At 66.8% G+C, this 127,152-nt stretch overlaps 7 protein-coding genes across 10 annotated transcripts; 2 read left to right on the plus strand and 5 right to left on the minus strand.

Moving 5' to 3' along the window:
* Positions 1-2,970: 2,970 nt before the first annotated feature.
* On the plus strand, positions 2,971-76,005 carry SND1 (staphylococcal nuclease and tudor domain containing 1). The gene is made up of 24 exons (XM_032105707.1): positions 2,971-3,075; positions 6,839-6,988; positions 7,914-8,034; positions 10,619-10,697; positions 11,743-11,903; positions 11,981-12,072; positions 13,215-13,373; positions 13,726-13,832; positions 14,071-14,161; positions 20,523-20,636; positions 41,064-41,153; positions 48,037-48,137; positions 51,743-51,853; positions 53,673-53,745; positions 54,466-54,607; positions 59,015-59,124; positions 71,876-72,064; positions 72,651-72,792; positions 73,159-73,282; positions 73,372-73,441; positions 74,002-74,115; positions 74,803-75,006; positions 75,533-75,577; positions 75,723-76,005. Exons 1-24 carry the CDS (start codon positions 3,001-3,003, stop codon positions 75,786-75,788), a joined length of 2,730 nt encoding a protein of 909 aa, XP_031961598.1. The 5' UTR covers positions 2,971-3,000; the 3' UTR covers positions 75,789-76,005.
* On the minus strand, positions 65,947-68,420 carry LRRC4 (leucine rich repeat containing 4). The gene has a single exon (XM_032105708.1). The coding sequence runs from the start codon at positions 68,279-68,281 to the stop codon at positions 66,320-66,322; it is 1,962 nt and encodes a 653-aa protein (XP_031961599.1). The 5' UTR covers positions 68,282-68,420; the 3' UTR covers positions 65,947-66,319.
* A 6,745-nt stretch (positions 76,006-82,750) lies between the features above and the next one.
* LEP (leptin) lies at positions 82,751-85,541 on the plus strand. Its single transcript, XM_032105709.1, is given in 4 exon segments — positions 82,751-83,749; positions 84,488-84,642; positions 85,074-85,136; positions 85,138-85,541. Coding segments are annotated over 3 exon segments (510 nt in total). The 5' UTR covers positions 82,751-83,749; positions 84,488-84,498; the 3' UTR covers positions 85,441-85,541.
* Positions 85,542-86,497: 956 nt separating this feature from the next.
* RBM28 (RNA binding motif protein 28) lies at positions 86,498-94,682 on the minus strand. Its single transcript, XM_032105710.1, has 17 exons — positions 94,526-94,682; positions 93,680-93,924; positions 93,197-93,272; positions 93,020-93,112; positions 92,628-92,702; positions 92,023-92,337; positions 91,644-91,710; positions 91,455-91,564; positions 90,974-91,047; positions 90,150-90,291; positions 89,261-89,325; positions 89,016-89,180; positions 88,423-88,557; positions 87,777-87,851; positions 87,433-87,683; positions 87,030-87,126; positions 86,498-86,853 (listed from the first exon to the last, which is right to left on the minus strand). Exons 1-17 carry the CDS (start codon positions 94,650-94,652, stop codon positions 86,722-86,724), a joined length of 2,244 nt encoding a protein of 747 aa, XP_031961601.1. The 5' UTR covers positions 94,653-94,682; the 3' UTR covers positions 86,498-86,721.
* A 1,525-nt stretch (positions 94,683-96,207) lies between these two features.
* Positions 96,208-99,681, minus strand: PRRT4 (proline rich transmembrane protein 4). The gene is made up of 5 exons (XM_032107024.1): positions 99,117-99,681; positions 98,956-99,036; positions 97,809-98,446; positions 97,065-97,631; positions 96,208-96,567 (listed from the first exon to the last, which is right to left on the minus strand). Exons 1-5 carry the CDS (start codon positions 99,679-99,681, stop codon positions 96,208-96,210), a joined length of 2,211 nt encoding a protein of 736 aa, XP_031962915.1.
* A 2,837-nt stretch (positions 99,682-102,518) lies between these two features.
* On the minus strand, positions 102,519-112,960 carry IMPDH1 (inosine monophosphate dehydrogenase 1). 4 transcript variants are annotated; one of them, XM_032107377.1, is made up of 16 exons: positions 112,837-112,960; positions 109,942-110,037; positions 109,419-109,467; positions 108,933-109,034; positions 108,459-108,533; positions 108,095-108,301; positions 107,350-107,437; positions 106,535-106,734; positions 105,778-105,868; positions 105,346-105,441; positions 104,362-104,505; positions 104,003-104,147; positions 103,785-103,928; positions 103,624-103,707; positions 103,342-103,358; positions 102,519-103,133 (listed from the first exon to the last, which is right to left on the minus strand). In XM_032107377.1, exons 1-16 carry the CDS (start codon positions 112,896-112,898, stop codon positions 103,033-103,035), a joined length of 1,701 nt encoding a protein of 566 aa, XP_031963268.1. In that variant the 5' UTR covers positions 112,899-112,960; the 3' UTR covers positions 102,519-103,032. The 4 variants fall into 4 exon arrangements, with proteins under 4 accessions (XP_031963268.1, XP_031963265.1, XP_031963266.1 ...); XM_032107374.1 differs by lacking the exon at positions 112,837-112,960 and adding an exon at positions 111,106-111,768; XM_032107375.1 differs by lacking the exons at positions 108,933-109,034; positions 112,837-112,960 and adding an exon at positions 111,106-111,771.
* Positions 112,961-114,840: 1,880 nt separating this feature from the next.
* On the minus strand, positions 114,841-124,178 carry LOC116443132 (cadherin-related family member 5-like). The gene is made up of 17 exons (XM_032107025.1): positions 124,146-124,178; positions 123,193-123,279; positions 122,285-122,502; positions 121,654-121,713; positions 121,470-121,562; positions 120,842-120,928; positions 120,655-120,765; positions 119,733-119,903; positions 119,545-119,635; positions 118,714-118,820; positions 118,086-118,286; positions 117,624-117,758; positions 117,229-117,307; positions 116,541-116,737; positions 115,944-115,964; positions 115,211-115,305; positions 114,841-115,033 (listed from the first exon to the last, which is right to left on the minus strand). Exons 2-17 carry the CDS (start codon positions 123,251-123,253, stop codon positions 114,841-114,843), a joined length of 1,920 nt encoding a protein of 639 aa, XP_031962916.1. The 5' UTR covers positions 123,254-123,279; positions 124,146-124,178.
* Between the last annotated feature and the right edge of the window lie 2,974 nt (positions 124,179-127,152).

Raw genomic sequence — 127,152 nt, forward strand, 5'->3', positions numbered from 1 at the left:
TTCTGAGCTTTCTCCCTGCAGAAGGTCGCCCTGTTCCCCACCGAGCACCGGAATACCTGGAAAATCCCATTCTTTTCTCCTGCAGAATGCACAGGTGGAAGTTAAAAGCCCAGATGACTCAGCCGACCAAGGAACCCGAGTTTATCCCCACGTTCCCACCTACAATTCCACTTTCTTTTCCATCAAAATGATGATTATTAAAGGATTCAGGCTAAAAGAGGCAATTTGGGGGCTTGAAGGTGTCCTCCCCATCGTGGCTGGTGGGATGTAGGTGCAAGATGGGACAGTGACACGGTGAGGAGCGGGCCCAGAAATTCCATAAATCAGGATAACGGAGCTGCTTTTCCAGGTTTTGGAGGGGAGAAGATTTCCTGCCCCGAAAGAGGGGCTAAGTATTAAAAGAGGGGATAACCCAAGGAATTAACAAATCCTCATCAAAAGGCCAGAGCAGGGAAATCAGAAGTGGTGGAAAGTGGTGGTGGGTTGGGAGAGAGCCGGAAGAGGATTCCTCATGGATTGGGAGACTTCGGCGTGGCCAGCGCAGTAAAATCCCAGAGTGGGACCCCCGGGACCCTCTGGAAAAGGGGCCGAGGGCTGCACCGGGATCTGCGTGTGGGAGACAAACCCCGGAGTGAGCCCACAGGGAAAACATCGTAAACGTGGGGAAAAAAAATCCCAAACATGGAAAAAAGCATCGTAAACATGGAAAAAAACATGGTAAATATGGAAAAAAATCATAAACATGGAAAAACATTGTAAACATGGAAAAAAGCATCGTAAACATGGAAAAAAAAACTAAACATGGAAAAACATCGTAAACATGGAAAAAAGCATCGTAAACATGGAAAAAACATCATAAACATGGAAAAAAAATCCTAAACATGGAAAAAAATCCTAAACATGGAAAAAAAAATCCTAAACATGGAAAAACATCGTAAACATGGAAAAAAGCATCATAAACATGGGAAAAAACATGGTAAATATGGGGAAAAAAATCATAAACATGTAAAAACATTGTAAACATGGAAGAAAAAAAAAAAAAAATAAAGGGTGGCAAAACGTGCCGTGACCGGGGGGAGACGCCGGCGGGGCGGATTCCCGTGGGATGTTCCCGGCGTGCAGCAGCCGCCTCCCTGCAGAGCCCCGATGCGCTCGGTGCCCCCGCTTCCCGGCGGGAATCGGGATATGGGGGGGGACAATGCCAGGATGGACGGACCCTCCTGGCTCCCCCTCCGTGGCAGCCGTGCCCGGACAGGGCACCCCGGCAGCGGGTGCCGAGCATCCCTGCTCCCGAGGCGAGGGCGGGCAGGGAGAGGGTGGGATCCCCCCAGGTGTGCTCCGATCCCTCCCAGATCCGCTCCGATCCCCCCAGATCCGCTCCGATCCCCCAGATCCGCTCCGATCCCTTCCAGGTGCGCTCCGATCCCTCCCAGGTGCGCTCCGATCCCTCCCAGTTGTGCTCCGATCCCCCCAGATCCGCTCCGATCCCCCAGATCCGCTCCGATCCCCACCAGGTGCGCTCCGATCCCCCCCAGATCCGCTCCGATCCCCCAGGTGCGCTCCGATCCCCCCCAGATCCGCTCCGATCCCCCAGGTGCGCTCCGATCCCTCCCAGCTCGGGGGGCTTCACCGTGAGGGACACGGGAGCCCCTCCCAGCCCGGGCTGCGGTGCCGGAGCCGCTCCGTTCCCGTTCCCCGCGTTCCCCCCGTGGCCGCTCCAGTCGCCTCCTGTCCCCCACGAGTGACACGGCTCCGCTCGGGGCTGGCACAGGTCACACCGGGAGCGGCGCGGCCACGGCCGCGTCTCCAATTCGGGAAACACCGGGAGCATCCCGAACGCCTCCCAAGGGGCGGGGGCTGCTCCGGGGGAGCGCCAGCCGGTGACACGGGAGTGACCCCCGCTCCCGGCCCCCCGGGACCCCCCGGGACCCCCCGCTCCGGGCTGGGGGGTTGGTGTCACCCAGGGACGGGTGCCAGTGTCCCCTGAGGGAGGACATCCCGGGGCTGTGTCCGGACGGCGAGTGTCCCCTGCCAGGACGCGGTGACAATGAGCCACCTCAGGTGCTCGAGGCCACCTCGCCTGGCAGCGCCGCTGTCCCCGGTCCCCTCGCAGGACGCGGGTGGCCGTGGCAGGGTGCGGTGTCCGAGGGCAGGGGAGGTTTTTGGGGTGCGGGTGTAGGATCGGCGCGACCCCCGGGCAGCGGGATCGTCCCGAAAGCGGCCAAAGGTGGGTGCCCCACTCTCCCCCTTCTCCCCCCAAACCCGCACGGTGCGGGCTGCAAGCGGCCCGGGAGCCTCTGGTGGCCCCAGGGCTCTGCCTGGGCACAGGGGGTGTCACGGGGGTGTCGCGGAGAGGCCGCACAGAGCGCCGGGGGACCCTCACTCCTGCCCCCGGGGCTGCCCTGGGGGATCCCCCGGCCCCGGCCCGCTTTGGGAATGTGCCGGGGGCGCAGCTGGGCCGGCACCGGGCTGGGTCAGGGCGGGGGTCCCGCGGGCCGCCCGGGGTGACCCCGACCCCGCCCGGGGGCGGGCCCCGCCCCCGCGGCGCGCGCCGCTGACGAGAGGGGGCGGGTCTGCGCCGAGCCCCGCCCCCGGCGGTGACGGAAGGGGCGTGGCCCGGCCCGGCCCCGCCCCCGGCGCGGCGCGAGGCCACGTGTGCGCGCGGGCGGCCTTTGCCGACGTGTCCCTGGCGCCGCGCGCCCCGGAAGTCCCGCCCCCTCCCGCGCGCCGGGCCGGGCGGGGCCGCCAGGGCCGTGACGTCAGCCACGGCGCACCGCCATTGGCCGAGGCGCCGGGGGGCGGGGCGGCGCGCGCGGCGGGAGCGGCCGCCCGTTGGCCGCTGGCCGCGCGGGGGGCGGGGCCTCGCGGAGGTCACGCCCCCCCGGCACAGGCCCCGCCCCGCGGTCCCTTCCGCGCTCGCCCCGGGCCCCGCCGCGCTCGCCCCGCCGCCCGTGCCCGCCCCGGCCCGACCCGGCCCCTCCGCCCGCCCCGGGCCCCGCCATGGCCTCCGCGGCCAACCCCGGCCAGGGCGGCTCCGCGCCGCCGCCCGTCGTCCAGCGCGGCATCGTCAAGATGGTAAGGGCTGTGCCCGCCGCTCCCCGCACCGACCCCGCAGCTCGCCCGTGACCAGGGACGCCCATCTTCCGCAGACTCCTCCGGAGCCCGGGACCCCTCTCTGCTCCCCGCCTCCCTTCCCGGTAGCCGGGACCGTCTCCGCTCCCCGCCCGGTGCCCGGGTCCCCCACCCCCGGTGCAGCCGCTCCGGTGGCCCCTTTCCGCGGCCGTTGCTCGCCCGTTACGCCTCGCAGCCCGGGCACCCCGCCCTGCACCCCGGGACCCCCCTGCAGGCCGAGTCTCCCACGCCGTCCCGGGACCGGGCGCTGCACGGTGCCGCCGCCCCGGTGCCGTCCGGGCTGCTGGGAAGGGGCAGGAAGAGCTTTGGGTCCCGGGGGGCCGGACCCGGTGGTCCCGGTGGTCCCGCTCTGCTGCCGGCCCGGAAGCCCCGAGGGGTCGGGCAGCAGCGGCCGCGCGGGGCCAGCGGCGGCGGGGCCGTCCCGGGGGTGCCCCACGTGCTCCGCTCGCTGCCCTGCCCCGGCTGTCCCCGCGGGGCCGAGCGGCGGGACGGGGACCCCGAGCCCCGTGCTGGGTCCCCACGGGACAGAGCGCTGGGATGGGGTCCCCCGGGCCCTCCGGCGTCCCCGGGAAGAGTCCCCCGGGCCCCCGTGTCGGGTCCCCACGTGCGCCGGCAGCGGGGCCCGGGAGAGCGAAGGTCGGGTTGAGTCCCGGGCGCCGTGTCCCCATCCCGTGTCCCCATCCCGTGTCCCTTCCTGGTGCCTGTCCCGCCCCAGCCCATTCCCTGCCGTGTCCCCAAAGCCCCCAGATTCCTGTGCCCGAGTCCAGGTGGTTCTGGGGGTCTCGGCTGACCCCTTCCCCCACTGCCGCCTTCGGAGCGGGACCTTTTTCTGGGGTGTCACTGCACCCCGGGGCTGTGGCAGTGGTGGGGACAGGGCTGAGGACACTGCGGGGCCGGGGATGGAGACTGGAAGTCTGGGAACGCATGACAGGGATCTAGGGATGGATCCTAGAGGTTTGGAGGTGGACTCTGGGGGTCGAGATGGGCACTGGGGATGTGAGGCTGGACAGTAGAGGTCTGGGAACGGATGCTGGGGGGCTGGGGATGGACCCCAGAGGTTTGGGGACAGACACGGGGGCTTGGGAGGAGCACCGGGAATCTGGGGATGGATGCTGGAGGTTTGGGAATGGACACTGGAGGTCTGTGGTCAGACACCGGGGGTCTGGGGACACTGGAGGTCTGGCCTGGCACCATCCCCGTGCTGTGTCTCACCCTGCCCTGTCTCCTGCCCAAGCAGCAGATTTTGGGATGCTCAGGAAAACCCTCACCTGGCTGCTTGTGCCTGCCCGACGCCATCCAAGGGGATGTGGATCCACAGCAGGATTTTGGGAAGGATTTTGGAGCCTGCTGGCTGGGAGGCAGCCGTGCCTGGCGGTGCCCTGTGCCCTGTACCCCGGGATGTGCTCCGTGGTCCCCTTCCCTTTCCAGCCAGCCCAAAACCCCCCGGGGAGAGGCGGTCCCTGGCTCTCCGTGGAGCTGCCGGAGCAGCCGGATCGGTGCCAGCCACGTGCTCCGCTGCGGTTCCCGTCACAGCTCTGAGGTTTTGGGGGTTTTTTGCACCTTCCTGTTGCACAGTTCCCCCGGAATCACAGCGAGACCATGGGGTTTGGGAGCATGAGTTTGGGATGAAGAGCAGGAATTTTCCTCCCACTCCTGCCAGGATTTTTAACCCTTTGTGCCCCTCATGGGCAGCTCTGGATTCTGCATGTGCCAGCTGGATTGCGGTGCTGTCCCCTCCGGTGCTCCGGAGCCACCTCGGCAGCACGAGTTGGGTCTGTTCACCCCGAGTGCCTGTGCCGTGCCCTGTCCCTTTTCCAGGCTGGATTAAGCCTGGTTTAAGCCCACATTTGTCTGGTGGAGCCCTCAGTGGGACAGATGGCACCTGGGGTGACTTTTGCTAGCAGGGTGGGACGGTGACACCTGGGTGCTGGGACAGTGTCCCGATCCCATTCCTGCCACTGCCCGATCCCTGGAGCCATTCCCCAGCTGAGGATCCCGACAGCCACGTGCGTGCCTGACAAACGGGATGTGTGGCCACTCCATGGGCGGGGACAGGGTCACAGGGGTCTGGAGCCAGGCATGGAGTCTCCCCCCAAAGCACTGGAACACGGAGCAGCTCCGCCAAGGATCCTACCCCAGGATCCAGGGCTCGTGGTGGGGATGGAACAGAGCAGCTCCGGCATCCCCTGGCCTCCTCATGCCCTATAAATTAAAGATTAAGGTTAATTACAGCCATGAAACCTCTAAGTCCTTAAGCACAGAGAGCACTGAGCCTTTGCCGGGATCGCTCTGGGCGTAGCTCGGGCCGCAATTCCCGGTGGCTTCTGCAGCATTCCCGGCTCTGCCGTGGCTCTGGGTGGTGGGGGGCAGCAGAAGGCGTGCAGGGGGCACCCGGGCACTCGGGGGGGCTCAGTGGGGCTCGTTGCAGAGGGATTCGGTGTCCCGGGCACGGGGCCAGGCTGGCTCTGGTGGTGGAGCAGAGCCAGAGGGGTTTGAGATCCCTGCGAGCATCCGTGGGGATTTGGGGTGGCAGGGAGCCAGGGCTGAAAGCCGACCCCGAGGCTGGATACAGCGATCCCGTGTGCCCAGAGCCAGCAGCGGTGTGAGCGGGAATGGGGAGATCCCCTGGAACAGGGAGAGCCCAGGGAACAAGGAGATCCTGGGAACAGGGAGATCTCTGTCTGCTGGCCCGGAGCCTGGCCCTGCTGCAGGAGCTGGGACCGTGCCTGACTTGGAATGTGGGGCTGGAGGTGTGGGGGAACCCTGGGAGAGAGGACGGAGGTGGGACTGCCCAGCTCGGAGCTCTCAGCAGCCATGGGGGGGATGGCCCGGCTGGGCTCATCTGGGAAGCACCAGGAGGAAAATCCCGATTTTCCAAATCCTCCTTGGTGTTCTGTGGGCACAGAGGTGACCCCAAGTCCAGGTGTGCTGAGCTCTGGGGGAGGGGACAGAAGGGAGCTCAGAGCCCCTCCAGTGCCAGCCCTGCCATGGCAGGGACACCTCCCACTGTGCCAGGCTGCTCCAGCCCCAATGTCCAGCCTGGCCTTGGCCACTGCCAGGGATCCAGGGGCAGCCCCAGCTGCTCTGGGCACCCTGGGCCAGGGCCTCACCACCCTCCCAGCCAGCAATTCCCAATTCCCAATCTCCCACCCAGCCCTGCCCTCTGGCACTGGGAAGCCATTCCCTGGCTCCTGTCCCTCCATGCCTTGGCCCCAGTCCCTCTGCAGCTCTCCTGGAGCCCCTTTAGGCCCTGCAAGGGGCTCTCAGCTCTCCCTGCAGCTTCTCCTCTCCAGGTGAGCACCCCCAGCTCTCCCAGTCTGGCTCCAGAGCAGAGGGGCTCCAGCCCTGGAGCAGCTCCGGGGCCTCTCTGGGCTCTCTCCAGCAGCTCCAGGTCCTGCTGCTGTGTCCCCAGGGCTGGGGCAGCTCTGCAGGTGGGGTCTCACCTTGGCACAGGGACAGAATTCCCTGTTTCCCTGCTGGGGATGAGCGCAGGACATGGATTTTGGCCCCATCCTGGGGGGGTGGGACAGCTCCTGGCTCTCCGGGCTGTCACACGCGGTGCTGCTGAGTCCCCGGGCAGGGCAGGGCGCATCCCTTGGCAATTCTGTGTGTCCGTGCAGCGTCGCCTTCCCGTGCCCAACCTGTCCCTTCCCAGCTGCCACCGCCGTGTCTGGGGGACCCCGGTGACCCTTCCTTGTCCCCGCAGGTGCTGTCGGGCTGTGCCATCATCGTGCGGGGACAGCCCCGTGGGGGGCCCCCCCCCGAGCGCCAGATCAACCTCAGCAACATCCGAGCCGGGAACCTGGCCCGGCGCGCAGCCCCCGGCCAGCCGGACGCCAAGGACACCCCGGACGAGGTGGGTGCTGCCCCTGCCCCCGGGCACCCCTGGGGGGCACAGGCAGGTCCGTCCCAGGGGGCACGGGGGGAGCAGGCCGGGAAGGATCCGCTGGGTCCAGCCCCCAGTGAGGATTTGGGGGGGATTTTCTCCTTCCTTGCCCCTCTACGCTTGGGATGGGACCGGCGTCGTGGGGGCTCAGGGGGATGGTTTGGGGCACTCGGGGGGGGTGGTTTGGGGCACACGGGGGGTGGTTTGGGGCACACCGGGGGTGGTTTGGGACTCGGGGGATGGTTTGGGGCACACGGGGGATGGTTTGGGGCACACCGGGGGTGGTTTGGGGCACACAGGGCGGTCCCAGAGCCGCTCCGTGCCGGCGAGGCCCGGCCCCCCTCCTCCTGCGGGCCGGGGGCGGTGGGAGCAGCGCTGGCAGATAATTGCTCTCCCTGGGGAGTTTTGTCTTCCCAAACAGCCTCTAAATGTCACTCTTTGCCGAAGTGACGCCTGTCAGCCCCGCTAATTGTTTATGAGCGCGTCATGTTCCCACCTCCGGCCGCGCTCCCGCCCACCTGCCGCGCTGGAGCGGGAAGGAGCTCCGGGAACGCGCTCCAGAGCCTCCTGCGCCCACCGCGGGGCTGGGACAGCCCTGTGCTCCCAGCCGGGCTCATCCCGCTCCGCTCCTGTCCCGGGAGCTCCTGGGAAGGAGCCCTGGGAGCTCTCAGTGCATCCATGGGAGTTGGGGCTGCTCCGCGAGTTTTCCTGGGCTCAGCTCGGTTTTGGGGAGCTGGAAAACCTCCCGGGATCCCTCTGTGGGGCAGTTTCTCCCGAGGAGTAACGGAGTGGGTTCCTAGTGGAGCGCTCCTGGAGGAGAACGGGATCTCCAGGGAATTCTGGGCTTCCCCCTCTGCCCTGGACCCTCCAGCTCACGGCGCTTCCCTCCCCGCAGCCCTGGGGCTTCCCGGCCCGGGAGTTCCTGCGGAAGAAGCTGATCGGGAAGGAGGTTTGCTTCACCGTGGAGTACAAGACCCCGCAGGGCCGCGAGTACGGCATGGTGTACCTGGGGAAAGGTGGGTCCGGGGGGGAGCACGAGGGGAGGTTTGGGGTGGGTTGGGATGTGCTGTCAGCAGGAGGATGCATTCCCACTTTTCCATGGATTCCCAGCTTTGGGAGGGGGGTGGTGCCCGGTGCTGATCCCGGCTGAGCTTGTGGACACGAGGAGCAGCGCTGGGTGGATTCTCGTTGCTTCCCCCTTTTCCATGCTTTTTGTTGTAACAAATCTCTGGCTTGTCTGTGGCTGAGATCCCAGTAGGAAGCAGCTTCCCAGGAGGAATCCACCCTGAGCATTCCGGGTGGGTTTCGGGGCTCTCCCTCCCTGTGTCCCCTCAGCCGTGGCCATGGCCAGTGCTGGCTTTATCCCTGCCCAGAATTCCCGTGCCCTCGGGATTCAAGGGATGGGATCTCGGCTGGGGAAGCTCCCGGGACCCAGCTCGTCCTCCAGAGCCTCCCTGCTCCTGGGGCAGGTGGGTGCTCTGAGTGTGGCCGGGACAGCCCCCCGTGGGATATTTGGGATACCAGCAGGATGTGGCCAGGCTTGGACACAGCTCCCTGGCACTGCAGTCCCGTGGGAAAAGGGAAGCAGCAGGCGCAGGAAAGGGGCTGGGAAGGAGCTCGGGGGCTGCTGGATTTTGGAGGAAGTTCCTGGGGAGCCCCAGTAGAGACTGGGGGGGTCGGGTGCCCTCAGCCCCACATCCCTGTGTACTTGGCTGTTTTCCCTGTGGGAATGGGCTGGAGAGGGGGAGCAGGTGCTCCAGGTGCGCTTCCTGTGGCACTTGGAGCCTTTCCTGGCATTCCCGTGCCACTCGGAGCCTTTCCATGGCAGGAGCCGGGATCGGCTCACCCAGCCGGGAGTTGCTGCCATCCCGGGCTCATCCCGAGGCCAGCAAGATGGAGCAGGGTGCTCTGCCTGGAGGCCCAGGGAGGTGGCCCAGGGTGGGGGCAGAGGCTCCCTCTGGCTCCGGGATCCGAGGATCCGTGGCAGGGATGGGGGGCCCAGGATCGCTGCTGGCTCCCGGATCCCAGAGGATCAGCAGCGCGTCTGTGGCTCCCTGGGAAGGCTGGAGCTCCCTCCGTGGGGGTTTCTGGGCTCAGCTGGGTGTGGCCGAGGTGGGCAGTGCCTGCTTGGAGCCCCTCGCTGCTCCCAGGCCGTCCCAGAGCTGAAGTCCCATTGCTCCATCCTGGCACATTCCAGGCGGCTCCTCCCGTGTCCCCCTGCAGGAACACGAGAGCCCCGCGGGGCCGGGGCTGCGGAAAGGGCAGTGGGACCCTCGGTGCTGCAAATCCCTGGGTGTCAGAGTTACCTCCGTGCTCCAGGAGCGTTTGGACAGCACCCTCCGGCACAGGGTGGGATTTTGGGATGTCCTGGTCAGGCCCAGGAGCTGGATCGATGATCCCTGTGGGGCCCTTCCCACTCAGGGTACTCCATGACGCATTCCTGAGCTCCCAGTTTGCTGGGAGGGATCGGAATCAGAATTGTTTTGTTTGGGAAAGACCTCCAAGATCCACAATCACTGAATCCAATGTTTGATTTGAACCTTGGATTTTGGGAAGCTGCTGCTCTGCTCTCCCCCTGAGCCCCCGTCCAGCCCAGGCAATCCCGGTGTCGGGAATAAAGCTGGGAAGGGTTTGGATGTTGGCTCCTGCTGGGGCCTCTCCCGGTGCCGTCCCCATCCCTGCTCCAGCCCAGCCGGGAACAGCGCGGGCGGGGGAAATGAGGCAGAAAATGTTCCCTGATGAAGTTTGTCAGGGTTTAAACACCATTAGTGTGGGAATGCTGTGACAGATTCCTGCCAGCCCTGCGGCAGCTCCGGGATGGGGGGGATGGACAGTGGGGAGCTCTGCCGAGGGATGGGCACAGGCTGGATCCATGGGATGAGGCCAGAGAAGTGAGGGACAATCAGGCAAAGTGCCAGGTCCTGCCCTTGGGTCACCCCAAGCCCCTGCAGCGCTCCAGGCTGGGGCAGAGGGGCTGGAAAGCTGGGAAGGGCCCTGGGGGTGCTGTGCCAGCGGCTGGACAGGAGCCCAGGGGTGCCCAGGGGGCAGGAGGAGGCCGATGGCCCCTGGGCTGTGGCAGCCCCAGCGTGGGCAGAGCCCCAGGGCAGGGACTGTCTCCTGTGCTGGCCCTGCTGAGGGACCCTCTGGGATCCTGGGGGCAGCTCCGGGCCCCTCTGGGCAGGGAGCTGGGAAGGGTCTGGAGCCCCAGGAGCGGCTGAGGGAGCTGGGAAGGGGCTCAGGCTGGAGCAAAGGAGGCTCAGGGGGACCTTGTGGCTCTGCACAAGTCCCTGACAGGAAGGGGCAGCCGGGGGGGTCGGGCTCTGCTGCCAGGGAACAGGGACAGGAGAGAGGGAACGGCCTCAGGCTGGGCCAGGGGAGGCTCAGGGTGGGCACCAGCAGGAATTTCCCCATGGAAAGGGTGCTCAGGCCTTGGCAGGGGCTGCCCAGGGAGCCCGGGCTGGGGGCAGAGGTGTCCCCAGGAGAGCTCTGTGCTGGCGCTCGGGGTTGTTCCAGCCCTGCTCACTGGGATCACTGGGAATGCTGGGATCCCCATGTCCCTGAGGCTCCTCTCACCCTCCCGCTCCTCTCCTCTCCCCACAGACACCAGTGGTGAGAACATCGCCGAGTCCCTGGTGGCCGAAGGATTGGCTTCCCGGCGGGAAGGGATCCGAGCCAACAAGTACGTGCAGGGCTCCCATCCCCATCCCCGGCTGGTGCTCCGGGCACGGAGCCGTTGGATCCCTCGGCTCTGGGGGGCCAGGCCCTGCTCCGTGGCTCTCGAGGTGCCCTCGTCCCACAGGCCTCCCCAGGGTGTCCCGGGGGCTTTGGAGTTGGGATGTGGAGGGCCTGGGTGGGGGCTGCCTCCTCTCCCATGGACAGAGCTGTGTCCCTGGGCGGCGGAGCAGGGACTCTCTGGGAGTCTCCGAAGTCACACCTGGCTGGGGTGGAATCGCCTCAGTTCCCGCTGGAGAGGAGGTGCTGGGACATTCCTGGTGCTGGATCCAGCTGGGTGATCCCTGTGCCAGCAGAGCCGAGGCTTTTCCTGGGCTCTGTCACATCCTGGGGTGTGGGAGAAGCCCGGCCTGGGCTGTGGGGTGCTGCATCCATGGGGACAGGGATCCCATTCCAGAGGTGCAGGACAGTTCCAGGCCAGGGTCAGCCTCATTCGTAGGATCCTGGAATGGCTGGGTGGGAAGGGAGCTCAGAGCCCCTCCAGTGCCAGCCCTGCCATGGCAGGGACACCTCCCACTGTGCCAGGCTGCTCCAGCCCCAATGTCCAGCCTGGCCTTGGCCACTGCCAGGGATCCAGGGGCAGCCCCAGCTGCTCTGGGCACCCTGTTTGATATCCCAGGATTTCTTGTGGTGGGGCTGGTGCCAGGGCCGGGAGGGGATCGTGGTCGCCTTGGTGGCCCTTCAGTGGCCGCCTGTGTGTGCAGGGCTGTGATGATCTGTGGATTCCCAGGGAATGTGCCTTCCCTGCTCTCCCAAACCTGCTCTGCCCTGCTGGGAGCCGGGAACGCCGCTGCCTTTCCATGGTGGTGCCAAAAGCAGCCTCTGGAAGGGTTCCCTGGGCTCAGCCTCCCCAGTCTGTGGGAGGAGCTGCTTCCAGCTGTATTCCCCCTGGAATGTGTGCTGGGGATGGGAGTGACCACAGCACTACAGCATCCCCAAAAGTGCCCGGGACAGGGAGATTCCCAGGGATCCATTCCCGCCCTGTCCCTCAGCCCGGAGCAGAGCCGGCTGGCTGAGCTGGAGGAGCAGGCCCGGAGCGCCAAGAAGGGGATGTGGAGCGAGGGCTCGGGATCGCACACCGTGCGGGACCTCAAGTACAGCCTGGAGAACCCCCGGCACTTCGTGGACTCCCTGCACCAGAAGCCTGTCAATGGTAAGGTGTCCCTGTGTCCCCGTGTCCCCGTGTCCCATTCCCGGCCCAGCGGGACGAGCTCCGGTGTCGCTCCTCAGCCATCATCGAGCACGTGCGGGACGGCAGCGTGGTGAGGGCCCTGCTCCTGCCTGACTTCTACCTGGTCACCGTCATGCTCTCGGGGATCAAGGTGAGCCCATTCCCTCGGCCAGATTGCTGAATTCCCGCGGCCGAATTCCCTCCTTGTCCGAGCTCCTCGGCACTGGCCGCTCTCTGGGTCCCAGAGCAGGGAGGGATGGAGGGACATCGGTGTCACCTGCTGGCCCTGCACGACCAGGCCGGGGGGAGCCCGAGGTGTCACCGTGGGGTGGGGACAGCTGTGGGTTGGGTGCGGCTGTTGGACACCCTGATCAGGGTTGTGGTGGGAGTTCACGGAATCCCTGAGGCTGGAAAAGCCCTCCCAGCCCATCCAGTCCCAGCTCTGCCCCATCCCCACCTTGGCCCCAGCCCAGAGCCCTCAGTGCCACCTCCAGGAATTCCTTGGACACCTGCAGGGATGGGCACTCCAAAGCTCCCTGGGCAGCCCCTGCCAAGGCCTGAGCACCCTTTCCATGGGGAAATTCCTGCTGATGTCCAGGTTCAAGGAACCACAGACTTGTTTAGGTGGGAAGGGACCTCAGGGCCCCTCCAGTGCCAGCCCTGCCATGGCAGGGACACCTCCCACTGTGCCAGGCTGCTCCAGCCCCAATGTCCAGCCTGGCCTTGGCCACTGCCAGGGATCCAGGGGCAGCCCCAGCTGCTCTGGGCACCCTGGGCCAGGGCCTGCCCACCCTCCCAGCCAGCAATTCCCAATTCCCAGTCTCCCATCCAGCCCTGCCCTCTGGCACTGGGAAGCCATTCCCTGGCTCCTGTCCCTCCATGCCTTGGCCCCAGTCCCTCTGCAGCTCTCCTGGAGCCCCTTTAGGCCCTGCAAGGGGCTCTCAGCTTTCCCTGGAGCTTCTCCTCTCCAGGGGAGCACCCCCAGCTCTCCCAGCCTGGCTCCAGAGCAGAGGGGCTCCAGCCCTGGAGCAGCTCCGGGGCCTCTCTGGACTCTCTCCAGCAGCTCCAGGTCCCTTTCCAGGGATCCCCAGAGCAGGAGTTGGTCCTTGTATCCCAGGCAGTGTTTCCCAGGGCAGTCACAGGGCTCTGTCCTTACATAAATTCCCTGATTTCAGCCCCCAAAGCACCCCCAGAGCTGGGGAATGGGGGCTGCCTCCTCCCCAGGGGGGTTCCCACCCTCTTTCCACAGTTTCTGGGCCCATCCCGTGCCCTGACTGTCCCTGTGTCCCGCAGTGTCCCACGTTCAAGCGCGAGGCCGATGCTCCCGAGGTCCCGGAGCCGTTCGCAGCTGAAGCCAAGTTTTTCACGGAGTCGCGGCTGCTCCAGAGGGACGTGCAGATTGTCCTGGAGAGCTGCCACAACCAGAACATCCTGGGCACCATCCTGCACCCGGCAAGTGGCGCCGGGGGCATGGGCAGGGTCTGGGGGGGCTGGGGGTGCTCGAGGGGGTTGCAGGGTGCTGCCAGTGGGGGAAATGGGAGTTGTGGTGGGTCTGGGAGATCCTGGTTCAGTGAGGACGGCAGAGCCCGGGGGCGTCCCTGGGATCTGTGGGCTCTTTCCCAGTGGATTTGGGAGATCCTGGTCCTTGTGGGGAGGGCAGAGCCCGGGGGTGTCACTGGGGGGTCTCCGGTAGCACTGGGAGCTCAGGGGACATGGAAGGGGCTGTGCAGGGTCCCCCCCAGCAGGGACAGGGACGGGGGTCCTGGGGGGTCCTGCTGATCCCAGGCCCTCTCTCGTCTTCCAGAATGGGAACATCACGGAGCTGCTGCTCAGGGAGGGCTTTGCCCGCTGCGTGGATTGGTCCATCGCTGTCTACACCCGCGGCGCCGACAAACTGCGCGCGGCCGAGAGGTGGGGCAGGCGTGGGGACGGGGATCCTGCTGATCCCAGCTGACCCCACCCAATCCCACTGCCCCCACTGTTCCCAGCTGCATCCCTGGAGTGCCCAGAGCAACTCCAGCCCCTTCCCAGCCCCGTGTGGCTCATCCTGGGTGGGATTGATGGGATCTCCCTGGGGCTTTGCTGGGAATGTCACCCCCAGCCCGTCCAGGTGTCCCAGCCCCGGTGTCCCACTGTCCCCACCCCCCAGGTTTGCCAAGGAGCACAAGCTGAGGATCTGGAGGGATTATGTGGCCCCCACGGCAAACCTGGATCAGAAGGACAAACAGTTCGTGGCGAAGGTGAGCAGGGCTGGGAATGGGACATTTGGGAACTGGGGGCAGAGGACAGCGTGCCCAGCTCCCGATCCGGCCTCTCCATGGGTTTGGACAAACCCCAGAGGTTTCCCACAGCTGGATCCCAGTGCAAAACCACCCAGCTGCACTCCAGGATCGCCGGCAGGGCTGGAGTGGGAAGAGGTGCCAGGGGAAGGGAAGGAGCCCCAAGAGAGGGGCTGTGGTCTGTGGGAATGGGCCGGGGTGTCCTGGCACCGTGCTCCGGTCCTCTGGGGTCACAGGGGTGGCCTCGCATCTCCACTGATTCCCGATGCTCCCAGAGGAATGGCTGCACCATGGATTGATTCCCGATGTTCCCAGGGGAATGGCTGCCCCATGGGTTGATTCCCGATGCTTCCAGGGGTTTGGTTGTCCCATGGATTGATTCCCGATGCTCCCAGAGGGTTGTTTGCCCCATGGGTTGATTCCCGATGTTCCCGGGGGAATGGCTGCCCCATGGGTTGATTCCCGATGTTCCCAGGGGTTGTTTGCCCCATGGATTGATCCCCACTGCTCCCAGGGCTCGGAGAATCCGCTGAGCCCGCTCCCAGTGGGTGCTGGTGTGGGGCCGTGGGGCTCTGGGCAGCCGCGCCGTTCCCTGCCCGTGTTCCTGCCCATGGATGCCCCGGGAATCCCTGCCCCGGCGCGGGTGGGATGCGGGAGCTGCGGGATCCGGGCAGGATCCGTGGGATCGGCCCCACTAGATGGAGCTGCCGCCTCGCCCACCGCCACAGCTCCGGAGCCGCTGGAATTTCCCTGGGAATGGGCAGCAGCCGCATTTCTTGGAAAGTCGGCCTGGTCCCTGCGCAGGGCCGGATCCTGCCCTGAGCGTCCTTCCAGCTGCTCCCGTCCTACCGGGATTGTGTCCGGGACCCCCGCCTCTCCCGGCTTCTCCTGGGGGGATGCGCGAATGGGGTCGAGCCTGGCAGATCCTGGGGAAAAGCAGGAATGGGATCGAGCCCGGCAGATCCTGGGGGGCTCCCGGATGCCGGGGTTGAACGGAGCAGCGATGGAAAAGCTCTGGAGCTGCCGGGCAGGGACAGCCAGGAGTTCCTGCAGCTGCTCCAGCCTCATCCATGTGGAGCTGATCCCTGTGGTGCCGTCAGCTCGTGTCCGGGGGGACGAGGTTGGGAATGGCTCCTGTGCTTGCTCTGGTGGCTCGGATGTGGCTGGGACAGGAGCAGAGGTCCCCAAAACCTCCCCAAAACGGGAGGGGTTTGCTGGGCGTTCCCTGTGGGAGCCGTGCAGGGACACTGAGCTCAGAGGGGCTCTGGGAAGCCAGAATCGAGAGCCCATCCCTCGGGATAAGGACGTGGTCGTCCCCTCCCCGTGGTGGTGACAAATGCCACCTGGGCAGGTGTCCCGTGGGCACGGCAGGGCCATGTGCCGGCGCTGGAACGCTGGGAAGCACCGCTGGCAGTGGCTGCTGCCGGAGCGGTGCCAGGAGCGGTGCCAGGAGCGGTGCCAGGAGCGGTGCCAGGGCCGTCAGTCACGCTCCGCTCAGCTGCTGGAGGGGGCGGCTGGATGCTCCCGGCGCTTCCAAGATGCCGTGATTTTGTGGGATAGCAGCAGGCGGGGCCCACCCCAGTCTCTTGGAAGGGGTGTCCGGGGTGGCTTTGGGATCTGCAGCATCCCCAGCCCATGGGGGAAACATCCCCCGGGAGCAGTGGGGATCCAGCATTCCCCTGGGAACGGTGGGGATTGAGCCCCGGTGCCGTGGGGTGGGACGCTCTCGGGTTGGGGGGGCAGAGTTTGGGGGATGCCCCCAATTCCGGGCAGAGCCCCCGGCTCTGCGGGCCCCCCCGGGCTGGGAGGGCTCCCGGTTCCGCTCCGGCCTGGTCCGGATTCCCTGCGAGCCCCCCAAAGGCAGCAAACACAACGTCCTGCTTTTTGGGGAGGAGACGTGGGATTTCTCCGCCCTGTGGGTCGCTCCCGCTCTTTGCACGGGGCTCTGGAATTCTTTGGCAGCCGCAGCCCCCCCGGGTTTCGGTGTCACTTTGGGGGCTTTTTTTTTTCCCCCCCTTGCCCGGAATTGTGAGTGACAAGGAAAATCAGGACAGATGCCCACACGGCCGCAGTGCCAGCGCTGCTCCCGCAGCTGGGCACGTGTCCGGCCTCCTCCCCGGGGCTCCGTCCGTGTCCGTGTCCGTGTCCGTGTCCGTGTCCGTGCAGCGGCCGCAGCCGCGGGGCCGGGCACGCAGCGGGTGCGCAGGGACGGCCCCGGCGCCGCAGCCGCCTCCGTGCTCGGCACGACGGGGCTCGTTCGCAGCGGCAGAGCTGACGCAGGAGCTGCTGGAGGGGGCTGCGAGGGGCGGGGGAGGAGGAGGAGGAGGAAGATCCCAACCTGCCTTTGCACCGCTGATCAACCGCGGCAAATGGGCTCGGGCTGCCGGCGCTGGGAGCACGGGACTGGGCTGGGGGAGCAGGGCAGGCTCGGCCTCGGTTGTGGGTTTGGTGCCTGCGAGTGGCGAGGAGGGAAGCGGAGGAACGGCAGTGTCGAAGGGGCTAGAGGCTCTCTGCCGAAATCCCTGCGTCAGCCGGTCTCGGAGCAGCGGGATTTGGGACACGCTGCGGAGCCGTGCCTGCGTTCGGCTGGGAGCCATCCTCTGCCGGCACGGGGGGGCTGCGGCAGCCCGTTCCCGGCTCTGGGCTCGGGGGGCTCCTGTAGCAGCCCCGGGCCGTGTCCCGGCTCCGCTTCCTGTCCTGCCACGCTCTGGTGGATGGGGCTGAACCAGGCCTGGCTGCTTTGATCTTGATTTTTATTCCCTTTGCTGGGAGCTCTGGCCGTGGCCAAATCACCCTGGAGCTGGTGGGATGTGCCAGAGCCAGGCCCGGGAGCTGCTCCTGAGCTGAGCCGTGTGCCAGACCCTGCCAAAACCCCTCTAAAGGACATTTTTGGGATGGGGGGGGGAACACTCGACCCTCTCCTGGTGCTGGGCTGTGGCTCCCCAAGTGCCACTGTCCTTGTTGGGGTGCAGGAGGTCACCCTCAGCTTTGGGGATGCTCCTTGTGCCTCCCAGAACAGGGATGCTGTCCTGGGAGCACAGCGGTCAGGAGCCTTGGGAGCTGGGACATGTCCCCCTGGTCCCCAGGCACGGGGGTCCTTGTGCCCCCCAGCTCCCAGGGAAACCAGCCCTAAAGGTGGGATCCTGGCACCCCGAGGTCACGTCCCAGCATTCCAATGTCACATCCCGGCACCCCGAGGTGGCCGGGTCGCAGCCAAGTGGCTGCTCTGTGTCTGTCTGTGGTCATTCCCAGGGATTGGGATCAGCATTTGGAATCAGCTGCACCTGTGGGGCACATCCAGGGTTTGTGGGGTGGGGTCCTGCTGCCAGACCCCCCGGAAGGGTGGAATTCCCGATGGAATTCCCGGTCCTCAGAGGAAGAGCTGCTCCCCTCTTCCTCCTCTGCTTCCTTCTCCTCCTCCTCGGGCAGGAGCAGCCAGGCTGGTCCTGGCTCCGGCTCTGGCTCTGTGCCTGTCCTGCCCTGGGCATTCCAAACTGGGAGGTTTTGTGTCCTGTACTGGTCCCAGTTCTCCTGCCCTGTGTGCCCCCAGTGCTGGGCGCAAGCGAAGCCTGGGGTGGAAAATTGGGGACCTTGTTGGGATCAGCTCTTGCAGTGAGGAAAAAAATCTTCCCTGATAAATGTGGACAGGGCTGTGAGCTCCGTGCCCTGGGAGCGGCGATGGGATGGGGGTGACCAGCCTGGCCGGGGCCGCGGGGCCATTCCTGGCCTGCCCTCCCCACTCCCAGCCCAGGGACTCAGGAAGCAGCAGCTGGAGCGTGCTGGCTCTGCAAGAAACAGCTGCAGAGGTTTAAAGAAATAATCCCTCCAATCCCTTTATCAAAGGCCTCTTGCAGGCGAGAGAAGCCACAGTAAATATTGGATAAGGGGAGTGGATGCAGCGGCCTGGGAACGGGCCGGGAGACAATGCCCCGGCGGTGCCACCGTGTCACCCCCGACCCTCCTGCAGGAGGAGGGGACGCGTGCCCGGGGGGGGTGAGCACCCGGGGGTCCCCCTCGTGTCACCCTGCTCTGTCCTGCCTGGGACTGGCATCCCTCGGGAGCCCTGGCTCCAGGTGCCGTGTCCTGCTGCATCCTGTGTCCCATGTCCTCCAGCATTCCTTGTCCTGCCGTACCCCGTATCCTCAGCATCCCATATCCTGCAGGGACCCTTTGCAACTGGGTCAGGGTCCTGCAGAGACCCTGGGGGTCCCTCTTGGCTCCTGCTGCCACCCTGCTCTGTCCTGCCTGGCACTGGCAGCCCCTGGGTGCCCTGGCTCCAGGTGCTGTGTCCTCCTGCATCCATGTCCTGCTGCATCCATGTCCCAGCTGGCTCAGGGCCCTGCAGAGCTGCTGCCACCCAGCTGTGTCCTGCCTGGGAGCCACAATGTCCCTGCTTCCGGGGCCGTGTCGTGCTGCATCCCGTATCCTATATCCATGTCCTGCTGCATCCCGTGTCCTGCTTCTTCCCATGTCCTGCTGCATCCTCTATCCTACGTCCGTGTCCTGCTACATCCATAGCCTGCTTCTTCCCATGCATGTCCTGCTACATCCCATATTCTGCTACATCCCACATGCTACATCCCATATCCTGCTTCATCCCGTGTCCTGCTGCATCCCATATCCTATATCCATGTCCTGCTGCATCCCGTGTCCTGCTGCATCCCATATCCTATATCCATGTCCTGCTGCATCCCGTGTCCTGCATCCCCCTCGCAGCCGGCTCATCCCGGCGCAGGGTCCCGTGAGTTCGTCCTGCCGGGAAGGGACGCTGGGGGCCGGAGGGGCCCGGCCAGTCCCCGCTGCTGCTCCCGCACGGATCCGGGCCGGGCCGCAGCGCCGGGAGCTGCTGGAATGCCGGGAGCTGCCGGAGTGCCGGGAGCTGCTGGCCGGCTGCTGCCTCCTGCCAGGGAACAAATGAGATGTGACCGCAGCTCCCGCGGCTCCCCGGGAAGCGTGTGCTGGATGTGTAATGGAGCGCGGGATCTGCCCCCGGAGCTGACCCGCAGCGGCCCTGGCTGCAGCAGCTCCGCTTCGCATCCCGCTTTTCCCAAGTCTTGGGCGGGAGGAAGGAGAGAGGCCGCTCCCTCCTCGCCCCGGGATGCCCTGGAGCGTGAGATTGGATTACTCCACTTGGCAGGCGCACGGCGTTGGGCTGCTCCCGCCGAGGGAAAATCCGGGGGCTGGGAGCCGGGAGAGGCCGGGGCCGCGCGCGGGGACGTTCCCGGGGGCTTTGCTGAGCACTGGCGATCCTCGGTGTCCGCTCGCATCTCAGTTCCCGAAATCCTGCTCTCCCTCCGGCCGAGCGCGCGGGGCGGGGCGGATGCGTTTGCCGGGCAGAAAGGGCTGGAGTAGGGCAGCTCCCGTCTCCTTCCGAGGCTCTGTGGGATCGGGAGCATCGTGGATAAGCAGCAGCGGGAGCCGGGGGGACTGGGGGGAGTGGGCAGGGAAAAGGTCCCTGTCTTGCCAGTGGGAATATCCAGGGGCTGGAGAACTGGGAATGTTAAACCCGTGTGTCCTGGGATCCTCCTGGCCCCTCCACCTGGAGCCAGGCTGGGAATGCTGGGAGTGTCCAGTCTGGAGAGGAGAAGCTCCACGGAGAGCTCGGAGCCCCTTGCAGGGCCTAAAGGGGCTCCAGGAGAGCTGCAGAGGGACTGGGGCCAAGGCATGGAGGGCCAGGAGCCAGGGAATGGCTTCCCAGTGCCAGAGGGCAGGGCTGGATGGGAGATTGGGAATTGGGAATTGCTGGCTGGGAGGGTGGGCAGGCCCTGGCCCAGGGTGCCCAGAGCAGCTGGGGCTGCCCCTGGATCCCTGGCAGTGGCCAAGGCCAGGCTGGACATTGGGGCTGGAGCAGCCTGGCACAGTGGGAGGTGTCCCTGCCATGGCAGGGCTGGCACTGGAGGGGCTCTGAGGTCCCTTCCCGCCCAAACCATTCCAGCATTCCATGACTTTATGATCCTCATTAGTTTGCTCCCACCACAGGCTGTCCTTGCTCCCTCCTCCACGAGCATCATCCTGTGTCACGTATCCAGCTGGCGCTCCTCTCCCCTCTGGAATTGCCTCTGGAATGAGACCTGGGGGGCTGAGCCCTGGCACAGGACACACGCAGCTGGCAGTGCCCTGGAGTGCCACATGTCACTGTCCCGGGAGCCACATTCCCCTGGTGACCCCCTGGACACCTGGCATGGGGCTGGAGCCACTCACTGTGCCGAGGGTGGAAGTCGGGGTGGCAGAGCTGGTGGCACCTGGCCCTGGGTGTGCCCAGCTGTGCCCAGCTGTGCCCAGGTGCCCGCTGTCCCCACCTCAGCTCTGTCTCTGTCCCCAGGTGATGCAGGTGCTCAACGCCGACGCCATCGTGGTGAAGCTCAACTCCGGGGACCACAAAACCATTCACCTGTCCAGCATCCGGCCCCCGCGGCTCGAGGGGGACATCGCCCAGGTGAGGGGACAGGGCACAGGGAGGGGACAGGGCACAAGTGAGGGGACAGGGCACAAGGATAGAGGGCACAGGGAGGGACCGGGCAGGGGGCCGGATCAGCTCTGTGCGGAGACCCCTCCCCATGGGGCTCCTGCTCTCTCTGGGATGGCCAAGCCCCCTGTTCCCTTCCTGTGGGAGCCCCATCCCACGGGATGCAGGAGGCCTGGGAAGGGCTGGAATGTGCACTGGTGGCTGCAGGGAGACGGATCTGTCCCTCTTTTCCTGCCTCAGTTTCCCGTGTGTTCCGTGGGTGCTCCCAGCCAGTGGGATGTGGGGTGTTCCTTAGGGATGTGGGGTGTTCCTTAGGGATGTAGGGTGTTCCTTAGGGATGTGGGGTGTTCCCTAGGGATGTGCCGTCCCTGTGGCCTCGCCCCTCGTGCCCCCATCCCTGGGGCAGGCACAGGGGGCTGCAGAGCTGCTGGAGATGATTCCAAGGCTGTGAATCCGTGGGTTTTCCTTCCCCTCGGCCGTGGGGCTGGGAGCGCTCCGCGTATCCCAGAGGAGCAGCTGCTGTGTCCTCCGGCTCCAGGGGACACCGGGACCGACTCGTGACCGGCAGTGTCAGGGTCCGATGGGTTCTTGGCGGGCGCTGGAATGTTTGGGAAGGTCTGGAAAAGGCCGCATTGTTCCCGCACAGTTTGGTCCCTGCTCTGTGTGTTTGAGGCTCTCTCAGGCCGGCGCCGCTGGAGCCGGATCCGAGCGCGCAGCAGGGACATGAAAGCGCCAGGATGAGCTGGGATTGGGCACGAGGAGCGCCCTTGACCCCGCTCAGAGCTCCGGAGCTGTGCTGGAAACCGGGATGTGGCTCCGATCCGTGGGGCACATGCTGAGCGCCCCTGACCCTGCTCAGAGCTCCTGTTCCGTGCCGGAAACCGGGATGGGGGATCAGCCCCTGTGTCACACACAGAGCGTCCTTGACTCTGCTCGCAGCTCTGGAGCTGTTCCAGAAAGCAGGATGAGGAATTGATCCTTGTGTCAGAGTCTCCATCTCGCTCAGAGCTCCAGAGCTGCTCCGGGAGCTGGGATGTGGCTCTGATCCCAGTGTCCCTTTCCGGGATGGTCCTGTGGGTGCAGGAGCTGGGCACTTCCCGCTGTGTCCCGGTGATCCTAGTCCACACAGGGGCTCCTCAGGCAGGGATTTATCTCCGTGCTGCTGCTTTCCCTCCGTTACTCCATTCCCTTCATGGCTGATGGGCTCGGAGCTGTGGGATTGCGGGGCTCCTGAGACCCTCGGAGCGCCTGTTCCTTGTTCCCTCCCCCTCCTCCTCCTCCTCCTCTGGCGCCCCTGGAGATGCCGGGAAGGCTCCTGGGAAGGCTCCTGGGAAGGCTCCTGCCCGTGCACACAAAGGGGGTCGAGCCAGGATTGCTCTAAACCCCCTTTCCCAGGCTGCTTTCTGTCCCAGAGCACCATGGGCCGGTGGGCAACGGCTCCCGAGGTGACCCCGCGTTGCTGTGGGAACGGGAATTTGGAAATTCCTGCCTCCCTGGATGCCGCCTTGTTTTGGCCACACGGAATCGTGGATAACTTCTCAGATCGGCCTCTTCCCGCTGTTCCCTGGCGTCGGCTCCGAGGGGCCGGGAGCTGCCACGAGCCGGGGCCGCGGGGGCACGGGGGAGCAGCAGGAGCAGCGGGATTTCCTCGTGGAGCGGACGCAGTCTCCAAGGAGACTGCAGAAAGGCAGCGGCCCCCCCGCCGCGCCGGATGGATCCGCTGGAAAAATCCTCCGCGGGCTCGGCGCTGCGGCCCCGGAACGCGGGTGGTGGGCGGCTGCTCCCGAATTCCAGGGGACCCCAAAATGCGGGCTCTGTCCCCCTGAGCCCGGGGGGTCCCTCTGGATCCTCAGCACTCCAAGGTTTCACCCCAGTGTCCCAGTGTCACATCCCAGTTTCCCAGTGTCACATCCCAGTGTCCCAAGGTCACATCCCGGCACCCCGAGGTGGCCGGGTCGCAGCCAAGTGGCTGCTCTGTGTCTGTCCGTGGCTGTTCCCAGGGATTGGGATCAGCATTTGGAATCAGCTGCGCCTGTGGGGCACATCCAGGGTTTGTGGGGTGGGGTCCTGCTGCCAGACCCCCCCGGAAGGGTGGAATTCCCGATGGAATTCCCAGTCCTCAGAGGAAGAGCTGCTCCCCTCTTCCTCCTCTGCTTCCTTCTCCTCCTCCTCGGGCAGGAGCAGCCAGGCTGGTCCTGGCTCCGGCTCTGGCTCTGTGCCTGTCCTGCCCTGGGCATCCTGAACTGAGAGGTTTTGTGTCCTGTACTGGTCCCAGTTCTGCCTCTCCGGGGTCTCCCTGAGTCCCCCCGACCTGGGATGCTCCTGTTAAATCCCAGTTATTTCTCCCTGGGTTTCATCCTTCCGCGGCTCCGTCGTGTTTCCGTCCCTGGTGCTGGCGTTAATTACCTGGCAGCACAATTAGTGACAGGTCTGCTCCTCCCCTTCCACACCCGCGGTTAAAAGCATGGAAAAAACATCCAAAAATTCCACCAGGGACCAAAGCCACCCTGGCTGCAGCTCGGGGTGGGGACCCCCATCCCGGCTGCCATTCCAGAGGTGGATCTGGAGCTCAGGGAATGTTTGTGGGTCAGATATCAGCACGGATGTCTCTCCATGGACACGTCCCTGGAATGTATCAGGATTTATGGAAAATACCCGGGAATATCTGTGACATGTGAGCATTTATTTAAAATCCACCAGTGGGGGGGTCGGGCTCTGCTGCCAGGGAACAGAGACAGGAGAGAGGGAACGGCCTCAGGCTGGGCCAGGGGAGGGGCAGGATGGGTATTTGGGAGTTTCTCCATGGAAAGGGTGCTCAGGCCTTGGCAGGGGCTGCCCAGGGAGGTTTGGAGTGCCCATCCCTGCAGGTGTCTGAGGAATTCCTGGAGGTGGCACTGAGGGCCCTGGGCTGGGGCCAAGGTGGGGATGGGGCAGAGCTGGGACTCGGTGACCTTGGAGGGCTTTCCTGGGATTCTGTGATCCATGGAAATTCTAGGAGCACTTACGTACTGCACACCTTTATAAAAATATAAAATATAAAGTATAAAATATAAAACACAGTTCAGGGTCGATTCCAGGCTCTCCTGGAAGGTTTTTCCCCCCAGTGCCCCTCCATGGGCTCTTCCTGCCCTCCCATCCCCGCCAGAGCAGGAGCACTGGGATATCGCAGCTCCGTCAGGAATTCCATCCCAACCTGCCGAGCGCTAATTGTTCTCACGGCTCTGGATGGAGGAGATGGGAAGTGACAGACGGAAAAGGGAGTGCGATGGAATCCTGCAGCCTTTCATCTCCCGGCGTCGGATGAATCCTGGGAGCCGATGGCCGGGAACGTCCCCAGCGCTCAGCTCTGTCCAGGAACATCGCGGATCGGGATGGAGAGGGACCTCCTGCTGCTCCAGGGGCTGCACCGGTGCTGTGGGGTGCGGGAATAGCTGGAAAACCTCACTGGGATGGCTGGAATCTTCATCAGGATGGCTGGGAACTCGCTGGGATGGATGGAAAACCTCACTGGGATTGCTGGAATCTTACTGGAATGGCTGGGAACTCACTGGGATGGCTGGGAACTCACTGGAATGGCTGGAATCTTCATCAGGATGGCTGGGAACTTGCTGGGATGGATGGAAAACCTCACTGGAATGGCTGGAAAACCTCACCAGAATGGCTGGAATCTTCATCAGGATGGCTGGGAACTCACTGGGATGGATGGAAAACCTTGCTGGGATTGCTGGAATCTTATTGGAATGGCTGGGAATTCACTGGGATGGATGGAAAACCTCACTGGAATGGCTGGAATCTTCATCAGGATGGCTGGGAACTCGCTGGGATGGATGGAAAACCTTGCTGGGATTGCTGGAATCTTACTGGAATGGCTGGGAACTCACTGGGATGGCTGGAAAACCTCACTGGAATGGCTGGAATCTTCATCAGGATGGGTGGGATGTCTGGAAAACCTCACTGGGATGGGTGGGAACTCACTGAGATGGCTGGAATCTCCTACTGGGATGGCTGGGAACTCTCCCTGGGATGTGACCCCCATCAGGGGCTGGGAACGTGGGATGCTCCAATCCATGGGATGCTCCAGGTGCCTGTGGATGCCGGGAAGCCATTCCGTGGCTGCAGCCTCCCAGCCCTGTGGTGGGATTTGGGATCCACCCTCCCCGGAGCGGTTTGCTGCCCTTGGATCCATCCAGAGGCGGAACTGAGCCGTGTCCGGCAGTTCCGTGGGATGGGAGGAAGAGCCGATTCCCAGGAAGAGCGAGAGGGGCTCGGAGCTGTTGGATCCAGCTGTGGGGATTCTGCCTCGGAGCTTCCCTGGGTGTCAGTGCCGCCACTGTTCCCAGAGTTTGGGATATTCCCATTCCCTTTCCCAGTCACCAGCTCGTTCCCTCGGGCAGCCGCATCCCAGGCCCCGTCAGCCACTCCGGCTGAATTTTCTGGATTGCTGCAATTGCAGCACGAAGCTGCTCCGATCCCCAATTTATCTAAATTGATCTCTTAATTGGGAATTCTCCAGAGGAGGGGGAGTCGAGCACATGGATCCTGATTCAACGGGAAAAGCAGGGAACGCGCAGCCTCTGGGGGTGGGCTGGGAGCTGGAGCTGGGGCAGTGCCCCCGGCCTGGACAGGGACGCGGGGGCTGCCGGCGGCTCCGGGGCTTTTTTGGGAGCGCTGGGAGCGGGGATATCCCGGCTCCTTTCCCAGTGGAGCAGCCGAGACCAGCCTGGCACTGGGATTTCTCCCGGGATTGTCGGGATGGCCCTGGGATGCTTCCAGCCGCGTTTTCCACGGATACAAAGCTGAAGCTCCCTGGTTTTCCACGTTTCCCCTGGGTGGCGGCTCATTCCTGTCCCTCTGCCCCACACCAGCGCTGGGGAGGGATCCTGGACCCCTCTGGGCGGGGTTTGGGATGGGGAATCCTGGTGCTGTGCCTACTTCAGCCTCAGGAGCGACGGGAGCCTCCCGGAGCTGCCACAGAGCTGGGCAGGGAAAAGCTGGAGCACAGGGAAGCTGGAAATGGCTTCAGAGAGGGGAGAACAGATGGATTCGGGCTCGGGTATTTTTTTCCCAGCTCTCAGGAGCTGCACGCGGGTTCCTTGGCTTTCTGCTGCGATTCCACAGGCAGGGAGCTGCTGGATCATCCAGCCCCCGCTCCCGCCAGCCTCCGGAGAGCGGGACCCTCACAGCCAGGGATCAGCATCCCGTCTGGAATGTGGGACGTTCCAGGGTGCTCTCGGGGGTGGTGCCAGGCGGGATTCCGTGGCTGTGTCCGGCTCTCCGGACGCTCCCTGTCCTGCAGATCCCGACGACTCCAGGGCAGCCGTGGCTCTGAGGCTCCGGCTGCTCCCAGAGGTGCCAGGGTTTGGATCCCGGCAGGATTTCTGTGTGCCGGGAATGTCGTGGCCGCTCCATGTCCCCCGTTCCCTCGGGAGGGGTGCTGGCCGTGGCCGCTTCCGCTGCTCATCCCGCCACATTCCAGCAGGTTCCAGGGAGAGCCGTGTCTCACCCAAACCCATCACAGCCGGTGTTTCCTCTGCTCCTTTCCCTGTCCCTCGCTGGTTCCCGGGATATTTCCGTGGGATTGGGAGAGCTCTGTGCCAACGACCTGCCTGGAGCTCTGCCAGCCCCATCCGGCACCGCCGGAGGTAGGAAGGGCAGGGAGTGACCTTGGGGCCAAGGGCAGCCCGGCCCCTGCAGGTCCGGTTTTGAGGCCATTCCAGTTGGATTTGTAACCCTGTGGGAAGAACTGGGAAAGGAGCTGGGAAAGATCCCATCCCACCCATTTTTAGCAATCCCAGCTGCTCCATCCCTGGAAATGAGCTGCTGCTCCCAGCTCTGAGCCACCCTGGATACCCATGGAGAGCCCGGGGTGCTGTGGGCGCCCGGCCCCGCTCAGTGGGTGCCGCTCGACAGATGGTCTGCAGGTGTCCGCTGGGAGCTCTTCCAGGGAGCAGCCAGCTGGATTTTGGGAAGAGGACTGCACGGCTTGGCAGAGCCTTGCTGGGAGCTGGGAACGCTCCTCGGGCCCTGCAGAGGCTGCGCTGGCACCCTCGGGAGCGCGGGCGCTGCCACAGCCCTGCCAGGAGAGGGCTGGGAGGAGGGGCTGGCAGAGGGAGCGTTTTCCAGGCGGGAATTGCTCGCTGGCTCTGCCAAATCCCCGGGGCTGTGGTGCCGAGGCTGTGGCTGCCCCTGGATCCCTGGCAGCGTCCAAGGCCGGACGGGGCTGGGAGCAGCCTGGGACAGTGGGAGGTGTTCCTGCCATGGCAGGGCTGGCACTGGAGGGGCTCTGAGGTCCCTTCCCACCCCCAGCATTCCCTGATCCTTCTGGGAACGAGCCTGGAGGAACCGGGGGATCCCCAGCTCGGCCGAGCCCCGCCCCGTGTCCCCCCTTGTCCTGGTCCCTGTGGGTCCCTGTGGGTCCAGGGAGTCATTCCCGGGATCCGGGGGTTGAATCCAAGGCCGCGCTGCCGGCGGAGCCGTGCCCGTGGGGATGCCGGGCGGGACGCGTGCGGAGCAGGTCACGGCTCCGATTTGTCGTGCAGGGCTCGTGCTGCACAAATTGCTTCGCACTCAGCGAGCATGAAAGATTAACGAGGAACAAAGCCATGAACTCATCCAGGCCCGCTCCCGCTAAATTGCAGCTACAGGGATCGTGGCAGCTCATCCACGGGTTGTGTAACGGAACCGATTCGCCGGCGCGGAGCCGGCCGAGCTCCGAGTGCTCCGCACGCGACTTTAATGGATTCTAAATATTGGCAGAGCCGAGGAGAGGAGGAGCGGGGGCACCGGAGTTCCCGGATCAATATTTAATGGGAGCTGCAGTCGCTTCCAGGGAGAAGACGAGTGCAGTCAGCATGTTCTGGGAACCTGGAATGTGCCCTCCGAGCAGCAAGCGCTGCGCCGGGAAAAGTGATTCGCTTGCATCTGCGGCTGCTGAGCCTCCTGCCGCTCCCAAAGTCATTCCTCCCTGGAAAAGCAGCCCTTCGGTGTTCGATCCGCGGCTCCGGATTGCGGCACCGCGGCTCCCGGCAGCGCAGGGTGTTCAATTCCGGCTGGGGGAGGCCGGGGGGAGCCGGGGAATAGCTCCGCTTTGTCTCCGGAGCGTTTTCCCTCCCCGGCCGCAAGCAAATGGCCAAACACGCGGCGCAGCTGGAGCCGGCTCCCGGGGGAGCTGCCAGCGCCAGGTACAAGGCCTGCTCCGGGTTGGATTAATCTGTGAGCTGGCACGGTTGGGATCCTGTATGGATTACAGCTGCTGGCATCCCAGGAAATCGCTCACGGCTCAGGGAGCAGCAGCTCGGCAGCGAAACGGGAGCAGCCTCCAGCCCCGAGCGCTGGAGCGGCAGCAGCGGCAGCAGAAGCCGGGCTGGTGCTGGAGCAGCCGGCCAGCCCCGGAGCCGGCCGGGAGTCTGGGCAGGAGCTTGCCAGCAATTACGGAGCAGCTTTTCCATGAGGCAGCAGCTCCGGGAGGCCCCGGGGCCGCACTGCTCCGAGCAGGCCCCGCTCAGCCCATCTGCTGCCGCCGGAACCTGGATCTGCTGCGTGGCAGGAGAAATCCCCGGAGATGGGGCTGTGCTCAGACACTTCCCCAAGCACTTCCCGCTAAGTGCTGTAATCCCTGTGCTGCAATTCCTGCCTGGTGCTGTGACACCGATGCTTGGAGGGAGATCCAGGCACCTGCCAGCTCGCATTCCCGGGGATGCTGCTCCAGCCTCGCGCGCTCCGGGAGCCGCTCCAGAGGTTTGGTCTGAGCCCAGCCCCGGCTGTTTCTCGCTCCGCTGGGCGAGTGTGAAAACACTGCCGGGAGAGCCGAGCTTTGACCTTCTGAGCTCCTCGGCAGCTGCTGGAATTCCTCACTCAGCACGTGGAAAATTGTGCTGAGCTGGAGCAGAGCCTCCATCCTGGCACGGAGCTGAGCTCCGCAATTAATGCTCCGGCCCTCGTGCCTCGGGAGCTGATCCCTGGTTTTAGTGCGGGATGAGCCTCTGTGCTGGCTCCATTCCTTCTGCGGAGCTGGAGTTCAGTGCCCGGCACGGCTCCAGCAGTGCCCCGGATCCTGCCCAGTGACCACCCGGGGTGGCCGAGGGGGCACTGGGGACAGGGCTGGGACACACAGTGGCATCACCCGGCGGGGCAGGGAGGGGACGGGAGCAGCTCCATCTGCACACGGACGGGACAGGGAAGCTCCGGCCCCAGGACCTGGCCCAGGCTCGCTCTCCAGCCGCCAGTTCTGTCCTGCTCCCACCTCGGAGTGGCCGCAGGGGTCCCGGCTGGGCCAGGGCTCCGTGTTTATCCCAAGGCACCCATCCCTCCCTGCTCGGGAAGGTGGGAGCTCGGGGCTTGGAGCCGTGGGAACAGTGGGAACACCCCCATTCCTGCACCTCTGCCGGCGCCGCTCCCGGAATTGGGAATCATGAATATTCCCCCTCCATTAGCACCGGCTGGATTCAGTGCCAGACATTTGGAGACGTGAGGGATGGATGGGGTGGAGGGGGGATGGGTTGGGAACATCCCTCACTGGCACCTGCAGCCCCCCAGCTCCTTCCCCCAGCTCGAGTTCCCAGGCTGTGGTGGCACCGGCCACCCCGGGGGGCTCTGGGAGCACCTCAGAGCCTCCCAAAATCCCCGGTGCAGGTGGCAAAGCTGTGGGGACCCTTGGAAATGACTTTCCAGGGAGGAGCTGCCTTGGATCTGCAGGGCTTGGTGGCAAGGAAGGGCTGGGTTCCTCCTGGCACCGGGATGGCGTGGCCTGGCACGGCCCCGGTGTCACCATGGCTGTGCTGGAGGTGACCTGGGCTGTGCCCGGGACTGGGGCTGGGCCAGGGATCCTGCCTGTGCCAGGGATCATGGATCCATCCTGCCTGTGCCAGGGATCCTGCCCATGCCATGGATCATGGATCCATCCTGCCTGTGCCATGGGTCCTGCCCGTGCCATGGATCATGGATCCATCCTGCCTGTGCCAGGGATCCTGCCCGTGCCATGGATCATGGATCCATCCTGCCTGTGCCATGGATCCTGCCTGTGCCATGGATCATGGATCCATCCTGCCTGTGCCAGGGATCCTGCCTGTGCCATGGATCATGGATCCATCCTGCCTGTGCCATGGATCCTGCCCGTGCCATGGATCATGGATCCATCCTGCCTGTGCCATGGATCATGGATCCATCCTGCCTGTGCCAGGGATCCTGCCTGTGCCATGGATCATGGATCCATCCTGCCTGTGCCATGGATCCTGCCCGTGCCATGGATCATGGATCCATCCTGCCTGTGCCATGGATCATGGATCCATCCTGCCTGTGCCAGGGATCCTGCCCGTGTCATGGATCATGGATCCATCCTGCCTGTGCCATGGATCATGGATCCATCCTGCCTGTGCCATGGATCCTGCCCGTGCCATGGATCATGGATCCGTCCTGCCTGTGCCATGGATCCTGCCCGTGCCATGGATCATGGATCCATCCTGCCTGTGCCAGGGATCCTGCCCGTGCCATGGATCATGGATCCATCCTGCCTGTGCCATGGATCATGGATCCATCCTGCCTGTGCCAGGGATCCTGCCCGTGCCATGGATCATGGATCCGTCCTGCCTGTGCCATGGATCCTGCCCGTGCCATGGATCATGGATCCATCCTGCCTGTGCCATGGATCTTGCCCGTGCCATGGATCATGGATCCATCCTGCCCATGCCAGGGATCCTGCCTGTGCCATGGATCATGGATCCATCCTGCCTTTTCCCCAGACCCGCCGGCATGGCGCAGCCCCCAGGGCTGGCGAGGGGGTCTCGGGGTGTGCTGTGAGCGGGGCAGGGGGGGCAGTGGCAGTGATGACGATGGTGACAGTGACAGCTCGGGGTGTCCCCCGTCCCAGGCCCCGCACAGGGGAGGCAGCTCCATCCTTAAAAGCTCTTCCCTCGCTCCCAGCCCTGCTGTCCTACTTTTCTCCGGCTGCTTTTCCTCCTTTCCTCCGTCACGTGCGGGTGGGCTTGGAATGCTCAGTGCAGCTTCCCAGCCGGCTCCGGGCCGGGCTCCGAGCTGCTCCCGCATTCCAGTGCTCCCAATTCCCGCTCTGACCCCGCTCCGGGTCCTGGTGCCCGCGGGAGGATCCGTGGACATTAAACCCGCTGGGAGCGGGGACATGTCCCTGGCCATGCGACCCCAAATCCAGGGCAGGGAGGGCCTGGAGCGACAGCCCCGCTCCGCATCCCTCGGGGTTTGCAGTTATCCTCTGAAATTCGGGATAACAGTGGGGAAGGTGCGCAGGCTCCTCCCGGAGCGCTGGAATGGCTGTGCCTGGCAGCGGCTGCCGGCTCCGTCCTCGTCCCTGTCCCCGTTCCCGTCCCCTTGGTGACGCTTTTAGGGAGCAGAGGTATCTCCCGGTGTCGCAGTGTCCCACAGCCGGGCCCGGGTCTGGATCATGCCTGTTCTGGGAACGCTGACCCCAATTTCCCTCTCCATGGGAGCAGAGCAGCCAAAACGCTGCTGGATTCCCAAACTCCACTCGGTGCCCGCGGAGCCACATCCCGAGGCTCCTCCAGCCGCATTCCCGGCTCAGCCTCCCATGCTGGAATCCCCGCTGGAGCCTTGGGAGCTGGGAATGGGGCAGCTCTGGCTGGGAGCTCTGGGGGCTCGGGGACATCGCAGGGACTCCGGGATGTGCTGGGAGCCACCCGGATTCGGTCGGGGGTAGCCCGGAACCAGCATCTCCCAACCATCGGGGGGTTGGGATGCATCCCCCGATTCCCAGGGCCCGGTTTGGGGTGCCTGGAATGCAGCACCCTCGTTCCAGGTGCCTGCTGATGAGGGTCTGCTCCCAACATCTGAAGGATATTCAGCATAAATCCAACTTACTCCTGTGATTTCCACCTTTTTTGGGCAGTTCGTTCCTGAGGGGGATGCGCAGGCTGGGGCCAGATGAATTCCAGTGGCTGGGACAAGAACCCTGCGGCAGCAGAGCCGTGTCTCCCATTATCCAGGAAAACCTGGATGCCTGGAGCAGGGATGCTCCTGGCTGTGCTGGGGCTGCTGGCACAGCTTTTCCAGGGATCTCAGCCTCGCTGGGAGCAGCTCTCCTGGAGCTCCCAGGGAAGTCGGGCTCGTTGAGCACCGAATTCCGATGTTGCGGTGGGGAAATGAGGAAGGAAAAAGCCACCAGGGATCCGTGGAAGGAGCGGATATTTTGGGATGTCTCAATTTCCTCATCAGCCCCGGAGAGGGGGCACCGAGCCAAGTACCGGCAGATAATGAATCCCCCGGGAATGGGCAGCACCGTGCTCGGCTGATCCCCCCAGTAATTCCTTGGGAAGGGCACTGCCTGCCCAGCTTCCCCCACAGAGGGCTTTGGGGCCGGGCTGGGGCTGCCAGCAGGGTTAAAGCCCCTTGGGAAGCTCCCGACAGCGCCCCAGCCCCAGTTAAGGGATTCTTCCCTGATTATTCCTCAGCCTGGAATGTTGGAATCATAAAACCATGGAATGGTTTGGGTGGGAAGGGAGCTCAGAGCCCCTCCAGTGCCAGCCCTGCCATGGCAGGGACACCTCCCACTGTGCCAGGCTGCTCCAGCCCCAATGTCCAGCCTGGCCTTGGCCACTGCCAGGGATCCAGGGGCAGCCCCAGCTGCTCTGGGCACCCTGGGCCAGGGCCTGCCCACCCTCCCAGCCAGCAATTCCCAATTCCCAATCTCCCATCCAGCCCTGCCCTCTGGCACTGGGAAGCCATTCCCTGGCTCCTGGCCCTCCAGGCCTTGGCCCCAGTCCCTCTGCAGCTCTCCTGGAGCCCCTTTAGGCCCTGCAAGGGGCTCTCAGCTCTCCCTGGAGCTTCTCTCCTCCAGGCTGGACATTGGGGCTGGAGCAGCCTGGCACAGTGGGAGGTGTCCCTGCCATGGCAGGGCTGGCACTGGAGGGGCTCTGAGGTTGCTTCCCACCCAGCCATTCCCTGATTCCCGGATTCTATAATTTATAACATTATTATTTATAGTTCCCCGTTGTGCTGAAGCAGCTCCAGTTATTTCCGTGCCATCGCTTCCATCGTTCCCTGCCGTTCCCATTTGTCCTGCGGCATTCCTGTTCCAGCTCCCAGCAGAGCCGAGGCTTCCTGGGCCTTCATCCCTGCCCAGGGTGATGAGGATGGTCGTGCCAAGGGTGTCCTGGAGCAGGCAGGGAGCAGAGCCTGGCACAGGAGCACTGATCCCGTCAGGATCCGGGGAAGTCCCGCTCGGGGGTCTCAGGGTTGCTGTTCCAACACTGGGGCCTTGTACCCCCACTTTGGGGTCTCCCAGCTGGAATATTGGTGCCATGGAGCTCCATCCCCAGGGATGAGGAGGGTGGGCAGGAGTTGGCGTCACTGACAGCAGTGGGATCCTGCAATGGGACAGTGCTGGCGCCGGATCCGGCTCATGCTGGGAAGGATCCGGCTCATCCCAGGCAGGATCTGGCTCATCCAGGTGCTGCGGGAAGTGGCTCCCAGAGGATGCTGGTTCCGTGTGCAGCCCTTGCTGACAAGACCAACAACTTCATTAATTTAAGCTGCTTAATTGGGAGCAGCGTGTGCTGAGGGCACAGAGCTCCCTCTGCCCACACACGGAGCGTTCCCACTCCCGAAAACCCCATTCTTGTGGGTTCCCGGGGTGGAGCCCTCAGGGAATTCCAGGCTGCAACCCAAAGGGGCTTTTGGAGCTGTTTTTGAGGAGTTGGAGTCGCTGGGCTCCAGGGGTTGGAGATCCGGGCGCTCCTCTCCCCATCAGCATTCCATGGGTTTGGTCTCGGCTTGGTTGGGATCCCAGGGAGGGAGCGGGAATGTTTTTCCGGTGCAGGCGGGAGCCGCCCGGTGTGGCACACCCCGTTCTCCCCGGGACGCTGCGGCACTGGCTGCGGAGGGCGGGATGTGCACATCCCGTGTCCCTGTGCGTCCGGCTCCATCCCTCTGGGAACGGGGCTGGGGACCCTCGGCTGCTCTGGAGCCGTGCTGAGCACGAGGCGTTAACTCAGCCCTGGAATTCCTGCGGAAAATCCCGTTCCCGCTTCATCGGCTGCTCCGTCGGGCGCGAGGAGCCCCAAGGTGACCAGGCCTGGCCCCGCGTTGTCCCAAGGCTCCCGGCATCCTGGGGGCCACCGCGATCCCGAGAGTCCCCCTGCTCTGGAACCCGACCCCGGTGCCTCCCGTGGCAGGGGTGGATTCCTGGAGGGAGATCGGGAGGATTTTGGGGAAATCCACCCAAATTTCGCTCCATGCAGGGAGCTCCCGGCTCCAGCAGCTGCTGGTGCACCTGGAGAGGAGGAAAACCTTTCCTTCCTGCTTTGGCATCCTGTTATCCCAGGGTGAGGATCCCTCTGGGAATGCCCAGGGCTCGCTGGGCCCCATTTGTGAAGGACACCCTGGTCAGGGGGCTGCTGCTCCTCCGTCCATTCCCAAATGACCGGGAATGTCCCAGACACCCCGAGCCCATTCAGGATGATCCCCATCCCTATGGACTGCAATTCCTGCTGTTCCTGGTGCCTGGGAGTGTCCTATGGACTGCAATTCCTGCTGTTCCTGGTGCCTGGGAATGTCCCGACACCCCAGGCCCGTTGCAGGGTGGTTCCCATCCCCAGGCTCCGAGTCCCGCCGCTCTCCCACCTGGAAAGGGCCGGGCAGAGGGAGCGGAGCCGGAGCGCAGGGAAGCAGCAGAGGGTTTAAGCGAGGGCCATTCTCTCCCGTGATTAACCCACGGAGACTGACGGTCCCGCCGGGCTCCAGAGCGTTCCCGGTGCCCCGGGGAGGAGACGGGAGCGCCGGCAGCACCGGGCCGGGACGGACGCGGGGTGAGACAGGGAACGGCAGCGGCGGGGACGGAGCAGCCCCTGCCCCCAGCAGCTCCCGGGGCCCGTGATGAGGGAAGGGCACCGCAGGACACGGAGAGGCCGCTCCGTGCCAGACGTGGTTCCCTGCTGAGGATGGTGACGGGGAAAAGCCTTGGGTGCATCCCGGCTGATCCCAAATCCCGGCTGATCCCAAATTGCGGCTGGGCCCGGCCGTGCCGAGCTCCTCCAGTGCCGGGAGCTGCTGCAGGAGAGGCGGGAGAGGAGCTCTGGCAGAGCGGGAAGGGCTCGGAGCGCTCAGAGCGGCTCCGGTTGTGTTTGGAAGGGAGGAAGGTCGGCACTGGAGCCCCGGGAATGGTCCCCAGTGCTGAGGGGACAGGGTTGTGCCCGTGGTGCCAGCGGGTGCCGGCTGTGGGGGCACATCCAGATCCCCCCGCCCGCAGTGGTGCCGGTGCTGGGCAGGACTGGGATGGAGCCCTTGGGAGCTTCCATGTGCTGGGGAAAATGGAAATCGTGTTAAAATGGTCAAATTCCAGGGAAAGGCTCTGGCAGGAGCTGGGTTTGGTAATGAAGGTCCAGAGCAGCTGTGGCTGCCCCTGGATCCCTGGCAGTGGCCAAGGCCAGGCTGGACATTGGGGCTGGAGTAGCCTGGCACAGTGGGAGGTGTCCCTGCCATGGCAGGGCTGGCACTGGAGGGGCTCTGAGGTCCCTTCCCACCCAACCCAGCCTGGGATTCCCTGAAGTGCCAGGTCCTGCCCTTGGGTCACCCCAAGCCCCTACAGCGCTCCAGGCTGGGGCTGGAAAGCTGGGAAAGGCCCTGGGGGTGCTGTGCCAGCGGCTGGACAGGAGCCCAGGGGTGCCCAGGGGGCAGGAGGAGGCCGATGGCCCCTGGGCTGTGGCAGCCCCAGCGTGGGCAGAGCCCCAGGGCAGGGACTGTCCCCTGTGCTGGCCCTGCTGAGGGCCCCCCTGGGATCCTGGGGCAGCTCCGGGCCCCTCTGGGCAGGGAGCTGGGAAGGGTCTGGAGCCCCAGGAGCGGCTGAGGGAGCTGGAAAGGGGCTCAGGCTGGAGCAAAGGAGGCTCAGGGGGACCTTGTGGCTCTGCACAAGTCCCTGACAGGAGGGGGCAGCCGGGGGGGAAATCGGGCTCTGCTGGCAGGGAACAGGGACAGGAGAGAGGGAATGACTCGGGTTGGATGTTGGGGAATTCCCTCCTGGAAAGGGCTGTGCAGCCCTGGCACAGGGGGGCGTCCCCATCCCTGCAGGGATTTCAGAGCCCTGTGGATGTGGCACCTGGGGACAGGGGCAGTGGTGGCCTTGGCAGTGCTGGGAACGGTTGGACCCGATGGACTCCGAGGCTTTTCCAGCCTCAGTTGTCCCACGGTTCTCGAGCTGTGCTGCCCCTCTGCCCCCAGCCCCTGGCTGTGCCCTCTGTCCCTCAGTGCCACCAAAGCCTCCAGCGCTGCCCAGCTCCTGTCACCCAAGCAGCTCTCGGGGACTGCGGCACCGGCGGCGCGTGGGGGCAAGGAGGGAGCGGGAGCTCCGGAGCAGGAGAGGCGGGAGAGGTGGGAGAGGTGGGAGAGGCCAAGTGCCCACTTCAGGCATCGCTTCTCAAACAAGCACCTGCTCGGGGCTGCCTGCAAATATCCCCGGGATGTCCCCGGGAGCTGCTCATCCCCGTCCCCATTCATGGAACGTCCCGCAGTCCTCGGGGCTGTCACTTCCCAGGGCTGTGGCTGCTCCTGGTGCCGTTCCCAGCGCTGCCCGGCTCCTGGGCCCCAGTGGAGCGGAGCTTCCCCGGGCTGTGACATGGAGCAGCCGCTCCCGAGTGCTCCCGCTGCTCCCTGTCACCGCCCCGCCGGCTCCGGGATGGATGTCCAGGATGGATCTCCGGGATGGATTTCCCACCCGGCACATCCCTGGCAGGTTCAGCCAAGGGTGAACTGTGGCATGACACCGCCGATGAGCCGTCGCCCCTTCCCTGCCCTGGCTTCCCAGGAGCAGGAGCCTCCCTGGATCCCTGGGGGCTTCTGCTGCTCCCGATGGGATCCTTGCCCAGCGCTCGGCTCTGCCCCAGGGGACCCTGGGGGCTGCAGTGTCCCTGTCCCCCCCCCGGCGCTGGCGTTTCCAGCTGGCAGCTCCCGCTCTCCTCCCGCTCGTTCCGCCGTGGCGCTGGGAGTTGATGAGCTCTGCTAATTACTGTACAAATAATGAGCCTCCCTAATTGCGCTGGCAGGGGCGGGGGGGGTCTCCCCACCTGCCATCCCGCAGCGCCACCAGGCTCTGGGTCCCCTTGGCTCCACTGGGGTCCTCCCTTGAGTGCTGGCACCCGGAGTTCTTGGGAAAAACCCCAGAATCTTTGCTTGGAGAGCTGGGAGCTCTGGCTCATCCCGGGGGGCTTGGGCCATTCCCCCTGCTCCGAGCACCCCGGGATCAGTGGGATGCGTGTTCCAGACACTGCCTGTTCCCTGTCATGGCCTCCGGGATGATTCTCCGGGATGGATTTCCCACCTGGGACATCCCTGGTGGGTTCAGCTGAGGGTGAACCGTGGCATGACACCACTGATGAGCCATTGCCCCGTCCCTGCTTCGGCTTCCCGGGAGCAGGAGCCATCCTGGATCCCCGGGATCCTTCTCCCACAAAGTGAATGGACCAGCCTGGGGTCCCCTGGGGGCTACAGAGTCGGAATGTGGGAGCTGGGTTTGCCGTCCCGGGTCTCGGAGCATTTCCAGCTGCTCCAGCTGTGCCTGCATCCGTCATCACCCCCACCCTGTGCCCTCGGGATGGGGCTGGGGCTGGGAGCGGGACCCCCGGCAGCCGGGAATGTCCAATCCCCCCTGGAATCCTGGCAGTGGATACGGGCTGCTGCTTCCCTGGAAATAGACCTTAATTAGGCCTCACCCGGTGTAGCGCTGTTAATTGGGCAGGAGAGCCGGAATTCTCTCGCCCTGTCGGGTGTTCCAGGCCTTGGGGGGGCTGCTCCAGGAGCAGGGAATTCAGGGGGGGCTCTTGTCCCCCTCTGGAACCAAATCCCCCACTGGAACCAAAACGCCGCTTCCTCGCCCCGGCTCCCCCAGCCTGGGATAAAGCAGCACATTCCCATCAAATTCGGGATCGGAATCTCCACGTTCCGGGAGGGAAGGGAGCGGGTGCTCCCCTCCTCCGGCAGCTCCCTGAAGATGCAGCTCCGGCTTCGGTGCTAATGGAGCGACGTCCTCGCTGCTCACCTTTAATTAAGTGAGCCTCGGATCCCTGCGCTTAATTAACATCTCAGTGGCTGATGACTCTCTCCAGCAGCCGAGGAGGGCTGGGACTGGCATCTCATGGAATCCAGGGATCCCACAATGGATTGGGATGAGTTGGGTTGGGTTGGAAGGGACCTTGGAGCCCATCCAGTCCCACCATGGGCAGGGACACTCCCGCTATCCCAGGGTGTTCCAAGCCCTGGGAACATTCCAGGGATGGGGCAGCCGCAGCTTCCGAGGTGAATCATTGCTGGGATCCAGCTCCTGCCTCGGGAAATGGGTTAAGCCCAACAAAATCCTTCTCCGTGTCGGCACTGCCGGAGTTTGCCGGCTGTGGAATTCCGTTACCTTCTCGCCATTCCATTGATTTTTCATGTTTATTTGCAAAACCTCAGCTGAGCGCCCGAGTTCTTGAACGGCTTCCCAGAGCCATCAGCTGCCACCGTCCCTGTGCTGGGAATGTCATCGCTGTGGGACAACAAAGCGGGATTTAATGGGGGCTGACAGGGCGGTGGCTGGGGCGGTTTGAGCTGGGCACTTAAACGTTCCCATTATCCAGCGCCTGGTGCAACCAAGCCGTGTGCTGAGAATTCCCGAAGGGAATGGGCATTTTGCAGCAGCAGCAGCAGTGGGATGTGAGGGCTCCGTCAGCGCCGGCACGTCCGGGGCTGGAATGGGGCAGCCGTGGGTCCTGGTACAGCCCTGCGGGGCCTGTGCGGGTGACCCCTTCCTGGGGTGACCCCTTCCTGGAGTGACCCCTTCCTGGGGTGGTCCCACACGGCTGCAGACCCATGAGCTGCTCCGATGGAGCTTTGGGGAGCACTCGGGTCCCGCCTCCACGGCGCATCCAGGACTGGCACGATGGCACCGTGGATCCCAGCACGGTGTAGGAATGGCGCTGGTGCTGGGGTGCCTGTGCTGGTTGTCCCCTTTTTGGGGTGGCCCCTTTCTGGAGTGATTCCTTTCTGGGGTGGTCCCAGTGGCTGCGGGCCTGATGGAGCTTTGGGGAGGACTCGGGTCCCACCTCCACAGCTCCTTCAGGAATTCTCCTCCAGCCCCTGAGCCCTTGGCACTGCTGGGCGATGCCGGGGCCACCCAGGGCTTTGCCGTCCCGCTTCCCACGCTCTGGCGGGATGGGATTAGGGATTTAACAGCTTGTGCCAGACAGACACTTAACTAAGCCATAAATTTGGAGTTCGTTAGTGAGGATTAATTAGTGTTTGCACAGGGCTTTGCTGTGCGGAGCCGCGCTCAGTGTCGGAGCTCCGCCGTGACCTTGGCGAGGGCAGGAGAGGCTCAGGGCCTGGATCGGTCAGATCCCACTGATGGAAGGGTCTGGGAGCCACCCTGAGGGGCAGGGGGTGGAAGCTTGGGAAGGGGGAGCTGTGCTCCCCTGGGAGGGAGCAGAGGGAGAGGCCGGTGGTGCTGCAGCAGCTGCTCCGTGCTCGTTCCAAGCTCCCACATCTCCAGGGGCTGCAGCAGCGCCTGGGATCTGCTTTGGGATCTGCTTTGGGGGCAGGAGATGCCTAAGTGGGAGCTGAGCCCGGCCCGTGGCCCCCCATTGGCTGAATCCTCCATCTCCCTGCGGTTCCATGGCACTGGGAAATGAGGAATTCATCATCCCAATATCCCAGCTTCCCTGGAGCGGGGGCGGCTCCGGGTGTGCTCCAGCTCCAGGGAATGCCGGGGGTCTGGGGAGAGACGCTGCCATAGGAGCCCCCCGGATTTATCCCGGGACTCCACTCCAGCCGTGGCACGGGAACGGGAATTTTTCTGGCACTGGTTAAATACTGGAACCGCCTCCATCCCCGAGCGCCTCACCGGGAGCGGGGCAGTGGTGCCGGCCTTCCCGATGGCAGCAGCACATTCCCAAGCCGTGCCACCGGCTGGGCCATCCTCGTGTGCCCGGCTAGGCCAGGACAAGGCTCTTTCCCTGCTGGAAGTCCTGTGGCTGGCAGGTTGGCACCACATCCTGGCTGCCCAGCACAGCTCCATGCCGGCTCCTCGGTCCCGCCTTGCTGGGTGTCAGGAACCTTTTCCGTGAGTGGTCCCCAGCGAGTGTGAAAGCTGCTGTTTCCAGGGGAAATCCAGCCAGGATCGGGACCTGCCTGTGAAGGGGTTTTCAGCCTCTGCCTGCAGCAGGAGCTGCCTCTGGGATAGGGTTGGTGCCAGCTCTGGGTTCCCAGGGATCCCCTCACAGAATCCATTCCATTCCCATCACCAGCACTGGTGATCCATCCCGTTCCCAGCACTGGCTCTGGGTTCCCAGTGATCCCGTTGCCAGATCCATCCTGTTCCCAGCACTGGCACTGGCTCTGGGTTCCTGGGAATCCTCTCACCGGCTCCATCCCGTTCCCATCTCCAGTGCTGGCAGGGCCGCGGCGATGCGGGCAGCGGAGGAGGGAACGAGCGGTGTCAAGGACAATAAACTCTGTCCAAGCCTCGTTCGTTAGGGAGGAGCCGTGTGCCGGCGCCGGTGTCCGCCCGCTCCCTCTCCGTCTGACTCCGCTCCTCTGTTCCTGGCTGCTTTGGCCTCATCTCCCTCTTTTCCATGATTTCCTCCCCAGCTCGGGGAGGTGTGAGGGTGTCTTGCCCACGGCACCATGCCGGCGCGCAGAGCGACTGCCGGGGGCCGTCCTCCACCGGGGCTGGGTTGGGTCACGCTGGGTCACTTTGGGTCACATTGAGTTACATTGGGTCACTTTGGGTCACGTTGGGTCACGTTGGGTCACGTTGAGTTACACTGGGTTGTGTTGGGTCACTTGTTGGGTCACTTTGGGTCACGTTGAGGTACATTGGGTCGCTTTGGGTCACTTTGGATCACGTTGAATTACATTGGGTCACTTTGGGTCACTTTGGGTCACGTTGAGTTACATTGGGTCATGTTGGGTTGTGTTGGGTCACTTTGGGTCACACTGATTTACACTGGGTTGCGTTGGGTCACTTTGGGTCACATTGAGTTACACTGGGTTGCGTTGGGTTCCGTTGAATCCCGTTGGGTCGAATCCCCGTTTCCATTGGGAATCTCCCCTTTTTTGCACAGTCTCTGCAGGGATTCAGCTCCAGGAGATGCCCTTGGACAGGGGCCGGACACCCTGGAGGTCACCCTGGTCACCCCCACCCCGAATTCCTATCACCCCGTTCCCTTCTGGAGCTGCCGCTTGGAGATGCCCACCCTGGCACCACGAGGCTGCCGGCACCTCCTCCCAGGGGATGTTGGGATTATCCCAGGGTCCTCGTGGGGTTCACGGACCTTGGGAAGCCTGAATGGGGTGCGGAATGGGGTGGGGGGCCTGGGAGAGGGCGGGGGCGATGCTGATCCAGGCGGGATTTGGGAATCCCCTGACCCGCGTCCCCTCTCCCGGCAGGACAAGAACAGGAAGCTGAGGCCCCTCTACGACATTCCCTACATGTTCGAGGCCCGGGAATTCCTGCGCAAGAAGCTCATCGGGAAGAAGGTATGGAGGGAGTGGGCAAGGTTGGGACGAGGCTGAGGATGAGGCAATGAAGGAAGGGATGAGGCCAAGGATGAGGGAATGAAGGAAGGAATGAGGCTGAGGATGAGGGAATGAAGGAAGGGACAAGGCTGAGGATGAGGGAATGAAGGAAGGGATGAGGCTGAGGATGAGGGAATGGGGATGGGATGAGTCCAATGCCGGTGCCACTGTGCAGCTCCTTACAGACAACCGGAGCCTCTCCAACGGAAATTCCGGGATGCACCCAACCCTGGAGCGCCCCTCGAGGGGTTGCGCTCCCCATTTCCCAGGAATTCTGCCTCATTATCCCTTTGTTTGCCCGGCATATTTTCCGGCGCTAGTTCAGAGCAATTCCGGGAATGAGGAATATGTTAGCCAGCGGAGCGAACGCTCCGGATGCAATTTTCCAATGCTCATAAAACGGTCAAATAAAATCAATTCCCTTTGCGGCGCGGCCGTCGCTGCTCGTCGGGGCTGTTTCGGTGCCTAATTGGATCTTTCCAGCTTGGAGCCTGCCTGGGCATTCCGGAAAAATAGGGAAAGGGGAAAAGAGCAGCTTGGGAGATTTTTTTAATGGGACATCTGGCGCTTCTTGGAGTCAGAAAAGAGTGTGGGGGTGTTGGGGTTTGTGATGGGAGCACCGGGTCTGGAATGGGATTCTGGCACCTCAGTGTGGTCCCAATTGGAGCCATTCCGGGGTTACCGGTGCCGGTTTTCCGCCATCTGCCGCCGTGCCCTGTGTTGGATCAGGGACTGGAACTGGCTCTGGCACCGGCTGCCTTTGGAGGGTGACCTTGGGGGTCCCTGGGATTCCGGGGTGTTTTGGCATTCGGGGAGCTCAGCCTGCCCTGGGTCCCGCCCTGCCTGGGGAGCTCCGTCCATCCCCAGCACTCCGGGGCCACTCGTATGGATCCTGTCCCTGTGCCTTGGGGAGGCTCCTCCTGGGCACATCCCAGCCCATCCCAGCCCATCCCAGTGGAAGCAGCACCCGCCCCCAGGGTGTGGCACTGGTCCCTGGAATGTCCCATCCCAGGGCAGGGAGCGTGCTTAGGGCAGACCCCTCAGATCCACCATCCTGGCACGATGGGATCCTGGGAGATCCCCCCACCCTGCCCGGCTCCTCGAGGCCATTCCCAGCTCCAGGGGACTGGGATTCCCTGGCAGTTCCTGGTCTGACTGGGGGTGTTTCTCTCCTGCTCCAGTGCCGTGGGCAGGAGCCTTGAGGGATGGGGATTTGCACCTCCCCGAGCTCTCCTGGAGCTGCTGCTGCCCATTCCATCCATCCTGCCATTCCCGAGGCATTTCCAGCTCCGGCTGCTCCAGCACCAGCCCCAGCTCATGACTGGGAGAGCCTGGAATCCACCCTGGGTTTCATCCCAGAATTCCTTTGCCAGATTCCTCCCTGTCCCGTCCTGCTGGAGCGCTGGGTCAGCCCTGCCGTTGCTTCCCAAAAGAATTCCCTCTGGAGGAAGCACTGAGGGGGGATGAAGAAGGAACATCCCTGTTGTGGCTGCCACGGCTCCGTCTCCTTCAGTTCCTGCTGGGAGAGGGGCTGGGATGTGGGAATCCATCCCTGAATTCCCAGCTCCCTGGGAAGAGAGGGAATGTAATTTCCCTCTTGCCCTCTCATCCAAGCAGCAGGAATTTTCCAGGCTGGGATTTCCACAGCACATAAAGACTGGATTTGGGGTTTTTTGCTGTGGTGCTGGAGCCTCTCCCTGCGCCACCACGTCCTTCCCAGCCGCTGGAATTTGCCCAGTGGCACGGGATGAACCAGAGGCCGCGGCCCCGCTGCCGGCACCCGGCTGCCCAGGCCACTATGGATTTGTGGAATAAATCCGTGGAGCGTGTCGGGAAGGGCCAGCTCCTCCGCCCATCGATCTGCTCCGCCGTGGAGCGGCTCCGGATAATTGCACCGGGCGCGGGAGATGGATCGTGGCTCTTCCCTAATTAACTCTGGGATTAATCGCTCGGATGGAGGGAGCCGGCAAGGCAGAGCTCCAGGATGAATATTCCCTGTGCATGGAAGTGATGCTGCCCCGTCCTCGCCAGCTGCTATGGGGGAGAGAAAGGAGGGGCTCCCGGGGCTGTCCCAGGAACCACCGGGACCCCGTCCCTGTGCCCATCCCTGTGCCCATCCCTGTGCCCCTCCCTGTGCCCCATCTCCACATCCCAGGAACAACCAAGACCCCGTCCCTGTGCCCATCCCTGTGCCCCTCCCTGTGCCCCATCCCTCTTGGAAAGGCCGATTCCAGCTGGGAATGCTGCCCATCTCCAGAGCCCTGAGCCTGGTGCCAGCACCACTTTCCCAATGGTTTTCCAGGACATTCCCCTGTCTGGTCCCCTCAGAGGCACCTGGATGCTTCCAGAGACAATTCCAGGGATTCTCCTTTTGGGGTTACCAACAGCAGCGCTCCAGGTGCAGGCACTGCTGGAGATCGGAGCTGGGGTAAAACAGGGATGGGTTTGACCAGAGAAAGCCTTCTCCCTGGGAATGCCATCCCAGTCCCGGGAAGAGGGAAGGCTTGGGCAGACGGAGGGATTTTTGGGATGTCGGGCAACTTGGAAGCTCAGGGAGAGCTCGGCACAGCAGCGATGTCCGGAGGGGGGATTTTGGGAAGATCCCAGTTGCTGGTGCAGCCGGGGCTGAGGACAATGGGGACTCATCCCTCGGGATCCTGTGCCCGGGAATGCGCCGGAGCCCGGGAATGTGCGGGAGCCGGGGCGGCTTTGCCAGCTCGGGAGCGTCACGGGAGCGGCTGCGTCACCTGCCGCTTCCACGTGTGGAGCTGGGCAGGATTTGGCTGCCGGAGAGGATTTGGCCGCTCGGAGCCGAGCCGGGAGCGCTGCTCGGGAGCGCCGTTTTCCCGCCCGGATTGCGCTTGGAATCCGCGGCGTGCGCGGCTGCGGCGGAGCTGCAGTGGGCTGGGCTGGCTCCCGGCGGAGGGGGCGCAGAGGGAAGCGAGATTATTCCCGGTGTGATGATTCCAAATTCCGGGATCTTTCCTTCCCCTGCGTCTCTCGCCCTGCTCCCGACGCTTCCCAGCCCTGCACTTCCATTATTATCCCGCTCCAAGGTCAACCCTGCCCCGGGGGTCTCCGTGGCCCCTCCGGCAGCCGCTGGAGCGGGAGGGAGCTCGGATCCCGCTGGATCCGCTCCCGGCGATGCTGGAGGCGCTGGAGGCTCCCGAGGGCTGTTGTGGAGCATCCTCCTTCCACATCCCGGCCTTTTCCAGGAGGGAGGATGGGAGGATGGAGAGGTAGAGGGAGTTAGGGAGACGGAGCCAGCTCCTGCTCGCCATTCCCAGGAAATCCCGCTGCCCGCCGCAGGATGCGTGGGGGGACCGGGATGAGCCGGCCCTCGGGAGGGAAACTGCTGCTCCAGAGGGAAAAACGCGTCCCTGGATCTGCCCCCGCGGTGCCTCCTGCATCCATCCCCCATCCCGCCGCGATCATCCCGCCCATTCCTGCTCACAACCCCTGGCCCCCGCCAGGTCTCTTGGAGCCTCCTCCGGGACGAGAGGGACACGGCGGGCACCGAGCCCCCCGCCAGCCCCTTCCCAGCCCCCCCGGCCCCTCCACCCGGCACGAGCTGCCAGGGAAGTAAAAATATTCCCGGGAGCGGGTGACGCCGCCGGGCCGGGAGATCCGCGGGCGGGCCGGGTATTTTTAGCCCGGCAGGTCTGGGCTGCCGCCCACCCCCCATCTGTCCCCCCCCGGCCCCCCCGTGTCCCCGCGGCCCCTCGGAGCCCCCCGTGGGATGAGGGAATAGCAGGGAATGGCACCGGCACGGCCTCGGGCCCACCCCGCCCTCCCCATCCCAAAGCTGGGGCTGCTCCCGGCCCTTCCCGGCGGGATGAGCCCCTCCCCCGCTCCAGGCAGGGCCCGGGAGGGGGTCCCCGTCCCCGCTGTCCCCCCGTGGATGGGGACACATCCCCAGTGCCGTGGAGTCCTGAGGCTGGAGCGGGGATGTGCCTGGAATGCCCCAGTGTGTCCCCCCAGCCCACACTGGGGCCGCAACTGGGACAGGACCACGGGGGGCACTGGGGGTGTCCCCACCACCTTGGGACCAGCTGGGGACAGGGTGGCAGGGGCCGCGCCCTGAGGATCCCACCCTGGGGACACTGAGCTGGGAACAGCGTCGGTGGGCCCCTGATCCTGGGGCCGGGGCCAGGGCCCCTTCCCGGTCACCCCATGTCCTGGCAGCCCCAGCTCTGCGCGGGTGCTCCCGGGGAGTCGGGGTCCCCGTGGGGTGACATTGGCGGCGGTGGCCGCTGTTCCCAGGGCTGGATGCGCTCCCGGGAGCGGAGCTGCCGGAGTGATTTAATCCACCCTGACTGCAGCTGACCTTGGAAAGCCGCCCAGGCACGGCTCCGGCTGCTCCGGGGGGAGCGGGGCCCACGGGGGTCCCGGGGGGGGTCCCTGCACCCCCAACCCGAGCCAGCCCTTCCCAGCCCCTCCGTGGGCACGTCGCCCTTGGATCCCGGGAATGCTTTGCCTTCCTTCCCCCTGTGACAGAGCTGTGGGGTGCCGGTGCTGGTGCCACATCTGGTGTCACACAGACCTGGCCCTGCCCTCGGATGATCCTGGGCCCTGTCCCTGCAGCTCCGGCTCCTTCCGGCTGAGCGGCACCCCCAGGGCCTTTCCCGGCTTTCCAGCCGCTTCCCTGCATCTGGAGCGTTCCATGGGGTTGGTGTGATCCAAGGGTGGGATTCATGGAATCACGGAATGGTTCCATCCCTGCCATGGCAGGGACACCTCCCACTGTGCCAGGCTGCTCCAGCCCCAATGTCCAGCCTGGCCTTGGCCACTGCCAGGGATCCAGGGGCAGCCCCAGCTGCTCTGGGCACCCTGGGTCAGGGCTCCACTTGGCCTTGTGGAACCTCATCCCATTGTTCTTGTCCCATGGATCCCACGGATCCAGCCTGTCCGGATCCCTCTGTGGAGCCTTCCTGCCTCTGGGTAGATCCAATGCAATGGGATACAGCAGGAAACAACCCAGGGCTTTCCTGCTGAGGGGTGACCCCATCCCATCCCATCCCATCCCATCCCAATCCCCATCCCCCCTGACTCCTCCCCTCCTGATGACAATCCCGATCCCCCAGGATCCCCCAGGATCCCCCGTCCCCCCCCGGCTGCTCCGCTGCTGCCGCCGCTCCCCCACTCCCGGTGCCGCATCCCGAGCCAGGTGTTTCCCACGCCAGCCGCTCCCAAGCCAGACATCTCCAAAGCCCCGGAGCAGCTGAATTCCCAACCTGCCTCTTGGAGTAATCGGCGTCTCTTTTTCCCCTCCAGTGGTTCCGACGGGAGCTTTGCTGCGAGGAATCGCTGTAACCGTTCCCCTTAATTGGCTCTTTCCTGCCGGAGCCCCCTCTCCGCGCGGAAAAGCCTCGGCTCCGGCGCCCTGCCAGACGCTCCGGCCTTTTCTGCATTTTGATGTTGGTTTAATGAGTGATTTTTGGGATGAGCCGAGGGCTTGCAGGGGCTCAGGGCTGCTCCTGCCTCGCCTGTCTGGCTGCCTTTGGCTCAGCATGGCTCCGGCCATGCGGAACGGGAACAGCAACAGGAAAGGGAATGGGAAAAGTCCAGAGAGGCCAAGTGCAGCCCTGGGCGGCACCGGGATGCCCCCAAAGATCCCCACGTCACCCCCGTGTCACCCCCTATCCCCCAGAGCCTCAGGCTATTCCAGCTGATACCCAGAGAGCATTGAGGATGGAGCTTTCCTGGGGAACAGAGGGATGGGATTGGGTGGGATTGGCACAGAAACGGCTCCTGTGGATGCGGGATGTGGTGCTGGGAACTGCTGGGGGCGATGCCTGGAGGAGAGAAGGATCCAGGGAGAGCTGAGAGCCCCTTGCAGGGCCTAAAGGGGCTCCAGGAGAGCTGCAGAGGGACTGGGGACAAGGCATGGAGGGACAGGAGCCAGGGAATGGCTTCCCAGTGCCAGAGGGCAGGGCTGGGTGGGAGATTGGGAATTGGGAATTGCTGGCTGGGAGGGTGGGGAGGCCCTGGCCCAGGGTGCCCAGAGCAGCTGTGGCTGCCCCTGGATCCCTGGCAGTGGCCAAGGCCAGGCTGGACATTGGGGCTGGAGCAGCCTGGCACAGTGGGAGGTGTCCCTGCCATGGCAGGGCTGGCACTGGAGGGGCTCTGAGGTCCCTTCCCACCCAGCCCATCCCAGAATTCCCTGATCCCTGCACATCCCAGCTCGTCCCAGCCCTGGTGCAGTGGGAGGTGACGCATCCTGCAGGATCTGCCCCCGAGGTGTTCCCAGTCCCTGCTGTTCCCTGTCCCTGTCTGGGATCCTGGAGCAGTGGCAGCTTTGTCCCAGTCTCTCCCGGCGCTGTCGGTGCCGCGGGGACCCCGCGGGATTCCAGGACAGCCCGGGCTGCTCCCTGCCCTGCCACAGCCCTTCCCATCCCGCCCGGGGACGCTGATTCTGGGTGACGGCCCTGGCGGAGCGGGAAATGCTGCTCCCGTCCACCTGCCCTGCGGGAATGCCGCATCCATAACCCGGGAGGCGCCGAGGCCGGCAGCACCTCGGGATCCCCACGGAGCTCTGGGAACACCCGGCAGGTGCCGCGATCCCGGCTGGATCTTGTCCTGCCTGGGAGGCTCCTGGTTTAACGTGCCAGGAAGCTCCGGTGGTGCCGGAATTGCTGGGAATCGGCTCTATTCCCTGGGCACGGGGAAGTGGAGGGGCTGGAGATGGCAGTGGGAATGTGGGCACAGGGAGGATGGGATGAGGGGCTGGATGGCTGATTCCAGGGGATTTGGGCATGGAGAGGATGAGGGCCTGGCTGGCCGATCCCGGGGATTTGGCGCTGGGGGCTGGGCGATGCCGGCTCTGAGCCTGTCCCTGTTCCAGGTGAACGTTTCCGTGGATTACATCCGCCCCGCCAGCAGCGCCACCGAAACCGTCCCGGCCTTCTCGGAGCGCACCTGTGCCACCGTGTCCATTGGCGGAATGTGAGTCATCCCGAGGGATTGGGGGTTCCTGCCTGGAATTCCCACCTGGCATTTCCACCTGGCGGGGGCCTTGGCCTGGGATCAGCCCCCATTCCCGGCATCCCAGCACTGGGATTCTGTGGGATGCGTTGGGATGCCGCTGCCTGGGACCCCCCACACCTGCCCCCTCCCCGCTCCAGCAGTTTTGGGAGATATTGGGATGAGGCTCCCCCAGTCCGACTGCCTCGGGGGCGGCTTTGGAGGAGTCACCCCCACTGTGTATCCCGGGATGTCTGTCCTTCCCGAGGGACCCCCTCCCTGACTCCCTTCTCCATGAGAAGGTTTGGGAAAGGGGAGAGTTCCAGGGCAGCTGCCCCGCAGCCAGAACTGGGGCTTGTCCCCCTTGGGGCACGGGTGCCGCAGCCTCAGGCACATCCCTGGATGGGCTGAGCCCTGGGCTCATCCCTGGATAGGCCGAGCCCTGGGCACTTCCCTGGATAGGCCAAGTCTCAGGCACATCCCTGGATAGGCCAAGCCCTGGGCTCATCCCTATGGATAGGCCGAGCCTCGGGCTGGCAGCGGCTCCGGAGCTGCGTAGGGAGGATTTGTCATAGGCCCTTGGTTGCTTTCCCAGATTTTTTCCCGGTAGCAGCTATTTTGGAAAGCGCCCAAAGCGCTGCAGCGCTGCCTTTCCCTTCCCTGAGCCAGGGGCCGGGAGAGCTGCACTTCCCTTCCCTTCCCTTTCCTGAAGATCTGGGAGAGCAGGGTTTTCCTGCTCCTAATCCCAGGCCTGGGAGAGCTGCCCCGCGTTCCCGGGATGTTCCCAGCGGTGCCGGTGCCATTCCCGGCGCTGCATCCCGGGATGCCGGGGGTGGAACAGAGCGGGGTCTGTGTCCCGGGGCCTTTGCCAGGCTGGGATGGAGCAGGGAATAAAGCCTGGCTTGTCCTCCTGGAGTGTCCGTCCGGCATCTGGGCTGGGCTGAGCCTGCTTGGAATTCCGGACACGGCGGCACCGGGGCGGGAGCCAGGGCAGGAGCTGCAGCCCTGATCCCAGCTCCGATCCCAGCTCCGGGCACTGGGAACTGGGGGGTTGGAGCACAAACCTGGCTTCTCCCGCTGGATCCCTGCTCATATCCCAGCCTGGATCCCTGCCCGGATCCCTGCCCATATTCCTGCCCGGATCCCTGCTCATCTCCCAGCCCCTATCCCTGCCCGCATCCTGCCTGTTTCCCTGCCTGGATCCCTGCATGCATCCCCTCTGGATCCCTGCATGCATCCCTGTCTATCCCTGCTCCTGTCATGGCCTGGACCCGGGATTCCTCTATCCCATCTCTCCCTTCCATCTCCTCCGTGTTTCGGGCCTGATCCCTGCCCCAGGAATGCTGCTGCATTCCGTAGCATCCCACAGCATCCGGCATTATCCTCGGAAAAAAAAAGCTCCTGGAAATCCCAAACCCCACATTTCAGGAGCTCCCTGAGCTGTAATTCCAGGCTCAATTCCCGGTGGGAGCGGGGGGTCCCTTCGCTGGGGGCAGTGGGGCCGGATGCTGCAGTTCGGGATGATTTGGAGTTTGGGAGCTGGGATGAGTTTGGCACCCCTGATCCTGATCCCAATCCCGATCCCAGTCTGTGCTGGGCACTGGTTCTGGTGGGATGAAACCCCTCCGAAACTTCCCTGGGGAAAGGAGCTGCGGGAGGAGCTTAAAAATGGACATTTTTGGCTTGAAGTCCCCGAATTGGAATTTTCCAGCCTGAGGAGATTTTCCCCACCCTATTCCCAGTCTTTAATCTGGGATTTACTGGGGGATCCTTCCCTCCAGGCCGCAGCTCCGGCTCCATTCCAGAGCTTGCTTTGGAAGTGGGAATGGGGAGTGCCTCCCACTCCCCGGCTGGGATGAGGAGCAGGGAGTGGGGCTGGAGCAGGATCTGGAATCCATGGGCTGGAATTCCTTCTCCGAGCCGTTTCCCTGTCTCCCTGTTCCCTGCCCTCCTTCCTGCAGTGCTCCCACAGCTCTTCCCTGTGTGCCAGGATCAGTCCCAGTGGGAGTTCTGAGTCTTAAAACCTCTGAACCCCTATAGAATTTGGGCTTTTCCCGGAATTTCCAGTTCTGGCACTGGGAAGCAGCAGGATTTCATGTCTGGGAATGCTGGGAATGCTCCAGAGCATCCGGGCTCTCCGATGGCCCAGGGAGGGGACAAGGGGGACGCTTTTCCACACCCCGTTCCAGGATTTCAGTGGGATGGGGAGTGGAATGTCTGGGATGGGGAGTGGGATGGGTTTGGGATGGGGGATATCAGGGACCAGCGGGAGCCAGCCTGGCCCTTCCCTGGCCTCCCCCAGCTCCCGCTGCTTCCCAAGCAGCCGGAGGTGCCCATTCCTGGCGTTCCCATTCCCAGAGGTGCTCATTCTGGGGTTCCCATTCCCAGGTGCCCATTCTGGGGCTCCCATTCCCAGTGCTCGGCATTCCCAGCACTGCCACAGCTGCTCCAGCTGCAGCGATTCCCTCTCTCGCCAATCCCCAATTTTTGGATTCCTCCCCCTGCTCCGAGACCTAATTTCAGCTCCCGGTGATGGATTTGCCCATCCCCCTCCTCAGGAAGGGGCACACCCGGGATTCGGGAAGGGATCAGTCCCTCCATCCTCTGGATAGATCCGCTTGTTTTGGGGATACAGAGGGAATTAGCGGGGGGGCGGTGACTGGAGGAGAATTAGGGATGCGCTGGCGAAGGAGAATTCATGGATCTGTTTAAAGCAGTGGAATGTGAGGGATTCATCCCTGCCTTGCACCGGCCCCCCTGCTGATCCCAGAAATCCCCGTTCACTGGGAGACGCTGCTCCAAGCCGCTTCCCGAGGGAATGGGGATTGGGGGGGGGGGTGTCCTCCCTGTCCAAGCCCCCCCCAAAGCTGCTTTCCCGGAAAAAAAGTGGGATGGTGGAATCAAGGAGATTCCCGTGGTCTGGGGATGGTGCCCCCTGCTCCCAAACCAATGCTCAACCCAGCTCCTGGATAAAAGTGATGGAATTGGGAAATCCCAGAGGGCGTTCCTGTGGCCTGGGGATGCTGAGCCTGCTGGGTTTGGGGTGGGGGGAATTTGGGGGAATTTTTGGGGTGGGGTTTTTGGGGCACTGCTGGGAGGCTTCGGGTCCCCCACTGTGCCCAGAGACCTGGGATGTGTCACTCCGAGCCTTCCCTTGGGGTGGGATGGGATGGGATGGGGTGGGGTGGGATGGGGTGGGATGGGGTGGGATGGGGTGGGATGGGATGGGGTGGGGTGGGGTGGGATGGGGTGGGATGGGGTGGGATGGGATGGGGTGGGGTGGGATGGGATGGGGTGGGGTGGGGTGGGGTGGGATGGGGTGGGATGGGGTGGGGTGGGGTGGGATGGGGTGGGATGGGATGGGGTGGGGTGGGATGGGATGGGGTGGGGTGGGGTGGGGTGGGGTGGGGTGGGATGGGGTGGGATGGGGTGGGGTGGGGTGGGGTGGGATGGGGTGGGATGGGGTGGGATGGGGGTGGGGTGGGGTGGGGTGGGGTGGGATGGGGTGGGGTGGGGTGGGGTGGGATGGGGTGGGATGGAGGTGTCCCTGCCCCAATTCCCACACCGATCCCGCCCTGTTCCCGCAGCAACATCGCGGAGGCGCTGGTCAGCAAAGGCCTGGCCACGGTGCTGCGCTACCGGCAGGACGATGACCAGCGCTCGGCGCACTACGATGAGCTGCTGGCGGCCGAGGCCCGGTGAGCGCCGGGGCTGGGGGCTCTGGGGGGCCTCAGGGACGGGTGGGGCTGTGCTGGCTCCCCCCCGTCCTGTCCCTGTCCATCCGTCCGTCCCTGTCCCCCGGTCCTGTTCCTGTCCATCCGTCCGTCCCTGTCCCCCTGTCCTGTCCCGGTCCCCCTGCCCCATCCCTGTGGCTCGAGGTGATTCCCAGCTCCACGTCCCCATCCCGCACAGAGCTCCCTGTGTCCCTCTGTCCCATCCCAGCCACGTCCCCTGGGCATCCGTCTGTCCCCAGCTGTGTCCCAGGTACGTGGATCCAGCTGTGCACATTCCAGCTGTCCGTGATCCTGGCACACCAGATCCAGCTGTGCACTGCCTGGCTCCCCACGGAGAGGATCCCATGGGGATCCCGTATCCCAGTGCCCCCATTCCCGCAGGGATCACCGCTCCCACCTGTGGCAGCCCCCCAGGTGTCCCCGTGTCCCTGTCCCTCATCCCATCTCCCAGTGGCTCCTGGAATGGCGATGGACACCTTTTCCTTTCCTTCCCTTCCCTTCCCTCCCCGGCCCCGCTCCCTCGGAGGCGGCTCCGTCACGGCTGAGCCCGGCGGGAATGGTGGGATCTCAGCTCCTCCTTGGCAGCAGATCGCGGCACGGTGCCGAGTGCCGGGAGCAGCAGCTTGGAGGGGGCTGTGGCGCCTTCCCGGGCAGGCCTGGCTGCTGCGGGAAAAGGCGGATCGATCCGGAGAGAGCTGCTCCCATTCCCGCCCAGCCGTGCCCGGGCGGTGGGCGGTCGGCAGATTGCTCAGAGGCTCCTTCCCAACGCCTGGAATGTGCCTTTTGGGAAGCCTGGCAGGAAGTCAGCAGCTCAGAGCTGCGGAGGGGGCACCGGGATACCGGGATACAGGGCTGGCATGTGGCACCTGGAGTGGGATACAGGGCTGGGAGGGGGCACCGGGATACCGGGATACAGGGCTGGCATGTGGCACCTGGAGTGGGATACAGGGCTGGGACGTGACACCGGGATACCAGGATACAGGGCTGGGATGTGGCACCTGGATACCAGGATGCAGGGCTGGGATGTGGCACCTGGAGCCGGAGCTGCGCTCCAGGGTTTGGGGTTCAGCCTGGATGTCCCCAGATGGAGGAGCTGGATGTTCCTGCCCGATCCCGGAGCGAGGCCGGTGGTGGGGGTGGCTCATCCGTGCTGGGAGCTGTGGCACATCCCAAATCCATGATGGTGCTGGCACCCGGCAGAGGAGCCCCGGCAGCTCACGGGGACGGTGCCAGGAGCAGCGGGAATGGGAGATTTGGGATGAGGTTGTGGGGCAGGACCCAGATCTCCCAGTGGAGCGGGGCCCGGAGCAGTTTGGGGGATCCCTTGAACATTCCCAGCTCTTCAGAGAGCCTGGAGTCGCATCCCAGACCGTTGGGCTCCGCCGGAATACGGGCACGCTCCGGCCTTTCCCAACCCCCCATGGCAGACCCTGGGGCAGGAGGGGACGCTCCTGTGGGGGCACGGAGCTCAGTGGCCTCATCCCGAGGGAACATCCCAGCCCTGCACCCTGCACCATGACAGGGATCAGGATCTGGGTCCAGCATCGTGCCTGGATCCGGCACCAAGTCCAGGTCTGGCATCAGATCCGGGTCCAGGACCAGCTCCACTGGGAGCATCCTGCTGGTTTTCCATCCGTTCCGTGCCCTCCTGTGCACCATTCCCCCATCCAGGCTCCTCTTGCCTCCCTGTTATCCATGGAAAGCCCTCACTCCGTGACTGGGCTGACTCCGGCCCTTCCCGCTGCCGCAGGAGCTGATTCCCAGCGCTCCCTCTCTTTTCCAGGGCCATCAAGAACGGGAAGGGGCTGCACAGCAAGAAGGAGGTGCCGATCCACCGGGTCGCCGACATCTCCGGAGTAAGGATCCCCTCCAGCATGCGGGATGTGCGGGAATTCCGCGGGGGATAAAGCCCCACGCTGCGCCGTTCATTCTGGGAGCTGCCGGGGGGCTTTTCCCTTTTTCCCTTGGATAAATAAACCGGGACTTGCTCCACGGCCAGGTGGCCGGACACAACACAGGAATGCCGGTGGGAATCCAGGATTCCCCGACTCTGCTGAGGGAATTTGGGGATCCCGACGCCTCCCAGCAGAGCTCATTAAGTTTTCCTCCGTTAATAATTCCAAGGATTTGTAGGGAGCCCTTTGCTGCTAGGATGGGGAGGGGGGATCCTGGGAAAGGGGAGTCACGGGATGTTCCCTTAGGGATGGGGGAATGGACCCAGGCAGCTGCCCAGGGCTGTGCTTGGGATGGATTTTGGGATGGATTTGGGATTTTGGGATGGATTTGGGGATGAATTTTGGATGTGTTTTGGGATATATTTAGGATTTGTTTTGGGATGGATTGGGGATTTTTGGATGTATTTTGAGGCGTGTTCTGAGATGTGTTTTGGGATATATTTGGGATTTGGGGATGGATTTGGGCTGTGTTTGGGGTGCACGGCCCATCCCGAGCTGGGAACCCTCAGCTCCGTGCCCAGATCCTGCATCCCAGCCAGCACAGGGGACAGGGAGCACCCGCTGCCCCCAGCCCCGGCACGCCGGGATTCCGGAGGGTCCCTGAGCTCCCGTTTTCCCCAGGACACGCAGAAGGCAAAGCAGTTCCTGCCGTTCCTGCAGCGCGCCGGCCGCTCCGAGGCCGTGGTGGAGTACGTGTTCAGCGGCTCCCGCCTGAAGCTCTTCCTGCCCAAGGAAACCTGCCTGATCACATTCCTGCTCGCAGGTGAGCCGGGACGCCGGGATCGGCGCCACGGGGTTCCGGGATCGGCGCCGCCGGAACGTCTCCCGGGCTGGTACAGGAACATTCCCTGGACTGGGGGGCTCGGGATGAAGGGTCCCAGTTAATGCTGGAGCTGCCCCAGGTTGGGCTGGGAGGGGTTGGGATTGGGATTAGGATTGGGGTTGGGATTGGGATTAGGATTGGGGTTGGGATTGGGATTGGGATTAGGGTTGGGATTAGGGTTGGGATTGGGATTAGGATTAGGATTAGGAAGGATGATTCCATCCCAAAAAACTTGGGAACTGGTGGGGAAGCACAAACTGGGGAGGAGGGAGGGAACACTGGGATGGGGATGGGATGGGATGAAGATGGAATGAAGATGAGGATCAGAATTAGAATGGGGATGAGGAAGAATTCCATCGGTGTTTCAAGGCTCCAGTCCCGGGATCAAACATCGGGAAAGGCAGAAGTGACTCCCACACAGGGAATGTTTATCCAGGGGGGAGCGAGGATGGAGTCAGGGAGTCTTTGTCCATCCCTTTGTCGATCCCAGAGTTGGGAACGTGTCCTGTCTCCGGCCCCCAGAGACACCGGCACCGGGATGGGCCTTTGGGAAGTGGGAGCTCCGTCCCTGCTCCCAGTGCTGCTCCCAGTCCAGCCAGGGCCCTGGGATTACCAGGAATGGTGCCATGGGATCCCCCTCCCCCCCAGCCCCTCACATCCCAGAGCCTTTTCCCGTTGGTGCTCCGGCTGCTGCTGGATCCTGGAGCATCCCTGGACGTGGCTGGCCCCACCAATGCCCCCCAGTGCCCCCCAGTGCCTCCATCCCTCTGGGAGCCATGGGAACGTCCCATCCCTGGAGCGCGAGCATTCCCAGCCCTGCTCCAAGCTGGCTCCTGCCCTCTGGAATTGTGTCCCAGACCCGTGAATTGTGCTCCAGCCCGTGAATATCCCGGGATCTGAGTTATCCACTGCCAAAGCCAGCAGGAAATGCTGGGAAAAGGTGGCTCCCTCCTCCTGGCCATGGGAATGTGGGAATTGCCGGGAGCGATGGAGCTCCCTGTGCTCGGGAGGAGGGATTGGGATCCACTGAAGTATTTCTGAGTGCGGGAGGTTGGCACCACCCCGGAATCCCAGTGCCCAGCACGGAGCCCGTGGGATCCGTAGGGATTGGGATGGGCTGGGCTGGCACTGCCCTGGAGTCCCAGAGCCCACGGGATCCACAGGGAATGGGATCAGGGTCCCTATTCCATGGGATTCCCTGCTCCGTGGGGGTCCCTGTCCCATGGTTCTCCTCTTTGGAGGTCCCTGCTCCATTGGGATTCCTGCTCCACCCTGCTCTGTTCCAGCAGGGATGGATTCCCAAGGCCATCCCATCCCATAGAACCCCACAGGCCACGATACAGGCTTTTATTTTCCCAGACCTTCCGGACCTTCCGGCTTTTATTTTCCCTGTTTTCTATTGGATTTCTCCCCGGTGCCATTCCCAACCCTCCTCTGCCAAGCCAGGAATAGGATAAATATCCGCCTTTTATCAACGCCTGCCTTTTTTATGGATATCAAATGCAAATGAGCACCAGAAAGAGATGCCAAGTCCCTTAAAATGTGACTCCAGGGATGCTCCCGAGGGAGCTCATCCCGGCTTTCCAGCTAAAATAGATCCGTCGGAGCACTATAAATATGTGCAAATACAGGCGCCGGTTTAATCCCAAATTCCTCTCTCCCGGCAAAACTCGGGAGCCTGACGCCTTCCCGGAGCGGGGGCCGGGAGCGGGAGAATTCCCGAGGGATGAGGGGGCACCTCTGGGGATGTTGGAGTGCCCAAGTGGCTCCAAGGGGTCCCAAAATCCTCCCCAGGAGCAGCGGGATTGGGAGGTGGGGATGAGAGTCCGGAGTTTTTCCGTGTGAGCGTTCCCGGCGTGGCGCTGTCCCAGTGCTGCGCCCGCCCGGATCCGGAGCGGATCCCGGAATTCCGGCCCTGCTCCCGCAGTTCCCAGGCGTCCCCTCCCTCCCGCTCACCTCCCTTGCTCCCAAAATCCATAAATCCTGCGGGAGATCGATCTCTGGCGCTCGGCCCCGGCACAGCCGATCCCTGCCCGGAGCCATCCCAGGTCCCGGTGCCAGCTGCGCCTCTGGCCCTGCAAGGGAGCGAAGCTGCTTAAATCCTTGGAATCAAGGCTGTGGGGGTCCTTGCTCCAAGGGATTTTCCCTGGAAAGATCTGTTCTGTCTGTCCCCACTGATGGCCGGGGAGGAATTTCTCCTGGAATCCTGGTGCAGGATCCTCCAGGGCTGCTGTGGGATACTCTGGGGTGCTGCGGAATGCCCCAGGAGGCCTTGGGGTGCTGCAGGATATCCCAGAGCTGCTGTGGGATACCCAGGGATGCTCTGGAATGTCCGTGGGATGCTGAGGGATGCCCTGGGGCGCTGCTGGGTTCCCCGGGATGCCGCAGGATACCCTGCGATGCTGCGGAATTGCTGCCCCCGTCCCTCAGGGGCCGATTCCGGGATGGGAGCAGCCCCACAGCCGCCCCCTCCACGCCGGCCCCGGCTCGGCGGGATTGCGCTGGAATTCTGTGGGAAGCCCGGGGGAGCGCGGTGGCTGCAGCACTTGCAGCCGCATCCCTCATTAATCCGTCACGGCTTCCCGGGAAGCGCGGCGCAGCCCGGATTCGGGATTAGCTGCTATTTTTAAAGCGCTGGAGAACTTTCCCGGGTGCCAAGCGCCCCCTCCCCTCTCCCGCCAGCATTCCCGGGGGGATGAGCGCACCCAGCCCGGCCTTTGGAGCTTTCCCTTTTCCAGAACCTTCCCTCAGGTGGCTTTGGGAAGCGTCAGAGGCCGGAGAGGATCCGGAGCAGGATCCCGGCACGGAGGAGCCGGGAGCTGGTGGAGTCTGAGGATTCCGGAGCTTCCTTGGCTCTTCCCTTGCTGTTATGAGGGAAAAAATTCCATTGTGGTCTGTGAGCCCTCCCGGCCCCTTCCGCGGAGGAGGAAGGGCAGCTCCAGCTCCTCATTCCCGTTCCCAGTGCGGTGCTGGAGGAATTTGGGATCAGCGCTGGGCCGGAGTCAGAGCCAGGGTTGGGATCAGAGCCATGCCAGACCCCACCCGGTGCTGGAGGGAGGATCCCGGGGTGATCCCAGATTTTTGGGGGGCCTGATGGTTCCAGCTCATTAACAAAGATCCCGGGATTTCCTGCTCCCCATCCCACATTCTGCTGTGTTTCCCAGAAATCCCCCTTTTTCCAGAAATCCCCTTTTTCCAGAAATCCCCCTTTCCTTCCCTATTTTTGGGGACGGAGGACGTTGGTGCCGTGAAGGGCAGGGACAGGGCTGGGAAGTTCCTGCCGGATTCCCTGGAAATGGCTTCCCTTGGAGGCAGCACGGCCTGGGAATGGGGACTGGGATGGGGAAGCAACAGGGACAGGGACAGGGATGAGGATGGGGATGGGGATGAGGATGAGGAAGGAGCGGGCGGCTCTGGGCAGGATCTGTGTCCTCGTGTCCCTGGGTGTCGGTGACACTGACGTGGCCCTGGGGATGTGGCACCTCCTCACTCGTGGCTCAGCTCGGAGCTGCAATCCCCGGCACTTCATTCATTATGCAAATTATGTAAATGATCATTAATAATGCAGGACTTCCCCGTGCTCCGAGCAGGGCAGGGGATCCCGGGGCAGCGGGAGAAGGAGGCGGGGGAGGGGCTGTGACTGGGCGGCCTGGATGGGGGGCCTGGATGTGTCCCCGTGTCCCCATCCCAATTTGTCCCCATCCCAGTTTGTCCCCGTGTCCCCATCCCTGCTGGGCCTGGCCTCTCCCACGGCTGCGCCACCCCTGGATCCTCCCAGAGCTCCCTGTATCCCACTTGTTCCCAGTGTCCCCTTCCCTCTCAGACCCTTCCCAGGTCCCATTCCCAGCTGCCATTCTTGGGTGCCATTCCCAGGGGTGCCATTCCCAGGTCCCATTCCCAAGTCCCATTCCCAGGTTCCATTCCCAGGTCCCCATTCCCAGGTCCCCATTCCCAGGTGCCATTCCCAGGTCCCCATTCCCAGGTCCCATTCCCAGGTTACCGTTCCCGGGTGCCATTCCCAGGTCCCATTCCCAGGGTCCCATTCCCAGGGTCCCATTCCCAGGTGCCATTCCCAGGTCCCCATTCCCAGGCCCCATTCCCAGGGTCCCATTCCCAGGTTACTGTTCCCAGGTCCCATTCCCAGGTCCCCATTCCCAGTTGCCATTTCCAGGCCCCATTCCCAGGGTCCCACTCCCAGGTCCCATTCCCAGGTTACTGTTCCTGGGTGCCATTCCCAGGTCCCCATTCCCAGGCCCCATTCCCAGGCCCCATTCCCAGGGTCCCATTCCCAGGTTACCGTTCCTGGGTGCCGTTCCCAGGCCCTGACGGTGCCCGGTTTTCCCGCAGGGATCGAGTGCCCGCGGGGTGCCCGGAACGCGCCGGGGCTGGCGCAGGAGGGGGAGCCCTTCAGCGAGGAGGCCACGCTCTTCACCAAGGAGCTGGTGCTGCAGCGGGAGGTACGGCCGGAGCCGCGGCATCTGGGGGATCCGGGGGGTCTGCTGGATCCAGGGGGATCTGAGGGCAGCAGCTGTGAGGGAATGGAGGGTGCGGTGATACCCAGAGATCCCGGGAATACTGAGGGATCCTGGGGATACTGAGAGACCCTGGGGATACCAGGAGTGTCCTGTGGGATATGGAGACGTCCCGAGTGATTCTGAGAGATTCTGGGGATACTGAGAGATCCCAGGCATGCTGAGAGATCCCAGGGATGCTGAAAGTATCCTGTGGGATATGGAGAGATCCCAGGGATAGTGAGAGATCCCAGGGATACCGAGAGTATCCTGTGGGATCTGGAGAGGTCCTGGGTGTTTCTGAGAGATCCACGGTGCCACCAGCAGATCCCAGGTGATTCCAGGAGATCCCAGGGGATACTGAGGCCTGGGCAGATGCAGGATGGATGTGGGGTGGATTTGGGATTGGGTTTGGTATTGGATGCAGGATGGATGTGGGGTGGATTTGGGGTTGGATGCAGGATGGATGTGGAGTTGGATTCCGGATGGATCCCCACGTTTGAACCTGTTCTTGTTAATGTCTCCTCATATTAAAATTCCCTGGAACTCCTGCGATTTCCCTGATTGCAGCTCCGGAGCTCAGGGCCCATTTTGGGTAATTATTCCGTGATTCACTATTCCAAGGCAGATCCAAATCCCCCCCTGGCTGTCATGGCCACCCTGAGCCAAAACTCAGGGATTGGTGCTCCCATCCAGATGTTGGTGCAGATGTGGGCATGGACAGGGATGGGATTTGTGGATCCAGATAGGATTTGTGGATCCAGATGGGATTTATGGATCCAGATGGGGTTTACAGATCCAGATAGGATTTGTGGATCCAAATGGGATTTGTGGATCGAGATGGGGTTTACGGATCCAGATGGGATTTGTGGATCCAGATGGGATTTGTGGATCCAGATGGGGTTTACGGATCCAGATGGGATTTACGGATCCAGATGGGGTTTATGGATCCAGATGGGATTTACGCATCCAGATGGAATTTGTGGATCCAAATGGGATTTGTGGATCCAGATGGGATTTACGGATCCAGATGGGGTTTATGGATCCAAATAGGATTTACGGATCCAGATGGGATTTGTGGATCCAGATGGGATTTACGGATCCAGATGGGGTTTATGGATCCAGATGGGATTTACGGATCCAGCTGTCCCGTGACTGCAGACACAGTCGATGCAGATGTGAGCACAGCTGCGGTTTTGGGCGTGGATCCAGATGTGGACAGGGATGCAGATGTGGCTGCAGATCCTGATGTGGGTGTGGTGACAGCGGTGGCCCTGGATGCAGATGTGGGCGTGGATCCAGATGTTGCCATGGGTGCAGATGCGGTGGGCACGGGTGCAGCTGTGGATCCAGATGTGGCAGCAGCTGCAGGCCGGTGGTGCCGGCTGTGGGGACACTGGGGCACGGGGACACGGGGATGCAGGGACACGGGGACGCTGCAGTCGTCCCGCTCCCTGCTCAGCATCCTGCGCTGCCGGGAATTGCTGACCTGCGTCCCGAGGGCTTCGCTCCGCTGCCTCGGCACATTCCGGAGGCTCCGTGCTGCACCTGCCCGGGAATGTCGTGGCGGGGAGGCCAGATGGAAGCGGAGCTGCTTCCCAGGAATGCTGTGGCAGGGAGGGAGGACACGTGGGAGCAGGGACGCTCCCCGGGAATGTCGTGGTGGGGAGGCTGTGGGAAGATGGGATGCTGCCCAGGAACGTGGCGTGGCAGTGGGGGGCCGCGTGGAGTTCGGGATGTGGGGCAGGAATTGGGGGTGCGGGGCAGGAATGCTGTGCCAGGGGAGGCCGCGGGAATCCAGGGTGCTGCCCCGGCCAATTCCTGGCTCCGGCCCCGGGTCCCGGCGCGGGTGCCCGCGGTTCCCACGGTGGCCCCGGCCGCGTTCCCGCCGGCAGCCGGATCCCTGCCACCCCCACAGCCGTGGGATATTTTTATCTGGCGGCTCCGGCTGCTGCTGACTCACGGGCCCGGAACCGCCGCTGCCGATCCGGCCCCGGAGCGTGGGGAGCAGGAGGGTGCCGGGATGCTCCGGCGGGATCGCGGCTCCGCAGAGCCCAGGAAGGGCCCAGGGGACCCCCGGGTGCCCCTCGGCTCCTCCGCGGCCGCCCCGATCCCGGCAGGAGCCGCTGATCCTCTGAGAACACCGGGAAGCTGCCCCGGCCCCCCCACATTTCCCAGTGATTTTTGTCCACTGGAGCTGCGAGTTCCCAGTCAGTCAACCCTGCCCTGATCCCAACCTTGATCCCAGCCTGATCCCAACCCTGATCCCAGCCCTGATCCCAGCCTGGTTCCAACCCCGATCCCAACCCTGATCCCAGCCTGGTCCCAGTGCTGATCCCAACCCCAGTTCCGGTGCTGATCCAAGCTCCCATCCCAACTCCAATCCCAGCTCTGATCCCAGGGTCAATCCCACCACTGATCCCAACCCCAATCCCAGGGACAATCCCAATCCCACAGCCAATCCCAATGCTGATCCCAGCCCCAATCCCGACACCGATCCCGACACAAATCCCAATCCTCATCCCAGGGCCGATCCCAGCCCTGTGCTTGGAGCATCCTCTGTGTCCTGCTGCATCCCACTCCCATCCCACCCCTTCCCATCCCATCCCACCCCTTTCCATCCCATCCCATCCCATCCCATCCCATCCCATCCCACCCCATCCCATCCCATCCTGCTCCCTCAGAGCCGCCGATGCCGGCGGGGCACCAGGAGAACTCCAAATCCTGCTGCCATGGGGACTTCCACGACATTCCCTAAAAATCCCTGGGTTTAGTTTGTCAGTATTTGCCTTTTCCCGCATCCCGGGGGCCAATTCCTGCCCTGCTCCGAAGGAATCATTCCAGGGAAGGACCTGGGGGTGCTACAGGGCTGCCAGGGGGATCGTCCTTAACGAGCCGGACAGGATGGAATTCCTGGAAGTGGGAGCTGGGGGGTGTCCAGAACCCGTGGGGGAGGGGATGGGATGGGATGAGGATGAGGATGAGGATGGGATGGGATGGGATGAGGATGAGGATGAGAATGGGATGGGATGGGATGGGATGAGGATGAGGATGAGGATGGGATGAGGATGGGATGAGGATGAGATGGGATGAGGATGAGGGTGATGAGGATGAGGATGGGATGGGATGGGATGGGATGAGGATGAGGATGAGGGTGGGGATGGGGTGAGGATGGGATGAGGATGGGATGAGGATGGGATGAGGATGAGGATGAGGATGAGGATGGGATGGGATGAGGATGAGGATGAGAACGAGGGTGGGGATGGGATGAGGATGATGAACTGAGCTGCTCTAATTTTGGGCTAAATTAATGCCAATAAAATCCATAAGTCTCTCCAGCCCATTGCAGCATTCCCAGGAATTTTGGGATCAATCCCGGCTGTCCCCAGCGCAGGGAGGAGGGGGGGGAGCACAGCCAGGCCAGGGGGTTCAGGCCCCAGGCGCAGCAGGAGGAGGTGTTGGCAGTCCCAGATCCGCCTGTGTGGGAAAGCTCGGGAATTAAGGGAAAAGCAGGAATGTGCTTTGGGGAAAAGCTGACCCGGATTCGCCAGAAAGAGCAAAAACCCCAAAAAACCCCCAAATCCCAACACTGAACCCCGACAGCACCGTGGTGACTGCGGGGAGGGGCGGAGGTGGCACCTTGGGGACAGTGGTGCCATCGAGGGTCCCTGTGTCCCCACCGCTGGCCCACGGGACACCCTGTGACCCTGTCCCTGTGACCCTGTCCCTGTGACCCTGTCCCTGTGTTCCTGCCCCTGTGCCCCTGTGTCCCTGTGTCCCTCTGTCCCCGTGTCCCTGTGTCCCTGCTCCTGTGTCTCTGTGCCCCTCTGTCCCTGTGTCCCTGTGTCCCTGTCCCTGTGTCCCTCTGTCCATGTGTCCCTGTCCCTGTGTCCCTGTCCCTATGCCCCTCTGTCCCTCTGTCCCTCTGTCTCTGTCCCTGTCCCTGTGCCCCTGTGTCCCTGTGTCCCTGTGTCCCTGTGCCCCTGTGTCCCTGTGTCCCTGTGTCCCTGTCCCTGTCCCTGTGCCCCTGTGTCCCTGTCCCTGTGTCCCTGTGTCCCTGTGTCCCTGTGTCCCTGTGCCCCTGTGTCCCTGTCCCTGTGTCCCTGTCCCTGTGCCCCTGTGTCCCTGTGTCCCTGTGTCCCTGTGCCCCTGTGTCCCTGTCCCTGTGTCCCTGTGTCCCTGTGTCCCTGTGTCCCTGTCCCTGTCCCTGTGCCCCTGTGTCCCTGTCCCTGTGTCCCTGTGTCCCTGTGTCCCTGTGTCCCTGTCCCTGTGTCCCTGTGCCCCTGTGTCCCTGTCCCTGTGCCCCTGTGTCCCTGTGTCCCTGTGTCCCTGTGCCCCTGTGTCCCTGTCCCTGTGTCCCTGTGTCCCTGTGTCCCTGTGTCCCTGTCCCTGTCCCTGTGCCCCTGTGTCCCTGTCCCTGTGTCCCTGTCCCTGTGCCCCTGTGTCCCTGTGTCCCTGTGTCCCTGTGTCCCTGTGTCCCTGTCCCTGTCCCTGTGCCCCTGTGTCCCTGTCCCTGTGTCCCTGTGTCCCTGTGTCCCTGTCCCTGTGTCCCTGTGTCTCTGTGTCCCTGTCCCTGTCCCTGTGCCCCTGTGTCCCTGTCCCTGTGTCCCTGTGTCCCTGTGTCCCTGTCCCTGTGTCCCTGTGTCTCTGTGTCCCTGTCCCTGTCCCTGTGCCCCTGTGTCCCTGTCCCTGTGTCCCTGTCCCTGTGCCCCTGTGTCCCTGTGTCCCTGTGTCCCTGTGTCCCTGTCCCTGTGTCCCTGTGTCCCTGTGTCCCTGTGTCCCTGTCCCTGTCCCTGTGCCCCTGTGTCCCTGTCCCTGTGTCCCTGTGTCCCTGTGTCCCTGTCCCTGTGTCCCTGTGTCTCTGTGTCCCTGTCCCTGTCCCTGTGCCCCTGTGTCCCTGTGTCCCTGTGTCCCTGTGCCCCTGTGTCCCTGTCCCTGTGTCCCTGCACCCCCACAGAGGGGTGTCCCTTGTCCCCAGCACCGGGGACACCCCATGTCCTGGTGGTGGCACCCAGCGTCCAGACTGGGGGTCCCGGTGTCCTGTCACAGTGCCGGGGGTGCCAATGTCCCCACACAGCTGAGGGTCCTGCTGTCCCCTCCAGGTGTCCCCATCCCCTCGGACTCACAGGGCCCGGTGTCCGGGCACAGTGTCCCGGTGTCCCCACAGGCCTGAGGGTCCCGCTGTCCCCCCGCCCCTCCCGGGCATTGACCCCAGTCCCTCCTCCCTCCAATCCCAATTGCAGCCGGGAACCCCCAACCTGGGGGGCGACCCCCAACCCCCCCAGCCCCAGGCGGGGGTCCCGCTGTGCCCCCCCTGCCAGTGCCCTCCAGCCCCTGTCACCGCCCGATTCTCGTCACCCCCCAGTGTCACGCCCGATTCTCGTCACCCCCCAGTGTCACCCCCAATTCCCGTCACCCCGATGTCACCCCTAATTCTTGTGTCTCCCCCCCCGGTGTCACCCCGCGGTCCCCTCGCCCCCTCCCCTCCTCCACCCTCTCGCTCCATCTCCTTCCCCGCTCCGCGGTTTTTCCAAAGCTTTTCCTGCTGAGAGGACAAAAAGCCCCTTTCAGGCTGGCGGGGGGCCCCCCCGCGCCCCCCCGTTTAACCCCTCGGGCACTCGGCGTTACAAATTTGGAACAATATTTATTAAAATACAAAAATACACTTGTTTTTTTTTTGTTGGATTCGCGGTACAGTCGGATCCTTCCGGCGTTTACAGCCCGAGAGGGAACTTCTGCATCTCCTTCCCGCCTTCCGCCCCCCCCCGGACACCCCAAAACCAAAATTTCAGCTCAGCTTTGCCCCTCCCCTCCCCCCTCCGAGAACATTTTTAAAGCTAAAACGAGAAATTAAAGTAATTCCAGCGCCCGAGCAACCGGGGGAGGGGCCCCCCCTCGCTGCTGCCCGACCCTCCCCGTTCCCCCCATGCCCTCGGGACCCCCACGAGGCACTCGGGGTCCCCACCGGGACCCCCCCGGCGCCACCTCCGATGCTGGTGGCCCCCCCATTGTCACCTCCCCCCCCCCTCCCCGAGCCCTTGATTTCTCCCAGCCCCCCCCGTTCCATGAGCAGCCCTTGGGGGGGGTGTCCCCCCCCTCCCGGGGAAGGGGGGGTGTTCCCCACGCCCCCCCCCGCCCCAAATAAAAGGACTAAAAATGCCGGTTTTAGCGAAGGTGGTTACAATCATTCGTCAGGTCTCCCGTGGGGGCCCCCCCAGCCCCCCAGGAGCCGTAGCCCTGTGCCGGGGGGGCCCGGGGGGGTGACAAACACCGTGGGAAAGGGGGTGCAGAGCAAAGCGGGGGGGCACCCGCTCTCCCCCCCCCCAAATTCCCCCCCAAACCAACCCCCCCCCCGGAGCTTGCGGGGTTTTTCCCCTTCCCGTGGGTTTTTGAGGAATTTTTTGCATGAATACATTGCAGACGTCCATCCCCAGCCCTCAGGCTGCGCCCCCCCGCCCCCCCCCGAGCCCCCCACCCCCCAAAATCCGTTCCTTTATTGCATTGGGAAGGTCTTGGCGCAGGGCCGAGATCCCGCTCCGGTGACGCCGGAGCTGCCGGCGCGCGGCCAAGGGCAGCGCCGCGGGGTGGGGGGGCCGACCTCACCCCGCCCCCCCCCCCAAATAACCCCCAAAACCACCCCGAACCCCCCCAAACCCCACCCCGACAGCTCCTGCCACCGCTCCGGCGTCCCCCGCGTCCCCCCGCGCCACGGCACCGCCGCTCGTCCCCGAGCACGGGAATTTTTCCTCTCATTACCGATTTGTGTTCCTCTGTTTCTCCTGGTTTGTTTTTTTTTTTTTGTGTTTAAATAGAACCTGCGAGTTAGAAAATAGTGGTTTTTTTGTAGGAGTTTTGGGTGGGTTTCATTAAATTTTAATAGAATCTGCTGCTCTTCTCGGCCCCGAGGTTGGCTATAGAAGCATGTACACGAAAAAGAGTCTCTCCCCCCCCTGTACAAAAGTTGTGTCTATTATTGAGGAATTCTCCTGGTTTTCCTTAGTACTGAGGAATTCTCCTGGGTTTCCTTCTTTTTGGAGTTCTGCTTTTGTGCATCTATTGCGTTTATAATAATTCGGGGCCGGGGTTGGTGGGGGGGGGACGACGACCCAAAAAAAAGCAGGGAAAAGCCCCCAAAAAAGAGTCATATCTGGGTTTCCTGAACTTTCTCCTTGGGGTGGGTCTGGATTAAATAGGGGTCGGCCAGGGTGGTCCCGGGGGGGTGCAGGGAGTTGCCCAGAGCGTTCTCTGTCCAGTGGGCGCCGTGTCCGGCCTTGTAGGTGTTGTAGTTGAGGTGCTCGTGGATGTTGGGCAGCACCACGGCCCCCTCCCCCGCCCCGCCGGCCGGGGCGGCCGCGGGCGTGGCCGCGGTGGCCGGCGCGATGTCCTCGTCCACCTGGATGATCTCCACGGTGCGGGCGGCGGTGACGGTGCTGCGCTGCTGGTGGCGCTTGCGGAGCTTGTAGAAGACGATGAGCATGGCGGCGGCCAGCAGCGTCACGGCCACGAAGCAGCCGATGATGATCTTGGTGGTCTTCATCACCTCGTCCAGGCTGGTCTGCAGCTTGTCGCCGGCATCGGCCGTGGGCACGGCCACCTGCTTGGGCGGGCGCGTGGTCTGCACCAGCACGGTGGTGGTGGTGGTGTAGGCCGGCTGGTAGCCCGTCGAGGTGGTGGGCACGGGCTTGGTGAACTTGGGGGACACGTCCTCGGGGGAGATCTCGGTGGTCTCCACCGTGACGGTGGTGAAGAAGCTGTAGTTGGAGGTGTTGAGCTCGGCCGTGCTGACGTTGAGGAAGGCCGAGGCGTTGGAGTTGCCAGCCACGTTGGTCACCATGCAGGTGTAGAGGCCGGTGTCGGTCAGCAGCACGTGCGAGAAGTTGAGGGTGCCGTCGTTGAGCACGGACAGGCGCGGGTGGCTCGAGGCGTGGCTCAGCACCGTCCCGTTGGGCAGCAGCCACCGCACCGAGGACATGGAGGGCGTCCGGCACCGCAGCTCGGCCACGCGCCCCTCCGAGATGTTGAGGTCCGCGGGCGCGTCCATGATGAAGGGCGCCGAGCACTGGAAGGAGGTCTGGTCCACCTCCACCAGGAAGCGGCCCCGCATGTGCAGCGGGGCGTGGCAGCGGCCGCAGCAGGTGGAGTTGGTGGGGATGTACTCCCGCAGCCACCACGACAGCCAGAGGATGTCGCAGTCGCAGTCCCAGGGGTTGTGGTGCAGGTGCAGCTCCACCAGGTAGCGCAGCGGGGCGAACAGGTCGTGGGGCAGGGACGACAGGTTGTTGTGGGCCAGGTTGAGCTCCACCAGCGCCGTCAGGTCGTCGAAGGCGTTGCGCTCGATCAGGTTGATCTGCGAGTTCATAATCCAGAGCTTTTTGAGGGATTTGAGCCCGTGGAAGGAGCCCGGTTTGATCTCGGGGAAGTTGTTGCCCGACATCTCCAGCTCCTCCAGGCCCACCAAGGGCGTCAGGTTGGGCATGTCCTTAATGTTGCACATCCCCAGGTTGAGGTACTTGAGGTTGTACAAGCCCTCGAAGGCGCCCTCGGAGATGTACTCGAGCTTCTTGAGCTCACCCAGGTCGAGGCGCATGAGGGAGGGCACGCGGTTGAAGGCGTAGCTGGGGATGCTCTCGATGGGGTTGTTGCGCAGCCACAGCTCCCGCAGCTTGGACAGGTACTCGAAGGCCCCGCTGGGGATCACCGTGAGCCAGTTGTCGAAGAGCTCCAGGGTGTTGAGGCTGGCCAGGCCGTTGAAGGCGCCCACCTCGATCTGCCGGATGGCGTTCCTGCCCAGCTGCAGCACCTCCAGGTGGTGCAGGTGGCGGAACGTGTCCGCCTGGATCATCTGGATGTTGTTCTCCATGAGGTTGAGATAGCGGGTGTTGGAGGGGATGCCGGGGGGCACCTTGGCCAGGCCGCGGCGGGTGCAGACCACCTTGCTGAACTGGTTACTGCAGGAGCACACGGAGGGGCAGCTCTGGGGGCCCGGGGAGGCGGTGGCCGCGGCCAGGAGCCAGGCGTGGAGGGTCAGGGAGGCGGCCAGGAGCCCCGGCCAGGTGCGGTGGCGGCGGAGGTGGTGCACAGTTACCTGCCACAAGAGCTTCATGGTGTGGCACGTTCATCATTCACCATCGTCTGGGGATGGCGGCGAGAACAGGAGAACGGGCTTGGGGCCCCCCCCCTCTCCCGGCTCCCACGAGCTGGGGGGCCCGGCTGGCCGGAGGGGGGGGGTCGGGGTGCTGGGGTCGGGGGGGGCTGGGGGGGGGCTCCGAGGGGAGCGGGGGGCAGAGGGGGGAAAAATTGAAATGGGGGGAAAAAGCAGCGGTAGGTGCTGGGGGGGGGGTGGGGGGAGAGGAGGAGAAGGAGCCCCCCCCGCCCGGCCCCGCTCGCCAGTACCTACCTGGGGACGGGGGATCGGGGGGTCCGGGGAGGCTCGAGGCGAGCGCGGGGGGCGCGGGACCGAGGAGGGGGGTGGGGGGGGGGGCCGGCTCCCACAAAAAAAAAAAAAAGACAAAATGGCTCCTGGAGGCTGCGGTGCAGGATGGGGGGGGGCCGGCCCGGCTAAGCGGGGGCCCGGCAGCCCCCGACCGCGGCCAACCCCGCGGCCTCGCACCTCCGCCCGTGGGGCCGGCCCGGGGGGCTCGGCGGGGCCGGCATGGCCGCCCCCCCTCCCAGGCCGCGGGGAAAAGGGGGGAGGGGGGGAAAACGCGGGGAAAGTGGTGAAAAAGGAAATAATTAAAAAAAAAAAAAAAAAAAAAAAGACGCGGGGAGAAAAGGAAGAATTGGGAAAAGGGGAGGAAGCGGAGGAGAGAAAAAGTGAAAAAAAAAATGAAAAACGGGGAGGGAAATGGGAATGGGGGAAAAAAATTTGGCGAGCAAAGGGAATTTGAAAAGGGGATAAAAATGGAATAAAAATCTAAAATAAAATCAAGATAAGAACGGAAATGAGGATAAAAGTTAAAATAAGGCTAAAATCAGATGAAAAACTAAAAATAAAATTTCAAAATATTAAAAAAAAAAACCAAAAAACCCAAACAACCCGGACGAAACCTAAAAATAAAACAGGAAAATAAAGATTAAAAATAGGCCGAAATAAATAAATAAATCGCGGGGACCCCCCCCCGGGAGAGGGAAAAACGCGGTTCGGGGAGGGAGCGGGGGGGAGGAAAGGGCGTCGGCGTGGGGGGGGGGGAGATGCCGGCGGGGGCACCTCCCGGTAGCGGCGGCGGCTGCGCTGGTGGCGGGGCGGGGGGGTCCCGTCCCGTCCCCTCCCGCGTGTCGTTCCCGCGTCCCCGCGTGGGTGTCGCGTTCAGCGGCGGCGCGGGGCGATGGTGGCGGTGACAGCGGCGGTGACAGCGGTGGCGGTCGCGGTGCCGGCGGGCATCCTCCGGTGGCGGGGGCCGCGCGGGGCGGTGCGGGCGGTGCGGGCGGTGCGGTGCGGGGCGGTGCGGGCGGTGCGGGCGGTGCGGGAAGCAGCCGCGCAGGCGGCTGGCTCATCCTTTTGTCCTTCAGTGCGAGCGCGGATGGATTGCTGCTGCCGCCGCTCCCGCTGCTCCTGCTGACGCATCCCGGCTCCGCACAGACCCCCCCGCGGCCCCCCGCACCCCCACCCACCCACCCACCCGCCGCGGCTCCGGAGGGGCCCCCGCCGGCCCCGCTTCGGCCGGTGCGGCGGCCCCGGAGCGGTTTCGTGCGCGGGGAGGGGGATGCGGGATGCGCCGCTTCCTCCTCCTCTTCCTCCTCCCTCCCGCCGCCTCCTCCTCCTCCCCCTCCCCGCGGCCCCGCTCGGGGCTTATTGGGGGGGGGGAGGGGGAGGGGACGCTCCCCGGAGCGACCCCTCCCCGGGGCCGGGGCCGGACACACGGACGGACAGACGGACGGAGGGAGGGACGAAGGGACAGGGGCAGCGCGGGGCTCGGCGGCTTTGAGGTGACGGCGGGGGGTGGACCCGGCTCCATCCTTGGAAACCCCCCGGATTCGACCCCTCCCCGCTGAACCCCCCGCCCCGCGGGGCTGAGACCCGACACAAGCCGCGACACTGATGGGGAGCACAAACCCTGCGGTGGCGCAGGGGGGACACGGGGTGACTCTGCCCTGGGCTGGGGACAGCGACCGCGAGCTAGTGCTGCTGCTCTTTGGGGCCCAGGCTGGGCTCTGCACCCCCAGCAGAGCCTTGTCCCCTCCTTCCTCCTGGGACTGGGGGGGGGACAACACCACCCACAGCCCCCATCCACAGCCTATTGCCCCCCCCCCTCGGTGGCACTGGTGGCACTTGGAGCTGTCACCTGAGTGCCACCAGTGGGTGGTGGGGACCTCTGTGGGGCTGGTGGTCCCTTGGGGACACCCATCCTGTGTGGCAGTGCCCCAGGGCACCCCAGGGCCCTCCCGTCCATCCTCACTGGGGTCACTGTCCCCATGGTGGTGGCACGTCCCCAAGGGGCTGCAGCTGTGCCAGCCATGTCCCCTCCAGGAGCTGCAGGGCCTGGTGGCCTCCTGTGCCCCACGGGTGGATCCCACACGTTCCCTGTTCACTGCAGTGGCCGTGGCATTGTGACAGCCATGGCATCACACTGGCCACAGCTCCACACCAGCCATGGCACCACACCAGACACAGCACCACACCTGCCAAGGCCGGCGTGTGGCAGGGCCACAGTGCAGGACACGGCCCCAGGTCACCCACTGTCCCCAGCGTGGTGTGGTGTGGCCCTGGCCATTGCAGTTCTGTGGCTGCCCCAGTGCCATGGCTGCCATGGTGCCAGGGGTGACGCGGTGCTATGGCCAGTGTGGTGCCATGGCCAGTGCAGTGCCATGGCCGCTGCGCTGACACGGCCACTGTGGTGACACCACTGTACCCGCCACGGTGCCACCGCCAGCACTGGTGCCATGGCTGATGTGGTGCCCTGTCCACTGTGAAGGCCTGTGCACTGCAGTGCTGTGGCTGGTGCAGTACCATGGCCGGTGCAATGCCGTGGCCGGTGCGGTGCCCTGGCTGGTGCAGTGCCACGGCCGGTGCGGCGCTGTGGCTGGTGTGGTGCTGTGGCCAGTGCGCTGCCGTGGCCAGTGCAGTGCTGTGGCTGGTGCGGTGCTGTGGCCAGTGCGGTGCCGTGGCCGGTGCGGTGCTGTGGCCGGTGCGGTGCCGTGGCCGGTGTGGTGCCATGGCCGGTGCAGTGCTGTGGCTAGTGCAGTCCAAGGACAGCAGGGCTCCTCCAGGCTCTGGGAAGCAGCAGGAGCGGTTATGGTGGGATGGGTGAGCCCAGGCGTGGGACAGATTCCGTGTCCAGCAGCACGAAGCCAAATCCCACTGACCACGGCAAAGGCCACGGCCGGGGTTTGAACGAGCCCAAACCTCGCTGTCCCTGGTGCCTTGGCCATGCCCCTGGTGCTGTCCTGGGGCCTGTGCTTGTCCCCAGGGCCACACTGGCCCCGAGTCCAACCCATCCAGAGCGGGGTGTGATAGAGGATGTGGCAGGACCTGGTGGCCTCATGTCCCCCGTGGGTGGGTCCCCCGTTTCCCTTGTCCCCCACCAAAGGGGGATGCTTTGGGGAGGCACCTTGGGGGTCCCTGGGTCCAGGCTGGGCACCAGGAGGTGATCGGGGGGACCCCACGGGCGAGCTCGGAGCGCTGGGAGGAGGTGGCAGCTGGGCCAGGCTGCGGTGGGGATGGGCACCCACGGCTCGTGTGATTGCTGGGATCCTGCAGGTTGAGGTGGAGGTGGAGAGCATGGACAAGGCCGGGAATTTCATCGGGTGGCTGCACATCGAGGGCGTGAACCTGTCGGTGGCGCTGGTGGAGCAGGCGCTGTCCCGCGTCCACTTCACGGCCGAGCGCAGCCCCTACTGCAAGGCCCTGCTGGCGGCCCAGGACGCGGCCAAGCAGAGGAAGGAGAAGGTGAGGGGCACAGGGGAGCCGTCCCAGGGGCGTCACCACCCCAAAGACACCGCCCCATCCCAAAGGATGGCCCCACCGCACTGGGTGTCCCCACCCTGAGAGACGTTCCTGCCAAAGGATGTCCCCATGTCAAGAGACGGCCTCGCTCTGGGAGGTGTCTCCACCCTGAGAGATGTTCCCACTCTGGGGGGAGTCCCCATGCTGAGGGATGTCCCCATCCCAAGAGGTGTCCCTGTGTCAAGGGATGTCCCCACCCCAGGGAATGTCACAACCCCAGTGAACGTTCCCTCCCAATGGATGTCCACACACCAAGAGGTGGCCCCACCACAATGGACGCCCCCATCCCAGGAGATGTTCCACCCCAAGGAACGTCCCCATTCCTGGAAGTGTCCCCACCCCAAGAGATGATGGTCCCATGCCAAGAGATGTCCCGCCCCAGCCATGTCCCCCCCCAGGGATGTCCCACCTAAGGCACAGAACCCCCCAAGCTGAGGCCTGGCGATGTTCCCACTGCCGGCTCCAGCCCCCACCCTCCCACGGCCGTGGCCTGGGGCGTGGCCGGGTCCCCACCGCCCGTGTCCCCCAGGTGTGGTCCCACTACGAGGAGACGCCGGTGGAGGAGGTGGTGCCGGTGCTGGAGGAGAAGGAGCGCACAGCCAACTACAAACCCGTGTTCGTCACCGAGATCACCGACGACCTCCACTTCTATGTGCAGGACGTGGAGACCGGTACAGGGGGCACCTGGGGACCCCCAGCACCAGGGGCACACCCCACGCCGGGCACGGAGCGGGGGAGTTGGAAGGGATGAGGATTCGTGGGTTTGGTGGGTAACCCCCAAATCTGTGTCCAGGGGGATGTGGGACCACCGCTCCACCCCCCAGGGCCATTTTTGGGACCAGGGTGGGGGTCCATGACTGGGACCCAGGTTTGGGGTCCAAAGGTTAAAGTCTTGGGGCAGGGCCTGGGGTTGAGGTCCAGGTTTGGGATCTGCTCTTGGGGTCACTATTGGGACTTGGGGTTCAGGCTCTGGGGAGCAGGGTTGGGGTCAGGTTTGGGATGGGATCGGGGGTTTATCCTGGATTGGGGGCCCACAGGCGCCCAGCTGGAGAAGCTGATGGAGAACATGCGTGCTGAGGTGGGTGCCCACCCGCCCGTGGAGGGCTCCTTCTCCCCACGCCGCGGCGACTTCTGCATCGCCAAGTTCGTCGACGGGGAATGGTGAGGAGGGGACGGGGTGACCCCACAGGCGGGGCTGGGCCTGGGCAGAGGTGGGGCAAGGACCAAATCCGCAAAATCGTGCTCTGCAGGTACCGTGCCCGGGTGGAGAAGGTGGAGTCGGGCGGGAAAGTGCACATTTTCTACATTGACTACGGAAACGTGAGTGGCACCAGGGAAACGGGGGGAACCCAGCCCTCCTTCCATCCATCTGTCTATGGATCCATCCATCCATCCATGCATGTGTCCATCCGTCCATCCCTCCATCCATCCATCCATCCATCCCTCCATGGATCCGTCCATCCATCCATCCATCCCTCCATCCATCCATCCGTCCCTCCATGGATCCGTCCATCCATCCATCCATCCATCCATCCATCCATCCGTCCCTCCATGGATCCGTCCATCCATCCATCCATCCATCCATCCCTCCATCCATCCATCCATCCATCCATGGATCCGTCCATCCATCCCTCCATCTATCCCTCCATCCATCCCTCCATCCATCCATCCATCCATGGATCCGTCCATCCATCCATCCACCCATCCACCCGTTCCCATTGTGTCCCACCACCTGTCCATCCCCTCCTGCCTCTCCCCGCAGTTTCCCCCCTGGAGTCCCCTGCTGTCCCTCCGTGATGTCCCCCGTGGTGTCCCTCACGGTGTCCCCTGTGGTGTCCCTCCAACCCATGCTGTCCCTCCCGTCCCCGGTGTCCCTGCAGAAGGAGACGCTGCCCCCGACCCGCCTGGCCCCGCTGCCGCCGGCGTTCTCGCCGCGGGTGCTGCCGCCCCAGGCCACCGAGTACAGCTTCGCCTTCATCCAGGTGCCGCAGGATGTGAGTACGGGGCAGGGGCTGACCCCAGCTGGGACCCTGCTGTGACCCCACACCTCGGCCCCAGCCCTGGGCCCCCCGAGCAGCCCCTGACCTCCAACCCCCACCCTGTGTCCCACCCGTGGCCCCCAGACCTACACCCTGAACCCCACGTCCCACCTGTGGACCCCAACCCTGGGACGCCATTCTGGACCCCAAACCATCAACCCCAACTTGGTTCCAATTGAGGACATCCAACCTGGCACCTAAATGTGTCTCCTGACCCAGAACCCCAACCCCAACCCTGACCCCAATCCTGAATCCCGATCCCAGGGTCACCCCAACCCCATGATGACACCGACCCCATACCCCAACCCCACAGTGGGATGTGGGAGTCCCTGAAACACCCGGGGGTCCCTGGGGGCTGAGGGCTTGGGGGGGTCCTTGAGGGTGAGGGGGTCCCCAAAGGCCACAGGGGATCTCTGAGGGTTTGGGGGTCCCTGACAGATGTGGGGGCTCCCTGAGGGTCCGGGGGGTCCCCAAAGGCCGTGGTGTGTCTCTGTGGGTGTGGGGTGTCCCCAGAAGTCCCAAGGAGGGGGAGGGTTCCCGAGGTTGTGGGAGGTCCCCAAATGCCCCAGGGCGTCCCCAGTGGCCCGGGGTGTCCCTGGGGGCCGCGGGGTCCCTGCGGGGTCGGTGACGGGCGCGGCGCAGGAGGAGGCGCGGGCAGACGCCGTGGACAGCGTGGTGAGGGACATCCAGAACACACAGTGCCTGCTCAACGTGGAGCACCTGGGCCCCGGCTGTCCCCACGTCACCCTGCAGTTCGCCGACTCCAAGAGCGACGTGGGGCTGGGGCTGGTCAAGGAGGGGCTGGTGATGGTGGAGCCCCGCAAGGAGCGGCAGTTCCAGAAAGTGGTGGGTGCTGGGGGGCACGGGGGCCTTTGGGGTGTGGGGAGGGTTGGGGAGGGCTTGGGAGGTCTTGGGGGGGGGTTGTGAGGGGTTGGGTGGGGGCTGGAGGTGCTGGGGGTGTCGGGTGGGTGCTCAGGGGGTGTTTGGGGGTGCTGGGGGTGTTGGGTGGGTGCTCAGGGGGTGTTTGGGGGTTGGGGGCTCTCGGTGGGTGCTGGGATGTTGGGTGGGGCTTTGGGAGGTCTCAGGTGGGTGCTTGAGGGGTAGGGGTGCTGTTGGGGGGTGCTGGGTGGGTTCTGAGGGTGCTGTGGGGTCCCTGCCCCCGCCCCCACTGCCGGTGCTGATCGATCCCAGCCCAGCCACTGCCCCATCGAGGGAACGGGGGTCTCCCCAGTGCTGCCCATCCCCCCAAACACCCGGGTCCCCCCTCGGGCCGTGCCGGGGGGGGTCACCCCGCCCCCCATGGGCCCCTCTTGGAAGGACAGGGGGGGTCCCATCCTGAGGGGTCACCCCAGGACTGTTCCCCCCCCCCCAGATCACCGAGTACCTGAATGCGCAGGAGGCGGCCAAGAGCGCCCGGGTGAGTGGGGGGACCCCGAACCCCTGGTGGGGGGGCTGGACGTGGCACCCCCAGGTGCGGGTAGTGCCGGGTGCAGCCCCCCCCGTTTGGGGGTGACCCCTGTGCGCCGTTCCGGGGAGCCCCCGTGACGCCGTGTCCCCCCCAGCTGAACCTGTGGCGTTACGGCGATTTCCGCGCGGACGATGCCGACGAGTTCGGCTACAGCCGCTGAGGGGCCGGGGGGGCCGCAGGGGACCCCAAACCCCCCCGGACCCCCCCAGCCCGTCCCGTCCCCCGGGGGGGGCAGCCGGGGGCGGCTCCGAGCCGTGGGGGTGCCATGGGGGGAGGGGCACCCCCAGCCCCCCCGCCCCTGCCTTGGCCCCCCCGGGCCCCCCAAATCCTGGCCTGTATTTAAAGCTGCAGAGGCCCAATAAACGTAGTGAAGCGTCCTGGCTTTTGGGGTCCCCTCTGTGCTGGGCTCAGCCCTCCCGGAGCAGCTCCCCCCATCCCCCCGGAGCAAGGCCGGGACCCCTGGCACTGAGGGGGGAGTCTCCCAGGGGTGCAGCCCGGGGACCCCCCGGCCCTGTCCTGGCTGCTGGGAGGGCCTGGATGGGGGGCGTGGAGGGGGGTGGGGGCAGCCCCAAAAAAAGTGGCCAAATCCCCCCCCCCAGGGCCACGTGGGGCCCCCAAATCTGGACCCCATCCTGGGACCCCACTCTGGATCCCACCTGCAGGTCCCACCCTGGGACCCAAAGTTGGATCCCAAACCTGGGTCCCAATCGTGGACCCCCACCCTGGGTCCCCAAAATAGCCCCTGACCCTGGACCCCCACCCTGGGTCCCCACCCTGGGTCCCACCCACGACCCTGGGGCCCAAACCCGGCCCCCAGACTCGGGTCCCAAAAGTGGCTCTGGACCCTAAACCTCATCTCCGAGTCCCAGTCATGGATCCCAAACCGGGACCCCTCCCCAGTGAGATCCCTGAACCCCAAACTGACCCGGGCGGGTGGCGGCATCCCCAGAAGGGCCCCCGGGGTCCCCCTGTCACCTGCACCCCACTGCCAGGGTCACCCCCACCCCGCGGGGTCCCTGTGGGTGCCCCCCCGCGCTGTCCCCGCTGTCCCCGCGCCGCCGATCGATCCCGAGGGGGGGAGGGCAGGAGGGGGCAGCGCTAATTGAATCCGAAGCCAATTAACACGGAGCGTCGCGATCGATAATTAACGCCGGACAACGATCGTAATTAACGGGAGGGGGAGGGCGCGACAGGGCCGGGGTTGGGGGGGGGACTGTGCCATGTCCCTGTGCCAAGCCCGACCTCCCCCGCCTGCCCCAGCCGAGGCTCTGGGGGTGTCCGGGGGGCTCTGGATATGTCTGGGGGGGTCTGGGGGTTTTATGGGGCCCTGGACGCCTCTTACCCCGTCTGGGAGTGGGGCTCGGGGGCTGTGAAGGGCCCGGGAGATCTCTGGGAGTCCCTCGAGGGCTCCGGGGGTCTCTGGGGGTGCAGGAGAGTACTGGGCTGTACTGGGCGGTACCGAGCCGTACCAGGCTGTACTGGGCTGCACCGGGCTGTAGTGGGCCCATACTGGTCCGTACTGGTCCGTTCTGGTCTGTTCTGGTCTGTTGTGGTCCGTACTGGTCCGTACTGGTCCGTTCTGGTCTGTTCTGGTCCGTTCTGGTCCGTACTGGTCCGTGCCGGGCGGGCTCCGAACGCGAAGGGAGATGGCGCCACCTGGCGGGACCGACCAGAACGACAAACAGAACAGCGCGACCAGTACGGACCAGTGCGGACCAGTGCGGGTACGGCCCATCCCGGTATAACCCATCCCAGTGCGGACCAGTGCGGGTACGGCCCATCCCGGTATAACCCATCCCAGTACGGACCAGTGCGGGTACGGCCCATCCCGGTATAACCCATCCCAGTACGGACCAGTGCGGGTACGGCCCATCCCGGTATAACCCATCCCAGTACGGACCAGTGCGGGTACGGCCCATCCCGGTATAACCCATCCCAGTACGGACCAGTGCGGGTATGGCCCATCCCGGTATAACCCATCCCAGTACGGACCAGTGCGGGTACGGCCCATCCCGGTATAACCCATCCCAGTACGGACCAGTGCGGGTACGGCCCATCCCGGTATAACCCATCCCAGTACGGACCAGTGCGGGTACGGCCCATCCCGGTATAACCCATCCCAGTACTGACCAGTGCGGGTACGGCCCATCCCGGTATAACTCATCCCAGTACTGACCAGTGCGGGTACGGCCCATCCCGGTATAACCCATCCCAGTACAATTCCATCCCAGTGAAAGCCTGTCCCACTATAAACCAATCCCAGAATAAACCCACCCCATTCCAGCCGCATCCCAGCGCGGCCCCATTGCCGCGTGTGACCGTCCCGCCCCATCCGTCCCTGTCCCTGCCCGTCCCTGTTCCTGTCCCCTCTCCCGGTGTCCCGGTGCCACCATGGCCGGGTGACACTATGTCCCGCTGTCCCGACTTCCCGGTGTCCCAGTACTCCCATGTCCCCGTGTCCCAGTGTCCCCATAATGTCCCGGTGTCCCCGTGTCCGCATGTCCCAGTGTCCCCACTTCCCAGTGTCCCAGTATCCATGTGTCCCGGTGTCCCAGGATCCCCATGTCCCGGTGTCCCCAGTTCCCGGTGTACCCCTGTCCCTGCCTCCCGGTGTCCCGGTGTCCCCTTGTTCCCCGGTTGTCGCCTTCTCCCTGTGCCGGTGCCCCCTCTCGTCTTTGTCCCCGTGTCTGTCCTCGCCCGTGGTTGCCCGCCCCGTGTGCCCCCCTTGTCGTGTCCCCCCCTGTCGTGTCCCCCCCTTGTCGTGTCCCCCCCTTGTCGTGTCCCCATGTCCGTCCCCCTCGTGCCCCCCGCGGGGTGTCCCCGTGTCCGCCCCCCGTGTCCCCCCTCGCCCCCCCGCGGGGGTGTCCCCGTGCCGGGGGTGTCCCCGTGCCGGGGGTGGCCGCTCTATCTTTGTCGCGCTGTCCCCAGAATAGCGGCAGACGCGGGGGAGGGGGGGCCGCCCCCCGCCCCGCCCCCCGCCCCCCCCCGGGCTATTTTTAGCCCCCGCGTGTTTCCAGGGGAACCCTGATGACGCAGTGACGTCAATGCGGGTCAATCGCCGCCGCCGGGGCTCGCGCGGCCGCCATGGGCCCCCCCCGCACCCCGGGACCCCCGGGATCCCCCCGGGACCTCCCCCCCGGGACCCCCGCAGCCCCCGCCCCCCGCGCAGCGCGGCCGCAGCTCCAGGTAGGACCGAGGGGCCGGGGGGAGGTCGGGATCCCCCTGTCCCCCCCGCCCCACCCCCGCTCCGCCCATGGGGACCCCCCCACCCCCGGGGATCCCCGCCCGCCCCCCCCCTCCCGGGGCCTCCCCGCCCTGCCGGCCCCGAGCACAGCACGGGGGGGCCCCGCCAGAGCCCCCCGAGGGCCCGAGCCCCGTCCCAGCGCCCCGGGACCACCCGGACCCCAGGCCCCGCTCCGCAGCCCCCCGGGACCCCTCCGCGGGACCCCGGGTGGCCCCCCCGATCAGCTCCGGGACTCTCCCGCAGCCCTTCAGGCCTCCCGTGCCCTCAGCTCCCCACTCCCCGCAGCCCCCCAGGACCCCCGGAATCCCCCCAGCCCTCCCCGAGCTCCGGCCTCTCCCTTGCACCCCCCGGGACCCCCGGGACCCCAAACCCCCCTGGCCCCACGACAGCCCCCTGCCCCCTCCCCAGCCCGTGACTCCCTCACTTTGCCCCGGCCCCCCCGGCCGTGTCCCCTCTCCCATGGCCCAGGACCCCCGAGTGTGACCCCCCAGTCCCCCCCCCGTGACATACCCCCGGGGGCCCCTCCCTGCCCCCCCGTGTCCCCTCTGTCCTGGGGGGGCACCGGGGTCCCCCAGCTCCAGCTGCCACCGGGGGAGGTCACACCGAGCCCCTTCCGGGGGTGGCACTGCTCTCCCCACCCAGGGGACCCCAAAACCGCCCTCGGAGATCTGGAAAGGTCTGTGTCACACACGGCCACTGTCACCAGCACTGCCACCGGCACTGTCCCCCTGCAGCCACCCCCGGCTGCTGGCACCACTCAAGGACCCTCCGTGTCCCCCCCGGTCCCCTCTGAGCCCCTCCCAAGCTCTGGGGGACCCCCGGCTGAGGGGGAGCCGCCCCCGAGTCCCCCCCGGCACAGCCACCAAGGGATGTCCCCTCTGTCCCCTTCCTCCCCCCAAACGGGGCTCCCCTGGGATCGGGGGCTGACAGGGACGGGGTGGCCTTGGCCGTGTCCCTCGGGATAGGGGGGTGACAGGGGCAGGGTGGCCTTGGCCGTGTCCCCCCATCCTGTCCCGCTCCAGCTGGAGCTGGGTCGGGGAGGACGCAGGGACGGGAGTGGCAGCCAGGGAAGTGTCACCATCCCTGTCACCAGCTCGTTGGGGCCGCAGGGTGGGGACAGGGATGGGAGTGGGGACATGGGATGGGGACAGGGACATGGTGGGGAGAGGGGGATGTGGGATGGGGACGAGGACCTGGGTGGGGACGTGGGATGGGGACAGGGACACGGGATGGAGCGGGATCGCGGGGCAGGGATGACGTGGGCTGGAGCGGGGACACTTCACTGCTGGCAGGTGATGGTGACACCTCGGCCCAGGCCCGGGTGACACCAGTGAGGACCCAACGGCCCGGTGGTGGCCTTGGAGCCGCTTCCAGCTGTCCCTGGGGTGGCACCTCGGCACCAGCCCTGGAGCTGCCCCGGGGATCCCAGAGTGCCGCCGACGGGGGATCCCCACAAAGGCCCTCGGGGACACCCACGCCACCGGGACCCCAATCTGGGGACATCACCATGGACCAGCCACAGACCACGGGGACAATGACCATCCACAGGGCCATAGGGCCGCGGAGCCACTGCCTGGCCATGGAGCTTTGGAGCCACGGGCTCGTCCTGTCGCTGGCCTGGGACACCCCGGAATTTGGGCACTGCCGCCCAGCCAGTGCCACCAAGGACGGGATTGGCCATGGGCCACGTCCCTGCAGCGCTGGGGACAGAGAGCGAGCATCGGCTCCTGAGGTGACACCGAGCATCAGCCCCTGTGGTGACACCGGGCACTGGCCCCAATGGCGACACTGAGCATTGGCTCCTCTGGTGACACTGAGCACCGGCCCCTCTGGTGGCCTCCTGCCATCCCCGGCTGCTCTGGTGGCTGAGGGACAGGAGCTGGGGACATCCAGGATGTGCTGGCAGGAGTTGGGGACACTGCTCTGTCCCATGTCACCATCGCTCTGTGCCATGTTCCCTCGCCCTGTGCCATGTTCCTGTCACTCTGTGCCATGTCCCCAACGGTCTGTGCTGTGTCCCCATCACTCTGTGTCACATCAGCATCGCTCTGTGCCGTGTCGCCTCACTGTGCTGTGTCACCATCGCTCTGCGCCATGTCCCCATCGGTCTGTGCCACATTCCCATTGGTCTGTGCCACATCCCTGTCGCTCTGTGCCACGTCACCTCACTCTGTGCCACGTCCCTGTCCCTCTGTGCCATCCCATCACAGCCACATCCCCACTGCTCTGTGCCACGTCTCCTCCATGTTGTCCCCCCACTTGGGCTGTGCCACATCCCCGTCACTCAGTGCCATGTCCCTGTCACTCTGTGCCACATCCCTGTCCCTCTGTCACCCCCCCATCCCCACCATGTTGTCCCATGGCCCCATCACTCCGTGGCACATCCCTGTTCCTCTGTGCCACCTCCCAGGGGTGCCAGTGCCATGGCAGTGCACACCTGACAGGTGACACGTGGCAGGTGACGTGTGGCAGGTGGCACATGGGGGGTAGCACCCAGGGGACAGCCTGGGGCTGGCGGGGACCTTGGGGCGCGGGGGCCATGTCCCACCACAGGCCCCGTCCCCGGGGGCTCCACATGTCCCCATCCCTCCTTGTCACCTGCTCACTTGTCACTGCGGTGCCACCGCGGGACCACCGTCCGTGTCCCTCTCGGGTCTTTTTGCGGTCTGGGCTTGCTGTCCCTCCCCCAGCCAGGAAGCCCTTACCCCAAAAAGCATCCGCGGGGGGTCGAGCCAGCAGGGACCCCCGGGGACCCCAGGTAAGTGAGGGGGACCCCAAACCCCCCTGGCCTCAGGGCTTTGGGGACAGCGAGGGGACAGTGGGGACAGTGTGGGGACCGTGGCATGGGGACAGCAGGAATGGGGGCACGAGGCCACCACAGTTCCTGGCATGGTCGGGGACCACTGGGGGGTGAGGGTGACACCAGGGACACCCCAGAGTGGGGGGGTGGCCCTGGGGGTGCCGGGGGACCACCGAGGGGAGGGGCACAACAGGTCCCCAGTGCTCCCAGTTTGGGTCCCCATTGCTGCCCAATGACCGGGGAGGGGCCGGAGGGCTGCCGGTGGCCGTGCTACCCCGCGGTGGCACTCGGTGGCACTCGGGGGCTGGGGAACAGGGCTGGGGATGTGAGTGACACTGGCTTGGGGACAGGGATGGGGACAGGGTTTGGGGACACAGGGGATGCTGGCTGGGAGATGACAGGGACCGGGACACGAGGGATGCCAGCTGGGAGGGGACACGCGGTGACGTCAGCCAGGTCACCGTGCTGGCTGCGGGGAACCCTGTGTGTCCCCAGTGTCCCGGCGGTGGCACCTGGGGCCCTGCCAGCCGCTGCCGGGCACTGGTGTCACCAGTGTCACCGCCGGCCTTCCCGGAAGGGCCACCACAGTGTTTGCCGAGTGTCACCACCGTGGTGACACCAAGTCCGGTGTCACCAGCGCGGTGACAGCCCCGCCTGGGGACCTCGGCCCTTCCCGGGGCCTGAGGACCCCCACGGGGACAGTCTGGGGACACCCCGCGCTCTGGGGACACCCCGGGCCGGGGGGTGACAGGGACAGGTGGTGGGGACAAGAGCCACGCTGTGACCCGCAGTGACAGTGGGGGGGTCCCCGTGCCCCCAACAGAGCCCCCCTCCCCCCGTGTCACCCTGGCGGTGTCCCCGGGGCGGGGGGGACATGGGGCTGGGGGCTCCGGCATCCCTGGGGACACCTGGGACACCTGAGGACACTGGTGCCGTCCCTGTTCCTGTTCCCATCCTGTGCCAGGTGTGTGTGTGCCACACGCGGGGACACGGGGGGACACCAGGGCGGGACAGGAGGGGGGACATGGAGGATGGGGGGACACGGTGGGGGGACTGGGGGGACACGGGGTGAGGGGACACGGAGGTGCGTGGGGACATGAGTGACACAGTGGGGACACGGGGGGGGACACGGGGGGGCCCGGCGCGCGTGTGCGCGGTCACGGCGCGCGGGGGACGTGTCACTGTCACCGCCACCCGCGGGGCCGCGCTCACCTGGGCACGTCTGCGGGGGGGGGGAACTGTGGGGGCAAGGGGCAGCCGGGACCCCCCCGGCACCCTCCCAGTGTCCCCAGTTCGCCCTGGGACCCCCCCGCGCTCCTCCCGCCCCGGTTCGAAGCATCCCGCTCCCACCCCCCGTTCCCCCCTCGCGCATCCCCGTCCCCTCGGGGCCCCCCCGGCCGGCCGGACACGGCTCGGACACGGCTCGGACACGGCTCGGACAGCGCGGGGGGGGCGGGGGGGCGGGCAGCGCTTTGGGGAACGGCCCCGCCGCTATAAAGGGGGGGCGGCGCGATGGAGCCACCGCCGCGACCGACGGGACCCGCGGGGCGACCAGGTGAGCCCGACCCCCCTCAAAAATCCCCCCTCGGCACCGGGACACCCCAATAGACCCCCCCCAAAAACCCTCTCGGTACTGGGACATCCCAACAGACCCCCCCCAAAGGGACACCCTCCCACAGGGTCATCCCCACCCCCCCTCCCCGGGACCCCCGCCCCGAGAGCCCCCTCGGACCCCTCACCCCGGGGGTCCCGGGCGGTGTCACCCCCCGGCCCTGCGGGGACGCTGGCCCGGGTCTGGCTGGGGACCGAAGCCCCCGGGGGGGTCTAGGCACCCCCTTGTCCCTGTCGTTTTCCCCCCCGGCCCCTGCTGTCCCCGAGGTGGTGGCCAGGCCGTGGCAGTGCCACCGGCCGTGCCCCCCAGCCCCGCGGGGACACCGGGGGTGACCCAAGGGGCCACTGGCCCTCGCCGCCCCGCCGGTGGGGTGGTGGCAGTGGGGGGGCGTGGCGGGGGTCCCCGTGTCCCCCCGTCACCCGGCGCTGTCCCGTTCCAGGCTCAGCGAGTGCGTGCGAGGCTCCGGTGAGTGGCACTGTTCCCGTGTCCCCGCGGGTTCCCCGGGGTCCCCTGTCCCCCTGTCACCACCACATCCCTGTGTCCCCCCCACTGTCCTCCCTGTCCCCTCCCTCTGCGTGTCTCCCCCGGGCCTGTGTCACCCATGTCCCCGTGTCCTCCGCACCCCCACGTCCTCCCTGTCCCCTCCATCTGCATGTCCCCCCATCCCTCTGTCACCCGTCCCCACGTCCCCCCCCTCCTCAAGCAGTGGGTGACAAGGTCACCCCAGTGTCCATCTCGCACCCCCCGAGGGCAGGGGGTCCCCAGGGAGGTGACACAACGCTGGGGACCCAACGCCCACCCTGACCCTCCCCTCGCCCCTTCCGAGCCGCGTCCCCCTCCCGCACTGTCCCTGTCGCCCGCGTGGTCACGGCCGGGCCGGGGTGGCCCTGGTGACAGGTGCCAAAGGGCTCCGGGAAGGCGTCAGGGACACGGCCCGAGCGGCACGTGCCGGCGGGGACACGGTGGCACCGTGACACGGTGACGAAGGCTCCAGAGTCCACGTGCCACCGACGCCACTTCCCGCATGTCCCTGCTCGTGTCCCCTGTCCCGTCCCTGGTGACATCACCCATCCCTCCAACATCCCCAGGGATGGCGGTGACGCGCGTGTCCCCCTCTGCCGGCGCCCTCCACACGTCCCGGGGGGTGCGGGCGGATTTTGGGGTACGGGACCTCGCCGGTGACAGCTGTGTCCCTCTCCGCAGAGCCCGGCGGGATGCGGGGTCCCGGCGTGTCCCTGTGGGCGCTGCTGTGCCTGGCGGTGGCGCTGGCCGGGGGTCGCCCCGCGCGGCTCGAGAGGGTCCGGGCGGACGCGCGGGCCCTGACCCGGACCCTCAGCGCGCGCCTGCAGCAGCTCCAGGTGACCCCGGCCCGGGGGGGACCCCCGGGGACACCCCAAGGATGGGGGGGCGGAGCTGTGACACAGCGGGGACACCCAAGGGAGGGGCTGGGGGGGACACCCGGCGGGGCAAGAACGTGCCCCAGATTGGGGGCGGGGGGGGAGTCCTGGGGGCTGGTCCTCAATGGGGAGGGGGATCCTGTTCCCCAAAGTGGGGCGCGGTCCCCAGGGGGTCTCCCATGGGGGGAATCCCGGGCCCAGATTTGGGGGGGGGTCCCCGGGGAGGGGCACCTGTGGCTGGGGGGTGGGCGGGCTCTGACCCCAAATCGGGCGTGTCCACGGAGAGAGGCGGAGGGGCCGAGCCCCGAGGGGTGGGGGGCCCAGGGAGGGTCCCCAGGGCTGGCTGGGTGTCCCCCCCGCCCTGACCCCCCCCCCGTCTGTGTCCCCCCCAGCTGTTCCCGCTGACCCTGCGCGTCACCGGCCTGGAGGGGGTCCCGGAGGGGGGGCTCCCGGACGGGGGGGGTCCCGGCGGGGCTGGCGGGGGCTGCGCAGCGGCTCCAGCTCTTCCAGCGGCTCCTGGCGGCGCTGGCCGGGGGCGACCTGCGGCTGGCCCAGGTGGCCAACGACCTGGAGAACCTGCGCAGCCTCCTGGCCGTGCTGGCGGCCCTGCTGGGCTGCCCCCCGCCCCGCGACCCCCCCGTCGCCCCCCCCGCGCCGCTGGCCGAGGCCCCGCACACGGTGGCCGGGGTGGCCCTGGCGCGGCTCCGGGGGTGCTTGGAGGGGGTCGCCGCCCGCCTCGAGGGGGTCCCCGCGTGTTAAGGACCTTCGGGACCCCCGGGAACCCCCGGACCCCCCTGGGTCCACACGAACACGGCCAGGACCTCACCGGGACCCCCCGGACCTCACAGGGATCTCATCAGGACCCCACGGACAGGACCAGGACCTCGCTGGGGACACCACGAGCGTCCCCAGGCACCGGAGCGGCTCCAGCTGCTGCCGGCACTTTTTTCTACAACATTACTACTATTGTTATTATTACTATTTTTATTATTATTATTATTGTTATATTACTATTAATAATAATTTATTCACTTTACTTTAAAATAAAGCCCCTTTTCCAGCAGCCTCACGCGTGTCTCTGATGACCCTGGGGACAAGGGCCCTCGGGGACAGGGGCCACACGGGGACAAGGGACCCCCCGGGGCACGGGGGCACCTGGGGACAAGGGACTGGGACCGGGGACACGTCCCGGTGACTCAGTGGCAGTGGATGACTCGCTGGTGGCTTTGCCATCCCCCCGGGTCCCCCGGCCTGGTGTGACCCTTACACTCCCCAGCCGAGGTGGGGACACGGGGGGGACACGGGGGGTGGCCTGGAGCCCCCGGCGAGAGGGGAAAAGGGACGGGGATAAAGGAGAGAGGAACAAGGGGGACAAAGGGGACAGGGACGGGGACAAGGCTGGGGGAAGAGGGGGCACGGGGCCAAGGTGGGGGACACAGGACACGGGACAAGGACACGGGACAAGGACACGTGTGTCACTGCCAGTGCCACTCTCGGTGTCCCCTGCAGCGCCGGCCTGGCCCCTCCCCGGCCCTTCCCTGGCCCCACGGTGGGGACACCCCGGGGGGGTGGCCATGGGGCAGGGCCACCCCGGGTCATGTCCCTCATGCCCGAGGCCACCCGGGGCCACCGTGACTCAGCCGGGACCCGCGGAGGTTGTGGGGGACACAGAGGGAACCACAGGACCCAGAACTGCCGGGACCCCCCAAACCCCCCTGGAGGTCTCCCCCACCCCTCCCCGGGTCCCCCCAGCCCCCCCTCCCCAGGGCAGATGTTTTGGGGTCCCCAAGGAGAGGGGTGACACCAAGGGGCCAAATTTTCCTCAAAAACCCCATTTTTATTAAAACACAGGCACAGACAGAGCTGGGGGGGGAGCACCCCCAAATCCCAGGGGGGACCCGGGCTGGGTCCCACTCCCCAACCCCCCTGGACCCCGTGGGGGCAGCACCCCAAGACCCCCCCGCGGGGTTTGGGATCCCCGGCACCCCGAAGGGGGTTTTTGGGGTGCCAGGGGGGTTTTTTGAGGTGCCGGGGGGGGTCTCAGCTCTCGAACCACTTCCCCCCCCGTGCCGTGGGGGGGTTGCTCCCCAAAATCTTCCTCTTGTACCTCTCCACCAGCTCCTGGAACCGCGCCTCGGCCCCCCCGGGGCCCCCCCGGCGCCGCCGCTGGCTCTGGGGGGCAGAGGGGTGAGGGGAGCCCCAAAATCCCCGCGGCACCCCACAGCCCGGGGGCAGCACTGAGGGGAGATATCGAGGAATGGGGGTGCCCAGGGAGATGGGGGCGGCCCAAATCGGAGGGTTTGACCCCAAACCCACCCCGGGGGGGGGTGTGAACTCCAAATCCCTACCTGGGGGGGGGGCGCCCGGAGCTTCTCCCGCCGCCGAGAGGCCTTGGGGGCTTTGGGGGGCTTGGGGGGGGGCTGGGCCTTCCCCTTGTCCCGTTTCCTGTGGGGAAAAGGGGAATTGGGCGGGGGAGAGGCCCGGGGGGGGGCCAGAGAGGACAGAGACCCCCAGGGGGGACATGGGGGGAAAGGGGGAGAAAGGGGCAAGAAAAGGGGGGGGGAAGGGGGGCAGGAGGGGGGGAAGGAGAGGAACAGGGAAGGGTGCAAGAGAGAGGGGAAAAAGGGGGGGGAAAGTGGGGAAAAAAGAAGGGAAAAAAGGGAGAAAAAGGGAGAAAAACGGAAATGGGGAGGAAAACGGGGGTGAGGGGGGAAAGGGGGGACAGAGGTGGGGGCTCAGGGCCCCCCTCACCTGATCTTGGGGCCGCGGTGGGAGGGCAGCGCCAGCACCTTGGGGCGGGGGGCGCCCGGAGCCCCCCCCTGGCCCGGGCTCTGCGTGCGGAACCCGGCCCAGGGGGCCCCGGGGGGGGTCCCCGGGGGGGGCCGGGAGGGGTCCTGGGTGCCCCCCGAGCCTGCGGGGGGGTCTGGGCGCCCCTGGGGGGGGGCCGGGGGTGCCTGGGGGGGGTCCGGGGGTCCCGCGGCCGCCTTGGCCTTGGCCTTGAGCTGCAGGAAAGGGGGGGTGGGGTTCAGTGCTGGGGGGCCGGGGGGGCCCGGGGGCCCCGGGGGGGCAGAGGGGGTGCAGGGGTTCCCCCGTACCAGGCCCCGCTGGATCCGCTGCTCCCGCAGCCGCAGCTTCCGCCGGTCCTCCAGCGCGAACTCCACGATCGGGCGCTGGGGGGGCACCGTGGGGACCCTGAAACGCCCCAAAACCGCGGGGGGGGCACCCCAACACGCCCCAAACTCCGGGAGGACACCCCAAAAACCCCCAGACTCGGGGGAGCACCCGGACATCCCTCAAGTACCCAGGGGGACACCCCAAAACCAAGGGGATGCTTCTAAAGCTCCCAAAACACTGTGGGGGACACCCCAAAAACCCCAAACTTGTGGAGGGAAGCCTAAAACCCCCTGAACACTGGGGAGGACCTCAAAACCCAGCGGGAGACCCCAAAAGCTCTCCGACACCCTGTGACACCCCAACACAATGAGGGCACCCCGAAATCTAGGGGGGACCCCAAAAACCTCCCCGTGAAACACAGGGGGTAACCCAGAACACCCCAAAAGCCGGGGGGCACCCCAAAAACATCTGAGAGAAACCCAAAACACCCAGGAGAGCCCCCAGAGCCCATGGGGCACCCCAAAACCCCCGGGGGCTCCCAGGAGATCCCAGGGGGACCCCAGAATGCGGGGGGCAGCTCCAGGGTCTGGAAATAGGGTGCCCCGGATTTGGGGTGCCCCCACTGACCTTGTGGGCCCCGAAGAGCTCAGGGTTGTTGTTGAGGCGCCGCAGGGCCCCCAGGGCCTCCTCGTGCTCCCCGAACTCCACGAAGGCGAACCCCAAAGATCGGCCCTGGCCCCGCAGCTCCCGCATCACCCGGCACTGCGAAAGTGATGGGGTCACCCCAAAAACCCACCCAGGGCACCCCAAAACCCACCCAGGGTACCCCAAACCTTCCTGCAGCTCCTGCATCACCCAGCACTTGGAAAGTGATGGGGTCAGCCCAAAAACCCACCCAGGGCACCCCAAAACCCACCCAAGGTACCCCAAACCTTCCTGCAGCTCCCTCATCACCCAGCACTTGGAAAGTGATGGGGTCACCCCAAAAACATCCCCTGGGTCACCCCCAAACTGCCCCGGGGTCATCCCAGAACTCCACACCCCCCTGCACCACCTGGCATTGGCATGTGGGGATGGGGTCACCCAAAGTCCCCCGACACCCCCCTGGAGAACCCCCAACACCCCCCAGGGCACAGAGTGGGGACCCCCCAGCCGCCCCAAATCACCCCCAGACCCAACAGAGCGCAGGGGGACCCAGGGGGACCCCAAAAGGCCCCCACCTCCTTGATGAGGGGGGCTGTGGCCCCGGGGGCCCGCAGGAGCCCCCTGAGCAGCGCGCGCAGCCGCGCCGAGTCCAGCGCCTTGGGGAGGTTGTGCAGGCACAGCCGCGTCCGCGACACGCCCACGTTGGGGTCCTGCAGCCGCCGCCGCTTCAGCTCCTCGAACTGCGGGCATGGGGTCAGCGGGGCCAGCGACAGCGGGACGCCCCCAAATCGCCCCCGGAGCCCCGAGGGGCCCCACTCACCCGCGCCCGCTTGGCCATGTCCGAGTCGCTGACGCCCTCGGCTGCGCGGGAGCCTGGGCGGATGGCTGGGAACGGGGTGGAATTGGAAGGTTTTGGGCATTTGGGGGGTCAGGGGAATTTGGGGGGCTTGGCAGGAGCCCGGGCGGATGGCTGGGAACGGGGTGGAATTGGAAGGTTTTGGGAATTTGGGGGGTCAGGGGAATTTGGGGGGCTTGGCAGGAGCCCGGGCGGATGGCTGGGAACGGGGTGGAATTGGAAGGTTTTGGGCATTTGGGGGGTCAGGGGAATTTGGGGGGCTTGGCAGGAGCCCGGGCGGATGGCTGGGAACGGGGTGGAATTGGAAGGTTTTGGGAATTTGGGGGGTCAGGGGAATTTGGGGGGCTTGGCAGGAGCCCGGGTGGATGGCTGGGAACGGGGTGGAATTGGAAGGTTTTGGGCATTTGGGGGTCAGGGGAATTTGGGGGGCTTGGCAGGAGCCCGGGCGGATGGCTGGGAACGGGATGGAATTGGAAGGTTTTGGGCATTTGGGGGGTCAGGGGAATTTGGGGGGCTTGGCAGGAGCCTGGGTGGATGGCTGGGAACGGGGGTCAGGGGGATTCCGGGGGTCAGGGGGCAATGAGAGAGCTCAGGGGGATGTTGGGGGGGAATGAGGGGGGCAGGGGGGTTTAGAGGAATTTGGTAGGGTCAAAAAGGGAGTCAGAGGAGCTCAGGAGGAATTTGGGGAGCATTGGGAGGATTCAGAGGGAATGGGGGGTCGGGGGATTTGGGGGCGCTTCAAGGGGGGATTTGGGGGTCATGCAGAAATCGGGGTTGGGGGACTGAGAATGGGGGCCTGGGGGGGCAGTGAGGGCCGGGGAGCGTGGGGGCACTGGGCTGTGGGGTCACTCACCCCCCTCCCGGGCCAGGTACAGGTTCCTGGTGCCGGTTCGGGGCCGGGCCCCCCCGGAGGTCCCCTGGAGCCCCCGGGCCTGGTCCCGGCTCAGGGCGGGGTCCACGCGCAGCAGCCGCCCCCCCACTCGCAGCCCCCCGCCCTGGGACAGAGGGGTCAGCGGGGTCAGGGGGGTGGGACCCCCACAGCGGGTGGGGACCCCGCCCAGACACCCCCAAACCTGCCCAGAACCTCCCAGCACCCCCAAAACGCACAGCATCCCCCACAACCTCCGAAACCTGCTCAAAACCCCAAACTGCCCCCAAAACCTTCCAAAACCTCCCCAAACTCTCACAAATCTCCAAACTCCCCTCAACCCTTTCCAAATCCCCTCAAAGTCCCACCAAACCCCACCCCAGTCCCACCAAACCCCTCCCCAGACTCCCCCGAGAACTGCCCCTGAGCCCCCCCAGGACCCTCGATGCCCCTGGGGGGTCCCCACTGTCCCCTGTCCCTTTGGGGTCCCTGGTCACTCAGGGGGTCCCCGCTGTCCCCATCCCTTTGGGGGTCCCTGGTCACTCAGGGGGTCCCTGCTGTCCCCTGTCCCTTTGGGGTCCCTGGTCACTCAGGGGGTCCCCGCTGTCCCCATCCCTTTGGGGGTCCCTGGTCACTCAGGGGGTCCCCGCTGTCCCCTGTCCCTTTGGGGTCCATGGTCACTCAGGGGGTCCCCGCTGTCCCCATCCCTTTGGGGTCCCTGGTCACTCAGGGGGTCCCCGCTGTCCCCATCCCTTTGGGGTCCATGGTCACTCAGGGGGTCCCCGCTGTCCCCCAGGGCCCCCCCTCACCTCAGGCCCCTCCTGGGCAGCCTCGATGCATTTCTGGGCCCCCTCGGGGGTCTCGAACTGGGCGAAGGCAGAGCCTGGGGGGCGAGAGAAGTCAGGGGGCAGCCCCCAGTGTGGGAACCAACCCCCAAATGTGGGCACCCCGAATTTGGGAGCCACCACAAACACGGGATAATCCCCCCTCCACAGGGACACTCCCAAAAGTGGGAGCCCCTCCCCAAAATGTGGGACAGACACCCCCAAATGGGCAACATTCCCCCAAAATCTGGGACCCCCCCCTCTGGGTCCCAGAGCCCCCCCAAACACCCCAGGACCCTCTGGGCCCCTCCCAAACACCCCCCAGGGCTCCCCCCCCACCTTTGGGGCACCCAGTTTTGGGGTGCAGCCCTCACCCAGATCCCCCTGCTCCCTCCCCCCTTTTTGGGGGTGCCGGTGTGGGGAGCAGCACCGGGTGCCCCCCAGGCCCCCCCAGCCCCCTCCCCACCTTTGGGGGTGCCGGTGTGGGGGTGCAGCACCAGCCGGACGTAGCAGACCCCCCCGAACCGCTGCAGGGTCTCCTCCAGCTCCTCCTCCTCGGTGTCAAACGAGAGGTTCCTGGGGGGGGGCGGGGGGCTCAGGGGGGTCCCGGGGGCGCCCCTCCCCGGGGTTTGGGGTCCCCCGGCCCTCCACTCACCGTATGAACACGGTCCTGCCCTCGGCCACGTCCGACGGGCGCTGCCGGCGCTTGCGGGGGGGCTCCTCTGCAAGGGGGGGTTGGGGCACCTGGGAGACCCCCAGGGGCATCCCTGGACCCCCCAAACCCCCCGACCCCAGGGCAGCACCCCCAGACCCCCAGAAACACCCCCTGCCCCCTGGAAGAGCCCCCCAAACTGCCCTAACCCCCTCCCCAAAAACCCTCGAAACCTCCCCAGACCCTCCCCAAAAAAACCCCAGACCCCCAGCGCACCCCAAACACCCCCACAGCCCCTGAGCCCACACAGCCCCCCCGACTCTGCCAGAGCCCCTCGAGGCCCCACAGAACCCCCCTGCCCCCCAGGCAGTGCACAACCAACCTTCCCCATCCTCCTCATCCTCATCCTCCTCCTCCTCCTCCTCCTCCTCCTCTTTTTCTTCATCTTCATCTTCCTCCTCCTCCTCCTCTTCCTTCTTCTTCTTCCCACGCTCTAGCCCAGCTCTGACCCCTGACCCCACTTTTGGGGTCCGCCGGGGAGGCCGAGCAGCTTCTTCCTCCTCTTCTTCCTCCTCCTCTTCTTCTTCCTCTTCATCCTCCTCTTCTTTTTCTTCCTCTTCATCTTCCTCCTCTTCTTCAAGCTCCTCTTCCTCTTCCTCTTTCTCTTCCCCTTTTTCCTTCTCTCTTCCCTCCCCCTCTGTCAGAACCCGGGGTGGGGGGGCTCAGTCACCCCTCGGCCCCCCCAAAAGCCCCCGGGGGCCCTGGGGCAGGCCCAGCCCCTCACGGGGCAAATGGGGGGGATTTGGGGTCTCACTGGGGAGTTCGAGGAATCTCAGGGAATTTGGGGGATTTGGGGGGCAGTTTTGGGATCTCACCAGGCATTTTTGGGGGTCCAGGGGGGTTTTGGGGTCTCACCGGGGATTTGGGGAGTCTCAGGGGGGCTTGGGGTCTCACTGGGGAGTTTGGGGGGCAGTTTTGGGGTCTCACCGGGCGTTTTTGGGGGTCCCTGTGTCTCCTGGTACTTGTCCTTGGCCACGGCCCAGTCCACGGCCAGCGGCCGCCCTGGGGGGCGGGGGGGGGTCAGACCCCAAATTCCTGAGGGCTCCCCCCCATCCCCCCCCAGACGCCCCCTCGTGTTCTCCTTCCCCAGAGACCCCCTCAGCATCCTCAATCCCCCTCTGCACCCCTCAAATTCCCCCAGAGACCCTCCCAAACCTCTGATCTCCCTCGTGTTGCGCTCCCCCAGCACCCCCAAACCTCCTAGGGACCCTCTGCTTAATCCCAGGCCCCCCCAAACCTCGGAGCTGGGCCCCGTTGAGCCCCCCCGAACCCCCCCAGGCCCTGCTGAGCCCCCCCAAAGCCCCCAGGCCCCCCCAAACCTCGGAGCTGGGCCCCGTTGAGCCCCCCCAGCGCCGCGGCCGCCTCCCGGAGGTTCCGGAGCTGGACGAAGGCGAAGCCCCTCGGGGTCCCGTCTGCAAGAGCCCCCCCAGGCTGAGCCCCCGGCCTGGGGGGGTGGGAGCTCCCTGGGGGGCTCAGGGGGGCTCAGGGGGTCTCACCAGGCTTCCGGGGCAGGTTCAGCTCCAGGACGGGGCCGAAGGGGGTGAAGAGACCCCGGAGCTCATCCTCGGAGCACTGCGGGGACGGGGGAGGGTCAGGGGGGGCATTGGGGGTCTCTGGGCAGGGGGAGCATTGGGGGATTGGGGGTCTCTGGGCAGGGGGGTTGACCAGGGGGGAGATCAGAGGTCTGGGGGTCCTGGGGGCTTTGGGGGGTGCTGGGGAGGTGCCTCGGGAAGAACGGGGTCATGGGGGGTCCCGGGGGATGGGGGAGTGCTGGGAAGATCCCGGGGGGGTCACTGGAGGGATGGGGGGTCCTGGGGGGCTCCCCAGGACATGGAGGTCCCTTGGGAAGAGGGGGGTCCCTGGGGGGGCTGGGGACACCGGGAGGGTCCCTGGGGATGGGGTCCCTGGAGAGTCGGGGGTTCCCCCCGGAGTCCTGGGGGGCTGGGGGCGCTCAGGGGGTGACCCCCGAGCCCCCTCACCTGGAAGCTGAGGTTGCGCAGGATCAGCCGCGCCTTGCGGGAGGGGCCCCGCGGCTTCTTGGGCCGGGGGGGGCCCGGGGGCGGCTCCCCCTTCTCCTTCCCCTTCCCCTCGGGCCGGGGCCGCGGCCGGGCCGGGGTCACCCCCAGGCGCCGCCCCCCCAGCTCGGGGGGCTCCCGCAGCGCCCGCGCCGCGTCCTCGGGCAGCGAGAAGGTCACGTACCCGAACCCGCGGCATTTTGGGGAACCTGGGGGGGCCGGGGGGGCGTGAGGGGCCGGACCCCCCCCAGAGCCCCGCATGGACCCGGCACAGCCCCCCCGGCCCCGCCCGGGACCCCCATTGTGGAGGCTGCTGAGCCCCCCCGTCCCGCTCCCCAAAATTCCTGAACCCCCAAATTCCTGCTCCCATCCCAGGCCTCCTCCGTGTCCCCCCCTCCGCGCCCCAGCCCCCCCAGCTCTGCATCCCCCAGGCCCCAACCCCAAATGTCACCCCCCCTTTCCAGACCCTGCTCCCACCCCCCGAACCCCCCCCCCCAAATCGCAATCCAAGCCCCCCCATCCTCCTCAGCCCCCCAGACTCCGAGTCGGAGCCCCCCGGCCCCAAACCCTCCGTGCCCCCAGGCCCCCCCAGACCCCGGTCCAGCGCCCTCGGCCGCCCATCTCAGCCCCCCAAAACTCGCTCCCAACCCCCAAATCCCACTCCCAGCCCTCTCAAGCCCCCCAGGGCCCAGTCCTAGCCCCCCAGACCCCATTTCCAGCCCCTCCAGTCCCCCAAAGCTCGCTCCCAGACCGCTTCAGACACCTCCAAAGCCTGGTCCCCGCTCCCCCCCAGCCCCCCCCGGCGCGGACCCTTCTCGGTGACCACGAAGCAGCGGCGGAGCGGCCCCAGGTGCCCGAAGAGCCGCTCCAGGAGCGCGGCGGTGGCGCCAGGAGGGAGGCCCCGCACCAGCACCGTGCGGGGCTCGGGCGCCGCCATGTTGGCACGCGGGGGATGCCGGGAGCGGGGCGGAGCGGCGCCCGGGGAAGATGGCGGTGTTAGAGCGACCCCTGGCGGCGGGGAGGACGGAAGGGCGGGGGCTCATCGGTGGTCCCGGGACGCGGCCGGGGGGACCGAGGGGGCCGTGCCTGGGGGGGTCAGAGGGGATCGGGGGGGGTTTGGGGGTCCCATATCGGAGCCCAGAGGGTTCATGGGGTCTCGGGGGGTCCCACCCTGCGGGAAGGGGGTCGAGGGCCCCTGGGGTACCCTTCCAGGGACGGGGGGGCGTTCGGGGGTCCCGTATTGGAGCTGGGGGGGTCAGGGGGCTCGGGGGTCCCGTCCCAGGGCTGGGGGTGCTCAGGAATCCATCCGGGGGGGGTCACACACATCCTTCGCACGTGGCACTTTATTGGGTACACGGGGGGGAGGAACTGGGGGGGCCCGGGGGGGCTGTGGGGGGATCTTGGGGGGCCCCAGGTCGTCACCAGCATTTGGGGGTCTCGGGGACTTGGGGGCACTTTGTTACCCGTATTGGGGGATCACAGGAACCTGAGGGAGGTCTGGGGGGGTCCCCAGATTGGCACCAGCACTTGGGGGGCTTAAGGACATGGGGGGGGGGGGGGTGCGTTTCTTACCCGTATTTGGGGGTCTCATGGAATTGGGGGATCCCCAGATTGGCACCTGTGTTTGGGGGTCTCGAGGAGTTGGGGAGCAGCTGGGGAGGTCCCCAGATTGGCACCAGCACTTGGGGGGCTCAAGGCTTTGGGTGGGGCACTTGGTTACCCGTATTTGGGGGTCTCAAGGACTTGGGGGGCGGCTCGGGGGTCCCCAAGTCACTGTCAGCACTTGAGGGGCTCAGTTGGGGCGGGCAGTTTGTCACCCCTGTTTTGGGGGGACTTGGGAACTTGGGGGGGTCCCCAGATTGTCACCAGCACTTGGGGGTCTCGAGGATATGGGGGGGGCTCAGGTTGTCACCCCTGTTTGGGGGTCTCAAGGACGTGGGAGCGGCTTGGGGGGTCCCCAGGTCATTGTCAGCACTTGGGGGGGCTCAGGAACTTGGGGGTGTCCCCAGATTGTCACCAGCACTTGGACGGGTCTCAGGGACACGGGGGGCGCAGTTTGTTACCCGTATTTGGGGGTCTCGAGGACCTGGGGTGTCCCCAGATTGTCACCAGCACTTGGGGGAGGTCTCAGGAATTTGGGGGTCCCGAGGTTGTCACCCTTATTTGGGGGTCTCAGGGACTTGGGGGGCGGCTGGGGGGGTCCTGGGGATCCCTGGCCGGGGGGGCCGGGCCGGGGTCTCTCCGCTGCCCCGCGGGGGGGTCACGCCGCACCCTACAAGTCTATGGTGTCACTGCCCGGGCTGCGGCCGCCGCCGACCCCGGGGGGCTCGGGCCCCCCCCCGCCGGGGGTTTGGGGGGCCGGGGGGGGCCGGGGGGTCCCCTCGGCCCAGCTCTGGGACGGCCGCAGCGGGGGCGGCGCTGCGCGGGGGGCGCCCCGCGGGGGGGAGCTGGGGGTCGGCCCCCCCCGGGCGGGTCCCCGGGGCGAGGGGGCATCACCGGCCCCCCCGGGATCGCCCCCCCGGGCCGCCCCCCGCGCCCTCGGGCCCCCCCCGGAAGGGCCCCCGCAGGAAGCGGCGCGGGACAGGCCGGGGGGGCGGGGGGCGGTGGAGGGGCCGCGGGTGCCGGGGGTGCCCGGTCCCCGTGTCCCAGCAGTGCCCGGGCAGCTGGGAGCTGATGTGCCAGGTGTTGCAGGGCCCGGTGTTCCGGGTGTTCCAGATGTGCCAGGGCCCTGTGTTCCGGGTGTTCCGGGTGTGGTGCTGGTGGTGCTGGTGGTGCTGGTGCCCAGTGCCCCTGTCCCAGGGGTGCCGGCGGTGCCAATTCCCGGTGTCGCAGCTTTGCTGTCCCTGGTTGTACTGGGGAGGCCGTGCTCTGTCCCGCCAGTTGTGCCAGCTGTGCCAGCTGTGCCAGGTTTGCCGGCTGTACCAGGTGTTCCAGCTGTGCCAGGTTTGCCGGCTGTACCAGGTGTGCCAGCTGTGCCAGGCTTGCCGGTTGTACCAGGTGTTCCAGCTGTGCTAGCTTTGCCGGTTGTTCCAGCTGTGTCAGGAGCGCCGGCTGTGCCAGGTGTTCCAGCTGTGCCGGCTGTGCCAGGTACTCCAGCTGTGTCGAGTTTGCCAGCTGTGCCAGGTGTTCCAGCTCTGGCAGATGTGCCAGGTGTGCCGGCTGTGCCAGGAGCGCCAGCTGTGCCGGTTGTTCCAGCTGTGTCGGGTTTGCCGGCTGTTCCAGCTGCGCCAGGTGTGCCGGCTGTGCCACTCCCCGCCGTGCCAGTGGCGCCCGCTCCCGCTGCTCCAGTGCTGGCGGTTCCCGGCGCTCCAGCTGTGCCGATCCCGGTCACGCCACTGCCCGTGCCCACCCCTGGAATGGCGCTGGTGCCGCCCCCCGGTAAGGCGGTGGTGCTGGTGCCGGTGTTGCCGGTGTTGCCGGTGTTGCCGGTGTTCCCGGTGCTGCCGGCGGCGCTGATGACGCTGATCTCGGTGTTCCCGGTGCTCCCGAGAAGGCTGATCCCGTTGCTCTTGCTTTTCCCGCTATTCCCAGTGCTGCCCGTAACACCGATCCCGGTGTTCCCAGTGCCCGCGGCGTTCCCGATGACGCTGACCCGGGTGGTCCCGGTGTTCCCGGTGCCCCCGAGGCCCCCGATGCCGCCGTTCCCGGCGCGGAACATTCCCGGCGCTCCCAAGGCCTCGTCGATGGAGCGGCGCAGGTCGATGGGGGAAGGGGGCCGGTACCCGGCCGTGGGGTCCCCGTCCACGTCCAGGGGGGACTCGGGGGGCCCCATCGCCTCCTCCCCCGCCCCCCGCCCGCCGCCGCCCTCGGGGGGCTCGGGAGGGCCGCCGGGGGGGGCGCGGCGGTTCGTGGGGGCCGCGAAGGCCAGCGCCGCCAGCGCCCCCCCCATGGCGACCTCGGCCAAGCGCGCCCCGAGCTGGAGCCCCCACCAGGCCCAGGGCCCCGGCGGGGGGGTCACCGCCCAGCCCCACGCCTGCAGCGCCCCGAAAAGCTGCAGCCCCGCGCTCAGCGCCGCCCCCGCCGCCCCCACGAGCCGCGGGACCCCCGCCCGCGCCCCCCCCCCGCGCTTGCCGCGCCCCCCGCCCCCCCCCGCGCAGCGCCGCAGCCCCCCCAGTGCCCCCAGCGCCAGCGCGGCCGCCAGAGCCGCGAACAGAGCCCGGGGCAGCAGCAGCAGCGCCGGGGGCCCCCCCAGAGCCGCCACGGCCCCCACGGCCCCCAGGGCCCCCCCCAGGTGCAGCACCCCCAGCGCCAGCAGCACCGGCGCGCCCCGCGCGGGGGGAGCCAGCGCCAGCCCCCAGCCCAGGCACGGGAAGGGCAGCTCGAACAGGGCGCGGGCGGCGGCGGGGGGCAGCCGCCCCCCCAGCTCGTAGGGGTCGAAGAACAGGGGGAAGGCGCGGGCGAAGCCCGACACGGCCAGGAGCCCCCCTAGCAGCCGCGCCAGGGGCGGCCGCCGCCCCCCCAGCAGCAGCAGCGCGCCCAGCAGCCCCAGCAGGGCGAAGGCGGCCCCCGCCCCATAGACGTGCCCCCCCCAGGCCGCGCCCCAGAGCGCGGCGGCCTCGGGCCAGGGGGTGCCCAGGGGGAGGAAGTGGGGGGGCCAGGAGAAGGGGGGCGCGGGGGAGGCTCCTCCGGGGTCGGGCCCCCCCGAGCCGCAGGCGGATCCGGGGGTGCAGGCGGAGGCGGCGGCGGGGGGGGGCGCGGCCCCCCGGGAGGGCTGGCGGCCGGGGGAGGGAGCTGCGGGAGACGGGGGGTGTCAGCGGGGGGATCTGGGGGGGCCCCACATCCTGGGGGTGCCCTGAGCCCCCCCCCGTTGTTCCTCCCAGGACCCCCCCGTGTCACCCAGGCCCCCCCCAAAGCCCACATCTCACCCAGAATTGGGAGGCAGGCAGGGCCCCGCAAGCCCCAGGATCCTCCAGACTCCGAGAACCCCCATTTCCCCAGGAGCCCCCAAACTCCAGAACCCCCCATTTCCCCAGCCCCCCCCCCCAAAACCCAGGACCCCCCCATTACCTCGGAACTCCCCCACCCGCCAGGACCCCCCAGTCCACATCCACCTCCCATCCTCCCCAGACCCTGCATTCCCCCAGGACGCCCCCAAATCCCAGGACCTTCCCATTCCCCCGGACCCCCCCCCCCCCGTTTTCCCAGCCCCCCGTTAATTGCATCACCCTCCCATCCCCCCAGAACTCCCCCAAACCCCCCAGGCCGCCCCCAGATCCCCGCCCCTCCACCTGGCTCCGCACCGCTCCCGGCCTCGTCCAGCTCCAGGGACCCATTGCCCACCTCGGGGCCGATCTTGGGGGGCACCGTGGGAAACAGGAACCCTGGGGGGCACAGAGGTAAATCTGGGGGGTCCCTCAGGGTTGGGGGCCCCTGGGGGGCCCGGCCTGCCCCGGGCACTCACCGGCGGCGCTGAGTCTCCCGGCCAGCTCCGAGAGGCCCGGCAGGAACCGGGGGCGTCCGGGAGGGCCCCCCAGGAGGCTGGTGGGGGGCACGGCCGCCCCCGAGCCGCCCGGGGGGGGGTCCAGCCCCGCCGTCAGGTCGATGGCGATGTCCAGCTCCAGCTGCTTGTCTCGGGGGCGCCCCGGAGCGGGGGTCGTGACCCCGCGGCCGGGGGGGCCCCCCCAGCCCCCCGCTTCCTCCGGTGGGGCCGCGGAGCCCTGCTCATCGCCAGGCTCGGGCAGGATGGGGGGCGCGGGGCTCCGGGGGGGCCTCGGGATCCTGGGGGCCCCGGGGGGCGTGGGGGCCGCGGGGGGGCGCGGCCCCCCCTGGCTTCGCACCTTGATCTTGAAGTTGAGGCCGAGGTTGAGGGACAGGACGGGGGAGTCGCTGTGGGGCGCGGGGGGGCCCGGGGGGGTCCCGGGCAGGCTGCTGGGGGGCGGGGGGGCGGAGGCGGGTGAGGCCAGGCAGAGCAGGGCCAGCAGCAGGCGGGGGGCGGCCGCCCCCCCCACGGGGGACAGCAGGGACATCAGGGCGGCGGGAGCGGCTGTGGAGAGGGGGAGAGGAGTGTCACCCCCCGGCATCCCAGAGTCCCTCCAGGGCTCCCCAGATCCCCCCATGACACCCCAGGCTCCCCCGTGGCACCCTGGAGCCTCCCCGGCCCCCAGGGAGCGCTCTGCGGACAGCGACAGGGTGGGACAGGAGCGCCCTGGCGACAGGAGCAGCTGGGACGGGACAGGTGCACTCCAACGGGGGACACAGGGAGCGCCCCAAGAGAGGGGACAGGAACTCCTGGGGACAGGAGCATCCCGGGGGGGACCCAGGAGCACCTGGGGACAGGAGCCTCTGGGGGGGAGGACAGAACCACCCCGAGGGGGAAGAGGGGCACCCCGAGTTTGGGACAGGAGCACCTGTAGCGACACGGGAGCCCCCCTGGGAGGGGACAGGAGCAGCCCGGCTCCCGCGGTGGCACTCGGGGACGGGGGGCACGCGGGGCCGCCCCCGCCGCGGGGGCGTGCGGAGGTGTCCCCTCCCCCGGAGCTCCCCCCACCCGCGCCAGTCCCTAATCGGGGTGACAGGGGCTGTCGCCGCGGGGTGACACCGCGCCCGTCAGGGCGGCGGCGGCGCGGGGACGACGGATGCGAAGTGACACGCGGGGACCCGCGGCCCCCGCCCACGACACCCCCGCAGCGCACCCCCGGACCCGACACCCGCCGGAACCTGTCCCACCCCCCCCCCCGGCACTGCCGCCCCCGGCCCTGCCCGGCCCTGCCACCCCCGCACGGGACACCCCCGCACCGGTCACCCCCGGAACCCGCCACCCCCCGGCACTGCCGCCCCCGCCCCCGCCAGCCCCACGACCCCCCACCGCGGGAATGGGGGTCCCCGCGCCCCCCGGGTGTCACCCGTGGGTCACAATCACACGCGCTCCGCCCCCTCCCGCTGTGCCCACGCGTGTGACAGGGACACGGCGGGGGGGGCGCGCACGGGCCGGGCACGGGCACAGCCCGGGGTGGGCACCCCCTGCGCCCCCCTCGCACACCTGCGGCCCCCCCGCACCCCATCGGAGCCCCCCGCACCCCCTGCTCACACGCCCACCTAAGCCCCCCGCACCCCGCCGGTGCCCCCCCGGCCGTGCCCCCCTCGCACGCCCCTCCGCGCCCCCCCGCCCATCCGTGACCCCGCGCCCCCCTCGCGCTCCCACGCGCCCCCCGACCCCCCACTCCCGGGTCCTCCCCGCCCCCCCCGCCCCCCCCCCGCAGCTCCCCCCCCTTCCCGCGCGTGGGTGCGAGTGCGCACGTGTGCGCGCGCGTGACGGCGCGTGCGAGCGCGTGTGCGTGGGACAGCGCGCGCGGGGGCGGCGCGGGGGGGGGGGTCCGAGCTCGGGGGTGTTGGGGGGGGGGGGGCACCCCCGAGCCCCAAAACCCCGGCTCGCCACCCCCGCCCCGCGGTCGGGACCCCGCACCCCCCGGACCCCGCATCCCCCGGGCACCCCCGCACCCGCCTCCCCCCGCCCTCCCCCGCCTCCAAACCCGGGTCCCCCAACCCCGGCACTCCCAAAACCCGGCTCACCTCTCCGCCCGGCAGCCGGGACGTCGCGATCTGCGCCCCCCCGGGGACTCCCACCCCCAAACGCCCCGCACCCCCAAACCCCGGCACCCCCAACTCCCCCCACCCCGCACCCCCAACCCTCGCTCTGCAGCGCCCATCGCCCCCCCGGGCAGGCCCCCCCCCCGCTCCCCGCACCGCGGGCACCCCAACCCCGATCCCCCCCGCACCCCTACCCCTCCGCGCACCCCCAAACCCACCCCCGCCCCCCCCGCACCCACCGGCCTCGGCGGCGGCTCCAGCCCCGGCCCGGCCCCGGCGGCGGCAGCGGCGGGAGGGGCGGGCCGAGCCCCCCCCCCCTCCTCCTCCTCCTCCTCCTCCTCCTCCTCCTCCTCCCACCCCCCGAGCCCCCCGGGCTCCCCCCGCCCCAGCCCCCGCCCCCGCCCCGCGGGCACCGGGACCCGGCGGGGCCGCGTGGCCCGGCTGGAGCGGAGGGGGCGCCTTTGGGGTGGTCCCACATTTGGGGGGCTTCCCATGTTTGAGGGGTCCTCCTCTTGGACGGGGTCCCACATGTGGGGGGAGATGTCCCAAATTTGAGGGGGGTCTCGCATTTGGGGGATGCTCCCACACTTGGGGGTGCCCCCCATGCGGGAGGGGGTCCCACATTTGGCGAGGGGAAGATCCTGCATTTGGGGGGATCCCATATTTGGGGCGTTGTCCCATGTTTGGGGGGGATGTCCCACACGTGGGGGGCTTCTGGGAAGGTGTCACATTTGGGGTCCCGTATTTGGGGGCTCCCACAGCTGGGGGGTCCCAGGTGTGTGCCAAGATGTGCCAGGTGTGTCACAACCTTTGCCACACGTGCTACGTGTGCCACCCGTGCCACGCATGTGCCACCTGTGTGACAGCATGTGCCACCCACCCCGTGTCACGCGTGTGCCACCCTCCATCATGTATGTGCGACCCGTGTCATGTGTGCCACCCCGTGTCACGGCATGTGCCCCCCCGGTGCCACCTGTGTCCCCTGCTCCTGGTGCCACCAGCAGGGACGGGGACATGCCAGGGGCCAGGCTGGGGGACAGGACCATGGACAGGGCCAAGGACAGGGCCAGGGCCAGTCCGGGGACAAAGACAGGGACAGGGGACAGAACCATGGACAGGGCCAGGTCCAGCGCCAATGGACAGGGACAGGCCCGGGGACAGGGACGGGGACAGAGCCGGGGAAAGCCATGGGGCAGGGCCAGGGAACGGGGACAGAGATGGGGACAGGAGCAGGGGCAGTGACAGGGATGGGGACAGGAGCAGGGACAGCCCAGGCTCCGATGCTCCAAGACTTTATTGACCCCTGGACACAGCGAGCCCGGGGTTCCCCCAGACCGAGAGGCCACGGACCCTTGGGGGTCCCCGGGACGCTGGGAAGGTCCCCTCAGTGCTGGGGGTCCCCTCGAGGCTGCGGGGGTCCCCCCATCCCCACTCGGGGGGGCACAGGGGGACACGCCCCCGCAACTCCTCAGTGCCAGGGATGGTTTGGGGGTCCCCACGGGATTTGGGGGGTCCCCGCCCCATTTCTGGGGGTTTGTGGGGTCCCTGCACCCCCCTCTCCGGAGAGGGCTGGGGGGTCCCGCAGGCTCGTGGTGCCCCGGGGAGTTTTGGGGGGTCCCTGCACCCCCATCTCTGAGGGCTCTGGGGGTCCCCTCTCCCCTGTGGTGCCCCGGGGGGGTTTGGGGGCTCCCCGCACCCCCAATCCCGGGAGGGTTTCCAAGGTCCCCACACCCCCTGTGCTCGGGGGGGGGGTTCGGGGGGGTCCCCATTCCGGGGATCCCAGTGCAGCATCAGCAGCGCCGGTGTCGGGGGGCCGGGGGGGTCCCCGCGGGCTCTGGGCGGGGGGCGCCGGCCCGGGGGGACCCCTCCTCAGGGCAGCCGGCTCTCGGAACTGAGGGCACAGAGGGGGGTCAAAGAGAAGGAACACCCCCAAACCCCTCCGGGGTGTTGGGACCCCCAAACCCCATCAGATCCTGGCTGGGAGATTGGGGGTCCCCCCCACTCCCCCGGCCCCCCGTCCATCAGGGAGGGGATAAAAGGGGGGGTAAAGGGGGTCCCCTCAAGCGCTCCAAATCCTGGGGGGGCGAGCGGGTACTTACGGGGCAGAACCGTAAAGCTGCGGGGGGAAGGGAAGATGAGGAGGGTTATGGGGGCACAGGAACCCCCACACACCCCAACCCCCCACCCCGACACTGGGGGCCCCCCCAGACCCAGTACTGGGGCAACTGGGGATCCTACGAGTCGGATCTGAAGTGGTGCCTTCCTCAGCCCCCCCGAAACCTCCCCCAGCTTCCCCAAAATCCCCCCAGCCCTCCCTAAAGCCCCCCACCCCCTGTACCCCACACAGCCCCCAAAACCCCCCCAGCCCCGTCCCCACTCACGAGTGCAGCCCGTGCACGCCCCCCTCGACCTGCGCCGCCACCGTCCTGCGCTCGAACTTCAGCTCCCCCGCGAACATCATCGACCTGGGGGGGCTGGGGGAGTTCGTGGGGGCGGCCGGGACCCCCTCAGACCCCCCCCGCCCCCCCCGAGCCCCACTGACCGGAGCGCCGAGAGGCTGCGAGCGCCCAGGTCCTGGCAGCCGTGCTGGAGCCCGGCCAGCAGGTACGGCACGAACTTGTGGATGGAGCCCTTGTCCTGCACCGAGCCCGACACGCCCTGCGCCACCTTCACCGCGTCCCCTTCGCTGCGGGGGGGCACACAGGGGCTGGGGGGGCGGCTGGGGGGCGGGACCCCCCAGCCCCGGCCCCCCCGGGGTACCTGAAGTAGCGTTTCTGGCTGCCCGGGCCCTGCTCCATCGCGTCCAGCGACCCCATGCCCCGGTACTGCTTCAGCCGCACCCCCTCCGAGAAGAAGAACTCGCCCGGGGCCTCCGTGGTGGCCGCCAGCAGCGACCCCATCATCACTGAAGGGGGGACACCCCGTCAGGGACTCCCCCGCGGGGTGGGGGGCATGAAACCCCCACCAGGATGGGCTGGGGGCTGTGGGGCCACCTCCAGTACGGGCTGGTGGGTGTGGGGTCCCCTTGGGGGCACCAGGGTGGGCTGGTGGCTGTGAGACCCCCTCAGGGTGCCCCCCCAGGGCGCTAGTGGCCCCTTTGTCCCCCCCCGTGCCCTCACCGGTGGAGGCTCCCAGTGCCAGCGCCTTCACAGCGTGCCCGGGGCTGCGGATGCCACCATCGGCGATGACGGGGACACCAAAGCGTCGCGCGTACTCGGCCACGCGGTACACGGCCGTGGCCTGGGCACGGCCACACGCCAGCACTGCATGGGGACAGGGACACGTCAGGGACACAGCCGTGGCCTGGGCACGGCCACACGCCAGCATTGCATGGGAATAGGGACAGGGACATGTCAGGGACACGGCTGTGGCCTGAGCGTGGTCACACACCAGCACTGCATGGGGACAGGGACACGTCAGGGACACAGCCGTGGCCTGGGCACGGCCACACGCCAGCATTGCATGGGAATAGGGACAGGGACATGTCAGGGACACGGCTGTGGCCTGAGCGTGGTCACACACCAGCACTGCATGGGAACAGGGACAGGGACACGTCAGGGACACGGCCGTGGCCTGAGCCTGGTCACACACCAGCACTGCATGGGAACAGGGACAGGGACACGTCAGGGACACGGCCGTGGCCTGAGCCTGGTCACACACCAGCACTGCATGGGAACAGGGACAGGGACACGTCAGGGACACGGCCGTGGCCTGAGCCTGGTCACACACCAGCACTGCATGGGGACAGAGACAGGGACACGTCAGGGACACGGCTGTGGCCTGAGCGTGGTCACACACCAGCACTGCATGGGAACAGGGACACCATCACGGGGACAGGGGATCAGGGACAGGGACACGTCAGGGACACGGCCATGGCCTGGCCACGTGCCAGCACTGGCAGAGGGACAGGGGATCAGGGACAGGGGCACCATCATGGGGACAGGGGCACCATCATGGGGACAGGGACACGGGGGCAGCGGGACAGCGGGGATACTGCACGGGTGTCCAGGGGTGCCAGGGTGGGGTCAGGGGGTCCCGGGGGGTTTGGGATTGGGGGGTGGTGTCCTAGGGGTGTCCGGGGGTGGTCTGCGGGTCTCACCCACCCTCCTGGGTGATGCAGATGGAGCCGCTGCCCATCCCCACCCGCAGCGCGTCCACCCCAGCGTCGATCAGGTTCTTGGCCTGGGCCGCCGTCACCACTGCGGGGGCACCCCAAAAATGGCACCCCAAATTCCACCTCACTGCTGTGAGGGGGCACCCCAAACATGGTACCCCAAAATAGCAGCCCAAAAGTGGCACCCCAAATCCTGCCCCACCCTCCCCAAATCCTGCCCCACCATGATGGGGAGGCACCTCAAAAACAGCCCCCCCAAAACGGCACCCCAAATCCCACCTCATTGCTGCAGGGATCACCCCAAATCCCGCCCCCATTCCCCCCACGCCCCTTTTGGGGTCCCCCATTTCCCTCACTCATCGTTGCCCCCACAAGCCGCAGCCCAGGCAGTCCCCGTGTCCCCCCCGTTTTGGGGCCTCACCGTTGCCCCCCACCACCTGCAGCTCGGGGTACTTGGCCTTGATGTAGCGGATCATGCTGAGCTGGTACCGGGAGTTGCCCTGCGACGAGTCCTGGGGCCGGATTTGGGGTGCGGGGTGGGGGGGCCGGGGCAGGTTTTGGGGTGCAGGGCAGGAGGTTGGGGTGCCGCGGGGGGAGCAGCGCGTTGGGGTTCAGTGAGCAGGGGGGTAACCCCCAGCCCCCCCCCTTTTTTGGGGCACCGCCGCTCAGCACAAGCAGCTCCATCCCCATCCCCAGATCCCATCCCCTCCCTTTTGGGGTTCCACGGTTTTTGGGGTTCCCCCGCACCCACCCGCCTTCACCAGCAGCTCCATCCCCACCTCTCCTTCCCCTCCCCTCTCTCTCTCTCCGGTTTTTGGGGTCCCCCACAGCAGCACACTGAGCCCACCCCCCTGCCTGCACCAGCAGCTCCACCCCACCCCATCCCTCCATCCTCATCCCCCCCATTTTTGGGATGCTCCCCCCCATTTCCGTGTCGCCCCCTTTTCATCCCCCCCATTTTGGGGTCTCACATTCTTTGGGGCGCCCTCATCCCCCCGCCTTGGGGGATCCCCCCACAGCCACCAGCACCACGAGACCCACGCCACCCGCCCCAGCAGCTCCATCCCCTTCCTCACCCTCATCCCTCCACCCCGCTGCTTTTCGGAGCCCCCGGTTTTTGGGGTCCCCCATGCCCAGCCCCCCGTGCCGGGGTCCCCCCCGGTTTTGGGGTGACGCACCAGCACCACGAGGTCGGCGCCCGCCTGCACGAGCAGGTCCAGCCGGTATTTGTCGTCCTCGCGGGTGCCGATGGCCGCCCCGACCCGGAGCTGCTTCCGCCCGTCCTTGGAGGCTGCCGGGTGCTCCCGATTCTTCTTCAGGTCCGTGCGCGCCATCAGCGCCACCAGCTCGTCCCGGCTGTTGACGATCGGCAGCTTCCCTGGGGACAGCGCGGGGCCAGCGTCACCCGGGGCCAGCGACAGCCGGGCAGCCCGGGACGCGGTGGAATCCGGGGACAGGGGACACGGAAGGGATCCCGAGCACAGGGCGGTCGCGGCCGCCACCCGTCACTGCTGGTCACCATCAGCAGCTTCCCTGGGGACACGGGGGAGAACGGGGGGTCACCCAGGGGGGCTGCAGGGACACGGGGACATGGAGGTGACGCCAGGGGTGGGGGCACATGGAGAGGACCCCGGGGACGGGAATGGGGGACACAGGGCTGACCTCGGGGACAAGGAGGGGCCGTGGAGGATGGGGCGGCCACCAGCTCACCAGTGCTGGTCACCATCAGCGGCCCTGGGGACACGGCGGGGACAATGTCACCTGGGGATGGGGGCGTGGGGGGAGAGGCACAGGGACAGGGGACAACCCCCAGGGGGTGGCCAGGATGGTGCCCCCGAGCAGAGGTGACCTCTGGGGGGTGACACCTGGGGGGTGCTGTGGGGGTTCCCCAAGGGGTGACACGGAGGTGCCCTCAGGGGGATGATAAATGTCTCTGGGGGCAGGGAGGGGTGACAGGGAGGTGCCTCCAGGGGTGACAGGTGCCCCCCTGCACCTTTCTTGCTGCGCTGCAGGATCTCGTTGGCCTCTTTGAGGGTGACACCGGCTGGGGCCACCACCAGGTCCCTGCGCTTGGTCATCACCTGGGGACACAGCGACCCGTGTGTCACCGGCATCAGCACAGGGACTGGCACTAGCACTGTCTGGCACTGCCACCTTCCCTGTCACCAGGACTGCCACTGGCACCGGCACTGTCACCGGCACTGTCACTGGCACTGACACTGTCAGAGGCACTGTCACCTCCACTGCCACCAGCACTGTCACCATCACTGGCTGTCACTGTCACATGCACTGGCACTGTCACAGGCAGCAGCACAGGCACGGGTACTGTCACTGTCACCTGCGCTGTGTGTCACTGTCACCTTTCACTGTCACCTGCACTGGGGCTCCAGGGCCGCCGTGGGCAGCCCCCGCCCCTGTCCCAGATCCTTCCAACCTCCATCCATCCCGTCCCGCCCCACATTCCACCACCCTCCAAACCCCTCCATCCCTGCCCCACATCCCATCCCTGCCCCACATCCCATCCTTCCACTCCTGCCCCATACCCCATCTCTCCATCCCATCCCATCCCATCCCATCCCATCCCATCCCATCCCATCCCATCCCATCCCATCCCATCCCATCCCATCCCACATCCCTCCATCCTCGGACCTTTCCCATCCCAACACTCCACGTCTTCCCCACATCCCACCCCACCCCTCACACCCCTGTCCCTCCCTGCCCCCCCGCCCCACACCCACCTCGGCCAGGGGGGTGGCCCTGTCCCTCTCCCGCAGGAAGTCGATGTCGCGGGAGGTGACGATGCCCTCGAGCCTCCCCCCCAGGCGCCCCGAGTGGGTGACGGGGACCCCCGAGAAGCCGAGCCGGGCCTTGGCGTCCCACACGTCCCCCACGGTGTGCGCCGGGCTCATCACCAGCGGCTCCGTGATGAAGCCCTGCTCGAACCGCTGGGGACACGGCAGGAGGGACAGCGTCACTGGGGGGGACGGGGGGCTCCCAAAATGGGGTGCTGCGGCCACCAGCTCATCCCCACTGGCCAGCGCCGGCAGCCCCCAGGGGACACCGGGACTGGGGGGTCCCGGGGGGGGGACCCTTCTCGCTCACCTTGACCTTGCGCACCTCGTTGGCCTGGAACTCGGGGGTGCAGTTGTGGTGGATGATGCCGATGCCGCCATTCAGCTGGGGGGGCCGGGGGTCCTGAGCTCCGGCTGCGGGAGCAGCCCCCCCGCATCCATGTCCCCCCCCTCTGCCCCTGCACCCCTCTGGGACTGGGGCCCACCCGTGTCCCCCCTTGCCCAGCTCCCTGGGTGCCCCCCAAGCACCCACGGGTGCCCCCCCTAATCTGACAGATCTTCCCCAGCCCAGACCCCCCAACGCCTCCACAGCCCCTGAGATGCCCCTCAGCGCCCCCTGAGATGCCTCCCCCTATGTGGGCGTCCCCAGCGGTGGCGATGGTCATGTCCCCTACGGTGACCATGTCCCCCCAGCCCCCCCAGTACCCCCTGCTCACGATGGCAATGTCCCCCTGTCCCCCTCGGTGACCGTGTCCCCCCAGCCCCCCCAGTGGCCCCTGCTCACGGCCATGGCGATGGCCATGTCCCCCTCGGTGACCGTGTCCATGGGGGACGACACCAGGGGCGTCTTCAGGGTGATGGTTCGGGTCAGTGCCGATGTCAGGTCCTGGGGGAGGGGGGCACCCCTCAAATCCTGACCCCCCTCTCAAGGGGTGTGGGGGCCCCCTCTGGGGAATAGGGGGGGCCCCGACCTCACCTGACTCTCCCTGCCCTCCCAGCACTCCCAAAACCACAGGGACCCTGCACCCCCTGATAACTCCTCGAGGGCTGGGGCACCCAAAAACCTGCAGAGACCCCATGGGCATCCCCCAAACCCAAAATCACAGGGTGGGCCCAGGAGGGGGATGAGGTCACCCTGGAGGGGGGCACAGGGGGGTCACTGAGGGGGTCCCGAGCCAGGGGACGCCAGCCCGGGAGGGCGGCACAGGGATGACCCAGGGGGTCTGGGGTGCACAGGGGGGGTCCCGGGGGGCTCCCGGGGGTCACTCACCACCTCATCAGCCGTGAAGTCGATGTAGCCGGGGAGGATGAGGAAGTCACTGTGGGGGGACAAAGGGCTGGGACCCCCCTGGCCCCCCCAAACTGGCCCAGACCCACCGGGCGGAGGGGGAGGAACGTGTCCCTTGAGGGTCCCCCTGGGGGGGGCAACCGAGGTCGGGGGAGGCCCGAGGGGGGGGGGACACACGAGCTGGGGGCTCGGGGGGTTCCTGGGGGTTCTTTAGGGTTGAGAGTGGGGGTGCAGGGGGGGTTCTTGGAGCAGGGCCTGGGAGTCCCTGATGGGGTTCCAGGGGGAACTGGGGGATCTCTGGGGGGATTCCCTGGGGCTGCCATGGGGGGGGTCGGGGACTTCCTTGTGGGGGTCGGGGGGAGTTGGGAGGTTCCTGGGGGTTCATGTGGCCCCAGTGAGGCATCTGGGGGTGCCGGGCTGTGCCCGAGGGGGTGTGGAGGCGCCGGTGAGGGTCAGGGGTGCTGAGGGGGGATCAGAGGGTTTTGGGGCCGGGGGTCACCCGCACTTGTAGGTGAGGCCGTCGGCGCAGGCAAAGAGCTGCTGGGCCGTGAGTCCATCCTCGGGCACGTACCCGGCCCCGCTGATCAGCTGCTGCGCCATGCTGGGGGGAGGCTGGCACCAGGACCCCGGCGCACACCGGGACCCCCCCCCGGAACAGCCCCGGGATCCCCGTCCACACCGGGAACCTCACAGGGCTGGGACCCCCACACGCACTGGGACAAAATTCCTCCCCCCCCAGGACTGGGACCCCCCCCCAGGATCCCCCCACTCACACCGGGACAGGGACGCTCCCCCACGACTGGGACCCCCACCCACATCCCCAGCGGGGCTGGCCGGGCCGGGCTGAGGGGGGTCCCGGTCTCTGGGGGGACCTCGGGGGGTTCCCTCTCCCGGAGGGGTCGATCCCGATGGGGGGGGGGGGGGGCAGTTCCTGAGGGGGTCCCTCTCTCATGGGGCGTCCCCAGGGGGGTCCCCGCGGCCTGTCCCGTTCCCGTGGGGTCCCGCGCGTGGCGCTCCCGCAGCGCTCCCGGCGCAGGGCGTGGCCGCGGGCGGGGCCGCTCCCGCGGGGCGTGGCCAGGGCCGGGACCGGCCGCCGCAGCCCCCCCGCTCCCGGCCTGCCCAGCGCCTCCCAGTGCCCCGGCACCGGCCCCAGCGCTCCCAGTAACCTCTCCCGCACCACCAGCAGCACCCCCGTCCCCCAGTGCCGCCCAGGAAGCCCCCGCGCCTCCCAGCGCTCCCACTATAGCCCCTCCCGCGCCCCACAGCGCTCCCAGGAGCCCCTCCCGCATCCCCCAGTAAACCCCAGAACCCCCCCCACCTCCCACCCCCCCACTGCTGCCCCACACCCCCCAGTAACCGCCAGGAATCCGCCCCAGTGCAGCCCCGTACCCCCCCAGTACTCCTCACTGCTGCCCCTCCGCCTCCCAGCAGCCCCCCAGTAACACCCCCAGTGTCCCCTCGCTGCCGCTCCCTCCCGCCCCAGTAACGCCCCAGTCCCTCCCAGTGCCCCCCCTACAGCCCTTCCCTCCCCCTGTGCCCCCCCACCGCCGCCCCGGCTGCCCCCAGTGCCGCTGTCCCCGGCCTGGAGCGCCCCCGGAGCTCCCCCGCGCCCGGCGCGCCCCAGCAGCGCCCCAGTCCCTCCCAGTGCCCCCAGTAACCCCGCCCGTACCTGGGCTCCCCCTCGCCCATGGCGCTGAGCGCCGCCGGGGGCGGGGCACCGGGACCACGCCCACGGCCCCGCCCCGCCGGGAGCCCCGCCCACCACGGCAGCTTCAGGGACACCCCCGAGTTTGGGGCACCCCTTTGGGGGGGCCACCGCTCTCTTTTGGGGTTTGGGGCACCCCTTTTTCTGCGGGGCAGCCCCTGGGCTTGGAGTTGAGTGCGCCTCTCTTCTGGGTTCACCCCCTTTTTTGGGGTGCAATCCTTTATTTTGGGTGCTCGCATTTTTGGGGGGTGTATTCGTTCCTCTGGTCTGAGTGCACCCACGTTTTTGGGTGCACCTCCTGGATTTGGGGGCGCCCCTCTGTTTCGAGTACCCCCTCTTTTGGGTACGCTCCCTTTCTTGGGGAGCAATCCTCAGTTTAGGGTGCCCCGCTCTGTTTTGGGTGCCCCCCTTTTTCGGGTTTTGGGGTACATCCCCTTTGGGGGGGACCCTCCTCTGTTTTGGGTGCCCCCGCCCCTTGGTCCCCCCCTGCCCCGGGTAACTCTGGGGACACCCCGCGCCCCCCCGGGGTTGTTTGTGAGGCCTCTAACGAGCCCCGGGGGATGGGGCGGCGAAGAGCCGCACCTGCACCTGTGTGAGCACCTGTGAGTGCCCTGTGTGTGCCCTGTGAGTGCCCTGTGTGAGCACCTGTGTGAGCACCTGTGTGTGCCCTGCCTGTACCTGTGTGCTCCTGTGATCACCTGTGTGCCCTGTGTGAGCACCTGTGAGCACCTGTGTGAGCACCTGTGAGTGCCCTGCCTGTACCTGTGTGCTCCTGTGATCACCTGTGTGCCCTGTGTGAGCACCTGTGTGAGCACCTGTGAGCACCTGTGAGTGCCCTGCCTGTACCTGTGTGCTCCTGTGATCACCTGTGTGCCCTGTGTGAGCACCTGTGAGCACCTGTGTGAGCACCTGTGAGTGCCCTGCCTGTACCTGTGTGCTCCTGTGATCACCTGTGTGCCCTGTGTGAGCACCTGTGTGAGCACCTGTGTGCACCTGTGAGTGCCCTGCCTGTACCTGTGTGCTCCTGTGATCACCTGTGTGCCCTGTGTGAGCACCTGTGTGTGCCCTGTGTGTGCCCTGTGTGAGCACCTGTGAGTGCCCTCTGTGTGCCCTGTGTGAGCACCTGTGAGTGCCCTGTGTGTGCCCTGTGTGTGCCCTGCCTGCACCTGTGATCGTGTGTGATCACCTGTGTGTGCCCTGTGTGTGCCCTCCCTGCACCTGTGTCATCACCTGTGTGTGCCCTGTGTGTGCCCAGCTGTGATCACCTGTGTGCCCTGCCCGCACCCCTCAGCGCTCCCGCCCCCGGCTCGGGGGGACACCCCCATACAGACCCGGGGGGTGGGTGCCCCCCGAAATTGGGTGCGGGGTCCGGGCAGGGGGGGCAGGCGTGCACCCCCCGGCCAGGGCGGCCCTCCCCGCCCCCTCCAAGGTGACCCCCCCGTGTCCCCAGGTGACCCCCCCAGCATAGGGACCCGCAGGGTGCAAACAGAGCCCACGCGAGGCCCGGCCACGGAACGGACCCCCCCGGCTCTGTTCTGTGCCCCCGCTCTGACCGCCCGGGACCCCCCGACGCTGACCCCACCCCGGCACTGAACCCCCCATCACGGCCCAGGCTCCCCCCGGCACTGCCCGACCCCCCCTCGGCACCGCCCCCCCCTCACGGCTCACACACAGCCCCCAGACCCCCCCCATTACCTGCCCTCCCCGTGTCCCGCGTGGGTCACCTCGCCCTCGGGGGGCTCCGGGGGGGCTTCCATGGCGCGGGGGGATCCCGGGAGGGTCCCGCGGGTGCCGGGGGGGTCCTCGGGTGCCGCTGCCGGCGGGACCCGGTGGCGTGGGGGGGGGGGGGGGGGGGGGGGGACGTGGGGGGGTCGGCACCGCCCCCTCGGCTCCGCCCAACCCCGTGGGAGCTCGATCGCGACACGGGGGAAACTGAGGCCCGGAGAGGTGCGGGGGTCGTCCCACGGTGGCGGGGAGGTCACAGAGGGGAGGACACGCACAGGGGAGGCTTCCCCCGCCCCCCACTCGCCGCTCCTCCGACCCCCCCCGCCCCTCCCGTCGGGGGTTGCAGTTCCGGCCCCTCCCGAGCCGCGCAGGGGGGACACGCGTGGGAGCGCGACACGAGGGGGTCGCAGGGGGGGCTCGGGGGGGTCTGTGTGCCCCCCCACCCCCCGGGGCCATTTGCAGCCGCGGCAGCTGCCGGGGATTAACGCGGCCGGGATTAACGGGGGATTTGGGAGGCGGGCGAGGGGGCGGGGGAGGGGCAGGAAGGTAATGGGGGGGCGGTGCTACTCCGCCCAGCGCTCCCAGTATAAACCAGTATAACCCGGCTATCCCAGTGTGTCCCAGTGCTCCCAGTATAACCCACTGCACACAGTTCTCTCAGAGCACCCCAGGGCGCCTTAGAGTTCCCAGTACACACTAGTACACCGCAGCAGCCCACAGGGCTCTCAGAGCCCCCAGTTCTCCCAGCACACCCCAGTGTCCCCCAGTGTTCCCAGTACACACCAGTACACGATGCTCCCAGCGCAGCCCAGAACGCTCCGGTGCTCTCCAGGGATCCCCAGTGTTCCCAGGGCACCCAGTTGTCCCAGTACACCTCAGTGCTCCCAGGTCCCCCCAGTGATCCCAATACAAACCAGCACATCCCAGTAATCCCAGTACACACCAGTACGCCACGCTCCCAGCGCTCCCAGCGCAGCCTCGAGCGCCCCAGTACACCGAGTACACCCCGAGCACAGCCCTGTGCGCCCCAGTGCTCCCAGTACACCCCAGCGCTCCCAGTGGGAGTGTCACCGTGCCGGTGCCACCCGCCGGAGGTGACCCGCCGGTGCCGGTGACCCCGGGGATTAGCGACAAACTCCCGCTCAAGCCTCTTAGCAGGGGCCACCCACGGCCACGGGGTCACGCGTAGGGGGAGGGCACCCCCTCGGGGACCCCCACGGGACCCCCACGGCACCCAGGGCCCCCCCACGGCACTCAAACCCCACGCACCCACTCCACGCGGGGCACAGGGACCCCACGACACCCAGGGGACCTCCAGGGCTCCCACGGGACCCTCGTGGCACTCGGGGGACGCCCAGGGGACCCTCCGCACCCCAGGATCCATCAGCCCCCCCATGGCACCCTCCCCACGCGGGGCAGGGGACCCCACGCCCCCCGCCATGGGAGCAGCGCAGGCAGCGGCCGCTTAAGTGACGCGGCGCCTTTAAGGGGCGTGGTCAGGGCGACACCGCCCCCAGGGGCGGGGCCTGGAAAAGCGGGAAACGCCCACGTGGGGGCGCGGGGGGGGGGGGTGTGACACCCCCCAGTATATCCCAGGACTTCCCCCCAGTTCATCCCAGTGACACCCCAGTGACCCCCAATGACACCCCAGTTCATCCCAATGCATCCCAGTGACCCCCAATGACACCCAGTGCTTCCCAATGCATCCCAGTGACATCCCAGTTCATCCCAGTGACACCCCAGTGCATCCCAGTGACCCCCAATGACACCCCAGATCATCCCAGTGACACCCCCAGTGTCTCCCAGTATCAACCAGTGCATCCCAGTAACTTTCCAGTGCCCTCCGAACGCTGCCCAGTGTCCTCCAGTGCCAACCAGTACATCCCAGTGCTCCCCAGTTGCCACCGCTGCCTTTCCAGCTCTTTATTGTGCCCCCCCGAGCGCGGCCGCCCCCCCGCGCCGCCCGCGGCCCCCTCAGCACTCGATGGAGTCCTCGAGCAGCTGCAGCAGCGGGGGGGGCACCCGGGGGTCGCTGCCCGGCCCCTCCTCCAGGCTCTCCTCGCTCACCTCCTCCAGCGCCGGCAGCACCCCCAGGGTCCCCCCCCGCCGCCCCCCCGGCACGGGGCTGCCCCCGCCCTCCGCGGGACCCCCCGAGACCTCGCCCGGGCTGGGGGCGCGGGGGGGGCCGGGGCTGGCGGGGGTGGGCGGCGGCGACCCCCCCGGGGATCCCGCCCCGGGCGAGCCCCCCCCCGGCCGCCCCACGGAGTTGGCCTGGGGTTTGGGGGCGGGGGGCGGCTGGGGGGCTGGCGGCGGGGGGGGCGGCGGCGGCGGCGGCGGCGGCGGCGGGGGGGGCGGCGGGGGGGCCTCCCCCACCTCGCTGTAGCCCTCGTTGGGGTAGTAGAGCCGGGGGGGGCTCGGGGGGGACTTGCCGGCTTGGACCTGCGGAGGGGGCAGAGGGGTCAGGGGGGCCATAGGGACCCCCACCACACAGACGCCCCCCCACGGGACACCCTCCCGCGCGGGGACCCTCCCGTGGGAGCCCCCCAGCACCTCGGCCGCCCCCGTAGGGTCTCCCCTGCACAAGAACCCTCCATGGGACCCCTCCGCGGGGATCCCCAGGACCCCAAACCCTGCCCAGCCCAGGGACCCCCCGTGGGCCCCCCCCCGGGCACAGGGATCCCCCCCTTGGACACCCCCTCCAGCGTCCCGACCTCTCCCATGGGACCCCCAGCACCCCAATATCTCCCCAGCACCCGCCCCCCCGGGACCGCCAGCACAGGGACCCCCATGGGAACTCCCGTCACCCCGACCTCTCCCGACAGGACCAGCACAGGACCCCCCTGGGACCCCCCAGCATCCCGACCGTCCCCATGGGGCCCCCTCCAGCACGGGCACCCCCCCCCCCAGCATCCCAATCCCTGTCCAGCACCCCGACCCCCTCATGGGACTCCTCCTAGTGGGACCCCCCCATAGCAACCCCATGGCACAGGGGACCCCGCATCCCCCTTTTGGCGGGGCTCAGAGCAGGGTGACTCTCCGCCCCCCCCCCCCCGTACTTTTTGGGGGGTCCCACTCACCGGCTGGAACCACCTCAGGCTCTGTGGGGGGGAACGGGGGGGGTCAGCTGGGAAACTGAGGCAGGGGGGGCTCCCTCCTTCCCGCAGCCCCCAGACCCGGGAATCACCTTCCTACGGCCCCCCAAGCCAGCAGAACCCCCATCCCCAGACTCAAGGGACCCCCTTCCTTCCCAGCCCCTCCAGAACAGGGGACCTCCTTTCCCCCCACTGGGAGGTCCCTCGGTCCCGCCGCGCCCCCCTTGACCCGAGGACCCTCTTCCCTGCTCCCCAGACCTGAGGGTGGGATGAGGGTGCGGGGAGGTCTGGGGAGAGCTGGGGGTCTTGAGGGGTTGGGGGTGCGGGGGGGAACTGGGGGAGCTTCGAAGGTTCGGGGGGGGGGGGGGTTGAGGGGCGCGGAGGGCAGGGCGGGGGGCGCAGGAGGGTGTTGGGGGCTCTGGGGGCAGCTCCAGGGGTACCGGGCGGGCAGGTCGGGGGGTGCGGGGGGGAGTCGGGGGTGCCCCGGAGGAGCAGAGCGGGGGGGCTGGAGGCTCAGGGGGTGTCGGGGGGCTCTGGGGAGCAGCACAGCGAGGTCGGGGCCGGGGGCTGGGGGGCCCCTACCACGTTGGGGTGTTTCTCGATGGCGAGCGCCGCCCGGTCCGCCGTGCGCTGCTGCCGCCGCCGCCGCCGCCGCGCCCGCAGCGCCAGGAGGGCGAGCAGGAGAACGGCCCCGAGCAGGAGCAGCGCCCCCGCGCCCCCCGCCACGGCCCCCGCCGGCACCCCCCGCCCGGGGGGCGGCTCCGAGGGGTCCCGCGGGGCTGCGCGACAGAGAGGACACGTCAGCGGGGGAGCCATCAACGGGGGAGCGGGCGGGGATAAACCCCGGCACATCCCGGGGGGCTCCGAGGGGTCCCGGGGGGCTGCGGGGCGGGGGCCGCGCCAGCAGCGGGGCACGGCGGGGGACGGGGGGAGTACTTCAGATCCCGGGGGCTGGGAGGGGATCCCGTGCCCGGGGGAACCCCATCACAGCACGGGGGTGGCCTGGGGACCCCGTCACCGTGGGGAGCTTGGGGGAAAACCCATCCCTGGGGGGACACAACGCTGGGGGCTCGGGGGAGCTGGGGGAGCCTCTTCACCGGTTGGGACTCTGGGGGAGACCCCATCACCGGGGGGCAGGGGCGTCCCTGGGGGTGCCCAGCGCTTGGGGCAGGAGGGTCCGTGGGCGGTTCCTGGGGCGGTGCCGTGGGGATGAGGAGGCTGACGGAGGGGTCTCTGGGGGGTTTCTGGGGGGGGTCCCCCTCCTCCGTACCCGCCTGCCCCGGCCACAGCACCTCCAGCTCCACCGTCGTGTTCGAGGTCTCGCCCGATTCCTCGTCCCGCGCCAGCACCTGAACGGCGGGGGCGGCATGGAGGGGACAGGGGGGACATGGTGAGGACAGGGGACACGAGGGGACGTGGCTGTGGCACCGGGGGGACACACGAGGGGACATGGAGGTGCCCCCCAGCCCCAGTGTCCTCTCTGTCGTCCCCGCCCGTGTCCCCTCTCTGGTGCCCCTCTGGTATCCACAACCTCCAGCCCCCCGTGCCCACCCAGTGCCCCCGGTGCTCCCTGCCCCCCAGGCTCCGATGTCCCCCAGGGCCCCTCCGTCTCCCTAGACCCCCATGTCCCCTGTGCCCCGACCTCCCCCTGCCCTCCACGCCCACCTGCAGGTGGTAGCTCTGCCCGGGCCGCAGCTGGTCCGCCTGGGCCACGAGCAGCCCGTTGGGCATGACCTGGAACAGCTGCTGGCTCTGGTTGGCGCCGTGGCTCAGGGTGTAGCGCACCTGGGGGTTCAGCCCCTGCGGGGTGGGGGGAATCAGCCCCTGCCTGCACCTCCTGTACCCATCCTCACCCGGTACCTGCACTGCTGCCCACACCTCCACCTGCATCCCACCTGCCTTCCCCACCTGCATCCCACCTGCCTCCCTACCTGCACCACTTCCCACCTCTCTGCCCGCCCCCTTCCTGCCTCTACCTGCATCCCTACCTGAGCCTCCTGCCCACGCCCCCACCTGCCTCCCACCTGCACCACTCCCCGCCCCCTGCCCGTCCCTACCTGCATCCCGTGCCCACACCTTGTCTGCACCCTCACCTGCACCCCCTGCCCGCCCCCCTGCCCCGCTCACCTCGGGGAAGTCGGGGTCGTGTGCGTGCAGGGCGAGCACCTGCCCGCCGAAGGTGAGCAGCAGCGCGGCGCGGCGCGGGGCCGCGGGCACGAACGCGCGGTAGCGGGCGCGGGGGAAGCGCGGCGGGTGCCGGTTCGGGGCCAGGACCCGCACCAGGGCCCGCGCCACCGCGTACTTGGAGGGGTCGTTCACCTGCGAGGCCTGGGGGGCGCGGGGGGAATACAGGGGGACATGGGGGGGACACAGAGGAGACACGGGAGGGCCACAGGAAAGGGACAGGGGGACACAAAGGATGGGGGACACAGGGGATGGGGGGACACAGGGGGGCACGGTGGGACATAGGGGGGACATGGGAGGACACAGGGCACATGGAGCGTGGAGGGACACAGGGGACACCCAGGTTTTACCCACTGCCACCAGCTTCCTGCACCTACGGGGGCTTCCCGGAGTACCCCAGGCAGCTCCCACTGTCCCAGGGACCCCCATCTCCCCGGGACCCCCCATCTCCCCAGGGAACCCCATCCTCTTGGGTCTCCCCATCTCCCCAGAGACCCCCATCTCCCTGAGTACTCCCCAATATCCCCAGGTCCCCCCCATCTCCCCGGGGCCCCCCTCGCCCCCCACCCACCATGACGCTGAGGCAGATCTCGGGGGTCTGGCGGCTGCTCTCCACCGCCCGCAGCAGCGTGATGGCCCCGGTCACGTTGTCGATGTGGAACCTGCTGCTCTCCTGACCTGGGGGGACACAGAGATGGGGACCCCCGGGACCCCCTTACCTGCCCCCTGCCCCGGGGAACTGTGGGAAACTCCCCCTGGGGCAGCCCTGTGGGAGGTCCCTCATGTCCCCCCATCCATTCCCGGAACTTCATGGCGGGGAGGACCCCCCTTATTGGGGGGGGGGGGGGTGGGACGCACAGGGTGGGTGTTATTAACCCTTTGACCTCCAATATGGGGGGGTTTAACCCCTGTGGTGCTGGACCACCCTCGGGTACACCAGGGGTTGACCCCCAGCCCGCAGCCCCCCCCGCACCGGGGGGGGATTAGGCCCCCCCCATCTCAATCCCTTTATTCAATTTGCCACAGAGGAGCCGGCAATTGGATTGTGCTGATTGGACCCCCCTGGCACAGGGATCCCTGGCGGGGACACCCCCCAGCATGGGGACCCCCAATCACCAAAACCCCCCCACCGTGCGGGTACACCCGGCACTGCCAGGGACTGGGGGCACAGGGCAGCGCTGGGAACCACCCCGGGCACCACGGCCACCTCTCCCCACCCATGTCCCCGCCCAGCACATCCCTGTCCCCATGTCCCTGCCCACCTGCGTCCGTATTGTGGTGTCACTGTGTTCCTGCCCACGCGTCTGTGCCTGCCTGTGTCCCCGTGTCCCCATCTCCCTGCCCTCCCGTGTCCGTGTGTCCCTGCCCCCCGTGTCCCGCCGGGTCCCCTGTCCCCTGTTACCTGCCAGCAGGGAGTAGGTGATGGCCGCCCGCAGCCCCCTGTCCCCGTCCTCGGCATAGACGGCGCCGGGGCTGAAGCTCAGGGGACCCCCCTGGGGACATGGAGGGGACACGGAGGTGTCCGGCTGAGCCCTGCGGGCCCCCCCGACCCCCGCGTTCCCGCGGTGTCCCTACGGTTCCGTGTCCCACCTGGAGCTGGCCCTCGGTGATGTTGGCGGTGTAGACGGGGCTGGTGCAGACGGGAGGGCTGTGGGGGGCGCGGGGGGTGCAGGGCAGGAACTGGGGGTACTGGTCATCCCCGTCCAGGACATTGACCCGCACCCGGGCCGAGGCGTTGAACCGCTCCCGGGTGTTCATCTCCTGCGGGAAAAAGCCGGGCAAGGATTCCCCAAAACCTGCTGTGGGATGCACAGAGAGGCACGGGGACCCTCACGACACCCCAGGTGGACAGGGAACCCCCAGGGAACAACGACTCCATTGAGTGGTGACCCCACAGGCACACGGGGCCGTAGGTACAGGGGCCCCCATGTAAAGGGGACCTCGAGGGACAGGAACTCCCAGCCCCAGGCAGGAGCGGCGGTCGCAGCCCAGGGCCGCGGGGTCCCGCCGAGTTCCCACCGTGGGGTGGGGGTGCCAGGGAGAGCTGGGGTGGGGGCTGGGCGCTGGAGGGGGGAGGGGGCGCAGGTGGCCCATTAAGGAAATGAGGGGGATTGAGGGCAGGTGACGGGATCACGTCACCCCCAATTAGCGGGGCCGGCGGGGACGGCCGGCGGGCGTGGGGGGGCGGAAGGGCCGGGGGGACCCCCACCCGTGCAGCCCACCCGTGTCATGGTCGTGCCGGGGGTGTCACCCGGGGGGGCGGTGGGCACGAGGACCCCACACCCGCGGGCTCTGTGGGGCTGGGGTCGGGCTGCTGTCCTCCCTGGGGCCAGGGGTGGGTGCCAGGTCCCCCCAAATTCATGCGGGTGGGCAGGGGTCCCACAGGCGGGGGTCTCATATCAGGGCCCTGCACCAGGGTCCCACAAGCGGGGGGCACACAGACGGCGGTCCCACGGACATGGGGAGAGACAGGGGAGACACGAGGGGTCCCACGGGCGGGCGGGGGTCTCACCACGGCGGTCACGACCACCTCGAGGTGCCGCCGGCTCTCGAAGTCGAGCGCCCGCGCCAGCACCACGCGGCCGCTGTTCGGGAGGTCGATGCGGAAGAAGCGGGCGTCGGGCTGGGGTGGGGGAGCTCGGTCAGCCCGGCAGATGGCCCCGGCCCCCCCGCGGCCCCCCGCCCCCGCCCCGGCTCACCGAGGCCGTGTCGATGACGTACATGAGCGTGTCCCCGTCCGCGTCCTCGGCCTGGGCGCTGAACACCACCGAGTGCACCGGTGCCAGCTGCCCGCGGGGGTCACCAGGGGTCCTCAGACGCCCCGGGAGCCGTCAACACCCTCCGGGGTCCCCACCCCCCCCTAAACACACCCCGCACCCCTAAACACCCCCTATGGTCCCCCAACACCCCCGAACTCATGAACACACCCAATATCCCCATTCCTACTTTTTTGGGTGTCCCCATCCCTTCCGGGCACCCACCTTCTCCCAGCCCTGTCCCCATCCCCACCACCCCCACTCCTCTCCCTGTGTCCATGACCAGCGTTGTTCCTGCCCCCAACCCTGTCCCTGTCCCCATCTCTGCCACTGTGCCCACGACTGACCCTGACCATGCCTGTCCCAAGTGCTGTCCCTGTGCCCATGCCCATCACCGTGCCCATGACCCCGACCATCTCTGACCCCCCTCCTATCCCCATCCCCGTCCGCAATCCATGCCCACGGCCATCCCTGTCCTGGTGCCTATCCCTGCCCCATCACCATGACCATATCCATGACCTCCCCTGTCCCCAGCCCTGTCCCCAGCATGTGCCCACAGTGCCACTGTCACCTCGCTGACGTTGTGGGTGAGGACAGTGGCCCCCTGGAAGTGGGGCCGGTTGTCGTTCTCATTGAGGACCTGGACGATGATCCGGAACTCGACCTGCCGGGCATGGGAGGGAACACGGGGAGTGACCAGGGTGGGACTGTGCCCCCCCCGAGCTCCCCAGGGTCCTCACGGTGTGTGGCCATACCGGGGAGGAGCCGTCCTCGGCACAGGTCAGGGCCACCATCAGCACCGGGGACTCCAGTTCCTGCAGGGGACAAGGGACGGGGCACTGGGACATGGGGTGACATGGGGGGCTGCCCCCTGGGGACGTGCTGGAGTCCCCAGCCAAGCAGGTGCAGGATGAGGGTGGAGCAGGATGATCTGGGATGGAGGGGGCTGCAGGATGGATGGACTCATCATGGGGGGAGGGTGAATGGATGGACCCTGGATGGACACAATATGGACCCAGGATGAGTATGGGATGGACACGGGATGGATACTGATGGACACAGGATGGATGAAGGATGGATGGACCATGAACAGATGATGGTAGACCCAGGATAGATGGAGTATGGATGACAGGCAGGACGGACACAGGTAAATGTGGGATGCAGGGACGGACACAGGATAGACATAGGAAGGATGCAGGATGGACGTAGGATGGACACAGGTGGATGTAGGATGGATGGATAGATGCTGGAGGTAGATGGACACAGGATAGGTGCAGGTGGATTCAGGATGGACACTGGCCACAGGATGGATGCAGGATGGACACCCGACGGACACAGGATGGCTGAAGTAGGACAGGGGACTGGGGGGTGTCCCGGCGGTGTCACCTCACGGTCCAGCGCCCGCCCGGCCGAGACGTTGAGCCGGAGGCTGCGCCCGTCCAGGTAGAACCAGGCGGCGTCGGTGCCCACCAGGCAGAGCTGGAGGCCGGCGCCGCCCCCCGCGTCCCCCGGCGGGGGCAGCCGCGCCACCAGGCTCCCGTGGGCGCTGTTCTCCACGATCTCCGTGAACAGGTTCCCGAACCCGCTGCACCCGTCGCCCCGGGCTGCCATCGCCGCGCCAGGGATGGGCACACGGGTGTCCGCGGGGGGTGTGGCCCCGCGGGTCCCCAGCCCCTGGGTCCCCATGTCCCACGTCCCCATCCCCTCTTCCTCATCCCCAAGATCCCCACTCCCACCCCTCGTTCTCCCGGGTCCCCATGTCCCGCTCCCTGCCCCCCCTCCCCGTTCCCTGCTGACCCCCCCAGGGTCTCTCGAGTCCCCGCCCCCAAGGTCCCCATATCCCCGGACCAACAACTCCATTCCCACTTCCCCCCCTCACTCTCCCCGTGTTCCCGCCCCCCAAGTCCCACTTCCTGGACCCCAGCACGGTCACTCCTGTGTCCCCCAGGGTCCCCACCCCTTGGTCCTCACCCCCAAGTCTCCGTCCCCAGGAGACCAGTGGGCCATCACCCTCAGTGGTCCTGCACTCAGGTGACATCTTTGGGTCCCCCCCAGGGTCCTCTGTGTCCCCATGCCCTGGGGTCCCACCTCTCACGGTTGCTTCTCGCAGGGTCCCCTTCCCATGTCCCCAAGTCCCCATTCCCTGGTGACCTTATCCCTTGGGTCCCCACCACCCCTAGTTGCCATTCCCAGGGTCCCCTCCTTGGGTCCCCACCAGCCGCCCGCCGGGTCCCTCCCAGTCCCGGTGGCCTCCTCAAGTGTCCCTTGTCCCCCAGGTCCCCCCAGGTGCTCACCTGTGGCCAGGTGCAGCGCCAGGCAGGCGGCCAGGAGCGCCGGGCAGGACGCGGCCGCCATGGGGACACGGGGAGCTCGGGGGGCGCCTGTGGCAGGGAAGGGAGGAGCGGGGCTGCCACCCCCGGCCCCGCTCCCCTGTCCCCAGCCCCCTCCGCAGTGTCCCACCAGTCGGACAACCCCGATGACAGCACTGTCACCACCCCGAGGTCCCCTTCCCTGGGTCCCTGAGCCCGTGTCCTCACCCCTGTCCCCCTGCCAGCTCCCCTCTCCTGGGATCCCCAGCGCTGTCACCACTCTGGGGTCCCTTTCCCCTGGGACTCTCGCGCTTGGCTGTCTCTGCCCGTGTCACCCACCCGGGTCGCCGTGCCCGTGGCCCCCTTCCCCAGGACCCCAGGGTGGTGTCCCTGTCCCCGGTGCATGTCCCCAGGGTGTCCCTGTCCCCGCCCGAGGGTCTCACCGGCCGCTGCCAGGCCGGCACCGCTCCCTGTGGGGCGGCCGTGTCCCCCCTCCGTGCCCCCCTCGTGTCCCCGCGCCCCACAGTGTCCGACCCCGCTGCCACGGGGGTCTGCAGGGGGTCCCCGAGCCTTCCCCGCGCTTGGCAATGGGAGCCATATGGCGCCCCCCCCACAATTAGCGGCGGCTAATTAGGGCGGAGGGGGGGGCGCTCCCCATCTGCCACCCCAACCATCCCCGGCACCGGCATGGGGGATCCCCCCCAGGACCCCCTCCCTGTTGCGGGACAGAGGGGGAGTCGGGGGGGCGTCCCCTTCCCACCCTGCGGGTCCCTGGGTGTCACCCGCCCGTGTGTCACCCCCGGGGCAGAGGACCCCCGTGTCCAGGATGCCCGCCCCGGACCCCCTCCCCGGGATCACGGCCCCCCATAATCCCCTCCCCCCGTCTCCCCCGGCCGCCCCATAGCCCCCGGCCCCCCCAGCCCCCGCCCCCCCCGTACCTGCCCGGCGCCGCCGCCCCCGGCCCTGCTGCCCCGGCCCGGCCGGACGGGGGGCGGGGCCGAGAGGGGGCGGGGCCAGCGGGGGCGGGGCTGACCCGGGACCTGCGACCCGGGATCTGAGTCCTGCCCTGCCTGGGCACCACCTGGACGTCACCTGCATCCCCTGGGCATCACCTGCATCACTTGCCCTACCTGAGGCACCACCTGGGCATCACCTGCATCACCTGGACATCACCTGGATCACCTGCCCCGCCTGGGCATCACCTGGGCATCCCCTGGGCATCACCTGCACCACCTGGGCATCACCTGCCCTGCCTGGGCGTCACCCGAATCACCTGCATCACCTGCCTTGCCTGGGGCATCACCTGCATCACCCTCATCACCTGTATCACCTAGGCATCCCCTGGGCATCACCTGCATCACCTGCCCAACCTTGGCAGCACCTGCATCACCTGGGCATCACCCGGGCATCACCTGCTCTCCTGCACCTCCTGGGCATCACCTTTATCACCTGTCCTGCCTGCACCTCTCGGCCATCACCTGTTCGCACCTGCCCTGCCTGGGGCATCCCCCCGCCCTGCCCTCAGCCCTTCCTGCTCAGAGCCCTGTTTGCCCTGAGCCCCACCTGCCTGGGGATCACCTGCCTGCACCGATCCCTGCTTGCACTGCTTGCACTTCAGGAAATGTCACCTGCCTGTGCTGCCTGGAGCATCCCCTGTCACCTGCCTGCACCTCGTCCCCCACCTGCCCGTGCCCGAGGGCTCTGCCTGGGGCACCCCCTGCCCACAGTACCTGCACTGCCTGCCCTGCTGGGCTGGGCACAACCTGCCCGCGCTGCCTGCACAGGTTTGGGCCCAGGGAGGGGGTGTGACCCTCCCTGCACACCTGGGAGGGGGTGTGACACCCCGTGCACACCTGAGAGGCGGTGTGACACCCCGTGCACACCTGTGTCTCCGTGTGAGGCTGGTCGGGGGTGTGGCCCCCCCTTGCACGCTCTCATGTCCCTGCTGAGCCACCGCCATAATCCGCTTTGGGGACAAAGAGGATGAGCCGGGGGGAGGGGGAAGTGACATGGGGGTGGCACCAAGGGGGGTGGGGTGCAGGTGTGAAAATGAGGTGAGAGAGTGTGTGCAGGTGTGTGTGTGACACCCGTGTGTGTGTGTGACACCCGTGTGTGTGTGCACAGGTGTGCTCACACCCTGTCAGTGTGCCCAGCTGTGTGTGTGTGCCCAGCTGTGTGTTGTTGTTAGCTGTATGTGCCAGGGCCCAGCAGGGACCCCCCTGAAGCTTGGGCTGCTCTCCCGGGTCTGGCACAGCCCAGGTGGCTCCCGGGCACCCTTGGAGCTCACGGCAGTGGGATTTCATCACTGGTCAGCCAGCGGGACAGGGATGGGGACACCTGGCCGCAGGGACAGGAATGGGGACATGGCTGTGCTGGAGCTGGACCAGCCCGTGGAGTGCAGCGACTACATCCAGCTGGGCTGTGTGCCCAATGCCTCGCTCAGGGTCTCGGAGCTGAAATCCTGCTACATCGCCGGCTGGGATTTTGCCAAAGGTGGGTTCCCAAACAAGATGTGTGCGCCGAGGGTGAGCTGGGCACCCTGGGAACACGGACTGGGCACCCCAGGGACATGGGCTGGCCACAGACAGGGTCCGGCTGCAGGACGTCAGCGGGGCCGGGGCTCGGAGCAGCCCGGGCTGGGGGAAAGAGTCCTCGCCCAAGGCGGGGCGTGGAACAGGATGAGCTGTAAGGTTCCTTCCCACCCGAACAATTCCGTGACTCTGTGAAGCCTCTGGAGAGATGGGTCTGGCCCCTCCCCCAGAGCCAACAGCAGGGACACAGCTGGACACCGTCGCTCCACGGAGAAGGGGCAGTCCCGGGACACGGGCTGAGCCCTGGGGAGGGGAACGGGCTCCTGTGACGCCTCTGTCTGCTTCTGTCCCAGGTGGCTGCAGAGTGACACCCTGACATCCCAAACCCACCAGATCGCAACTAACCAAGCTCAGCCTTAGAGCTGCCCCACAGCTCCATCTCGGGGACCCCTAAGACTAACGGGGTGCTGGGGTAGCAAACGGGGGGTCGGGGAAACCCCCAACCCTGCCGGGCGTGCGGGCAGAGCTCTGTGCTCCGTGTGGGACATTCCAGGTGAGGCCCCTAACAGGATCCCTGACTCGCTCTGGCAGGGACCACGCTCCACCACCTTCTCCAGAGCCAGAAGAGCTCTTTGGAGCAGCGGGAACGTCCCGGCCTCAGCGATCCCGGCTGGGCCCAGGGTGGGAGCAGAGCCGGGGCTGCAGCTCCAGCGCTGCCGGGGCCGAGGGCACAGCGGGGGAGGGGGATGGGGGTCCCGGCAGCTCCGGGGCAGGGCCTGGTGACAGAGGGGACACCCCTGGGCGGCAGCAGCAGCTCCGGGTCGGCACCTCCGGCACCTCCGCGTCCCTCGGCACTCGGGGACTCCCAGCTCGAGCTGCTCCCGTTCCCGTTCCGCTCCGTTATTAAATCGCTTCTCCCGCTCCTCCCCGGCTCCGCCCTCGTCTCCTCCCAAACCGGGGCCGACCCCGCTCGTTTTCCCTCCCGGCTCCCGGCTCCCGGCTCGCCTTGCCCCGGGGGCTGCACTGCGCTGAGGCCGTGGTTCACGGGAACGCGAGCAGCGTTATTTCAACACAAACGGAGCTCCGACACCAGGCTGGGCGCAGGGGAGGGCGGGGAAGGACAGCGCGGCCCCGGGCGCTGGGGCTGCCTTTGGCCCCGCGATGCCGGCAGGGAACGGCCCGGGGCCACGGCGGCCGGAGCTGGAGCTGCTCGTCCTCCTGGTCAGCCCAGCCGGTCCTTGAGAAACTGCAGGAAGTCCCTGAGCAGGTCACAGAATTTCACCAGGCTCCGGTACGGGACCGGGATGAGCAGAAGCCTGTCTGGTTCTGGTGTTGGCGTCGGCTCCTGCCCGGGCACCGGGGGAATGTCTGGCCCTGGTGTTGGAGCAGCTGCTTCTGCTGGGAGCAATCCTGT

The sequence above is a fragment of the Corvus moneduloides genome, chromosome 4, assembly GCF_009650955.1.
Source record: "Corvus moneduloides isolate bCorMon1 chromosome 4, bCorMon1.pri, whole genome shotgun sequence".
In the NCBI taxonomy this organism is placed as follows: Eukaryota; Metazoa; Chordata; class Aves; order Passeriformes; family Corvidae; genus Corvus; species Corvus moneduloides.

What these genes read in the sequence shown, in the direction of transcription:
- SND1 (XM_032105707.1), top strand. Translation starts at nt 3,001, where the DNA reads ATGGCCTCCGCGGCCAACCCCGGCCAGGGCGGCTCCGCGCCGCCGCCC. An exon ending in CCAAGGACACCCCGGACGAG is followed by an intron (nt 6,989 to 7,913) that starts GTGGGTGCTGCC and finishes CCCTCCCCGCAG; the next exon opens with CCCTGGGGCTTCCCGGCCCG. An exon ending in AAGTTCGTCGACGGGGAATG is followed by an intron (nt 73,283 to 73,371) that starts GTGAGGAGGGGA and finishes CGTGCTCTGCAG; the next exon opens with GTACCGTGCCCGGGTGGAGA.
- RBM28 (XM_032105710.1), bottom strand. Translation starts at nt 94,652, where the DNA reads ATGGCGGCGCCCGAGCCCCGCACGGTGCTGGTGCGGGGCCTCCCTCCT. An exon ending in CAACGGGGCCCAGCTCCGAG is followed by an intron (nt 92,703 to 93,019) that starts GTTTGGGGGGGC and finishes CCCGCCCCCCAG; the next exon opens with GGCGGCCGCTGGCCGTGGAC. An exon ending in GTACCTGGCCCGGGAGGGGG is followed by an intron (nt 89,326 to 90,149) that starts GTGAGTGACCCC and finishes CCCCGTTCCCAG; the next exon opens with CCATCCGCCCAGGCTCCCGC.
- LRRC4 (XM_032105708.1), bottom strand. Translation starts at nt 68,281, where the DNA reads ATGAAGCTCTTGTGGCAGGTAACTGTGCACCACCTCCGCCGCCACCGC.
- PRRT4 (XM_032107024.1), bottom strand. Translation starts at nt 99,681, where the DNA reads ATGTCCCTGCTGTCCCCCGTGGGGGGGGCGGCCGCCCCCCGCCTGCTG. An exon ending in GCTGGACGAGGCCGGGAGCG is followed by an intron (nt 98,447 to 98,955) that starts GTGCGGAGCCAG and finishes CGTCTCCCGCAG; the next exon opens with CTCCCTCCCCCGGCCGCCAG. An exon ending in TGGGGGGGCTGCGGCGCTGC is followed by an intron (nt 97,632 to 97,808) that starts GCGGGGGGGGGC and finishes TGGGGGCTCCAG; the next exon opens with CTCGGGGCGCGCTTGGCCGA.
- IMPDH1 (XM_032107374.1), bottom strand. Translation starts at nt 111,380, where the DNA reads ATGCGAGCACCCAAAATAAAGGATTGCACCCCAAAAAAGGGGGTGAAC. An exon ending in ACGAGGTGCGCAAGGTCAAG is followed by an intron (nt 108,302 to 108,458) that starts GTGAGCGAGAAG and finishes CCGTGTCCCCAG; the next exon opens with CGGTTCGAGCAGGGCTTCAT. An exon ending in CCTGCAGCGCAGCAAGAAAG is followed by an intron (nt 106,735 to 107,349) that starts GTGCAGGGGGGC and finishes CGCTGTCCCCAG; the next exon opens with GGAAGCTGCCGATCGTCAAC.
- LOC116443132 (XM_032107025.1), bottom strand. Translation starts at nt 123,253, where the DNA reads ATGGCGGCCGCGTCCTGCCCGGCGCTCCTGGCCGCCTGCCTGGCGCTG. An exon ending in TCGAGAAACACCCCAACGTG is followed by an intron (nt 115,965 to 116,540) that starts GTAGGGGCCCCC and finishes TCCCCCCCACAG; the next exon opens with AGCCTGAGGTGGTTCCAGCC. An exon ending in GCCCCCCCGCCGCCCCCCCC is followed by an intron (nt 115,034 to 115,210) that starts GCCGCCGCCGCC and finishes CCGCGCCCCCAG; the next exon opens with CCCGGGCGAGGTCTCGGGGG.